The 121,896-nt window shown below is 45.2% G+C and overlaps 1 protein-coding gene across 1 annotated transcript; it reads left to right on the forward strand.

The window, feature by feature from the left end:
• Positions 1–14,246: 14,246 nt before the first annotated feature.
• Positions 14,247–119,218, forward strand: col6a1 (collagen, type VI, alpha 1). Its single transcript, XM_067988104.1, has 35 exons — positions 14,247–14,496; positions 14,959–15,088; positions 21,960–22,163; positions 24,674–24,833; positions 27,265–27,378; positions 29,317–29,337; positions 29,445–29,465; positions 29,568–29,612; positions 31,560–31,613; positions 36,829–36,873; positions 36,978–37,004; positions 38,868–38,894; positions 39,027–39,071; positions 41,207–41,260; positions 43,216–43,278; positions 48,112–48,174; positions 49,081–49,134; positions 49,996–50,031; positions 51,397–51,459; positions 52,670–52,732; positions 62,373–62,435; positions 63,784–63,846; positions 67,016–67,066; positions 79,755–79,790; positions 82,672–82,734; positions 91,107–91,172; positions 93,428–93,463; positions 93,598–93,634; positions 94,628–94,636; positions 98,814–98,947; positions 107,321–107,430; positions 111,332–111,512; positions 113,349–113,520; positions 113,673–113,702; positions 115,957–119,218. Exons 1-35 carry the CDS (start codon positions 14,409–14,411, stop codon positions 116,556–116,558), a joined length of 3,030 nt encoding a protein of 1,009 aa, XP_067844205.1. The 5' UTR covers positions 14,247–14,408; the 3' UTR covers positions 116,559–119,218.
• Positions 119,219–121,896: the final 2,678 nt, after the last annotated feature.

A 121,896-nucleotide genomic window follows, 5' to 3' on the forward strand; every position in this document is an offset into this window, starting at 1 on the left:
GATGAAGATGAGGGCTGAAGATGAATCTATAGATGAAGATGAGAGCTGAAGATGAATCTATGGATGAAGATGAGAGCTGAAGATGAATCTATAGATGAAGATGAGAGCTGAAGATGAATCTATGGATGAAGATGAGAGCTGAAGATGAATCAATGGATGAAGATGAGAGCTGAAGATGAATCTATGGATGAAGATGAATCTATGGATGAAGATAAGCTGAAGATGTGAACTGAAGACGAATCTATAGATGAAGATGATGGCTGAAGATGAATCTATAGATGAAGATGTGATGAAGATGTATCTATAGATAATGAGAGCTAAAGATGAATCAGCAGATGGATATGTGAGCTGAAGGTGAAGCTTTAGATGAAGACGAGGGCTGATGATGAAACAATAAAGATGAGAGCTGAAGAGGGATCTATAGATGAAGATGAGAGCTGAAGATGAAACTATAGATTAAGATGAGAGCTGATTAATCAATAGATGAAGAAGAGTGCTGATGAATCTATAGATGAAGAAGGGAGCTGAAGAATCTATAGATGAAGATGAGAGATGAAGATGAAGTTATAATAATAACAACAACTTGCATTTATTAAGCACCTTTAATGTAGTAAAACGTCCCAAGACGCTTCACAGGAGTGTTAACAAACATAATTTGATGCTGAGCCACATAAGGAGATATTAGGACTGGTGACCAAAAGCTTGGTCAAAGACGTAGGTATTATGGAGCGTCTTAAAGCAGTGTTTTTCCAGCTTTTTTTCTTGTCACCCAGTGGAAGAAAAACACTTACCCCAGGGACCCAAAACAATAATGGGGCATACATTGCTCACTGGAGGACCTCGTATTGCAATGGCGTCCTCTCTCTCCGCCAGCAAATACAGGAAGCAAGTTGACAAATGCGCACATGTGCACTAAAACCAGGAAATCGCGAACTTGCTCCCATTGGCTCACCGGCGGTTGACAGGTCCGAATTAGAAGGCCATCTGCGCTACAATCTATGGAATCATTAAACATTTGTAAACTTCCCCATTTGCCCAGCTGAAACAAAGATCCTTACGTCACCAAAAGGTACGCTGGAAAATCCCAGCCCTACACTACTGCAAAACAACAAAAAATTAAATTTTAAAAATGTGCAATGTCATATTCCTCTTCTTTTAATATTTTTTGATCATTAAAAAAATGTTAAAAATTAAACATTTAAATTTCTTTTTACTTTTAACTTCTGTTAAGTTTCATCACATTAAATAGTTTGCTTGGCTTTTTATAATAAGGTATGTTCAATTTTTATTTAAACTAACATACAGAAGTTAACTGTGACTGAATGATTTCTCGTCACCTGCTTGTGGGCGTGACTTCTCTTCCTGACAGATTCTTTGGGCGGGGCTTCCATTCCCACCGTCTCGATCGGATTCGAATGAACCTGAGCTGAAATCACTGCAGTGAACTTAAAAAAAATTGAAAAAGGAGCAAGTGGACGTCGGAGACCACGAGGCAAGTTTCATCGTAGTGTTTGTCCGCAGGATGTGCAGACAGCCTTGCCATGCTGATCGGAGCAAGTTCCAGGCCAATATCTTCTGACTGGATTATCATAAATTCACAATAAATGCCAATACGTGCTAGCTTTAACCACTTCACCAGGTAATAACTAAAATTAGACATCGACGCTACTTGAAAAACATTTTAAATACAGTATAATTACAGTAAAAAAAAGGTCAGGTTGAGTTTCACTTACTTAATGGGTCTGCCTGTTGTTCATGATCTCGTTCCAATCTGGATCACAAGATGAAAGCACTACACATATATTAGGTGCTCTGTTGAGTTGGTTTCTTTCTCTTGTTTTTAACCTTGTCAAAGTCGAAAATCCCAGTTCATACATGTAGGTTGTTGTGAACAGCAACAACAGAACAGTAATCTTACTTAACAGAGGATATTCTTTGAAAGCACTGATCCAAAAAGATAACAAACTGAATGCCTTGTGGTGTGTTTTCAGTCTGCTATCACTGGTGAGTCACACCAGCTTATTTTCTTACTCAGGCATCAAGTTTAGCTTCATTATTGATTCAGGATTTTCAAAAGCAAAAGGATCTTTCACCCAACGCTGTTCTTTCAAATTTTCAAACCCCTCTGCAGGGAAGTAGCGACTAAAATTGTCAGACAGGGCAACAAGATGTAACTATATGACACATTTAATTTCATTCACTTTTTCTTCATTGATGCTGCTCTCCTCAATGTGATGTAACAGTGGAATAGCTCGGGCCATTACTTTCCTGTCGTGCTTGCCACAGTTCTAATAACTTTTGGAATGCTTGTGTCTGTTCACAATGTTGAAACAAATCATTGCCTCTTCCTTGTAACTTGAATTTAGTTTGTTTAAAATTGAGAACACGTCAGCTAGGTATGACAACTTCATTAGCCAACTGTCACCGTAAAACAAATTTTCCAAGTTAGACTGTTTCTCTACCAGAAAAATGTGATTCCCTTTCCTGAGGTGGTACACCCTTGTAAGCACCCTGCCCCATGACAGCCGTCGTACTTCAGTGTGAAACAGTTAATGAGTACGCTCCGCTCCCATTCCTGAGCATAACGCTTCAAAAAGCCTGCAGTTCAGCGAGCTTCCTTTAATGAAATTAATAGTTTTCACTACTTCCTTCAGAACTGCCATAAGATCAGGGGGAATACCCTTGGACACCAAAGCTTCGCGGTGAATGAAACAGTGATTCCAAATAACATAATTCCAAACAAATCATATCAATGATTTGGATTTGAATGTAAGGGGCTTGCTCAAGAAGTTTGCAGATGATACAAAAATTGGCCGTGTGGTTGATAGTGAGGAGGAAAGCTGTAGACTGCAGGAAGATATCAATGGACTGGTCAGGTGGGCTGAAAAGTGGCAAATGGAATTCAATCCAGAGAAGTGTGAGGTAATGCATTTGGGAACTGCAAACAAGGCAAGGGAGTACACAATAAATGAGAGGACACTGAGAGGTTTAGAGGAAGTGAGGGACCTTGGAGTGCATGTCCACAGATCCCTGAAGGTAGCAGAACAGGTAGATAAGGTGGTTAAGAAGGCATACAGGATACTTTCCTTTATTAGCCGAGGCATAGAATATAAGAGCAGGGAGGTTATGCTAGAACTGTATAAAACTGGTTAGGCCACAGCTTGAGTACTGTGTACAGTTCTGGTCACCACTTTACAGGAAAGATGTGATTGCACTAGAGAGGGTACAGAGGAGATTTACGAGGACGTTGCCAGGGCTGGAGAGTTTTAACTATGAGGAAAGATTGGATTGGCTGGGGTTGTTCTCTTTGGAACAGAGGAGGCTGAGGGGTGATTTAATTGAGGTGTACAAAATTATGAGGGGCCAAGATAGAGTGGATAGGAAGGACCTATTTCCCTTAGCAGAGAGGTCAATAACCAGGGGGCATAGATTTAAAGTGATTGGTAGAAGGATTAGAGGAGAATTTTTTTCACCCAGAGGGTGGTGGGGGTCTGGAACTCACTGCCTGAGAGGGTGGTAGAGGCAGAAACCCTCAACTCATTTAAAAAGTACCTGGATGTGCTCCTGAAGAGCCGTGACCTACAAGGCTATGGAATAAGTGGGATTAGGCTGGCTGGCTCATTTTCGGCCGGCGTGGACACGATGGGCCGAATGGCCTCCTTCTGTGCTGTAAATTTTCTATCATTCTATGATCATTAGCAGCTGCCTTAGATATTCTTCTTACAAATTTTTACCTGTCATATTTGCTGCTCCATCACTTGTAATTCCTTTGCAATTAGCCCAGTCCAATTTGTATTTTCCAATTACACAGTCCTGCGGTGCTTCGAATATCTGTGATCCTGTTGTATTTGTTGGTAAAGTTAGACAACACAGCAAACCTTCCATGAAGTCATCTTGCCATATATATCTCACCTAAACTAACAGTGTTGCACAATTTGAAATATCGGCACGCTCATCAAGTTGGATAGCAAAATCCCCGGCTGACTGTAACCGAGTAATAATCTAGGCGTCTAAATGCTCTGCAATAGAACATATTCGCCGAGACATTGGGCTCAATTTTGAAATGGTGGCGGGTTGGCAGCAGGGGGTGTGGGGGAGATGAAGGTGCACGTGGCAAACCTGAATAAACAAAACTTACCTGTTCCGACGCGATCGCATCGTAATTGATGGTGATTAATGTTCTCTTCGGGTTTCACGCCCGGCGGCCAGCCTGATTGGCAGGCTGACTACCGTCAGGAGCTGCAATGCGAGGGTGGGGGAGATAAAGAGAGAGAGCGAGACATCCAGCGCTGGAATGGAAGATCCAGCGGGGAGAGGGGACAATCAGGGGGGGAGTGGAAGATCGGGGGGGGGGGAGAGGGGATGATCGGAGGGGAGGAGAGGGGGATGATCAGAGGGGAGGAGGAAGATCGGTGGGGGAGTGGAAGATCGAGGGGGAGAGGGGAAGATCGGGGGGGGAGGGGAAGATCGGGGGAGGGGGATGATTGGGGGGAGAGTGGAAAGATCGGGGGAGAGGGGAAGATCGGGGTGGAGTGGTGAAGATCGGGGGGAGAGGGGAAGACCATGGGGGAGAGAGGAAGATCGGGGGGGAGAGGGGAAGATCGGGGGGGAGAGGGGAAGGCCATGGGGGAGAGAGGAAGATCGGGGGTGGAGAGGGGATGATCGGAGGGGAGGAGAGGGGGTGATCAGAGGGGAGGAGGAAGATCGGTGGGGGAGTGGAAGATCGAGGGGGAGAGGGGAAGATCGGGGGAGGGGGATGATAGGGGGGAGAGTGGAAAGATCGGGGGAGAGGGGAAGATTGGGGTGGAGTGGGGAAGATCGGGGGGGAGAGTGGAAAGATCGGGGGGGAGAGTGGAAGATCGGGGGAGAGGGGAAGATCGGGATGGAGTGGGGAAGATCGGGGGGAGAGGGGAAGACCATGGGGGAGAGAGGAAGATCGGGGGGGAGAGTGGAAAGATCGGGGGAGGGGAGAGGGGAAGATTGGGGGGAGAGTGGAAGATTGGGGGGGAGAGGGGAAGATCGGGGGGGGAGAGGGGAAGATCGAGGGGAGAGTGGAAAGATCGGGGGGGAGAGTGGAAAGATCGGGGGGGAAAGTGGAAGATCGGGGGAGAGGGGAAGATCGGGATGGAGTGGGGAAGATCGGGGGGAGAGGGGAAGACCATGGGGGAGAGAGGAAGATCGGGGGGGAGAGGGGAAGATCGGGGGAGGGGAGAGGGGAAGATTGGGGGGGGGAGAGTGGAAGATCGGGGGGAGAGTGGAAGATTGGGGGGGAGAGGGGAAGATCGGGGGGGAGAGGGGAAGATCGAGGGGAGAGGGGAAGATTGGGGGAGGGGAGAGTGGAAGATCGGTGGGAGAGAGGGGAAGATCGGGGGAGAGGGGAAGATCGGGGGAAGAGAGGGGAAGATTGGGGGGGAGAGGGGAAGATCGGGGAGGGAGAGTGAAAGATCGGGGGAGAGAGAGTGGAAGATCACGGGGAGAGGGGCAGATTGGGGGCGGGGAGAGTGGAAGATCGGGGGGGGGAGAGTGGAAGATCGGGGGGGGGAGAGTGGAAGATTGGGGGGAAAGTGGAAGATCGGGGGGGAGAGTGGAAGATCAGGGGAGAGAGGGGAAGATCGGGGGGGAGAGTGGAAGATCGGGGGGGAGAGTGGAAGATCGGGGGGGGAGAGGGGAAGATCGGGGGGAGAGAGGGGAAGATAGGGGGGAGGGGAAAATCGGGGGGAGAGTGGAAGATTGGGGGGAGGGGAAGATCGGGGGGGGAGAGGGGAAAATCGGGGGGAGAGTGCAAGATTGGGGGGAGGGGAAGATCGGGGGGGAGGGGACGATTGGGTAGGAGAGGGGAAAATCGGAGGGCAATGTTGAAGATCGTGGGGAAGGGGAAGATTGGGGGGCAGAGGGGACAATCTGGGGGAGAAAGTGGAGGATCGGGGGAGGGGGAAGATCGGTGGGGGGAGAAGGGAAGATCGGGGGGAGAGTGGAGGATCGGGGGAGGGGGAAGATCGGTGGGGGGAGAGGGGAAGATTGAGGGTGGGGAGGGGAAGATCGGGGGAGAGGGGAAGATCAGGAGGAGAGAGGGGAAGATCAGGGGGGAGAGAGGAAGATCGGGGGGGAGAGGGGAAGATCGGCGGGGGGAGAGGGGAAGTTTGGGAGGAGAGAGGGGAAGATCGGGGGGGAGAGGGGAAGTTCGGGAGGGGAGAGGGGAAGTTCGGGAGGGGAGAGGGGAAGATCGGGAGGAGAGAGGGGAAGATAGGGAGGAGAGAGGGGAAGATCGGGAGGAGAGAGGGGAAGATCGGGAGGAGAGAGGGGAAGATCGGGAGGAGAGAGGGGAAGATTGCGGGGGGAGAGGTGATGACCTGGAGGGGAAAGTGGAAGATCGGGGAGGGGAGGGGAAGATCGGGGGGGGGGTGCAGAGTGGAAGATCGGGGGGTGGGGTGCAGAGTGGAAGATCGGGGGGGTGGAGATGGGATGATCGAGGGGGGGAGAGGGGATGATCGGGGTGGGGGGGAGAGGTGATGATCGGGGGGGGGTGGAGATGGGATGATCGGGGGGGGGAGGGGATGATCGGGGTGGAGAGTGGAAGATCGGGGGGGGGTGGAGATGGGATGATCTGGGGGGGAGAGGGGATGATCGGGGGGAGAGATGATGATCGGGGGGGGAGAGATGATGATCGGGGGGGGGAGAGGGGATGATCGGGAGGGGGAGGGGATGATCGGGGTGGAGAGTGGAAGATCGGGGGGGGGTGGAGATGGGATGATCGGGGGGGGGGAGAGTGGAGGATCAGGGGGGAGAGGGGAAGATCGGGGGGGGTGGAGATGGGATGATCGGGGTGGGGGGAGAGGGGAAGATCGGGGGGGGTGGAGATGGGATGATCGGGGGGGGAGATGGGATGATCGGGGTGGGGGGAGAGGGGAAGATCGGGGGGGGTGGAGATGGGATGATCGGGGGGGGAGATGGGATGATCGGGGTGGAGAGTGGAGGATCAGGGGGGAGAGGGGAAGATCAGGGGGGGGGGGGGGAGATGGGATGATCGGTGGGGGGTGGAGAGGGGATGATCGGGGAGGGGAGAGGGGATGATCGGTGGGGGGGGGAGAGGGGATGATCGGGGAGGGCAGAGGGGATGATCGGTGGGGGGGAGAGGGGATGATCGGGGGGGGGGGGGTGGAGATGGGATGATCGGTGGGGGGGGGAGAGGGGATGATCGGGGAGGGGAGAGGGGATGATCGGTGGGGGGGGGGAGAGGGGATGATCGGGGAGGGCAGAGGGGATGATCGGTGGGGGGGAGAGGGGATGATCGGGGGGGGGGTGGAGATGGGATGATCGGTGGGGGGGGGAGAGGGGATGATCGGGGAGGGGAGAGGGGATGATCGGGGTGGGGGGGAGAGGGGATGATCGTGGGGGGGGAAGGGGGATGATCGGGGGGGGAGAGGGGATGATCGGGGGGGGTGGAGAGGGGATGATCGGGGGGGAGAGGGGATGATCGGGGTGGGGGGAGGGGATGATCGGGGGGGAGGGGGTAAGATCGGGGAGGGGAGAGGGGATGATCGGGGTGGGGGAGAGGAGATGATCGGGGAGGGGGGAGGGGATGATCGGGGTGGGGGGGAGGGGATGATCGGGGGGGGAAGAGGGGATGATCGGGGAGGGGAGAGGGGATGATCGGGGTGGGGGAGAGGAGATGATCGGGGAGGGGGGAGGGGATGATCGGGGTGGGGGGGAGGGGATGATCGGGGGGGGAATGGGCGATCGGGGTGGAGAGGGGAAGATCGGGGGGGGTGGAGATGGGATGATCGGGGGGGGGAGAGGGGATGATCGGGGGGAGAGGGGATGATCGGGGGGAGCGGAGAGGGGATGATCGGGGAGAGAGGGGATGATCGGGGGGGGGCGGAGAGGGGATGATCGGGGAGGGGAGAGGGGATGATCTGGGGGGGCAGAGAGGGGATGATCGGGTAGGGGAGAGGGGATGATCGGGGGGGGAGAGGGGATGATCGGGGAGAGAGGGGATGATCGGGGGGGGGCGGAGAGGGGATGATCGGGGAGGGGAGAGGGGATGATCGGGGAGAGAGGGGATGATCGGGGGGGGGGGCGGAGAGGGGATGATCGGGGAGGGGAGAGGGGATGATCGGGGAGGGGAGAGGGGATGATCGGGGAGAGAGGGGATGATCGGGGGGGGGTGCGGAGAGGGGATGATCGGGGAGGGGAGAGGGGATGATCGGGGAGGAATGGACAATCGGGGCGGAGAGGGGAAGATCGGGGGGGTGAAGAGGGGGAGACCGGGGGACATTGTGGGACTGAAGAGGAGGAGATCAGGGGGAACATCGGGGGATGAAGAGGGGGATATCGGGGGGACATCAGGGGGGTGAAGAGGTGGAGATTGGAGAGGGAGACATCGGACATCGGAGCACGGTGGAAAGGTAGGTTGATTTTGTGTTTTAACTTTGTGCAATGGTTTTTTATTTTATTTATTTTGTTTCCTTTTGCCTGATCCGGCACTTTGCGCCTGGTTTCGGGCGTGAATCAGAAGCCGTGGGAAAACCGCCCAGGTAAGTTAAAAATCATTCTAACCACCTAATATGTCACAAGTAAAGTGCCTTACGTACCTCAATGAGGTACATTTGGTTCTTTAATGATCATCCCCCTGGCTTTAATTGCCGGCGGGATTTCCAGATTCGGGAAGACCGCGCGCACACAGGTGCATCCGTGGGGAACTCGGAAGTCGGTGGGTTGGAGCCGGCTTCTGAACCCGCTCTGCATTTCTCCAATTTTCGCAGCCCCCCCCCCCAGCTCCCAACACACCCGCAATTTATGTGTAAAATCGAGTCCATTATGTTATCACTGAGAGGAATGCTTCTCAATTTTTCAGCAGACTTCTTGATGAGAATTGTACGCACCATTTCCAGAGATGCTGGAAGAATAAGTTTCTTGGCAACTGTATGGGCCATTTTCTCTCTTGTCACATGGTATGCAATCAAATATGAAGCCAGTTGTGCCTTATCACTCCGAGTAGCTGGCCGACTAGGAACTTGCACCGATAACTTTAATTTCCGTTGCTTCCAATGAAAATATTCAAGAGGGTTATTCAACGAATTCACCATGTTTTGTTTCTAAATGCCTTTTTTAATGTTGACGGTTTTAAACTCTCGTTTGCCAGCACCTCGCTACAAACAACACTCTGGGGCTTTGGATCTTGGTTTGAGTTAGCGTAATTGATGAAACCATATTTCAAAAAAGCATTACCATACTCCCTCGTCCACCATTTGGTTTTCTTCTTAGTAGGCAGGGAACTCGGCCACGTGGGGAAGCACAGGCTCTCGTGCTGCTTCACCTCCGCCATCTGACCGAGCCGGCACACTGGGAGAGGAGTGGGGGCGGGGGGGCAGTAGGACTCAGAGAGCAGAGTAGCACCGTCTCACAGCTCACACCAACCCCTCCTAATCGAACATCAACATGCAAATTATAATTTGAAAAGTTCTAGGAGACTGATTTCATACCGTCTCCTGGAATCCTGGACAAGCAAAAGTATCTTGAAGGACTCTTTGTTCCCCACTCCTGTCAATGGGTCATTCCAAACTAGAGTTAGGGGGGGGGCGACCCAGTGATTGATGTCCTGCGACCCAGTAATGGGTCGCGACCCGTAGTTTGAAAACCGCTGCCTTAAAGGGGGTGAGAGAGGTAGACAGGTGGAGAGGGGATTCCAGAGCTTGGGGCCGAGGCAGATGAAGGCACGGTCACCGATGGTGAAGCGATTAAAGTAAGAAATGTGCAAGAGGCCAGAATTGGAGGAGTACAGAGATTCTCAGAGGGTTGTAGGGCTGGAGGAGGTCACAGAGATAGGGAGGGGTGAGGCCATGGAGGGATTTGAAAACAAGGCTGGGAATTTTAAAATCGAGGCTTTCCCAGACCGGAAACCAATGTCAGTCAGCGAGCACAGGGGTGATGGGAGAACGAGTCTTGGTGCGATTTAGGATATGGGCAGCAGAGTTTTGGATGAGCTCAAGTTTATGGGTTGTAGAAGATGGGAGGCCGGCCAGGAGAGCATTGAAATAGTCAAGTTTAGAGGTAATAAAGGTACGGATGAGGGTTTCAACAGCGGATGAGCTGAGACGGGGTGGAGACAGCTGATGTTACGGAGGTGGAAGTAGACAGTCTTGGTGATGGAGCGGATTTGTTTGAAGAGCTCACCTCAGGGTCAAATAAGGCACCACGGTTGCAAACGCTCTGGTTCAGCCTCAGACAGTGGCTAGAGAGAGGGATGGAGTTGGTGGCTAGGGAACGGAGTTTGTGGCCAGGACTGAAGTCAGTGGCTTCAATCTTCCCAATATTTAGTTGGAGGAAATTTTTGCTCATCCAGTACTGGATGTCGGGCAAGCAGTGTGACAAATTAGAGACAGTGGAGGGGTTGAGAGAGGTGGTGGTGAGGTAGAGCTGGGTGTCGTCAGCACACATGTGTAACCTGAGAACCTGACCTGTTTTCAGATGAAGATGAGAGGTGAAGATGAAGATTTAGATGAAAATGAGAGGTGAAGATGAAGATTTAGATGAAGATGAGATCTCTAGTTTTGCTGTGCATTTTCACACTCAATGTCAGAAAGAGAAACAGCCTCGCCAGAAAAAAAAATCTTTCCTATTTGCACCATCTAATATGAAGTTTACCAGCCTAGTAGGCAACTGTAAATAGCTATGTGATGAAACATCTTGACAGCAAGTAGGGAATCCTGAGACAGAATGAAGCTGGTTGCTTGGGATGCATTACTGTTGAAAGTTTACTTGGCGTTGAAATATGTTTAATGATAACACTTATTTTCCAAAGTATTCAATGAGTAAGTGTAACAGAACTGTCTGCTTTCCTGCAGCCCACGTATATGGACACCATCCCAGTTACTGTTTGCTCAGTAGTCATTTGGCATTCAGAAACATCCCATCTGTAATATAATTGAACAAGACGCGAGAGCAGTGATCCACTGAGGACCCCCACAGTATTTCTGCACTGGACGAGAAATTGCAACTCTGTCACATTATGGTCGATGTTTAGAGAGGGAGATTTAGACTGCAATTATACTGCCATTTATGTGTCATTGAGAAGCAGAAGTAAAGAAAGATAGACTTGCATTTATATAGCACCTATTACAACATCAGGACGCCCTAAAGCGCTTCACAGCCAATGAAGTACTTTTGAAGTGTAGTCACTGTTGTAATGTAGGAAACGTGGCAGCCAATTTGCGCACAGCAAGATCCCACAAACAGCAATGCGACAGTGACCAGATAATCTTTTTTGGCAATGTTGGTTGAGGGATAAATATTGGTCAGGACACCGGGGAGAACTCCCCTTCTCCAAAATAGGGCCATGGGATCTTTTATCTGAGAGGGCAAACGGGGTCACAGTTTAACGTCTCATCCGAAAGACGGCACCTCCAACAGTCCAGCACTCCCTCAATACTGCACTGAGAGTGTCAACGCTCAAGTCTATGGGGTGGTGGAGGACTTAAACCCACAACCTATTGACTCAGAGGTAATACCGCTACCACAGAGCTACAGCTGACACAGACAAGGAGGCTGATACAACATCGCTATTAAACCAGCCAGGCAAAGTAAAAGTAAATTAAGGTTTGTGATGAATGTTTGAAATGTCATGAGGTAATCCTGCTGATTAGTTGTACAAGTTTAATATAATTTGTTTTGAAATGCTAGATCAGGCCCGTAGATTACAATGTTTTATTTATACTTTCAGTGAATGGTTTAGCATCATGCATGAGCCAGTTTTCATTTTCAACCTTTGCTGTTGGACTTCCAAGATGATAGCTTACCAATCAATCATCAGTGTTTCTTGTTCCTATGTGCACTACCTGACCGTAATCCACATTAAAATCCATCTGCACAACCCCATAATTATCCATCAATCTCCCTTACACTAATACCAGGGAACCCCCATTTATAAATGAAGAAAGGATGTCAGACAGGACCTTTTCACCCAAAGAGTAACAAAATTGTTGAATAAGTTCTTGGGAAAAGTCACCGGAGTAATATAAATGGGAAATAAAATCAGAAAACGCTGGAAACACTCAGCAGGTCAGGCAGCATCTGTGGAGAGAGAAATATAGATGCATTTAAGGGGAAGCTAGATAAGTACATGAGGGAGAAAGGAATAGAAGATTATACTGATAGGGTTAGATGGAGTAAGGTGGGAAGAGGCTCATGTGGAGCATAAACACTAGCCCAGACCAGTTGGGCTGAATGGCCTGTTTCTGTGCTGTAAGTTCTATATAATTCTATGTAAACAGAGTTAACGTTTCAGGTTGATGACCTTTCCTCAGATTTCCAGTATCTGCAGTATTTAGCTTTTTTAGTGTAAATGGGCTGTGTTTTTGTAGCGAGGAGGGGTTGGGGAGAATATGGATGAGGGAGGGCTGATCTACGAAAGGAGGATGGGCCTGTTGGGTTTAATGGCTTTTCTCCGCTCCTTAAAATGTTCTAACTGCGCCAGTGACAGCAGCTTGACGTTACATTACTACAAGTAGCATTGCCATTCCCAGTTACTACATAGCTGGCCACTGGTTTTCCATTTTTAAGGATAAACAGAAGGAATTGCGGTAACAAAATTGGTAAAAATCACAGAATCCAACGTAATAAAAAAGAATTGGACTTATTGATTGTCAGCTTGGCTTAGTTGGCTGGACTCTCACCGTCAAGGCTAAAGGTTGTGTCCCATTCCAGAGACTTAAAAAAAATTCATTCTTGGGATGTGGGCGTCGCTGGCAAGGCCAGCATTTATAGCCCATCCCTAATTGCCCTTGAGAAGGTGGTGATGAGCCGCCTTCTGTGTGGTGAAGGTTCTCCCACAGTGCTGTTAGGGAGGGAGTCCCATGATTTTGACCCAGCGACGATGAAGGAATGGCGATATATTTCCAAATCAAGATGGTGTGTGACTTGGAGGAGAACTCGGAGGTGGTGGTGTTCCCATGTACCTGCTGCCCTTGTCCTTCTAGGTGGTAGAATACATAATCCAGGCTGACACTCCAGTGCAGTACTGAGGGAGTACTGCACTGTCTTTCGGTTGAGGCATTAAGCTGAAGCCCCATTGGCCTGTACAGGGAGATGTAAAACATTACATGGCACATTTTTGAAAGAGACGAGAGTTTTCCCAATGTCCAACATTCATCCCTTAACCACCGTCACCGAAACAGATTAACTCTTTCGTTGCTGTTTGTGGGACCTTGCTGTGTGCAAATTGGATGTTGAGTTTGCCCACAAAACAGCAGTGACTACACTTCAAAAGTAATTAATTGGCTGCAAAGCGCCTTTGGACACCGTGAAGTCGTGAGACGTGTTACATAAATGAAAGTTCTGCTTTCTTTGTTTGTAGTCCATCACTATAAACCACTGGCCAGTGAATGGAAGCTCATTTGTATATCACAGAAAAAAAGGGATGAAATTGCGGAACGCGATCCACAAACGCTGCTAAAAATCTTGGAATCCCAAGAAGGACAGAAGCAGAATTTAACTTACTCACCTATGGTCAACCCCTGGCTATACATTTATGAGAACGCGTACCACTATGTGAATCATAGAATCTTACAGGAGGCCATTCGGCCCATCCTGCCTGTGCCGGCTCTTTGAAAGATCTATCCAATTCGTCCCATAGCCCTACAAATTTCTTCCTTTCCAAGTATTCAATTCCTTTTGAAAGTTACTATTGAATCTGCTTCCACCACCCCTTTCAGGCAGTGAATTCCAGGTCCTAACAACTCGCTGCGTAAAAAAAAGTCTCCTCACCACCCTCCCCCACCTCTGGTTCTTTTGCCAATTATTTTAAATCTATGTCCTCTGGTTACGGACCTTCCTGCCAGTGGAAACCGTTTTTTCATGGAAATGCATGCAGTTATGTAGGGGCGGTGATGGTGCCCGTTTATGCCTCACACACAGGACAATAGCCGTTTAAATATAGGTCCACACTTATAGTACACTGCGAGCTAAAACTTCAAACATTTATGGGTGTGTCCTTAAGGGGAGGGGGAACTATTGGGGGGTTCTCGACATGGAATTCTTGCAGATTAAATAAAACATTTTCACGTTCATTTAATGAACATATAAACATGTGTGTTTCAAATGTGTGTGCAAAATGCAATCTTGTAACCTGGTGTGTATAAATTGTCATTATTATTCAGGAGAGTTTGGCTGTTGGCAGCTGTAAAGTTCACAGCACAGCTGTATGGAGACCACATACATTTTATCCCGATACTAGTTCCTGGCTGGCTGCTTAGGGCCAGCCTACTTCACAGTTGATCTCTGTCTTGAAGCAGAGACGAAGGCTTCAACTCCTCTCGTCAGCCTCTCTGCCTTTCTCTCTGCCTTTTTTTCATCTAGATTCTCCCTCAGTCTCCGTGTGCTCAGCACACGAACCCACTCCAGCAGTGGAAACCATGGCTTTGAAACTATTATTAATCCTGTTCGAACTTTGCTGCACATGGAACTTTCTACTGGCACAACAGGACCATGTATATCATTCAGGTGGGTACTTGCTATCCTCGTCACAGAGAAATTTCCAACCGTTTGTAAAAAAAAAAATTAGAAATGACAGACTGTTAAAATAATAAGTGATTTTTGTTTAAATTCGCCACAATCTTTTGTACTTTTTTTTTTGAAGTGTGCAACTTTTAACTTGCAGCCTGGATTTAAAGTGTGCAAAATAAAATTAAAACGTGATGTTGAAATCTTGTGCCAGTTGTGGGTGATTCCCTTTTGCTTTTGCATAAAGTTACTTGTTTGTTTATGGGAGTCTCTCCAGTGTAAAACAATCAGACTAACAAGATATGCAAAAATGTGGAAATGGGTGCTTGTATCTCAAGAGGGTGGTATTTCAGTTGCAATTTTTAACAAAGCTATTTTGCTGAACGTTTAAGAGGGTGACAGCTTTATGGCTGTAGTGATACGTTCCAAGTGTCAGGTACTCTAATCATTCTCTTGTTACAGATTGCCCTGCCGATCTATTCTTTGTGCTGGACACGTCTGAGAGTGTCGCTTTAAGAGTTCAGCCCTATGGATCCCTTGTAGACCTTGTGAAGAAGTTCACCACAAATTTCATCGACAAGTTGCACAACCGGTAATCATTGCATTTTTGCCATTATATCCTTTCACTCTACATATCTGCAACTTAACGCCAAACTGGGAAGAAGTTGCTACTTGTAATTCCCTTTGCACCTGAAGGTGACGCTGCAGGTCTGGTGAGAATGGCTACTTTCGATTAAACTGGTTCTTTCTCCACATTTTTCAATTTTTAAAAATATCTATATATTTGTGAGCCCCTTCACATTGCTTAACATCCTAATGTCGAAGGTGACAGCAATAATGGCTCTGTTCTCGGTCGATGCAAAAGGCGGGGAGGGAGTTTGAATCTGCTACCAGCGGCCAAGTGGCCATTTTAATTGTGATGCTATGCGGTGAGCGGGGCTGGTGATTTAGTGTGACAAATTGCACAGACTTCTGCATATAACACGTGCAGTGCAATTTGCGGCCCGGTTCCCACAGTTTGGTATCAAGGCGGTGAAAACGCCGGCTTGTCAGCAGATCAAATTGACAACAACAACAACTTTTATTTATACAGTGCCTTTAACGTAGTAAAACGTCCCAAGACACTTCACAGGAGCGATTATCAAACAAAATATGACTCCGAACCACATAAGGCGATATTAGGACAGGTGACCAAAAGCTTGGTCAAAGAGGTAGGTTTTAAGGAGCGTCTTAAAGGAGCAGAGACAGAGGTCGAGAGACGGAGAGGTTTAGGGAGGGAATTCCAGGGTTTAGGGCCTAGACAGCTGAAGACACGGCCGCCAATGGTGGGGTGAAGGAAATCGGGGATGCGCAAGGAGATAACATCATTTGTCGTGCTAGTTCTCTGATATCTTTATCAATTTGGGAAGAAAATTGTTGCTACAATAAACTGCCTTGTGGAACTTTTCAGTGTTTATCAAAACAATGGGCATAATAATATCATAGAATAAAGGAACAAAAGAACTTGTATTTATATGGCATCCTTTAACGACCTCAGGATGTAACAAAGTGCTTTACAACCAATGAAGTACTTTTTTAAAAAATGTAGTCACTGTTGTAATCATAGAATTATACAGCACAGAAGGAGGCCATTCAGCCCATCATGCCTGTGTCAGCTCTTTGAAAGACCTATCCCATCAGTCCCACTCTCCTGCTCTTTCCCCATAGCCCTGCAAATTTTTATTTTTCAATTATTTATCCAATTCCCTTTTGAAAGTTATTATTGAATCTGCTTCCACCACCCTTTCAGGCAGCGCAATCCAGATCATAACAACTCACTGCGTTAAAAAAATTCTCCTCATCTACCCCCTGGTTCTTTGCCAATTATTTTAAATCTGTGTCCTTTGGTTACCAACCTTTTTGCCACTAGAAACAGTTTCTCCTTATTTACTCTATCAAAACCCCTCATAATTTTGAACACCTCCATTAAATCTCCTCTTAACCTTCTCTGCTCTAAGGAGAACAATCCCAGCTTCTCCAGTCTCTCCACATAACTGAAGTCTCTCATGCCTAATGTAGGCAACGAGGGAGATATCGCTATTATTTAAAGTGTGACCCAAATAAAGTGCCCAAAGATCCTATCAACAAGATGGCTATGAGCTCCCCTGGTGGTTTTAGAATCGGCCTGCTCATAATGGCAGAGCACGGTCCCGTTGCAGATGGGAGAGCTCTTAAAAGTGGACTGGCAACATGTTTGTCTCCCCATTGCTGGTTAATCACTGCAGCTGCTGTTGCCCCCCCCCCCCCGCCCCCCCATGAGATGTGCCATGACAGTTCCCAAGTGATCTGACTTCACCATGGACCTGGTCCTGCCTGCAATAAATTGGAGGCTTTAATCCTTTCACTGTTAACTGTGGTTCTCCAGGTTTAGTCAATGGTGCATAAATTCCTCCTATTAAATAGTCCACAGAAGCAGCTGGCACATAACTAATGATAATTAAAGAAGCTGCATTTATACAGCACTTTTCATGACCTCAGGACATCCTAAAGTGTTTTACAGCCAATGAAGTACTGTTGAAGTGTAGTCACTGTTGCACTATAGGAAATGTGGCAGCCAATTTGTGCACAGCAAGATCCCACGAACAGCAATGTGATAAATGACCAGATAATCTGTTCTTAGTGATATTGGTTGGGGGACAAATATTGGCCAGGATACCAGGGAGTATTCCCCTGCTCTTTGAATAGTGCCATGGGATCTTTTACGTCCACCTGAGAGGGCAGACAGGGCCTCGGTTTAACGTCTCATCTGAAGGACAGCACTACCAACAGTGCAGCACTCCCTCAGTACTGCACTGGAGTGTCAGCCTGGATCATGTGTTTAAGTCTTTGGAATGGGACTTGAACTCACAACCTTCTGACTCAGAGGCAAGAGTGCTACCAGATTATCTGCTCATTATCACATTGCTGTTTGTGGGACCTTGCTGTGCACAACATTTCTGCCGCTTTTCCTACATTACAACATTGACTACACTTCAAAAGTACTTCATTGGCTGTAGTGTTTGAGGCGTCCTGAGGTCATGAAAGGTGCTAAATAAATGCAAGTTCTTTCTTTCTTATTAGTGATGGGGATAAACTGGCATATACTTCTGCATTATTTCAGAAAGGTGAGAGAGAGAAACCAGGAAATTATAGACCTGTTAGTCTAATATCTGTTGTGGGGAAGTTATTGGTATCTATAATTAAGGACAGATTGACTGAGCACTTAGAGAAATTTGAGCTGATTAGAGAGAGCCAACATGGATTTGTAAAGGGTAGGTCATGTCTAACGAACCTAATTACATTTTTTGAGGAAGTAACTAAAGTAGTAGACAGGGGAATGTCTACGGATGTAGTTTATATGGATTTCCAGAAGGCATTTGATAAGATTCCACATAAGAGACTGTTAGTTAAAATTAAAACTCATGGAATTGAAGGCAAATTATTGATCTAGTTAGGAGATTGGTTAGGCGGTAAAAGACAGAGGGTGGGGATAATGGGTATGTACTCAAATTGGAAGAAAGTGACTAGTGATGTCACACCAGGATCTGTGCTGGGGCCACAACTATTCACTATATTTATTAATGACTTAGATAACACAATAGAGAGCCATATATCCAAGTTTGCCGATGACACAAACGGTGGAATAATAAGTTGTGTAGACAGGAGCATAAAATTACAAAGAGACATAGGTAGATTAAGTGAGTGGGCAAAACTGTGGCAGATGGATTTCAGTGCAGGTAGGTGTGAGGTCACCCATTTTGGATCAAGAAAGGATTGATCCGAGTATTTTTTAAATGGTGAAAAGCTAGGAACAGTGGAGGTCCAAAGAGATTTAGGGGTCCATGTAGACAGATCACTAAAATGTAGTGGTCAGGTACAAAAAAATAATCAAAAAGGCTAATGGAATGTTAGCTTTTATAACTAGAGGGCTAGAATATAAAGAGGAGGTAGTTTTGCTACAGCTATACAAAGCCCTGGTTAGACCACATCTGGAGTACTGTGAACAGTTCTGGGCACCGCACCTTAGAAAGGATATATTGGCCTCGGAAGGAGTGCAGCGCAGATTTACCAGAATGTTACCAGGGCTCCAAGGGTTAGATTATGAGGAGAGATTACATAAACTAGGCTTGTATTTCCTGGAATATAGAAGGTTAAGGGGTGATTTGATTGAGATTTTTAGGATTTTGAAATGAATTGATAGGGTAGATGGACAGAAACCTTTTCCGCTGGTGGGGAGTCTAGGAGAAGGGGACATAACTTTAAAATCAGAGCCAGGCCATGCAGGAGAGAAGTTAGGAAACACTTCTTCACATAAAGGGTGATAGAAGTGTGGAACTCTCTCCCACTAAAAGCAGTGGATGCTAGCTCAAATAATAATTTTAAATCTGAGATCAATAGATTTTTGCTAGCCCAGGGTATTAAGAAATATGGAGTCAAGGCGGGTGGATGGAGTTAGAATACAGATCAGCCATGATCTCATTGAATGGCAGCACAGGCTCGAGGGGCTGAATGGCCTACTCCTGTTCCTATGTTCCTGATCACTATCTAGTGATCCTCAATGGACAGTGGATCAGGATATTATTGGCCCATGCTGTTCTCTTTGAGCAAATAGCCATCTGATAACGTTCACTGCCTTTCTCTCATATTTGAGGCCATTTGGGGGAGGTACTGGAGGGGCCCCTCAATGCCTGCGGAACTGGATTGCAGCGTGAGTCAGGGATAGGGGAGAAAATTAAAGGTTTCTTTTAAATAAAGGACTCTTGTCTGGGTAAAGCACCCCTTTCAGGACCTTTACGGTTCTATAAAAAAACAATCGGCTGCATAGTGAAGACACAAATCAATCTGGGCTAAAGTCAAGACCAGAACTTGGTGTGAAGGTAATTTAAAATGTCCTCTCGCCCTTCAAGAGAAGGGAGAGCAAAGACTCAGCAACAATACAAACAAATTATTGAGGATCCTTTTATGTAATTCTGCCAAACATAGGTGCAACTTGTTGGAGCGTTTTCCATCCCCCTCCCCCAATTTGTGGAATGAGCTAGGCCCCCCCAACTCCAAATGCGGGAATTGCCCCCAATGTGCCCCCCCACCCCTGGTTACACCTTTGCTACTATATAAGAGAGGGAACTTTCTGACTCTGCACTCCCGGCAGGGAGATTCACCCACTGGGAGAACTCATCGGAACTTCGCCCAGGCGTTGCCCGTGATTTGTTGACCATTTAAAATGAATGGCCCATCTCTAATAAGATGGGTGCAGTGAAAGTTGCTAGATGGACACTAGATACAAGACTGAACCTGAGATTTACTCACTTTTCTTTTATGGTGGGATGGTAAGCTAAGAGCTGAGTAAAGCATTTGTTTTGGTTAGCTTGATGTCCAACATACCCAGAGTCTCCAAACCTACCAGGAGATCTACATGGAGTGCCTTTTTGCCCCACATGACCCTATAGGGACAAAGCCAGATATTACCTATAACTTACCTAAGGTGCAGGTTGGTACAAGCCAAGGTTTAGGAATCCGTGGTTTGCACAGAGGTCCTGCTGGGGTTTAACCAGCTGAAACTATGCCGTTTACCAGCAAAGAGCTTCCACCTATTGGTCCACTTAGGACCAACACAGCCATTATGCCATTGGCTTGCAGCGTTAGCGGGAGCTGAGCGGAAGGAACCCCTGTGCCCAGTGGCAGGTCTTCCACTCCTGGTCCCATTCATACGCCAGGCTGGCTGGTCAATTGTCAATGTACGAGGTGTGATTTGATTCTCATTCCCATTAATAGATGATGATCCTTTTCGGAAGGTGGGAGTTTACGATGATTTAATCCCTGCTACCTTGGAGTGCTCACTCGTTTTAATCAGTGTCAGCCCTGGCTCAGTGGGTAGCACTCTCGCCTCTCAGTCAGAAGGTTGTGGGTTTAAGTCCAACTCCAGAGACTTGACCTTAAAATCCAGGCTGACACTCCCAGTGCCATACTGAGGGAGTGCAGCGCTGTCAAAGGTGTTGTCTTTCGAATGAGATGTTAATCTGAGGCTCTCTCTGCCCTCTCAGGTGAATGTAGAAGAGTCCTAAGCACTATTTGAAGATGATCAGGGAGTTCGCCCTGTTGTCCTGGCTAACATTTATCCCCCAACGAGCACCTAAAACAGATGATTTTTTTTCCCATTGCTGTTTGTGGGAGCTTTCTGTGCGCAAATTGTTTTCTACATTACAACTTCAAAAAGTCCTCTAGTGGGAGAGTCCAGAACAAGGAGACATAACCTTAAAATTAGAGCTGGGCCGTTCAGGGGTGATGTCAGGAAACACTTCTTCACACAAAGGGGAGTGGAAATTTCAAACTCTCTTCCCCCCAAAAAAGCTGTTGAGGCTGGGGGTCAATTGGAAATTTCAAAACTGAGATTGATAGATTTTTGTTAGGCAAGGGTATTAAAGGATTATGGAACCAAGGCGGGTAAATGGAGTTACGATACAGATCACCCATGGTCTAACTGAATAGCGAAACATGATCTAGGGGCCGAATGGCCTACCTTCCTATCTTTCTATTTCCCGCTAGAGCAGAGAAGGCTAAGAGCGGATTTAATAGACATTTTGAATTATAAAAGGTTTTGGAAGAGTGACTAGGGAAAGGCTATTTGTTCTGGTTGGGGAGTCAGTGATAAGGGGTTGTCAGTTTAAAATATGTCACTGAGAGTGAGGAGAAGTTTCCCCAGGGACATGTTGAGGCAGAGACCATTGCATCTTTTAGTAGAAAATTGAAGCAAGGACAAGGACTGTGCTATGGGGTGTGAGCAGGGCAGTGGGATTAATTTTGGATTGCTCTAGCAAAGACCCTTCTATATGGTTCGGATTTTCTTATAGACAGATTTTTTTAGAAGTAAGCAAGGATTAAGGTCCTTCCAACATCTCCCCCCACCCCTAATGCAATTATCTTCACTGCCTCGTCAATACAGTTCACGTTTTTAACTCACCAGTGGCCTTGAGTTTCTACGGTAGCTGCACTGATTAATGCATTTGCATAAAGTCCCTCCATGCACTCATTTTAAGGCAATTGATAACCTAGTTTAATCCTATTGGTTTACCTGAGGAAATGAAACCTCAGGATAGCCAGGGCTCTATAACCGTAGATTGTCAGGAATGTTATTAATAATCTCTCACATCTATTTCTGATGCCTTGCCAGGGTACAACTGCATTAAGGTGATTGGATATAGCCCATTTTACACTATCGGCAAAAGTTAAAATTACCTCCGATGCGTGGAGAAAAGGGGTAATTTTGACTGTGTGTGACAGTGTCAAGTGGATGATGGCGAATCGGCAGCCCGTTTTACATCTCTCTTTCTCTAGATTTTTATTCCCATTGACTTGGCTCAAAGGGGAAGACAAGCAGATAATATGAGGGCAAAAAAAATGTGTCAATCAAATTGATGTGACTAACACGAGGATTCTGTCTGCTTTAGGTACTACCGATGTGACCAGACATTGGAATGGAATGCAGGAGCACTGCACTACAGTGACGAAGTGAGGAAGATCCACCCTCTCAGTATTATGAACCTGAGTGGAAAGGCAGCTATGATACATAATGTCGATCAAGTGGCTTACATTGGCAAAGGCACGTACACAGACTGTGCCATAAGGGATGGAGCTGAGGAACTTCTGCTGGGGTAAGAGCACTTTAAGGATTGTACCATCAAGGAACTAAGATGGGGAAATATATAAATAATTTGCTGTGTCTATGCAAGCTCTACAGCTGTAGGTTCAAGGGTCAGTGAGAGTTTTCGGGTTTCACATCAATGTTGAACCTATCATGATGCCAGTAGCAAGGTTACATCAGAGCTGTACTGCCCTTAGTTTGAGGGGTACTTGTACCAGCTCTGTACGTATGCAATTGCCAAAGGAACCTGCAGCCGCTGTGCCAAGGAGACATGGCATTACCGCTATGATGATTACATATGTTGGGGCTATGTCCGCATTGGTTTTCACTATCAGATCAGTGCGGTCATCAGTGCCAGAAGTCTTGGTGGTAGGTCTACACTGACACTGCTATAGCGGGTGTATCATAAAGAAAGAGGTTTTCACTTCTCAAACCTTGCCCTTCCAATGGACATGTGCAATAAACACTGCCAGTGTCTCCCCATAAACATATTTAATCTCCGATGGATAATTACAGATTAATCAGAGGGTAATCGATAAGATGTCCAGAATATCAATACAGCCCTGATGAGTTCCATCCTATATATGGACATCTCCTATATACACCCACCTGTACCCCTATAATCTTCAATCTCTTTCCTACCAAATATCTCCCAACTGCTCTTTAAAGGAGTTCATTAACATAGCCATCATTGCAATGCATGAAAGTCTATTATATGGATCGATAAGTTTGTCCTACTGTCACCTGGCACTTTCTAAGTTAAGTAATCTGTTTATATTTAAATTATCCCTGCCTTCTAGAATATTAACGATCTGGATTAGGTCCCATCTTGATTTTATTTTCTCAAAATGAGAACTGGTTCAATTTTCTCAGTCCAGTCTCATACTTTTGCACTTTGAATCTCAAAATGAACCTTGCGACCCTCCCCTGAACCATCTCCAATGCAGCATTGCCCTTTTGTAGCTGAATTGCCCAAAATAACTTGGAACATTCCAAATAGGAACATAGGAACAGGAGGAGGCCATTCAGCCCCTCAAGCCTGTTCCGCCATTCAATTAGATCATGGCTGATCTGTGTCTTAACTCCATCTACCCGCCTTGGTTCTGTATTCCTCAATACCCTTACCCAACAAAAACCTATCAATCTCAGTTTTGAAATTTTTAATTGACCCCCAGCCTCAGCAGCTTTTTGCGGGAGAGAGTTCCAGATTTCCACTACCCTTTGTGTGAAGAAGTGCTTCCTGACATCACTCCAAACGGCCTAGCTCTAATTTTAAGGTTATGCCCCCTTGTTCTGGACTCCCCCACCGACGAAATAGTTTCTCTCTCTCTACTCCTTTGTTCATCTTAAACACCTCAATTAGATCACCCCTTAATCTTCTATACTCAAGGCCTAATCTATGCACCCTGTCCTCATAATTTATCCCTTTTAGCCCCGGTATCATTCTGGTGAATCTGCGCTGCACCCCCTCCAAGGCCAATATATGAGATGTGGTGTCCAGAACTGAACGCAGTAGTCCTGGTGGGATCTAACCAGAGCTCTGTACAGCTGTAACATAACTTCCACCCTTTGTATTCCAGCTCCCTTGAGATAAAGGCTAATGTTTCGTTAGCCTTTTTAATTATTTTTTGTACCTATCCACTAGCTTTTAGTGATTTCTGCACTTGGACCCCTAAATCTCTCTGCTCCTCCACAGACCACAAGTGTGATCTTACCAATGAGTTATGATTTGCTAATTTGTAATCGAATTTCTTTTAGATGACTTTAAGTCAATGGTTCACCCTCACCCTCTATTCCTTCAACACCTTTGTAAGTGGACACCCATTGTGCACAGGATTCTTGTACAATGTAAATTGCTTTGCCTGGTAAAGAAAAGCAGAGAAAAAATGGTCACCTCTAGTCCTTCTTCAGATTTCTGAAGCTTCTGTTGATGCTGAGCGATTATACCACATCATCAGCATGCTTACAGATACACTCCTCCCATTTATAAAACAAAGGTTCTTAACGGTACAGGGAAACCTACAGACCTTGTGTTGTTTTTCCAGCTGATCTTGGGTTGCATGTGGCACCGGGAACATCCTGGGACAGTCCAGGCCATTTTGGTCAATCCAATTAATGTCTCACAACCATGAGGAGCTGGACATGTATGGGAGCTGACACTCTCTGACGATGTCCACACGTCAGACTGTACTTTCTCATCTTCAGCCCCACAAGCCTGTTCCTCCAGTCATTGTCAGTGGGACCTTGATTATCTGCCATAATGGTGGGGACATTACCCCCTTCTCCACCCCCGAGTGGACTATCAATAGTTCCCCCAATCTCCTTTCTGTAGGTGTTTTAAATAAACATTGTGAATGTCTCTGCTTTATTTCAAATTGAATTTCTTTTGTTTAGTAAGTTCTGACAGATAATGAGATTACAGTCAAACGGGAGCACAGATGATTTAGGCTTCTCTGTATTTTTGTGATTGCAAGGAAGAAAACAGACAACATAAACACTGTAAAATGTCTCTCATTCTAGTGGCTCTCATCACCGGGAAAACAAGTACATGATTGTAGTAACAGATGGACATCCAATTGAAGGATACAAGGAGCCATGTGGAGGGTTGGACAATGCAGCATCTGATGCAAAGAACCAGGGGATAAAGATATTTTCTGTGGCCATCACTCCAGATCACCTAGTAGGTCTATAATCGCTCATGATACAATCTTTAGTTCTCTGCTGTACTGCTAATTCCACACACTTACACTTTTATTTTAGCATTTCATGCAGTTTTACATAGAATTACATAGGATTTATAGCACAGAAACTGGCCAATCGGCCCAACTGGTCTATGCCAGTGTTTATGGTCCACACGAGGCCCCGAGTTTTGGACTCCCCCATAAGTGAAAACATCCTTTCTACGTCTATCCTATCAAACGCCTTCATAATTTTAAAGACCTCTATCAAGTCACCCCTCAGTCTTCTCTTTTCTAGAGAAAAGAGCCCCAGCCTGTTCAATCTTTCCTGATAGCTATAACCTCTCAGTTCTATTATTATTTTTGTAAATGTTAAATGTACTAACTTGTGATAGTGGTTAATATAACGCAGTAAGGTGATAAATTGTAATGAAGCAGGAAGGGAACACAAAAAATTAAAGCAAATGCATGCCTAACTATAACCTGACAGGGTGTGGTGACCTAGTGCTTTTGGTACTGGACTAACAACTCAGAAGGCGGGAATTCACATCCCAAAATGAAGAATTCAAGAAATCTGGTGATTTGTACGCTGGCACCAGAAAAACACCCATAAAAACAACAAGATTGGTGTTAAAAACCCAACTAAGGCCCCTGCCAACTCTACCTGGTCTGGTCCACATGTGACTCCAATCCTGCCCTGTGTGGTTGCCCACAAGTTCACGGGTAGATGGGGAAAGAGAAGCCATAAGAAAGTCGTAGTGGCATAAATAAAAAGAGTTCTTCTAAAGCTCAAAGCTAAGCCTTAACGTTGGACCAGCGTAGTGGGAGCAGTAACCTGTCCTATATCTGAATGAAGAGTCTTTGATAATGCCACTGAACGGAAAAACTGACACAATGCTTTGTTGCCCAGCACTTGGATCTGTGTTATTAACAAGCCGTTAAGAGTCTAACATTTTAGCGGCAGAACATTTGGAGGATTTGGGTTTGACTCCTGCCTTTGAATCTTTGTTCGATGGTGAGTTTCGCCAATTCTCGGCCTCACTGTGAAGTGAAGCACTTTGTGGGGAGAAGGAAGAGTTGACTGAACCAGCTGTGCCCTGTTTAGATACAACTCCCGCTGGCTGATCATGGAGTTGTGACGAGGGCCACAGCGAGGACATTCCACCACTCCTGGCTGCAGGAAGCATCAGGGAGGGGCCCAAGATAAACAATGGGGCGTAGGATTGAGATATCAGGGGCCAAAAACCCATAGTGCAACACACCACCAAGATTGAAGAAGAGATGAGGTCATCATGATTAAGTGTTGCCAAGCTCAACTTTTTAAAAGCCTTTAGATTGTAGAAGGAAGAAAAGACTGAAGGAGGTAAGGAGCTCCAAAGCTCTGAGATCCTGGGATAGATTGGGTTGGAGGAGAAGATGGTGCAATGAATCTCACTTTCAACAACGCAGGGTGGAGAGAGGAGGAAGAACGTGTGGATGATGTATTTGGAGAAGGAACAAGAAAGAAAATCTAAACTCAAGCGGGTTGTTCAGCGCCAAGGTGTAATGATGCACTGTGCCAGGTGCATTGTCTCCATCTCGGCTCTCAAGAAGCCCACTGCAGAATGGATAGGGGAGAGAACTGTGCCCTGCCACCCTTGTGCACCTATCAGTGGGTAGTTAGAACGTAGTATTAGGAGATGCCTAGAGCAGGTCACCCATTTTCCCTCTATTGCTGGAGAATGGGGGTCTGTTGAAGGGAGATAATGGGGGGGATGGCAAGATATTTTGTGCCACTCTTGTTAAGATGTGTGTTTTTTTAATTGAGACACCATAAGAAAGGTCAGATGGAGCGCAGTTGTCTTTTCTCATCCAATACACATCTATGTTACTGCATAACCAAGGCTCATAGTACAGGATACCAACAAGGTGGAAGAAAAGATGAGGTAAATCAGGACATCGTAATTAGGCGACATTCAACTTGATTCTTGATAAGCCTGTAGATTGTAGGAGGGAGTGAGGTGGGTAAGGAGCTCCACAGCGCTGAGGCTCTGAAAAGAATGAATTATATTAATAGACTATGCTTCGAGTCTTGGCTTCAACATAATGAGGGGAAAGCTGGTTTATCTTATAGCAAAAGAAACACCGCGGCTTCTTATTATGTAGTCAGGTTGTGCCTACAAGAGACTCTTGTTTGGCTACAAATTGGATTCAAGTCCACCGTAAATGCTATTTGGACCAGCCTTAGGGACCATATGTTAGAGCTGCTCCTGCTGTGAATTGCAGGCAATTGCAGACACAAACAGGTAGAGGATGCAAGGTTACAATGAAGAGTAATGAAAGATGAACTAATGGGAATCTGGTGCCTGTAACTTGCAGGATTAAAGTGGTGGGCTCTTTTCAATGTTTTTACCCTGAGCTTCGGTTTGGATTGTAAATTTAATTTTGCTTTAGGAAGCGAGGCTGAATCTGATTGCTACTGATATGAGATATCGACGAAACTACACAGCAACCACTCTCAGTGAGGTGGAGTTAAACAGTACAATAGACAGCATTCTCGACACAATCGTGAGTATTCCATGCTGTACAATCTTGGGGAATATATTTCACAACGACATTTCAGATCTGACTTTATGAATGGGTGCTCGCAGCAGGGAGACTCATTTTCCCACTGGGACTCCTGGAGGTGCCCATTCATAAAGTCGGCTCCTTTGTATCAATGTAGATAGAGGTCTCTCACAATACGGCTACAATGCTGGATGTCACCCTCAGAGAGTCCTGATGTGCCACAGCCTAGCGCGTGGTGATCAAGGTATCCACTCACCAACTATTGAGTGTCACAAATGAAATGAGCCCAAGCAGTAATGGTCCTATATGACATGAGTTTGGATCAGTCCTAATCCAGCTCCTAGGAGGCGTGACAGAACAAAACTGCCATAAATTGGCAGTCTCCCTCCAGGAGGCCACAGGATGGCCCTTGTGGTACTTGGAGAAATGTTGCAATGCCTCATTCAGAGGCATTTCTTTTGAGGATGGGAGCTTGATGCACCTTCTTGGGGTTGACTAGAGGGAATGTTACTCTGAGCCCAACCGTGCTACACCTGGTCTGGGAGACTGACTCTGGGTGCATGGAATGGAAAGTGTTCCATTCCTCAGCACTGACATCCCTCACCTTTATCAATGCAGAATTTACAGTAAGAAAAGAATCCTAGCAACTTTTGTTTTGTACCAAATGAAAGCTCTGTTAATATTTACCGATGGAAATTGCTTCTGTTATTATACCAAATATTTGGGTGACAGCTCTTTCAAAATTGTCTGTGCTTCAATCTGTTCCCAAATTAGAGTTGACTATATTTGAGTCTAGTTGAAAATGTGTAATTTTATATTTGATATTTGATATTCTCCTCACGGCGGTTGTAGCCTCTACAGAGGAACGTATCCTCCAGTCTCTATAGGTTGGAGGTTACACTTAGCAATATTAGCAGATGAATTCTTAATGTGTTCTTATCACATTCCCCTGTCCACTGTTACCAGAGGTGTTAACCTGTTCATATTAACTCACCAGCATTAAAATAGCAGACAGAGGAATGTTTTACAAACATGTTAAGCACTCGTACACCATTATTACTAGTAGCCATTTCTAGGCTTTTGTGTTAACATCGTGAATGTAGCAGGAGGATTTCCTACTTTCACTATTTCCTGTATCACTATTTCCTATATTCACTATTTCCTGTATCACTATTTCCTATATTCACTATTTCCTGTATCACTATTTCCTATATTCACTATTTCCTGTATCACTATTTCCTATATTCACTATTTCCTGTATCACTATTTCCTGTATCACTATTTCCTATATTCACTATTTCCTGTATCACTATTTCCTATATTCACTATTTCCTGTATTCACTATTTCCAGTATCACTATTTCCGATATTCACTATTTCCTATATTCTCTATTTCCTACTTTCACTATTTCCTGTATCACTATTTCCTATATTCACTATTTCCTATATTCACTATTTCCGGTATCACTATTTCCTATATTCACTATTTCCGATATCACTATTTCCTATATTCACTATTTCCTGTATCACTATTTCCTATATTCACTATTTCCTATATTCACTATTTTCTATGGCCACTATTTTGTATGTTCACTATTTCCTATCTTCGCTGTTTCCTGTTTTCACTGTTTCCTTCATTTACTGTGTTCTACGCTCACTATTTCTAAAGGAACGCACTTATGATTTCACCAGAAATAGTGTTCGGAGGAGATCACTATGTTCACGATGTCACTGAGACAGAGCGACCAGAAGAAGTTTGCCAAAGTCTTGATTCCAGTGGTCAGACTACGTATAATAGATATTTGATAATATTCTTATTGGATTTCTGGCCTGTACCAAATCTAATCCATGGCCACCATTAGCATTTCCCCAGCGCATTGAAACCTCTCTTTATCTAAATATTCAAATGGATCTAATCTCTTCTCTTTCTCACTTACAGTATAATGAAGTGGAGCCAGTGGTATGTTGCATGAACTCAGTCTTTGGTTTCAAATTATTTGAATGGATTTATTAGCATGTATTTTGTGTACGTATTTAATATTCATTAATTTTCCTTTTGGCCTGCAGTGTTGCTCCTTTGAGTGTCAGGTAGGTGCTCTTCAAGAGAAGTTTCTTTGCAATACCAGCAATTCATTTTCTACCTTGTTGCTTTAAAGGGAACTATTTACATGGTGACATTTTATCTTACAGTCATTGAAAGGATCGCCTGGATCTCCTGGTGATTTGGGAGAAAAGGTTAGTGTCTCAGGCTTTATAAAACGTGTATATGTGTGTGTGGGGTGGGTGGGGGATGTAGCTGTAGCTAATATTTAAAACATTGAAAGTTTGATGGATATCCCTCATTTCAAGGATGACTGGATCATGCCGAGTTTGCCAGATCGTTGAAGATTTCCAACTCTCCAGAATTGACCTGGAATCTCCAGGAATTGAAGATTAATCTCCTGGACACTGTTACGTGCAACCAGGGAGGAAAATCATAGGGGCATTTAAAAAAAAAGTGTTCTTTGAACACTTTCACTTCTTAGTTATAAAAAGGATGTTTGACTGAGAGTCAAGAATCACCCAATCGGGTAACAAATAGTCCATGCATTTCTCAATTGGTGTGGAAAGGCAGTGCTCCATGAGGATGGATGTGTTGAGCGACCAATGGTGGGAACGTGGGGGGAGGGGTGGTTGGAGGCAGGAGGTCATGTGATGAAACCTCCAGGAATAAGTCCAACCAGAGTTGGCAACCCTAGGCCTGGATGGTCTGGCTGGAGTCTGTTGGTCGTTGTTGTGCGTCTTTTGCGGTTTAGTCTCGTTACTCAACTTACACAGATAGTTGTTTTTTTTGAAGTAAAAGGCACCGCGTACACAGTGGGGCACATGACGGAGACACCAAGCACATATTTACAATTTTAAAGGGGGGTGCAGGAACAGGGAGGCCTGGGGGTGCACATACACAAATCTTTGAAGGTGGCAGGTCAAGTCGACAAGGCTGTTAAAAAAACATATGGGATCCTGGGCTTTATAAATAGATTGAATTTAAATTCGCCAGCTGCCGTGGCGGGATTTGAACTCATGACTCTGGATTTTAGTCCAGTAACATAACCACTATGCTAGGCATAGAGTACAAAAGCAAGGAAGTTATGCTGAACCTTTGTAAATCACTGGTTAGGCCTCAGCTGGAGAATTGTGTTCCATTCTGGGCACCACACTTTATGAAGGATGTCAAGGCTTTGGAGAGGGTGCAGAGGAGATTTAAACCAGAATGGTACCAGGGATGAGGGACTTCAGTTTTGTGGAGAGACTAGAAGCTGGGATTGTTCTCCTTAGAGCAGAGGAGGTTAAGGGGAGATTTATTAGATGTGTTCAAAATCATGAAGGGTTTTGATAGAGTAGATAAGGAGAAACTATTTACACTGTCAGGAGGGTCGGTAACTAGAGGACACAGATTTAAAATAATTGGGAAAAGAACCGGGGGGGGGATGAGGAGAATTTTTTTTACAAGTTGTTATGATCTGGAATACACTGCCTGAAAGGGAAGCACATTCAATGGTAACTTTGAAAAGGGAATTGATAAATATTTGAAAAGGAAAAATTTGCAGGGCCGTGGGGAAAGAGCAGGAGAGCGGGACTAATTGGACGGCTCTTTCAAAGAGCCGGCACAGGCACGATGGGCCGAATGGCCTCCTTCTGTGTTTGTCATTGGCCTGTTCTTGCCATGCTCGCCCTGTCATTGGGGAGGACACTGCTTTTTTTATGGTTGTTTTTCACACAGATTCAGCTCACCACAGCCTGCCATTTTTGACTTCACATTAAAACGTTTGCTTCTGGGCTGACTGTCTGAGAATGAGCTGATGTAGAACCAGTCAAGGAATACTGATAGCAATGAAAGAGTCTCCATCTGTCTCATAGCTCACCCTGATTCAAAATATCAGATATATGAACTTAATTTGACAATATTGATGAGTCAAATCCAACAACTTACATTCAGTAATGAAAACCCTCTCACCTTTTCAATTAACGGGAACAATTTCATCAATTTGCATAGAAATTTGTTTGAGGTTTTCAATTTTACATTCACTTAATGGATTTGAACAGTGTGTGTTTAAGGTATCAATCTTCATTGTACAATATGCATTATTCTTTGCACTAATTATTTTAATAAGCTAAAATGCACATTATCTTGCTTTTTAACAGGGTTCAGATGGACGTCGAGGCCCTCACGGCCCCATGGGCCCACATGGACCTCCGGTATGTACAGAACCTCATTCCATCTTCACAGTTACTTCCCCTGCACCATTACTGTAAACACTGCATAAGAATGTGTCCAATAGTCCTGCAAAGCAAAGGCCTGTTCTTAATGTGTTTCACACAAGAGAGTCGCATTTTCCAATTCACCTTACGCCGTTTATTTCAATAAATATTATCCTGTATTATCCTGATCCCTGCCATGATTTCCAGAGTTGCAATTATTTATTTTCCTGTGCAACCTTTGAGGCTCCAGGGCTTTTCATTGTGGCCTCGCAAGAACCTCTTCATTCTCCTGTACAATACTGATATCCACCCATCCTGTACAGTACTGATATCCACCCATCCTGTACAATACTGATATCCACCCATCCTGTACAGTACTGATATCCACCCATCCTGTACAGTACTGATATCCACCCATCCTGTACAGTACTGATATCCACCCATCCTGTACAATACTGATATCCACCCATCCTGTACAGTACTGATATCCACCCATCCTGTACAGTACTGATATCCATCCATCCTGTACAATACTGATATCCACCCATCCTGTACAGTACTGATATCCACCCATCCTGTACAATACTGATATCCACCCATCCTGTACAATACTGATATCCACCCATCCTGTACAATACTGATATCCACCCATCCTGTACAGTACTGATATCCACCCATCCTGTACAATACTGATATCCACCCATCCTGTACAATACTGATATCCACCCATCCTGTACAGTACTGATATCCACCCATCCTGTACAGTAATGATATCCAGCCATCCATCCTGTACAGTAATGATATCCACCCATCCTGTACAATACTGATATCCACCCATCCTGTACAATACTGATATCCACCCATCCTGTACAGTACTGATATCCACCCATCCTGTACAATACTGATATCCACCCATCCTGTACAGTACTGATATCCACCCATCCTGTACAATACTGATATCCACCCATCCTGTACAATACTGATATCCACCCATCCTGTACAATACTGATATTCACCCCTCCTGTACAGTACTGATATCCACCCATCCTGTACAATACTGATATCCACCCATCCTGTACAATACTGATATCCACCCATCCTGTACAGTACTGATATCCACCCATCCTGTACAGTAATTATATCCACCCATCCATCCTGTACAGTAATGATATCCACCCATCCTGTACAATACTGATATCCACCCATCCTGTACAGTACTGATATCCACCCATCCTGTACAGTACTGATATCCACCCATCCTGTACAGTAATGATATCCACCCATCCTGTACAATACTGATATCCACCCATCCTGTACAATACTGATATCCACCCATCCTGTACAGTGCTGATATCCACCCATCCTGTACAGTACTGATATCCACCCATCCTGTACAGTAATGATATCCACCCATCCTGTACAGTACTGATATCCACCCATCCTGTACAGTAATGATATGCACCCATCCTGTACAGTAATGATATCCAGCCATCCATCCTGTACAGTACTGATATCCACCCATCCTGTACAGTAATGATATCCACCCATCCTGTACAGTAATGATATCCACCGATCCTGTACAGTAATGATATCCACCCATCCTGTACAATACTGATATCCATCCATCCTGTACAGTACTGATATCCACCCATCCTGTACAATACTGATATCCACCCATCCTGTACAGTAATGATATCCACCGATCCTGTACAGTAATGATATCCACCCACCCATCCTGTACAGTACTGATATCCACCCATCCTGTACAGTACTGATATCCACCCATCCTGTACAGTACTGATATCCACCCATCCTGTACAGTACTGATATCCACCCATCCTGTACAGTACTGATTTCCAGCCACCCTGTACAGTACTGATATCCAGCCACCCTGTACAGTACTGATATCCACCCATCCATCCTGTACAGTACTGATATCCACCCATCCTGTACAGTACTGATTTCCAGCCACCCTGTACAGTACTGATTACCAGCCACCCTGTACAGTACTGATATCCAGCCAAGCTTTACAGTACTGATATCTAACCATCCTGTAAGTACTGATAACTAACCATCCTATACAGTACTGATTTCTAACCATCCTTTATTGTACTGATGTCCACCCATCTTGTACTATACTGATATCCACCCATCCCGTACAGTACTGATATCATAAGAACATAAAAAATAGCAGCAGGAGTAGGCCATACAGCCCCTCGAGCCTGCTCCGCCATTCAATCAGATCATGACTGATCTTCAACCTCAACTCTACTTTCGCGCCCGATCTCCATATCCCTTGATTCCCCTGGAGTCCAACCACACATCCTGTACAGTACTGATATCAAACCATCCTCCTGTACAGTACTGATATCAAACCATCCTCCTGTACAGTACTGATATCAAACCATCCTCCTGTGCAGTACTGATATCAAACCATACTCCTGTACAGTACTGATATCAAACCATCCTCCTGTACAGTACTGATATCAAACCATCCTCCTGTACAGTACTGATATCAAACCATCCTCCTGTACAGTACTGATATCAAACCATCCTCCTGTACAGTACTGATATCAAACCATCCTCCTGTACAGTACTGATATCAAACCATCCTCCTGTACAGTACTGATATCAAACCATCCTCCTGTACAGTACTGATATCAAACCATACTCCTGTACAGTACTGATATCAAACCATCCTCCTGTACAGTACTGATATCCACCCATCCAGTACAGTAACGATACCTAACCATCCTGTACAGTACTGATATCAAACCATCCTCCTGTACAGTACTGATATCCACCCATCCAGTACAGTAACGATACCTAACCATCCTGTACAGGACTGATATCTAACCACCCATTCTGTAGAGAACTGATATCCACCCATAAGACCATAAAACCATAAGAGATAGGAGCAGGAGTAGGCCATTCGGCCCCTCGAGCCTGCTCCACTATTTAATGAGATCAAGGCTGATCTGATTTTTACCTCAACTCCACTTTCCCGCCCTTTCCCCATTACCAGATCCAAAATGGCGTGTTCTTTGGTTGGTTCCCCGACATATTGGTCTAAGAAACAGTCCCTAATACACTCTATGAACTCCTCCTCAGGGCTATTTTTGCCAATTTGATTTGTCCAATCTATGTGAAAGTTAAAATCGCCCATGATTATTGCATTACCTTTTTTACAAGCCCCCCTTATTTCCTGATTAATATTTTGCCCTACAGTGTAGCTACTGTTAGGAGGCCTATATACTATTCCCACCAGTGATTTCTTTCCCTTGCTATTTCTTACCTCCACCCAAATTGAATCGACATCTTGATTTTCTGAGCCAAGATCATTTCTCACTATTATACCAATTTCATCCTTAATCAACCGAGCTACCCCACCACCTTTACCTTTTCTCTTATCCTTCCGAAATGTTAAATAACTCTGAATAATTAGCTCCCAACCTTGGTCACCTTGCAACCACGTCTCTGTAATGGCCACGAGATCATACCCATTTGTTTCTATTTGTGCCGTCAATTCATCTATCTTATTACGAATGCTGCGCGCATTCAGATAAAGAACCTTTAATTTTGTCTTTTTACCATTCTTTCCTACCCCGGTCCCATTTGCTTGTGCACTCTTATGTTTGTACGCTCTGACACACTCTGTTTATCATTACCCCCATCACTTTCCTGTACTACTTCCTTGTCTTTTTATCAATCTAAACTTCGCCCCACCTGAGCCCTCCCCCTCCTCTATTTAGTTTAAAGCCTTCTCTACCGCCGTAGTTATTCGGTTTGCCACCCATCCCCTACAGGACTGATATCCACCCATCCCCTATAGGACTGATATCCACACATATCCTACAGGACTGATATCCACCCATCTCCTACAGGACTGATATCCACCCATTACCCCTCAGCAGTATGCACTCATGCTACATTCCTGTTTGTGCTATTTTCACACAGATGTTAGCTCATTTAAACATTTGATGAGAGCTGTAAACCTTTCGTACAGGAGATGTATATTATTTGTGTGGCTGAGGTTCTGATCTGAAGTGTTCCACATGGCAATCCCAGTTCCTCCACGATTAAAACACTTCACTCTACTTTCAGTATTGGGTCCTCTGGGCCATTGGATAGACTGGTGCTCAGCACACCCAGAACCGGTTTGGGTTCATTGACTCTCACTTCTGGTTCAGGAAATTGTAGGTTCAAGCCCTAGTCCAGGACTTAAGCGCAATGATCTATGCTGACCCTGAGGGGCTTATCTGAGGCACCATCCATTGGCTGAGATGTTAAACCGGGGTCCAGTTCAGCTATATGGTTGCCAGGAAGGATTAAACCAAATGGGCTGAAATGCCTTCTCGAACCTTGACAGTCTTCTGATGTTGGGCAAATTCAGTTCTCCCGACACAGAGCTGTGAAACCTGTACGGGCTACAAACCAAATTGCCGATACGTGTTACTATAGTGCAAATTGGGAGTGCTAAACCGTTAAAATATACCTTATAGCGCTTTCAGTTTACAGCAAGCATGTCCTGGTGTGAACTGGGCAAAGAGCCCTGAACACTGTGAGCGAGCATTGTGCGCACGTACGCTCAAATGTAACGTAAGCACAGCTGTCAAAGGGCAGTTTTAACCTGCGTACACACATGAATATATTCATCCTCACATCGATAGGTAACAGGGGCCTACAGCTCTCATTGTGGCCATTATAGGACAGTGAGTGTAGTGATACCAACATAGGAACATAGGAATGGGAGTAGGCCATTCAGCCCCTCGAGTCTGTTCCGCCATTCAATTAGATCATGGCTGATCAACCATTTCAACAAGATCTCTCAATCAGCCCTACGTAGTCAGATCTCATTCATTTTTCCTTTCCTTTTTCTCTTTTAATTTCACTTTTTAATTTCCCTTTCTTGTTCGTAATATTTTCCAATTCCCGTCCCCTCAGTGTTGGTACAGCCCGAGAACTAGAGTCGATGGTATCAGCTGGTGTACTCTTGTGACACCCCTCTTGTTTTAGTCGAGATGGTTAATCAGCTTATTTAAAATGGGTTAACGTCTGCCTTAAAACATCACCGGCGAATATCAAATGATAGCTGCAACAATAGCAGTAACACATCGAAACAACAGACTAAGTTCACTCGCTTTTCAGTTCTGCCTATTATTTGTTTGAATTGATTCTCTTACCATTGACAAACTGTTCTTCTTTATTTCAGGGTCAAACCGGCGATGTTGGGCCAGCTGGACATCCGGGTATGAAGGTATCTATCTGGATTGCAGTCACCGCAAGGATCTAATGTCATGTTTCACAATATGATGTTTGAATCTTTCTTTCAATAACAATGTCTTTGTTTTTTGACAACAGGGTGACAAAGGAGAACGTGGTGGTAAGGTAAGGTCATCAATAAATTTTATCAGTAAATTCGGACTTGGTTCCTATTACCCACAGTGATTTCAGTGATAGCGGCCCCATCTCATTGCAGATATTGTAGAATATATAGAATAGATATATCGATCCCAGCTTCTATTCTATATTATAATATATATGATATGTGTATACAATATAGAATAGAAGCTGGGATTTTTCTCCTTAGAGCAGATTTAAGGGGAGATTTAATGGAGGTGTTCAAAATTATGAGGGGTTTTGATAGAGTCGATGGGGAGAACTGTTTCCACTGGCAGAAGGGTCAGTAACCAGAGGACACAGATTGAAGATAATTGGCAAAAGAACCAGAGGGGAGAGGAGGAGAATTTTTTTTACGCAGTGAGTTGTTATGATCTGGAATGCGCTGCCTGAAAGGGCGGTGGAAGCAGATTCAATAGTAACTTTCGAAAGGGAATTGGATAAATACTTGAAAAGGAAAAAATTTGCAGGGCTATTGGGAAAGAGCAGGGGAGTGGGACTAATTGGATAGTTCTTTCAAAGAGCCGGCACATGCATGACGGGCCGAATGGCCTCTGTCTGTGCTGTATGATTCTATGATATGGCAGCTCGCTGCGAGGAGGACAGGAAATCAGCTGGCTCCTACATGGAGTTGACCAGGCTGCTCGACGCCAGCTCCGCCCACTTGCACTTCAAAATTGCCATGGGGTCCTAATTTACGTCATATTGGGTGGCTTCCCACTGAAATAGGCAGGCAGTTCGCCCACACTTCTCAGGACCTTACTGAAGGTGGCAGGGGCTGAAGCGCCAATGGAAAGAGGCCGGTAAGTGACCCAACCCCAATTTCAGACCCCGACCGCCGCATTTACTCCAGGCAGAGGCACTTAAACTCGGTCCCATTCTCTTCAGTTCTCCTGGGGTTTTACGGCTGGCTTGCAATTCACCTTAGTGGAAAAGACTGAGGAGAGATCTACAATGAGTGGGGAGCCTAATATCGCCAGGGAAAGGGGCAACCAGATTTACCATGGATGGGGAGCATCTATTATCACCATGGGAGAGGGATTCCAGTGTCGCCAGGGGGAGGGAGAATCCAGTGTCGCCGGGGGGAGGGAGAATCCAGTGTCGCCGGGGGGAGGGAGAATCCAGTGTCGCCGGGGGGAGGGAGAATCCAGTGTCGCCGGGGGGAGGGAGAATCCAGTGTCGCCGGGGGGAGGGAGAATCCAGTGTCGCCAGGGGAGGGAGAATCCAGTGTCGCCGGGGGGGAGGGAGAATCCAGTGTCGCCGGGGGGAGGGAGAATCCAGTGTCGCCAGGGGAGGGAGAATCCAGTGTCGCCGGGGGGAGGGAGAATCCAGTGTCGCCAGGGGGAGGGAGAATCCAGTGTCGCCGGGGGGAGGGAGAATCCAGTGTCGCCAGGGGAGGGAGAATCCAGTGTCGCCGGGGGGAGGGAGAATCCAGTGCCGCCGGGGGGAGGGAAAATCCAGTGTCGCCGGAGGTTGGGAGAATCCAGTGTCGCCGGGGGGAGGGAGAATCCAGTGTCGCCGGGGGGAGGGAGAATCCAGTGTCGCCGGGGGGGAGGGAGAATCCAGTGCCGCCGGGGGGAGGGAGAATCCAGTGTCGCCAGGGGAGGGAGAATCCAGTGTCGCCGGGGGGAGGGAGAATCCAGTGTCGCCGGGGGGGAGGGAGAATCCAGTGTCGCCAGGGGAGGGTAGCCCAGGGGAGGGGAGCCTAGTGTCTCTAGAGTTCAGTGGGTGAGAAAACTTTCCTTCTTTACATGTCTATAATGAAGTGTGATCTCAATCTAGTTCAGGATATGAAATAATCTGACAAGAAAAGCACGCATAGGATGTTAAACTGTTTCTTTCCTTTTCCAGGGCGACAGAGGATACAAAGGAGGCAAGGTTAGAACAGCTTTTAATCGTTTCAGGATTTTAAAGAGTCTGTTGCCCTAAAGGTAAAGCATTAAAAACGCCTCATTTGTGTTCTTCCCTGTACTAATCCGTATCTCGTTCTGTTCTGCCTGATGATTTTAGGGTGCAAAGGGATTCCCTGGAAGAGATGGGAAAGATGGTCATAAGGTAAGAGATACTGAATATTGCTTCAATACCCTGTTCAGAGAAAGCAACCGCCCTTCGATCAGGCACAGCCAGTACTAAAAGATCGGCAGTCGAGTAAAGTCCGTCCCAAAAGAACTGTTAAAGCAAAGGTTTACAGTGGATACGTTCATATTAAGCAGTCCCGATAATATAAGAGATTATTCTAGTGCACTTTTTTATGAGATAATTGGGATTTAATTCTAATTGAATGGTGGAATGGGTTCGAGGGGCTGAATGGCCTATTCCTGTTCCTATGTTCCTATATTTTTATTTCCCTGACATGTTATGCATTTTAGCATAAAGATGGTCATGCTGGCCCGGTCAGACTAACACGAACAACAATCACTAGTCCCTATTCAAATAGGATAAGGCAATTGTTCCTTCACTACAGCAGACATTTTACAATGCATTTTATATAGACGTCCATTATATCATTTACATTTGCTGTTAAGAATGCTCTGGGATCGTTATATCCTTCCTGCCGGATGAGTTTTAACCTACACTGCTCTACCTAAATAAATCGCCAGAGAGAAGGGGCCCAAAACAATTGTACGGAGCAGAGAGAAACAGGGAGGGCCATTTTAATCTAACTCGCCAGTCGGAAAACCAATGCGATTGGATGGAACGCTGGTTTTACATCCCGTCCAATATTACTCTCCACTGATTTCCGTTTCTGTTCCCCGACGGGCGGGTTAGGTTAAAATTACCCCCAGCTTTTGCGCCGTTTAATATGTCTCTGCAAAAGATACTCGTACGCAGAGGTTAGATACTGAGGATGGATAGAAGGGCACTCTTGCCACTGAGTCAGAATGTTGTGTGTTCTAAGCCCCACTTCAGAGACTGGAGCATATTTGAGCTGACACTGAGTGAGTGCTCCAATATTGGAGGTGCCATCCTTTGAATGAGATGTTAAATTTGAGGTCCTGTAGTCTTGTTCAGCTGGGCACTAGGGAGTCCTATGGCTCGTCTCAAAAAAGAGCAAGATGTTTTCTCAGTGTCCCAGAACAGATTAACTGGCCATTCGTCTCACTGCTGTTTTGGGATCATGTTGTATGCTGTGCTTAGCCGCATAAACTGAGCAGTGTAGTCAGTGAAGTACGCTGGTGGTGTGCTTATGTTACTGGACTAGAAATCCAGAGGCCTGGACTAATAATCCAGATGAAGGCGAGCACAAATCCGACCATAGCAGTTTGAGAATTTGAATTCAGCTTTAAAAAATCTGGAAGTAATAAGCTGGTATCAGTAAAAGTGAGAATGAAATTATCAGATTGTTGTTAAAACTCAAATGGTTCACTAATGTCCTTTTAGGTAAAGGAAACCTGCTACCCTTACCTGGCCTATACGTGACTCCAGTCCCATACCAATGTGGTTAACTCTTTACTGCCCTCCGAGGTGGCCTAGCAAGCCACTCAGTTCCATCACCACCTTCTCAGGGCAATGAGGGATGGGCGTTAAATGCCGGCCTTGCCAGCGACGCCCACATCCTGAGAATGAATATTTTAAAAAGATATACGAGAATGCTTTGTAAATGCAAGTTCTTTCTTTAATGTTACATGGAATAGTTTATATTTAAAAACGTGGTCTACAATGTAGTTACTTTAGTTACGAGGATAGACTGGAGAAGTTGGGGTTGTTCTTCTCAGAACAGAGATGATTGCGCGGAGATTTGATAGAAGTATTCAAAATCATGACGAGCCTAGACAGAGTAGATAGAGAGAAACTGTTCCCATTGACGGAAGGGTCAAGAACCAGAGGATATAGATTTACGGTGATCGGAAAAAGAACCAAAGGTGACATGAGGGAAAACTTTTTTACACAGCGAGTGGTTAGGATCTGGAATGCACTGCCTGAGGGGGTAGTGGTGGCAGATTCAATCATGGCCTTCAAAAGGGAACTGGATAAGTACTTGAAAGGAAAAAAATTGCAGAGCTATGGGATGGGAGCTGGATTGCTCTTGCATAGAGCCGGCAAGGACTCGATGGGGCGAATGGCCTCCTTCCGTGCTGTAACCTTTCTATGATAAGAAGTAATCATATTTCATATTTTAGACAGGGATGGTTTGTTTCTTTATATTATTACGACACAGAGTTGAATTTTTGTAATTTTTTTTTGATCAGGGTGAGGATGGGTATTCTGGTCTGCCAGGCTGCTTTGGGTCCGCAGGATCTCCTGTAAGTATGGTGCTCTACTTTGTTCTTTTTCTTATGAAAACATTTCAAATACTTGGTAAATGACTGTTCATCCATGACACAATGTTACTGACTCTTCTTTCCGTTCAAAATATTAGCTTGTGAGTTTGAAAGCAGCATCTCCGCTGTATTTGAAATACGAGCCTGTGAGTTAGGGCCTGGTCTGTGACCTAGGGCTGTATTTGACATCTGGGCACCGGACAAACACATGTTCATGAAACGGAAAAGATTATGCCCTGCAGAGTTTGTAGAATAACAATAGGCCTGGACTAATAATTCAGAGAGAACGAGTTCAAATCTCACCATGGCAGTTTCAGAATTTGAATTCAGTTCAAAATAAAAAGCTGGTAACTGTAAAAGTGACCATGAAGCTGTCGATTGTCGTAAAAACCCCATCTGGTTCACTAATGTCCCTTAGGGAAGGAAACCTGCCGCCCTTACCCAGTCTGGTCTATATGTGACTCCAATACTCACATCAATGGTTGGCTTCTGAAGTGGCCCAGCAATCCCCTTAGTTGTATCAAACCGCTACCAGTGGTTTAAGAAGAAGGCCCATCACCACCTTCTCAGGGCGACGCGGGATGGACAATAAATGCTGGCCTTGCCAGCGACACCCACATCCTGAGAATGAATATTAAAAAAAATACAGGTCACTACAGAAGTGGGGAGTTTGGAGAAACAGCTCAGCTAATGTGGGTGAGCTTTAAAGTTTAAAGACAAACTCAGTTATTGGCTGTGGTGACCATAACTCCTTTTCAGAATTATATTTTAAAAATCTCCAACTGTTATATCAGCTATCCCCAAGCCTTAAACCATGTTAAGAATTGTAAAGTAACTTTAGTGAAGTATTTAATCCTAATTCTCCCCTTTGTCCTGGCACTTTGTTCTTGTTGCACAATGCGGACTCTTTAAGGCTTCGGCCTGTCTTCCTCCTCCATCACTGAATGGGGAAACAGTCCCATATTGATATTTACATTGTCGCCATTGATGATGAACCCCCCCCCACCCCCATTTTCACCCCCAAAAAGAAAGTAATTACTTAATCATTGCACAAACTTTCACATGGACAGTAAAGTTTGCTGCACCAGTGTTAACGATTCGCCTCATCTCTATACTTCTCCATGTCCTCCAATGTTCTCAGGCCCTGTTAGATGTACTTAAGTTTCTGGAGATTCCTCCATCCATTGAATGCAGAATGTTAACCAGCGCCCTGCACCCAACTGTCCACAGAGAGGACAGATCCTCCTCTGTGTGATGCACTGGAAAAGCCACCACTTGAATGAGTCAGTCAAGACCATCATGAAGCTTAAGGTTCATATCATCAACTGGAAACATCTGGGAGCCCTTGGGAATGCAGGGGCGAGGGGCTTAGACGTACGTCAAGCGCCCACTGCCAGTTGATATTAGGGTCGCCAGTCCTCCAGGATGGTCCTGGAGTCTCCAGGAATGAAAGATTAATCTCCAAGATACTGCTACAAGCAAAAGCCCAGGAGAAAAATCACAGGGGCATTAAAAATATTATGTGTTTTTTTCATTTCCTTTGAACACTTTTGTTTTTTAATTATAAAAATATTGGAGATAAGGAAGAAAAGGCTGTTTGACTGACAGACAAGAGTCATCCAATTGGGTAACGAAGAGTCTGTTAGCTTTCTAATTGGCGACCAATGGCGGGAGCGGGGGGGTGGGGCGATTGGAGGTGGGTCATGTGATGAGACCTCCAGGAATACGTCCAATGAAAGTTGGCAACCCTAATTGATATCTGGCTGGATTACTTCAGTGGTATTGTTCAGCACTTCTTATGTCATTTATCACAGACCCTCGGATAGAAGTGCCTGTTTCCAATTAGCATAAATAAATGGAGATTGAAATGTGATTCTGTCTTTTCCTGATAGCAAGAGGGATTGACTGCAAATCTTTTGAAATCTTTTCCCTCATAGGGTCCAGCAGGACTACAAGGCCTCAAAGGAGACCCAGGTCCATTCGGAAGAAAAGGACTAAAGGTATGACTTTATCAAGAAGGGTACAGGGATATCGTTGTAAAGCACGGCCTCGCCACCAATCAATCCTTAAATAATGCCACAGCTGCATAACACCTGATCTCATCTGGCCGTAAACCTCTTTAATGCTGAGTCTTTTCTCACTTTTATTCCCTCACACAAAAAATAAGAAATGAAGGATTTTGCGATGATTGTGATCCCGAGTGACTTCAGGTCGCAGTTATACTGTCATTCTTGCACTGATTTCGGCTTCGCGTTGAGAGGAAGTTGGCATCATGACCTCAGCGCATGTCCCAGTATGCTTCTGGGATGCACTGAGGCCAAGTGACGGGAGTCCCCCTCAGGGAGGCTGGCTCACACCCCTGGTGCTTGACGCTGGCCTTCCCGGGGGCCAGTTTGATAAACTCACAGCAGAGCCTTTGTAAATTGTATCGAGAAGCCCAAACATTAAAAAATGTACCGGCAAAGGAGCAGAACTTTGCGTACGCGTGGAAGTGATTCGCAGCGGTGGGCAGCCCATAAAATAACAGGGATCTTGCTGCCTGGATATCTGCTTTGTCTTAAGTAGACCACCATTAGGCAGGGTGGGAGGCTAGCACAAGGATTGAACCCACGGTACCACACTCTAACTAACTGAGCTAACCGGTCACCCCTGAACTAACCGGCCTCCCCTGAACTAACCGGACACCCCTGAACTAACCGGTGGATCATCCCTGAACTAACCGGTGGGTCATTCCGGAACTAACCGATGGGTCTCCCTGAACGAACTGATGGGTCTCCCTGAACTAACCGATGGGTCACCCCTGAACTAACCGATGGGTCACCCCTGAACTAACCGATGGGTCTCCCCTGAACTAACCGGTGGGTCTCCCCTGAACTAACCAATGGGTCTCCCTGAACTAACCGATGGGTCTCCCTGAACTAACCAATGGGTCACCCTGAACTAACCGATGGGTCTCCCTGAACTAACCGATGGGTCACCCTAAACTAACCGATGGGTCTCCCTGAACTAACCGATGGGTCACCCTGAACTAACCGGTGGGTCTCCCCTGAACTAACCGATGGGTCTCCCTGAACTAACCGGTGGGTCTCCCTGAACTAACCGGTGGGTCTCCCCTGAACTAACCGATGGGTCTCCCTGAACTAACCGATGGGTCTCCCTGAACTAACCGATGGGTCTCCCCTGAACTAACCGATGGGTCTCCCCTGAACTAACCGGTGGGTCTCCCCTGAACTAACCAATGGGTCTCCCTGAACTAACCGGTGGGTCTCCCTGAACTAACCTGTGGGTCTCCCCTGAACTAACCGATGGGTCACCCTGAACTAACCGGTGGGTCTCCCTGAACTAACCTGTGGGTCTCCCCTGAACTAACCGGTGGGTCTCCCTGAACTAACCGATGGGTCTCCCTGAACTAACCGGTGGGTCTCCCTGAACTAACCGGTGGGTCTCCCTGAACTAACCGATGGGCCTCCCCTGAACTAACCAATGGGTCACCCTAAACTAACCGGTGGGTCTTCCTGAACTAACCGATGGGTCTCCCCTAAACTAACCGGTGGGTCTTCCTGAACTAACCGGTGGGTCTCCCCTGAACTAACCGATGGGTCTCCCCTGAACTAACCGGTACCGGGGTCTCCCTGAACTAACCGGTCATCCCTGAACTAACCGGTGGGTCTCCCCTGAACTAACCGGTACCGGGGTCTCCCTGAACTAACCGGTGGGTCTCCCCTGAACTGGTTTTACACAAGTGACCGTGCCATTTTTTTTTGGTGTTTTCTTCTTTAAAGCAAGAGACCGATTGTCATAAAGGAGTTTAATCCAAGGGTAAAGATGAAATGATTTATACAACTCTTGTGATACTTCGGGGCAGGGGAAGGGGAGTGTTAAAGAGAAATGCTGCTCTGATGACTGTGTTAGAAGTTCCCCTGTTCGGACGAGGGTAGATACAGGTGATCCTACCCTCTGCAAGACTTTGCGGCGCATCGTTTGGTTAGGGTTTTGACACAGTTTAAAGGTTCATCATGTCTCGGCATCTGCGGCTAAGCCGTGAAGTCAAAATCAGCCAGATTTCCTGCTCCCGGCTGGATATTGGGTGCGGACAGGATCAGGGGGTTGGTTGGGATGCCCCCTGTAGTCGGAAAGCCCGCTGGTATATGGACAATGGCCCAATTGAGTGAGATACAGGAGGGTTCCTGGACCCCTCAGAAAGGTAGTCCGGTATGAATCAGCCCCTGTAGGATGAGAGAAAATCAGAGGGAGGAAAATTACCTCAGACTGCAGGCCGTTTATAGCACCAATCAGTCTCAAATATACCTTCACAGGTACAGGCCCATCTTTGAACAGTCGACTGTCTCCCCTGAACTAACCCGTCTCCCCTGAGCTAACCGGTCTCCCCTGAACTAACCAGTCTCCCCTGAACTAACCTGTCTCCCCTGAACTAACCCGTCTCCCCTGAGCTAACCGGTCTCCCCTGAACTAACCCGTCTCCCCTGAACTAACCCGTCTCCCCTGAACTAACCGGTCTCCCCTGAGCTAACCCGTCTCCCCTGAGCTAACTCGTCTCCCCTGAACTAACCGGTCTCCCCTGAGCTAACCCGTCTCCCCTGAACTAACCGGTCTCCCCTGAGCTAACCCGTCTCCCCTGAACTAACCGGTCTCCCCTGAACTAACCCGTCGCCCCTGAACTAACCGGTCTCCCCTGAGCTAACCCGTCTCCCCTCAGCTAACCGGTCTCCCCTGAACTAACCCGTCTCCCCTGAACTAACCAATGACCAATGAATGTGGTTATTGACATGAGTTAACGCCTACCTACTCAATCAATCTGATTGTTTCATTTGATCAATCCACCCAGTATTGCATAGAACTACATAGAATGTACAGCACAGAAACAGGCCATTTGGCCCAACAGGTCCATGCTGGTGTTTATGCTCCAACAAGCCTCCTCCCACCCTACTTCATCTAATCCTATCAGCATACCCTTCTATTCCTTTCTCCCTCATGTGTTTATCTAGCTTCCCCTTAAATGCATCAAATGCGCACTAAACACTTTCTGAGTCTTAACTTAGTCTCGACAGCTTCCCTCTAGAACCAAAAGGAATTACAATGGATACCTTCACTCTTGCGTTACCTCCCAGGGCAGCACTGAGCTCATCTGTATTTCCACTGAGTGTAGAGAACTATTGTAATAAATATATCGTGAAATTTGGTATTTTTATAACTTTCATACTGAGCAGAACTATACAGGGGATGCGATTCGATGCTGATTTTGGATGGAACACATACCGATGTCACATACTTGTGTGTGCAAGATATGTGCAAGGAGACTTTAAGGAGTTATTGAGTTGACTCTTGTTGGAAAAGGGTTTCCTATCTCATGAGCCAGGCCTGGGCTGCTCCAGTGGGACACTAAAATGGCCTCATTTCTTTTTTGTTTTTCTAAATCTTAAAAAGGCCTCTGGGTCTTGCAAATCATCCAGCAAAATGGAAGTTTTACTTAGAGATTAGCAAAACGTGAGTCAGTAGCTCACAGGCTTCGGTTACACAGGAATGAACCAGGCCTCATTAAAAGCAGGAAAAGAAATCCTATCTCCTTGTAGTGGGAGCTCAGAACCAGTCGAGGGGCCCTGCACGTTTCTGTTGCTCATCCCTCAACCATCTGCCATTTTGAGGTTTAGTTCTTTTATAAAATGGCCAACTTTGGCCTGAGACCTGGATAAAGTGACAGGCCAGGTAATGTCACAGAACAACGGATAGGTGACCCCAAAGATACATGGCCATAATGGACATTTGACTCCAATGTTTCAACATTACAAGGAGATAGTAGTCACTCTCTAACATCATAATGCACAAATTATCAGGGCCTGTTTTACCCCCAAAAAAACAAAAGCTATAAACTCAACCTGGCTCGTCAAGTCAGCAATTTGTAAACATTTTTATGTGACAAGGGCTTGTTTCAACATGAACACGATGAGTGAGGATAGTTAGAACAGTTACTGGTTTCACACGACAAAAATGCTCATGGTTCAGGCCATTGTATACAAATATTACAGCATTACTGTCACAGTCCGAATTAATGTAATCCATATTATGAAATCAAATTGTCTACCAGTACATCAGCTCCTCCATCCAGCTGTGAGAAACTGAATGGAACTGACATCATTTGAAGGATTGAAAACTGAAAATATTATGAGAACAAGGATGCAACGGTAGTGTTGGTGCGAATGTCTAAATTAGTCAGACATTACATCAGTTCGGTCCTTCCCATTACAGTTTGCACCATACCATTTATTACCTATGAACAATGACTGACAGGAAAAGACCCTCTGGTCCATCCAGCCTGGACCACACAATTGCGATGCCTTGTGCATCACAATACATACACTCCCCACCCCACCCGAAAGTCATGTGATCTCCTGGGCGAGGCGAAAAACCAAATTAAAAACCCAGCCAATTAAGGGGGGAAAAAAATCTGGAAAATTCATCTCCAACCCCCCTCCCACTTAGGCGTTTGAAACTAGTCCAGGAGATCACTCTGGCCCTGATTAACTTTACCAGGTACCTGCCTCTTGTACAAGGTGATCTCTGCCCCAGGCCAGAAACAAGTCCAGCTCTTGCTTGAAGGAATTCAATGAATCGGCATCCACCGCACGAGGTGGCAGCCTGTTGTGTGAGACAAATCTGCTTTGCACCAATGCTGAACTTGCAGCAATATACGTCAAAATAGACGTCAAAATACGTGTCAAAATAAAGTTCAGGTATTTTCATAGCTAATGTCATGCTGAATCTGCTTCCATCGGTTTTGACTAATGGAATAACTATCTGTTTGATTCTTTAACCAGGGTGAACCCGGCTTCGATGGAGAGGCAGGAAGATCTGGAGCCGTGGGGAAACCAGGAGATAAGGTCTGTTCCTACTGTTAATTAGACTGGCTGACCTTTGACCTCAGGGAACTGAGTTCATATCCACCCCAGATTTCTGGGATCAAAGTAACTTCTGTTTGTTGGTTCTATGCTTTGCGTTTATGCAGAGTCAATCGAGGGCCAATCCTTTTGCTGCGTTTGGTCATGTTGAATATGGGCCCACAGCAGAAAAGTGCCCCTAATTTGCCGCCGATCGGTACAAAACTGGCAATCTCACTCAGAGAGCCCAGAAGATGGCTAGTGTGGGACAGGTACTTTATCACTGGTGTGGGAAGAGGTGCTCCTCTGAGCTTGGGGCTGAGACACATTGGTAAGGCAGTGTAAAGGGAGCTTTATGCTGCAGTTGCCTCTGCTATGTACCAGTGGTGCTCGATGCTGGCACTCTGCCTGCAATAAGTAAACGTTCCGTTCCCCCTTAAACCCACCTTGGCCAGCTCAAAATTCACCCAAAAAACAGGAAGATTCTTTTCCCCGTTTGTTTAGTCATCAGTTTACTATTAATAAGGTGGCATGAAGAGAACAAGGGGTTAATCACATCTCATCACATCTCACTGTGTTCAGTAGCCAGTACCAAGGCCATTTATGCCGAAGCTCTGTCTAACCAACAGTTTGAGTGTAGCATGTCAAAGAGAGATGGTTCTATCAGAGCTTGTCTGAGAACTCAGGCCACAAAGGGAATAAAAAGATTGATCTATTAACAAGGATGGAAAATGGCCCTGGTTCCTGTGTCATTGTAAATCTGTTCGTGATGATTTTACTCCTTTTAAAACTCATTGTGATTTCGCTACATCAGCACATTTACAATGTTGCTAAGATAGTGTCGACAAGATCTCTTCTGCTGAACGGTCGCAAACACTGAAATATATAATTTGCATTTTGTGTGAACAGGGGAATCCTGGCCCTAGAGGAAGTAATGGAGATCCCGGAGAGCGAGGCGATGATGTAAGTCATTTTCTCCTATTTCCTGTTCTTTCAGCTTAGCAACGGACATGAGACTCCTGGGTCAGAGTGGCCTTGTATTATGGCTTTATATTACTGCACAGTGATACAGGACTAGAACTACATATCGTTCAGTTTGTGATACATAATTGTACTAATCACCATTGGTCAAGGATGGGCACTTGAGGATTGCTGGCCTCTATGGAACAGTATCCATGGATACGGAAACAAGACTCAGCACCTTCAGGAGAGGAGGGGGTTAAATTGGAAATAAATCTGTCTTCTTGGCAACTTTTGAGCACTAGTAGTTGTTCTGGCACAGTTTTGGCCCACCATGTGACTGGCATGGCAGGAATCAGGGGTAACAATATAAATTACCCATGGGCGCCATCTTCAATGGGAGCAAGCCTTTGGCCTTATGGTAGCATTCCCATCTCTGAGTCGGACGATGCAGGATTCGAACCCGGCTCCAGACAGTCGCACTCTGCCTCCAGCTCAGAATTCTGGGTTGACATCCAGTGGGGATAATCGTGTCCAGTGGGTGCCCTCCCACCCTTCATCGTACGGGTTGTGAGAGCCGCATAGGATTAACGAACCTACGGGCTGGTATAAAGATGGTTATGGCCATGGAAGGAGTGTTCATGCAGCCTGTTAGACTGTTAATCAGCCTGCGAATCCTTCCACTGCTTCACGCTATTCTCCAAGGGAAGAGTGTGACGATACGTAAACACCAATAACCATCTTCAATGGGGAATGTATAATAATGAGTTACCTAGCATTCACACACTCACGGAGGGGAATGTTTGGTTTTACGTCCCAATTTTGTACTATTTGTTGTTGATAAATGTTTTGTTTTCTGCACAGGGACCCCCAGGAGATGACGGAAACCAAGGCGAGCTGGTAATTGTAATAGTTCTTCATGCGCAGCCAGTAGCTAATCAACCAAGGGAATCAACTCATTCAATTCCTGGAATATTTGACTTATGCTACACAGAGAACCACACAAACTCTGTCATATGTTTTGCTTCTCGTGTGTGTGTGTGTGTGTGTGTGTGTGTGTGTGTGATTTTCTTTTTCTTTGTGTGTTATGTGCCTCACATAATTTATTGCCAAATTTCTTGTGTCTTTCGTGTAATGTATAATGCTTGCACTAATCAGCAGAGAATCTTTGGATGCCCCTCTATCGACAATTACCCATTAAGAACTATCTAATTTTCTTCCTCTGAAGAGATGAATAAAAATGGGAGGGAAATATATTTATTACACATTACCTTAGGGGCTTTATTACCTCTGGGAGCACATTCGTTGGAGCATTTGCATAAATGATGGGTGATAACTGTGGTAAAATAGTGCACGAGGGAATCCCTTAATGTACTTTTGTTAAATCCCTCTGTGTGTTGTTCACACAGGCCTTAGCGCGTTCATTTAAAATGGATCATGGTCCATGTTAAAAGGAAAGCCCACAGAGGGATTTAATATGAGTACATTAAATGTTTATAGAGGAAGAGCTCCATTCATAAAATATATCCCCTCCAATGAAGGCGCTATCCCCTGATCCATTTTTTAAACATAAACACAATGGGCCTGAAAGTCAGATGGGGGCCAAGACCAGAGAATGGGCATTTTTCCATTAGTTCTGCCAGGACTCCGCCCAATTTGCAGTGGTCAGATAAATTCCAGTGGGGGCCAGGAGAGGGGGTGATTCTTCCACCCGCCCCTCCTACACCCGGGGGCATGTCAGAGTGCCTTCCCAGGATACCCTGCGAATTCCACCTAGTACGCCCCCTTACTCTTGCCAGCTGAGAGCTGGGTCCCACTGAGGACCTTACAAAGGCCCCAATGCTTACCCAGGGGAAGGTGATCGATTCCTGAGAGGATCCTGGGGATAGACTGAAGAATTAAGATGAGGACACCTCAAATCTTTCAATGCCCCCTAGGATGTTAAAGTCCAATTGAGACCTTCTAGCTGCCGATCACCATTGGCAATCTAAAGATCCCAATCTCTGAGACCTAAAACCCAGCTGCAGGCCCCTTCTCTCAGGAATGGGTGGGGTGCCCCTGGGCTATATAAATAATCTGAGACTGGACTTTGGGTGCGCTGCTCCTGTCTAGCGCTGAGATGGGTGGGGGAGCAAAATCTGCGCTAATGTTCCTTATATTGCAGTATCACCATTACTAACACATACCTGTACACCTCAAGATGGCCACAGAGTCATCCAGATGTTTGCCTGAATAATATTATAGCTTACTTCTCCCATTCTCTAGGGTCCTTCCGGTGAACCAGGACTACCTGGACCTTCAGGTCTAAGAGGATCCAGGGGACCTAAGGTAACTAAGATTAAAAGGTATTGGAAAGAATTGAATAATGTAGGAACATAGAAACAAGAGTCAGCCATTCAGCCCCTCGAGCCTGTTCCGCCATTCAATTAGATCATGACTGATCTGTATCTTAACCCCATTTACCCGCCTTGCTTCCATATCCCTTAATACCCTTACCTAACAAAAATCTATCAATCTCAGTTTTGAAATTTTCAATTGACCCCCAGCCTCAACAGCTTTTTGGGGGAGAGAGTTCCAGATTTCCACTCCCCTTTGTGTGAAGAAGTGCTTCCTGACATCACCCCTGAACAGCCTGGCTCTAATTTTAAGGTTATGTCCCCTTGTTCTGGACTCCCCCACCAGAGAAAATAGTTTCTCTCTCTCTCTCTACCCTACCAACTCCATTAATTATTTAAACACCTCAATTAGATCACCACTTAATCTTTTATATTATATGTCTCTACTAAAATGGATAACTGATCAAATGTAGTTCACACTCTGGAGGCCCTGGTAACCTCCGTTACAAGGAACAATCGGCCTGGCCTCTGAAGCCTTTCTCCGTCAATAGTTACGCAGTCGCTGAAAGACTGGCTGACGATTAAGATCCTATATAAGATCCTGAGGGGACTAGTAGGGGTAGATGCTGAGAGGATGTTTCCCCTTGTGGGAGAGACGAGAACTAGGGGCCACAGTTTAAAAATAAGGGGTCTCCCATTTAAGACGGAGATGAGGAGAAATTTTTTCTCTCAGAGGGTCGTGAGTCTGTGGAACTCCCTTCCCCAGAGAGCGGTGGAGGCAAGGTCATTGAATATTTTTAAGGCTGAGTTAGATAGATTCCTGATTAACAAGGGAGTCAAAGGTTATAGGAGGTAGACTGGAAAGTAGGGTTGAGGTCACAATCAAATCAACCATGATCTTATCAAATGGCAGAGCAGGCTCGAGGGGCCGAATGGCCTACTCCTGCTCTTAATTCGTATGTTTGTATGATTGATGCTACATCCGCCCTTGGTTTGGGAGTAGGCCTTTCTTGGATGTGACAGGGATAATGTGAGGCTTTGCCTTGCTGCCTCACCTTACATATCGTGTATGAAGGCAAGCAACAGAAGGGCTGAGAAATAGCGATGAAAAGAGCAGATAAAACAATTGCATGATCAGCACTCTGTCACACGATATAAATTGCAGCGATGTCACACATATTTCTTTTTATTTCTCTCTATAGGGAGATGTCGGGCCTGATGGTCAACCGGGACATGAGGGTCCTCCTGGAACTAGTGGAGAGTCGGTAAATATATTCTTAGCTGATACTGAATTAGAGGACTGATCAGATGGAAATTCCGCCCCTTGATCAGTGGATCTCATTGCTGCTCACTAATTAACATTACGGATTATATTTCTCTCCTGGTGTAACCTGTGACGAGATAAATGAAGTGTGTAAACTGAGAGAGTTCGTAAGTTCTCCTCAAAATGTGTTATTATTAACCATGAGTTATTCCCTCCCATTCATAGAATACGGTAAAAAATGAAATCGGTCAGAATAAAAGCTTGTTAAGGGTTTGTTAACTTGTTAATGTCTAGAATACACTTGTTGAAGCTTTTTTGCTTTGAAACAGTTGGTGATTTACTTCAACATGAAGAGGGTGATACTCATACTTTGTCAGATGTGTTATTAGTTTCGAATAGAGACAAAGCTTTCAAAGTCTCATTTGACCACCGTCAGACAATGTATAGCTAACCATCCAGCTGCCGTTTCTGTCTCAACATCTATCTCCCTCCTCCATATGAAGTACGCAAGATATGCGGTGGTGTTTTTCCAGGCCATGTATGTAGATTCAGCGTGGTGAGATATCTGTGACAAACTTCTATAGAGAACATAGGAAGGAACATAGGATCAGGAGTGGGTCATTCAGCCCCTCGAGCCTGTTCCGCCATTCAAATAGATCATGACTGATCTGTATCTTAACTCCATTTACCCGCCTTGGTTCCATATCCCTTAATACCATTGCCTAACAAAAGTCTATCAATCTCAGTTTTGAAAGTGGGTGAGGCTCCCGGGCAAGAGTTCAAGGTCAAAAATTACCCCTAAAGTTTGTTAAAGTGGATGTTAAATCTACGAAGGAGTCTACTTTCATAAAGGCATAGGAGAAAGTCAGGAACAAGAAAAGGCCATTCGGCCTAGCAAGTCTAGTTCCTCTAATACTTGTACTTTCTGGTTAAGGTACTCTCCCAAAAGTCCGTCTTCAAAAAGTACAATTATAAAACTATCTGTGCCTCTTATGAAAAGATCTCAGAAGCTCCCCGATGGCTTTGTGGTGAAGACAGTGGCTGTAGACACCAGCAAGGACTCAGGTTCCATTCCCAGCCTGTGTCGCTGTGGCTGCAACTGTTAACCTCAGTGCCTCCTACGTTAAGCATGGTTCTCGTTCCTATTCACTATCTAGTGATACTTGTTAAGAGCATGCACCTCGGGTGAGGACAGAGGGACACTGGGACATTAGAAAGAGGTGAACGTGATGCAGCAGCAGAAGTTTGAAACCACAGCGTCAGAGCTGGGAAGTCAGCTTCAGTGCTACCTTACCAGCTCAGTCCATGGTTCGGTGTTTGGAAAGGATGCTGTGCTAGTAAATAGACCATGATTGACACAAGCAAACTGCACTCTCTCTTCAAGGTGCACAAATCTGATCAAATCATAGGAACATAGGAATAGGAGGAGGCCATTCAGCCCCTCGAGCCTGTTCTGCCATTCAGTTAGATCATGGCTGATCTGTACCTCAACTCCATTTACCCACCCCTGCTCCACTATCCCTTGATACCCTTACCTAACAAAAATCTATCCATCTCAGTCTTGAAAGCTCCAATTGACCCAGCATCCACAGCCTTTTGGGGAAGAGAATTTCATATTTCCAATACCCTTTGTGTGAAAAAGTACTTCCTGATTTCACTCCTAAATTTCAGACCTATCAGCTTGTCCCGCAGTCACACGATAATAATTTATCTTGTTGACCAATTTGTTGCCTCTGTTGATGTCACTGACCCACCACTGGACCCTGTGAGGTCTGCCCAGTGACAGGGATAGTGAGAGGTGGTAACTACATTGTCCTTCATAGATGTTCTGTCACAAATTATAATGAGCATTGACTGGAGTGAGAAAAGATATGTACTGAAGATTTGTGGAAATGTGAATCAGTCAGCTACTAACCTGAACAGCAGGGCTCCTTGTGTGATTAAAATGTAAGGAAAAAGTGGGGGAAAGAAATTATTTTTTGGGGTCAGAACGAGGGCCAGAAGCACCAGTGTCATGGGGCTGTCTCCTGGGCCCCAAAGGTGCATGAAAAAGACCCGATCCCACATTAGGTGGGGCAGTTTTTCAGACGTCCCTGGCGGCGGCATAAAACAGGCCTTAGGCCCCTTGATTAAGTTAATGAGGGGCCTAACAGCTGTTTAAGGGCTCGTCCGGGAAACTGGACAGCCTTGAGCAGAGCAGACTCTGAGCCTGTCCCGAGGACTCGGCTTTTCCTGGTGTGGATACGGCCTAGCAAGAGGCTGACATGAGAAAGGTAAGTAAAAATTTTTGTTAAATGCTTGATGTGGGGCATGAGTGCTCCTCCCAACTCCATAGTACACCTGAGGGCCACTACTGGCCCATGGTCAGCCCCAGGTTGCCAACTCTGGTTGGAGGCATACCTGGAGGTTTGATCACATGATGTTCCAACCACATGACATCTAACCATGTGATGTCTCATCATGTGACATCTGATCATGTGGCATCTGATCATGTGACTTCTACAAAATATTATTTGATTTATCTTATAAAGGTTGGGCCCCCTGTAGTTGACTATTTTTGCCCCTTGGTTTCACTCCAGCGGTTGTTGTGTGTAAAGTTCCGAAAACCAGGAGGCCCCCCGTGAGCAGGGGAAGAGGGGAAACGGAGGGAGGGGGAAGAGGGGGAAACGGAGGGTGGGGGGAAGAGGGGGAAGAGGGGGAAACGGAGGGCGGGGGAAGAGAGGAAACGGAGGGCGGGGGAAGAGAGGAAACAGAGAGCAGGGAAGAGGGGGAAACAGAAGGCAGGGGGAAGAGGGGGAAACGGAGGGCGGGGGAAGAGGGGAAATAGAGGGTGGGGAAGAGGGGAAACGGAGGGTGGGGAAGAGGGGGAAACGGAGGGCGGGGAAGAGGGGGAAACGGAGGGCGGGGGAAGAGAGGAAACGGAGGGCGGGGGAAGAGGGGGAAACGGAGGGCGGGGGAAGAGGGGGAAACGGAGGGCGGGGAAGAGGGGGAAACGGAGGGCGGGGAAGAGGGGGAAACAGAGGGCGGGGGAAGAGAGGAAACGGAGGGCGGGGGAAGAGGGGGAAACGGAGGGCGGGGGAAGAGGGGGAAACGGAGGGCGGGGAAGAGGGGGAAACGGAGGGCGGGGAAGAGGGGGAAACGGAGGGCGGGGAAGAGGGAAACGGAGGGTGGGGAAGAGGGGGAAACGGAGGGCGGGGGAAGAGGGGGAAACGGAGGGCGGGCGAAGAGGGGAATCTGAAGGTGGAGGAGCGATTCATAGAGGGAAAACCAGAGGTGGGAGGAACTTGGATTCCATCAGTAACTAATGGTAACTCTGAAATTGCACTGCTAACTAATAGTAACAGTGGTAACACTCAGATTTCTCTCATAACCAACAGTAATACAATAATTCTCTGATAGCCTATTTGTAACTGGTATTAATAGGTGTAACGCTCCGATATTCTATCTGTAACTAGTACTAATCCTATAACCCGTTGATATTCACCCTGAAACCATGGCCAGAATCCCCTGCACTACACAAGGTGCGGTCAGGCTCTCCAGTCAATGCCACTTTTAATAGGCCCATCTCTCTCCCCATCTCCTTGGTCTCTGATTCCGTGTGAAGGTGACAAACTCTGAACTGGGAACCTAAGACAGAGCTGATCTGAACCTGAACGTCACACATCAAAACCGGCCGGCACAGACCGACCTGGACCAAACCGAGAGATTGTACAAAGGGCAGTGGGCTCAGCGTTCGGGATATTTCTCACAGGGCACATCGCCCTGAACCCAGCTCAGCACCAACATTTCAAAACCACTCCCTGGGCTCAGTCTCGATAATGGAGAGTTTTCATAGAATGATAGAAATTACAGCACAGGAGGAGGCCATTCGGCCCCCGGTGCCGGTGCTCTCCTGTAACCCCATCCCTCAGATCCTTTTATGTTCCTCCTTTTCAAATATTTATCCCCTTTCCTTTGAGATGCAGTTCTAGTCACTACCTCAATCACCACATGTGGTGAAGGATCCCACGGTCTAACAGCCCTCAGTTCAAGAACCTTCCTCCTCCCTTCCCCCCTGGGGAATCGTCCATCTCTGTCCCCTTGTTCCCCATTCGCCCACCAATGGACACAATCTTTCACTATTTACCCACGATAAGGTCCCCAGGTTTCACTCACCCCTTCACCGGCTGCTCCTCTCTCGGTGCCGCTCCCACTCCTCACCTTGCTGCTGCTCCCGACTCTGCAGGAAATGCTGGGCCCCATGCCCACCCCATTCCCAGTCTCCATCGTTCCCCCCAAGCCCCCATTCCCCAGTTTCCATCTCTCCCTGAGCCTCCATTCCCCAGTCTCCCACTCTTTCCACCCCCCCCCCAACAACACTCAAGGCCCCCTGATTCCTGACCCCCCCACCCACGATTTCAGAGAGCTCCCAATTTCAGTGATCCCCTATTCCTAACCCCCCCCCCCCCCCGGTTTCAGAGACCCCCCCTCGATAGCACACCAGCCGGTCGAGGCTCGATGAGGCAGTGGTTGGGTGATCTCACCGAGCTGGAGGCATCTCCGACAGTAGTTGTTTACGTCATGGAGCAGGGTGGCAGTGGGGTGGGGGCACACTCCGGGGGATGAATTCCCGATTCTGGGAAACTCCCGGTCATTCCGGGAGGGTTGGAAACACTAGATCAGCCTCTCCCGCCCCCACCCCTCTCTGGGGTTAGCCAAAGGCAGGTGGCTAAAATGTAAATGCTTGCAATGGGTGAGCTGCTTCTGGAGACCCAACAGACATGAGCAGCTCGTCCAAATTCTTCAAATGAGGCCTGAGGCCCAATTTCAGATGCCCCTCGGGCCTCCAGTTTGGGGGAGGATCGTGATCCATGCGCACACAAAATACAGGCTGTAAGTTATTTTTGCTCCAGGTTGTTTACACAACTTATGGGACCCAGTAAGGATAGAATGCTTAACATTTAAGCTGATTGCAGTACTGTCGACTAATAAAGATCAGAAACCATGGTAACCAAATCATTCTGGTCAAAACGTTTGCCAAGCCTAGAATCAGTGCATTTTTCAGAAGTTGTGGAAAGTTACTGTAAGAATCAACAATATTTCTGAAAGTGGCAGCGAATAGTAAGAAACAGCAATGTTTTTTATATTCGTTCACGGGATGTGGGCGTCGCTGGCGAGGCCGGCATTTATCGCCCATTCCTAATTGCCCTCGAGAAGGTGGTGGTGAGCCGCCTTCTTGAACCGCTGCAGTCCGTGTGGTGACGGTTCTCCCACAGTGCTGTTCGGAAGGGAGTTCCAGGATTTTGACCCAGCGACGATGAAGGAACGGCGATATATTTCCAAGTCGGGATGGTGTGTGACTTGGAGGGGAACGTGCAGGTGGTGCTGTTCCCAGGTACCTGCTGCTCTTGTCCTTCTAGGTGGTAGAGGTCGCGGGTTTGGGAGGTGCTGTCGAAGAAGCCTTGGCGAGTTGCTGCAGTGCATCCTGTGGATGGTACACACTGCAGCCACAGTGCGCCGGTGGTGGAGGGAGTGAATGTTTAGGGTGGTGGATGGGGTGCCAATCAAGCGGGCTGCTTTGTCCTGGATGGTGTTGAGCTTCTTGAGTGTTGTTGGAGCTGCACTCATCCAGGCAAATGGAGAGTATTCCATCACACTCCTGACTTGTGCCTTGTAGATGGTGGAAAGGCTTTGGGGATTCAGGAGGTGAGTCACTCGCCGCAGAATACCCAGCCTCTGACCTGCTCTTGTAGCCACAGTATTTATATGGCTGGTCCAGTTAAGTTTCTGGTCAATGGTGACCCCCAGGATGTTGATGGTGGGGGATTCGGTGATGGTAATGCCGTTGAATGTCAAGGGGAGGTGATTAGACTCTCTCTTGTTGGAGATGGTCATTGCCTGGCACTTGTCTGGCGTGAATGTTACTTGCCACTTATCAGCCCAAGCTTGGATGTTGTCCAGGTCTTGCTGTATGCAGGCTCGGACTGCTTCATTATTTGAGGGGTTGCGAATGGAACTGAACACTGTGCAATCATCAGCGAACATCCCCATTTCTGACCTTATGATGGAGGGACGGTCATTGATGAAGCAGCTGAAGATGGTTGGGCCTAGGACACTGCCCTGAGGAACTCCTGCAGCAATGTCCTGGGGCTGAGATGATTGGCCTCCAACAACCACTACCATCTTCCTTTGTGTTGGTATGACTCCAGCCACTGGAAAGTTTTCCCCCTGATTCCCATTGACTTCAATTTTACTAGGGCTCCTTGGTATTTTACGTGATGGAGCAGGGTGGCGGTGGGGTGGGGGCACACTGTGTTTCATTATGGGAATTGTATTTCCCTGTATTTCATTATGGGAATTGCGGGTGCATTTACCCTGCGGGGGAGAATCTCCGTAGAGTTTTCCCGACCATCGGCCGCGACTCTGGCAGGAATGATTTAACCAGATGTTGACGCTGTTTCCCGAGTTAAAGTGGACAATCAGGGGAAGGCCAGTAGAAATTGTGGGCATGTGAGTTTACCGTCAGTGCGAGTGACTTCTGCTTCACACCATCTCTGAACTGGCAGTGCAGATCCCGAGTGAGAGTCTGACCTGATCTGATCCTTGCACAAATCAGTCGTCTCACACCACTTCAGTTAGACGCCATGCGGAGTGTGAAACCAGTGCTCTGTCAATCAGGTTGGACTCGCTTTGTAAAGAAAAGAAGAAAGAAACTTTCTATCATGCCTCTCACGACCTCAGGATGTCCCAAAGCACTTCACAGCCAATGATGTTTTGAAGTGTAGTCACTCTTGGAATGTCGGAAACACGGCAGCCAATTTGCTCACAGCAAGATCCCACAAATAACAATGTGATAATGACCAGATCATCTGTTTTAGTGATGTTGGTTGAGGGATAAATATTAACCAGGACACCTGGGAGAACTCACCTGCCCTTCTTCAAAATAGCACCATGGAGTCTTTTACATCCACCTGAGAAGGCAGACAGGGCCTCAGTTTAACATCTCATTCAAAGGACAGCACCTCTGATAGTGCAGCACTACCTCAGTACTGCACTGGAATGTCAGCCTAGATTTTTGTGTTCAATTCTCTGGAGTGGGATTTGAACCCACAAACTTCTGACTCAGGCAAGACTGCTACCAACTGAGCCAAGGCTGACACCAGCTAAACCTCTCTGACCTCAGTTTAAGAGAGCAGGAATTCTCCTGCAACCGTTCTCTAAACATCATATCGTATCATAGTATGATGTAGCACAGGAGGAGGCCATTTGGCCCATCGTGCCTGTGCTGGTTCTTTGAAAGAGCTATCCAATTAGTCCCATCTGTGTCCTCTGGTTACCGACCCTTCTGCCACTGGAAAAAGTTTTTCCTTAGTTACTCTCTCAAAACCGTTCATGATTTTGAACACCTCTGTCAAATCTCCCATTAACCTTCTCTAATCTAAGGAAAACAATCCCAGCTTCTCCAGTCTCTCCACATAACTGAAGTCCCTCATCCCTGGTACCATTCTAGTAAATCTCTTCTGCGCCCTCTACATGGCCTTGACATCCTCCCTAAAGAGTGGTGTCCAGAGATGGACACAATACTCCAGTTGAGGTCTAACCAGTGTTTTTTTAAAGGTTTGGCATAACTTCCTTGTTTCTGTACTTTATGGGGGTAAATTTAAGCCCCAAGTACAGGTGGGAGGTTAAAATAATAACCTTTTGGAGCGTGCCACATCCCGGCTCCAACTCGCCCACTACAGGTTTGTATGTGTGTGCACAACTGACACCACAATGTCCTGCCCCCCACTTAAAGCTGGCGGGCTGCTACTTAAAGGGGCAGTGTACTTCATAAACTAGTTGAGGTACTTTAATATTTTGTGTATTACAAAACTCAACCTTACCTGTTTGGGTTTCAAGTCAGGTGAAAGCAGGCGGGAGGGGCCGGATCCATGAGGTGAGTGCCTTTATTGCATTGCTTGTGGGCCCGGAGCAGCAGGAGTGCTTCATCCAGGCCCGACAAGCTCGCCTTGCCAACAGGACCCCCGCAATTGGCCGACACCCCCCCCCCCCCCCCCACCGGATGGTGGGCACTCCCTCCGTTGCTGGACTCCCCCCGATGCTGGCTGGACCCCCAATGCCGTCCATGTCCCCCCACCATCACCCCCTTCCGATCCAACTTTTTCCAGTGCTGATGATCTCTCTCTCCCTCCCGCACCCCGCCTCACCAGGCAGGCAATCTGTCAATCTGGCTGCCTGGTGCATGGGAAACCCAGAAGCACAAATACTCACCTTCAATTGAGTTGCGATCGCAGATTGCGATGCACTCAATTCACTTCCGGTTTCCTCATTCGAATATCTATAGATGGGCAGTGTTTCCGGCTCTGAGATAAAATCATGCCCATATGTCTCTATTAATAAAGCCCAGGGTCCCATATGCTTTTTAACAGCCTTCTCAACTTGTCCTGCCACCTTCAAAGACTAGTGTACGTGCACCCCCAGGTCTCTCTGTTCCTGCATCCCCTTTAAAATTGTACCATTTAGTTTATTTTGCCTCTTCTCATTCTTCCTACCAAAATGAATCCCTTCACATTTCTCTGTGTTAAATTTCATCTGCCATGTGTCTGCCCATTTCACCAGTCTGTTTATGTCCTCCTGAAGTCTGTTACAATACTTCACATTGTTTACTACATTTCCGAGTTCCATGTCATCTGCAAACTTTGAAATTATACCCTGTATACCCAAGTCCAGGTCATTAATATATATCAAAAAGACATTTATTTTTCTAACGTTCAGGAGACAGCTCTGCCCGTGCATGTATCTGGGCATGCACGGGCCTGTGTGGAGAGAGTTGAGGGCAGTAGTTTGAGGCACTACAATTAGCGTTAGATTCTGAGCTAGAGATGGGAAAACGGATTCTGCTCTTGATCAACATATTTTGACACATGCAGGAAAATACTGGCAGCGTCATTCTGGCATTTAAAAAAATTCTTTATTCTCGGGATGCAAGCGTCACTGTCAAGGCCAGCATTTATTGCCCATCCCTAATTGCCCTTGAGAAGGTGGTGGTGAGCCGCCTTCTTGAACTGCTACAGTCCGTGTGGTGAAGGTTCTCCCACAGTGCTGTTAGGAAGGGAATTCCAGGATTTTGACCCAGCGACGATGAAGGAATGGCGATATATTTCCAAGTCAGGATGGTGTGTGACTTGGAGGGGAACGTGCAGGTAACTCGCCAAGGCTTCTTCAACTACAACCTCTACCACCTAGAAGGACAAGGGCAGCAGGCACATGGGAACAACACATGGTGTTGTTCCCATGTGCCTGCTGCCCTTGTCCTTCTAGGTGGTAGAGGTTGTAGTTGAAGAAGCCTTGGCGAGTTACTGCACTGCATCCTGTGGATAGTACACACTGCAGCCACTGTGCATCGGTGGTGAAGGGAGTGAATGTTTAGGGTGGTGGATGGGGTGCCAATCGAGCGGGCTGCTTTGTCCTGGATGGTGTTGAACTCCTTGAGTGTTGTTGGAGCTGCACTCATCCAGGCAAGTGGAGAGTATTCCATCAATTTGGTATTTTTGTTAACTTAGTACAAGGGTGATGTGGTCAGCCAGCCCCACATGCAACCCTTCTCCTGCTTGTTGTGGTCTCCAGCCACCCACTAAATACTTTGCCTTCTTGTCTTTCAGGGGGAGTCTGGCCGACCAGGACCTAGAGGATTTAAAGGTGATATGGGACCTCCAGGTCAAGAGGTTAGTTCCATTTACTGTAACGATTTAATTGCAGCATAGCTTTGGTCGATGTACGTAGTCTGGTGCTTTACTGCTGACCTTTATGGTCTAGGACCAACCTCTGCCATGCCCTCTCACACACTGCGGGGTGAATTGTGGGATCATGGATTATAAGTGGCAACTCACAACCTGGGCGAGTGCCACTTGGTCCCAGTTTCACCTTACAGCCTTCCCCCACTCCTAAGATAGGCCTGTTTTTACTCGCTTCCAAAACAAACAGCACGAGCCGCATAGGAACGCCTCACCGATGATCGCGCTGCTCCCCTATCTTCATGGACAATCAAATAATCTGCCAGACACTCTTCCTCAAAGATCATGAGGTGAATGTTCAGGCTTGCATGGATACAGGACGGTGGTACCTGGAAATTGACGGGCATTGACGTACCGCCCTTGTTCCCTGGGTGACCGTAACAAGGGTGGTAGGTCCTCCAGTAGGCCTGTTTAAAATGCAATTCAGGGCCCCCTATCACATACATAGGACCGCATTTGCAATCTTTGGACTGCTCTAGGCCAGGCTGTGCACCTTTCGAGTATTGGCTGCCATCCAGTCGCAGAAGCTTCCAAAGATAAGTTCCTCTTAATTTTGTTGGAGTAGGGAGGAGCAGGAGTGCTCCTCCAGGCTCTACAACACTAGCCTGGGCTGCTGCCAGTCCGTCTCTCCCCACCCCCCCACTCCAGACATCAGGCCTACCCCCCCTACAACGGATCTATCTTCATCGGGATACCGGCCGGTATCCCGATCTTGCGGTGGGCAGCAGCCCCTCGATGCTCCATGACCGGCTACAGCCCGCCATCCCAATGACCCATTGTCCCAGATCATCGTGGACAATGGCTGGCTCGTTATTTCCTGGTCGAGATCTTTAGCGTACCAATCCCCCTTTGCCTCAATGGCACCAGTCGAGATGACAGAGGATGTTGGACCTTTGAGAATTAACTCTTCAAAATCCCTGAACCTAAGTTCGTGCCAGGAACATATTATTGTGGATTAAACCAAAATTATCCCTGCTCCAATGAAGACAAGAGGAATATTTGTCAAGAGGCATCACAAATGAAGGTCAGACGCCTCCCTCCTTCTCCGTGAGCTGAGGCATCACTTCCGAGAGGAATATTATCCAAAAGACCTGGTGAGAAGTGTTGAGTGTAACATGCAACAAGCCAACCAGTGGTGTGAAATCAAACTGACTCCTTGATAATTGGATTAACGGGCCCTCTGTATCACTGTATATATTTTCTTTACGATAGTTGCTCAAGTCTGAATATGTAACTAATGGATCTTAAAGAACTAATCGATGTTCTGTCCATCCTGCAGGGATCCAGGGGACCCAGAGGTCCAAAGGGATACCCCGGTGACCCGGGCCCCATGGGTGATATGGTAAGAAAACACTCAATAACCAGAGAAAGAAACAGAAAATGTAATTCGTACAGAGCACGCCTGTCAGCATCTGAAAGAGAAAGGTCAAATTAACCTTTCTGGCTGAGGGCCCAACCAGAATTAAAGCCTCACTTCCTCCTGGATACTAGTAACAGTTAAAGGTCCTGGGCCCTGAAATTACACTGGGATATCAGCGTGAAGATTTTTTTTACATTTATTGTTGGGGTGTGGGCGTTGCTAGCGAGTTCAATATTTATTGCCCATCCCTAGTTGTCCTGAGAAGGTGGTGGTGGGCCTTCTTCTTGAACCGCTGCAGTCCGTGTGGTGAAGGTTCTCCCACAGTGCTGTTAGGTAGGGAGTTCCAGGATTGTGACCCAGCGACGATGAAGGAACGGCGATACATGTCCAAGTCGGGATGGTGTGTGACTTGGAGGGGAACTTGGAGGTGGTGGCATTCCCATGCACCTGTGCCCTTGTCCTTGGTGATGGAGATTGTGGGTTTGGGAGGTGTTGGCGAAGAAGCCTTGGCGAGTTGCTGCAGTGCATCCTGTAGATGCTACACACTGCAGCCATGGTGCACCGGTGGTGGAGGGAGTGAATGTTTAAGGTGGCAGATAGGCTTTGTCCTAGATGTTGTTGCAGCTGCACCCATCGAGGCAGGTGGAGAGTATTCCATCGCACTCCTGACCTGTTCACCCTTCTGATTCGGATCGAAGTTGCCTCCGGCACTGTGGTCGGAGTTCGGGTCCTACAACGCAACCCTGAGTCCACCCTTCCTCCTCCCAAAATATCCTGTCTCAGGAACGAGAGCATGGCCCACATCAGGAGTCTACAGGGATTTGGAAGCACATTATAGAGGGTTTTGAGTTGGGTGGGAGTGGGAGATGAGACATCATCGAAAACACTGCTTCGGAGTTATAACAGGAAGGGGAATCAGAGACAGAATCCTTGGCGATGGTGTGGAGCAGCTGGGAGGAGAAGATAACAAGTCTGTTCGCAGTTTATCATTTACCCTAAGAAGTGAAGTTGCAGTCTTTGTTAGTGTTCCCAAAGATTCATACACTGCAATTCCTGTAACAGGAGTCCACACTTCAATTGGGAGTAATGACAAGCATGGAATTGATCATTATTCACCATCGACTCAAGCAGATAAGGCAGGAATTCAGCTGCTTAATAATGCTTGAGAACTGGCCCAAAAGGGATGCTAATGTCTGTGCTGAGCCCTGATTGAAGTATTATGACAGGATAGGGAATTCTATAGAGTAGGATTGGGTGGGAAGTGATTCTGTTCCCTGGAAAACCTCAGAGAGAGGAGTTTCAGATGAAGACTTGATGGGCTGAACACTTGGACGAGCTGCAGACTCCCTCGCACAGCTTCCCCTACAGCGTAAAAGGCGAGTGGGCCACGGATTCTTCCATCCACCTCTCCCCCAGGAATCGCACAAGCAGGGAAATGAGTCACGGTATCCTTCATACAGCCTTGTAGAATTGAGAAGGCCAGCGAGTGAACTCCAGGCTTTTCCAGAAGAATAAGGAAATAAGGGGCATGTGGCCAGCTGGACAGAGAAATGGTTGGACGGTAGCCTGGTTGTGGTACTGGACTAGCAGCCCAGAATTCAAATCCTACCATGGCTGGTTATGAAATTGGAGTCAATAAATCTAGTGATTTGTGGGCTGATACCAGAAATTAACTAGGAAAGCTGTCAAATTGTTGTAAAAACCCAACTAGTTTGCTAATGTACTTCAGGGAAGTGAACTCTGACCTACATATGGCTCCAATCCCTCACTATAGGGTGGATTTTGAGTGCCCTCGACTGGCGCACCAGCCTCCATAATGGGATTGGTAGCCTTACTGCCCCATTAACACCAGCGACAGGACTGGCTCAATTTTAAAAGGGGCCTACTGCCGGGTATCCATAGCACACGTCTGTTTCAGGCGGTAGGCCCCTTTTAACATGGGAACCATGGTCCTTTGACGTAAATGTGTCCTGTGACCTGCCCACCCCCACTCCCCAGCTACACCCCTATTACACTGGTGTGCTTGTTTGAGGTGTACGGAGGCTTCAGCCCTAACTAGGCCCACCTGCCTAGTTTGAGGCCATTCCGCTGGACTCCTGCCTGAGTCACGGCAGCAACATGTCTGAAGGATCTCAGGTATTCGCCCCTATTACTGAACTTTTACAACACCTTAAGTTGGGTTGGGCATCCTGGAACAGACAGGATAAGAAAGCAATGGAAAAGGTGCAATATAGATTTAGTAGGATGTTACCAGGGCTGAGGGATTACAGTTATGAAGAAAGACCTGAGAAGTTGGTCCTTTTTTTTAATAGAGCTGAGAGGTTAAGGGTCACTTCATAAATTATGAAAAAGAAAAGAAAGACTGGCATTTATACAGCAACTTTCATGACCTCAGGTCGTCCCAAAGAGCTTTACAGCCAATAAAGTATTTTTGAAGCGTAGTCACTGTTGTAATGTAGGAAACACAGCGGCCAATTTGCTCACAGCAAGATCCCACAAACAGCAATGTGATAATGACGGGATAATCTGTTTTAGTGATGTTGGTTGAGCGATAAATATTGACCAGGACACCGGGGAGAACTCCCCTGCTCTTCTATCGAAATAAGTGCAGTGGGATCTTTCGCGTCCATCTGAGAGGGCTTCGGTTTAACATCTCATCTGAAAGACGGCACCTCAGACAGTGCAGCACTCCCTCAGTACTGCACTGGAGTGACAGCCTTGATTTTATGCTCAATTCTCTGGTGTGGGATTTGAACCCATGAGCTTTTGACTCAGAGGTGAACGTTCTACCGACTGAGCCATGGCTGACACTGCCAAGGGCTATGATGAGGTAAATAATGCTAGTTTGTTTTCACTGGTTGGTAAGAAGATATGAAAGGTGACCAATTTAATCACAAAAGGAATGAAGGAAAGATTAGAAAACATTTCTTTACACAGAGTGTGCTTTGAATTTGGAACTCCCTGCCCCAAAACATTGCTGAAGCAGAGTCCATGGGCTGAATGCTTCTGTGTGTAACATTCTACGATTCGGCAGATACAGACCAGATCAAAATGTCAGTTCCTGACTAGACTTGTTTGAAGTTTCACTTGAACTTTTTATTTGGATAGTTTGCTTGTCTTTTTCTAACTCTCCTTTTCGTATTGCTGACAGGGAGAAGTTGGGAGTCCAGGCAATGGGTCCAGGGGACCATCAGGATTACCCGTAAGTGATGGGTATTTGTTTCTTATGTTGGCTTAATCATTATCTGCTGCTTCGCACCTCCTTCATTTTGTGTTTTATAGGGTTGTCAAAAGTAAAGAAAGAAAGACTTGCATTGATATAGTGCCTTTCATGATCTCAGGATGTCCTAAAATGCCAATGAAGCACTTTTGATGTGTATTCACTGTTGTAATGTAGGAAACAAGGCAGACAATTTGCAGACAGCAAGGTCCCACAAACAGCAAGGATAAAGACCAGATCATCTGTTTTAGTGATGTTGGTTGAGGGATAAATATTGGCCAGGACACTGGGGAGAACTTCCCTGCTCTTCTTCAAATAGTGCCATGGGATCTTTTACATCCACCTGAAAGGGCAGTCGGGGCCTTGGTTTAATGTCTTATCTGAGAGTATTTATCCCTACGTGTACTGAAGAATCAGCCTAGATTTTGTGCTCAAGTCTCTGGAGTGGGCCTTGAACCCACAACCTTCTGACTCAGAGGGGAGAGTGCTACCCACTGAGCCTTTTACACATAGTGTACCTACGTACACTAAAAGGGATATAGGTCTCTGATGGCCAGTGTAATGATGTCAGAAAGTTCCATCAATTCGGTTCTGGGTTGAGTTAACTGCTCCATGCTACACTTGGCTTCAGAGCCCCCTCTGGACGAGGAGGGGTCCTGCTCCTGATTACTATCCAGTGAATCCCGCTGAAAGGTGTAGGTGCATGGCCATGGCTTTAGTTTCCTTCCAAATTGAATAACCTGCTCACACATGAAGAATGGTCACTTGGGTGAGGGGCTGGAGGGCATCTGGTGCCTGCACAACCAAACCCCAGTAAGGATCGGTGCCTTCGGGAGAGGAGGGTGACTGACATAGTGACAGAGTAACAAGAGTAACCAAAAAATCTACAGTTTAATCATTAAGTAATCTTATGATTTAGACCCATGGCTGATACACTCTGTAATGTCCTATGAAATTGCTGTACAAAGTTAAGCTGAAGTTTCCAGTACTCCATGTCATGGATCAATACACTACCTCATGTGTCAGATACACAACATATAATGAATCATACACTACCTCATGTGTCAGATACACAACATATAATGAATCATACACTACCTCATGTGTCAGATACACAACATATAATGAATCATACACTACCTCACATGTCAGATACACAACATATAATGAATCATACACTACCTCACATGTCAGATACACAACATATAATGAATCATACACTACCTCATGTGTCAGATACACAACATATAATGAATCATACACTACCTCATGTGTCAGATACACAACATATAATGAATCATACACTACCTCATGTGTCAGATACACAACATATAATGAATCATACACTACCTCACGTGTCAGATACACAACATATAATGAATCATACACTACCTCATGTGTCAGATACACAACATATAATGAATCATACACTACCTCACATGTCAGATACACAACATATAATGAATCATACACTACCTCACATGTCAGATACACAACATATAATGAATCATACACTACCTCACATGTCAGATACACAACATATAATGAATCATACACTACCTCACATGTCAGATACACAACATATAATGAATCATACACTACCTCACGTGTCAGATACACAACATATAATGAATCATACACTACCTCACATGTCAGATACACAACATATAATGAATCATACACTACCTCACATGTCAGATACACGACATATAATGAATCATACACTACCTCACATGTCAGATACACAACATATAATGAATCATACACTACCTCACGTGTCAGATACACAACATATAATGAATCATACACTACCTCACATGTCAGATACACAACATATAATGAATCATACACTACCTCACATGTCAGATACACAACATATAATGAATCATACACTACCTCACATGTCAGATACACGACATATAATGAATCATACACTACCTCACATGTCAGATACACAACATATAATGAATCATACACTACCTCACATGTCAGATACACAACATATAATGAATCATACACTACCTCACATGTCAGATACACAACATATAATGAATCATACACTACCTCACATGTCAGATACACAACATATAATGAATCATACACTACCTCACGTGTCAGATACACAACATATAATGAATCATACACTACCTCACATGTCAGATACACAACATATAATGAATCATACACTACCTCACATGTCAGATACACGACATATAATGAATCATACACTACCTCACATGTCAGATACACAACATATAATGAATCATACACTACCTCACGTGTCAGATACACAACATATAATGAATCATACACTACCTCACATGTCAGATACACAACATATAATGAATCATACACTACCTCACATGTCAGATACACAACATATAATGAATCATACACTACCTCACATGTCAGATACACGACATATAATGAATCATACACAACCTCACATGTCAGATGCATGACATATAATGAATCATACACTACCTCACATGTCAGATACACAACATATAATGAATCACACACTACCTCACATGTCAGATACATAACATATAATGAATCATACACTACCTCACATGTCAGATACACAACATATAATGAATCATACACTACCTCACATGTCAGATACACAACATATAATGAACCATACATGACCTCACATGTCAGATACACAACATATAATGAATCATACACTACCTCACATGTCAGATACACAACATATAATGAATCATACACTACCTCACTTGTTAGATATACAACATATAATGAATCATACACTACCTCATGCATGAGATACACAACATATAATGAATCATACACTACCTCACATGTCAGATACACAACATATAATGAACCATACATGACCTCACATGTCAGATACACAACATATAATGAATCATACACTACCTCACATGTCAGATACACAACATATAATGAATCATACACTACCTCACGTGTTAGATACACAACATATAATGAATCATACACTACCTCATGCGTTAGATACACAACATATAATGAATCATACACTACCTCACATGTCAGATACACAACATATAATGAATCATACACTACCTCACGTGTTAGATACACAACATATAATGAATCATACACTACCTCATGCGTTAGATACACAACATATAATGAATCATACACTACCTCATGCGTTAGATACACAACATATAATGAATCATACACTACCTCACATGTCAGATACACAACATATAATGAATCACACACCACCTCATGCGTTAGATACACAACATATAATGAATCATACACTACCTCACATGTCAGATACACCACATATAATGAATCATACACTACCTCACATGTCAGATACACAACATATAATGAATCATACACGACCTCACGTGTTAGATACACAACATATAATGAATCATACACTACCTCACATGTCAGATACACAACATATAATGAATCATACACGACCTCACGTGTTAGATACACAACATATAATGAATCATACACTACCTCACATGTCAGATACACCACATATAATGAATCATTCACTACCTCACATGTCAGATACACAACATATAATGAATCATACACTACCTCACATGTCAGATACACAACATATAATGAATCATACACTACCTCACATGTCAGATACACAACATATAATGAATCATACACTACCTCACATGTCAGATACACAACATATAATGAATCATACACTACCTCACATGTCAGATACACAACATATAATGAATCATTCACTACCTCACATGTCAGATACACAACATATAATGAACCATACATGACCTCACATGTCAGATACACAACATATAATGAATCATACACTACCTCACATGTCAGATACACAACATATAATGAATCATACACTACCTCACATGTCAGATACACAACATATAATGAACCATACATGACCTCACATGTCAGATACACAACATATAATGAATCATACACTACCTCACATGTCAGATACACAACATATAATGAATCATACACTAACTCACGTGTCAGATACACAACATATAATGAATCATACACTACCTCACGTGTTAGATACACAACATATAATGAATCATACACTACCTCACATGTCAGATACACAACATATAATGAATCATACACTACCTCACATGTCAGATACACAACATATAATGAATCATACACTACCTCACATGTCAGATACACAACATATAATGAATCATACACTACCTCACATGTTAGATACACAACATATAATGAATCATACACTACCTCACATGTCAGATACACAACATATAATGAATCATACACTACCTCACATGTTAGATACACAACATATAATGAATCATTCACTACCTCATGCGTTAGATACACAACATATAATGAATCATACACTACCTCACATGTTAGATACACAACATATAATGAATCATACACTACCTCACATGTCAGATACACAACATATAATGAATCATACACGACCTCACATGTCAGATACACAACATATAATGAATCATACACTACCTCACATGTCAGATACACAATATATAATGAACCATACATGACCTCACATGTCAGATACACAACATATAATGAATCATACACTACCTCACATGTCAGATACACAACACATAATGAATCATACACTACCTCACATGTCAGATACACAACATATAATGAACCATACATGACCTCACATGTCAGATACACAACATATAATGAATCATACACTACCTCACATGTCAGATACACAACATATAATGAATCATACACTACCTCACATGTTAGATACACAACATATAATGAATCATACACTACCTCACATGTCAGATACACAACATATAATGAATCATACACTACCTCACATGTCAGATACACAACATATAATGAATCATACACTACCTCACATGTCAGATACACAACATATAATGAATCATACACTACCTCACATGTCAGATACACGACATATAATGAATCATACACTACCTCATGTGTCAGATACACAACATATAATGAATCATACACTACCTCACGTGTCAGATACACAACATATAATGAATCATACACTACCTCACATGTCAGATACACAACATATAATGAACCATACACTACCTCACATGTCAGATACACAACATATAATGAATCATACACTACCTCACATGTCAGATACACAACATATAATGAATCATACACTACCTCACATGTTAGATACACAACATATAATGAATCATACACTACCTCACATGTCAGATACACAACATATAATGAATCATACACTACCTCACATGTTAGATACACAACATATAATGAATCATACACTACCTCACATGTCAGATACACAACATATAATGAATCATACACTACCTCACATGTCAGATACACAACATAGAATGAATCATACACTACCTCACATGTCAGATACACAACATATAATGAATCATACACTACCTCACATGTCAGATACACGACATATAATGAATCATACACTACCTCATGTGTCAGATACACAACATATAATGAATCATACACTACCTCACGTGTCAGATACACAACATATAATGAATCATACACTACCTCACATGTCAGATACACAACATATAATGAATCATACACTACCTCACATGTTAGATACACAACATATAATGAATCATACCCTACCTCACGTGTCAGATACACAACATATAATGAATCATACACTACCTCACATGTCAGATACACAACATATAATGAATCATACACTACCTCACATGTCAGATACACAACATATATTGAATCATACACTACCTCACATGTCAGATACACAACATATAATGAATCATACACTACCTCACGTGTCAGATACACAACATATACTGAATCATACACTACCTCACATGTCAGATACACAACATATAATGAATCATACACGACCTCACGTGTTAGATACACAACATATAATGAATCATACACTACCTCACATGTCAGATACACAACATATAATGAATCATACACTACCTCACATGTTAGATACACAACATATAATGAATCATACACTACCTCACATGTCAGATACACAACATATAATGAATCATACACTACCTCACATGTTAGATACACAACATATAATGAATCATTCACTACCTCATGCGTTAGATACACAACATATAATGAATCATACACTACCTCACATGTTAGATACACAACATATAATGAATCATACACTACCTCACATGTCAGATACACAACATATAATGAATCATACACAACCTCACATGTCAGATACACAACATATAATGAATCATACACTACCTCACATGTCAGATACACAATATATAATGAACCATACATGACCTCACATGTCAGATACACAACATATAATGAATCATACACTACCTCACATGTCAGATACACAACATATAATGAATCATACACTCCCTCACATGTCAGATACACAACATATAATGAACCATACACTACCTCACATGTCAGATACACAACATATAATGAATCATACACTACCTCACATGTCAGATACACAACATATAATGAATCATACACTACCTCACATGTTAGATACACAACATATAATGAATCATACACTACCTCACATGTCAGATACACAACATATAATGAATCATACACTACCTCACATGTTAGATACACAACATATAATGAATCATACACTACCTCACATGTCAGATACACAACATATAATGAATCATACACTACCTCACATGTCAGATACACAACATATAATGAATCATACACTACCTCACATGTCAGATACACAACATATAATGAATCATACACTACCTCACATGTCAGATACACGACATATAATGAATCATACACTACCTCATGTGTCAGATACACAACATATAATGAATCATACACTACCTCACGTGTCAGATACACAACATATAATGAATCATACACTACCTCACATGTCAGATACACAACATATAATGAACCATACACTACCTCACATGTCAGATACACAACATATAATGAATCATACACTACCTCACATGTCAGATACACAACATATAATGAATCATACACTACCTCACATGTCAGATACACAACATATAATGAATCATACACTACCTCACATGTTAGATACACAACATATAATGAATCATACACTACCTCACATGTCAGATACACAACATACAATGAATCATACACTACCTCACATGTCAGATACACAACATATAATGAATCATACACTACCTCACATGTCAGATACACAACATATAATGAATCATACACTACCTCACATGTCAGATACACGACATATAATGAATCATACACTACCTCATGTGTCAGGTACACAACATATAATGAATCATACACTACCTCACGTGTCAGATACACAACATATAATGAATCATACACTACCTCACATGTCAGATACACAACATATAATGAATCATACACTACCTCACATGTTAGATACACAACATATAATGAATCATACCCTACCTCACGTGTCAGATACACAACATATAATGAATCATACACTACCTCACATGTCAGATACACAACATATAATGAATCATACACTACCTCACATGTCAGATACACAACATATATTGAATCATACACTACCTCACATGTCAGATACACAACATATAATGAATCATACACTACCTCACGTGTCAGATACACAACATATACTGAATCATACACTACCTCACATGTCAGATACACAACATATAATGAATCATACACTACCTCACATGTCAGATACACAACATATAATGAATCATACACTACCTCACATGTTAGATACACAACATATAATGAATCATTCACTACCTCATGCGTTAGATACACAACATATAATGAATCATACACTACCTCACATGTTAGATACACAACATATAATGAATCATTCACTACCTCACATGTTAGATACACAACATATAATGAATCATTCACTACCTCACATGTTAGATACACAACATATAATGAATCATTCACTACCTCACATGTTAGATACACAACATATAATGAATCATTCACTACCTCATGCGTTAGATACACAACATATAATGAATCATACACTACCTCACATGTCAGATACACAACATATAATGAATCATACACTACCTCACATGTTAGATACACAACATATAATGAATCATTCACTACCTCACATGTTAGATACACAACATATAATGAATCATTCACTACCTCACATGTTAGATACACAACATATAATGAATCATTCACTACCTCACATGTTAGATACACAACATATAATGAATCATTCACTACCTCACATGTTAGATACACAACATATAATGAATCATTCACTACCTCACATGTTAGATACACAACATATAATGAATCATTCACTACCTCATGCGTTAGATACAAAACATATAATGAATCATACACTACCTCACATGTTAGATACACAACATATAATGAATCATACACTACCTCACATGTTAGATACACAACATATAATGAATCATTCACTACCTCATGCGTTAGATACACAACATATAATGAATCATACACTACCTCACGTGTTAGATACACAACATATAATGAATCATTCACTACCTCATGCGTTAGATACACAACATATAATGAATCATTCACTACCTCATGCGTTAGATACACAACATATAATGAATCATACACTAACTCACATGTCAGATACACAACATATAATGAATCATACACTACCTCACATGTTAGATACACAACATATAATGAATCATACACTACCTCACATGTTAGATACACAACATATAATGAATCATTCACTACCTCATGCGTTAGATACACAACATATAATGAATCATACACTAACTCACATGTCAGATACACAACATATAATGAATCATACACTACCTCACATGTCAGATACACAACATATAATGAATCATACACTACCTCACATGTCAGATACACAACATATAATGAATCATACACTACCTCACATGTTAGATACACAACATATAATGAATCATACACTACCTCACATGTCAGATACACAACATATAATGAATCATACACTACCTCACATGTTAGATACACAACATATAATGAATCATTCACTACCTCATGCGTTAGATACACAACATATAATGAATCATACACTACCTCACATGTTAGATACACAACATATAATGAATCATACACTACCTCACATGTCAGATACACAACATATAATGAATCATACACGACCTCACATGTCAGATACACAACATATAATGAATCATACACTACCTCACATGTCAGATACACAACATATAATGAACCATACATGACCTCACATGTCAGATACACAACATATAATGAATCATACACTACCTCACATGTCAGATACACAACATATAATGAATCATACACTACCTCACATGTCAGATACACAACATATAATGAACCATACACTACCTCACATGTCAGATACACAACATATAATGAATCATACACTACCTCACATGTCAGATACACAACATATAATGAATCATACACTACCTCACATGTTAGATACACAACATATAATGAATCATACACTACCTCACATGTCAGATACACAACATATAATGAATCATACACTACCTCACATGTCAGATACACAACATATAATGAATCATACACTACCTCACATGTCAGATACACGACATATAATGAATCATACACTACCTCACATGTCAGATACACAACATATAATGAATCATACACTACCTCATGTGTCAGATACACAACATATAATGAATCATACACTACCTCACGTGTCAGATACACAACATATAATGAATCATACACTACCTCACATGTCAGATACACAACATATAATGAATCATACACTACCTCACATGTTAGATACACAACATATAATGAATCATACACTACCTCACGTGTCAGATACACAACATATAATGAATCATACACTACCTCACATGTCAGATACACAACATATAATGAATCATACACTACCTCACATGTCAGATATACAACATATATTGAATCATACACTACCTCACATGTCAGATACACAACATATAATGAATCATACACTACCTCACGTGTCAGATACACAACATATACTGAATCATACACTACCTCACATGTCAGATACACAGCATATAATGAATCATACACTACCTCACATGTCAGATACACAACATATAATGAATCATACACTACCTCACATGTTAGATACACAACATATAATGAATCATTCACTACCTCATGCGTTAGATACACAACATATAATGAATCATACACTACCTCACATGTTAGATACACAACATATAATGAATCATACACTAGCTCACATGTCAGATACACAGCATATAATGAATCATTCACTACCTCACATGTTAGATACACAACATATAATAAATCATTCACTACCTCACATGTTAGATACACAACATATAATGAATCATTCACTACCTCATGCGTTAGATACACAACATATAATGAATCATACACTACCTCACATGTCAGATACACAACATATAATGAATCATACACTACCTCACATGTTAGATACACAACATATAATGAATCATTCACTACCTCACATGTTAGATACACAACATATAATGAATCATTCACTACCTCACATGTTAGATACACAACATATAATGAATCATTCACTACCTCACATGTTAGATACACAACATATAATGAATCATTCACTACCTCACATGTTAGATACACAACATATAATGAATCATTCACTACCTCACATGTTAGATACACAACATATAATGAATCATTCACTACCTCATGCGTTAGATACAAAACATATAATGAATCATTCACTACCTCACATGTTAGATACACAACATATAATGAATCATACACTACCTCACATGTTAGATACACAACATATAATGAATCATTCACTACCTCACATGTTAGATACACAACATATAATGAATCATTCACTACCTCACATGTTAGATACACAACATATAATGAATCATTCACTACCTCACATGTTAGATACACAACATATAATGAATCATTCACTACCTCATGCGTTAGATACAAAACATATAATGAATCATTCACTACCTCACATGTCAGATACACAACATATAATGAATCATTCACTACCTCACATGTTAGATACACAACATATAATGAATCATACACTACCTCACATGTTAGATACACAACATATAATGAATCATTCACTACCTCATGCGTTAGATACACAACATATAATGAATCATACACTACCTCACGTGTTAGATACACAACATATAATGAATCATTCACTACCTCATGCGTTAGATACACAACATATAATGAATCATTCACTACCTCATGCGTTAGATACACAACATATAATGAATCATACACTAACTCACATGTCAGATACACAACATATAATGAATCATACACTACCTCACATGTTAGATACACAACATATAATGAATCATACACTACCTCACATGTTAGATACACAACATATAATGAATCATTCACTACCTCATGCGTTAGATACACAACATATAATGAATCATACACTAACTCACATGTCAGATACACAACATATAATGAATCATACACTACCTCACATGTTAGATACACAACATATAATGAATCATTCACTACCTCACATGTTAGATACACAACATATAATGAATCATTCACTACCTCACATGTTAGATACACAACATATAATGAATCATTCACTACCTCACATGTTAGATACACAACATATAATGAATCATTCACTACCTCATGCGTTAGATACACAACATATAATGAATCATACACTACCTCACATGTTAGATACACAACATATAATGAATCATTCACTACCTCATGCGTTAGATACACAACATATAATGAATCATACACTACCTCACATGTTAGATACACAACATATAATGAATCATTCACTACCTCATGCGTTAGATACACAACATATAATGAATCATACACTACCTCACATGTTAGATACACAACATATAATGAATCATACACTACCTCATGCGTTAGATACACAACATATAATGAATCATTCACTACCTCACATGTTAGTTACACAACATATAATGAATCATTCACTACCTCATGCGTTAGATACACAACATATAATGAATCATTCACTACCTCATGCGTTAGATACACAACATATAATGAATCATTCACTACCTCACATGTCAGATACACAACATATAATGAATCATTCACTACCTCATGCGTTAGATACACAACATATAATGAATCATTATACTACAGAACCTATCCGCACCTATGTAGCTTACTTTTCCGATCCTTAGCCCAGGGGCACTAAAGCCTGTGGGCCTGCATGAGACAAGCCAACACTACACAAGCCAGGGATTGAATGTAGCACATCCCTGACCTGTATGGGTTCAGCTACTCACTGGATAAGCTCACTGAGCCAGCTTCCTGCCTTTGCCCTCGGGTGTTGGGACATACAGAAGTCTGAAGATAAAGGATAGAAAGTAAGTGAGGGACATGAAATTGATTTGACTCAAGGTCTTCAGATCTGGAGCTGCCCCTCCCTCTGTCAATGGTAGAATTTCTTTAGAAGTAGATAGATCATATCACTGTAATGGTGTGAGCGAAATGGGAATAGTTTAAATCTTCTCTGCCTGACTGCTGGAGGAAGTAGCTTGAGTTCCACTGTCTCTTCTGTGCTGCTACATTCTGATATAAAGTGATAAATCTGATAAACCTTTAACTCCTCTTCCCACAGGGTATTCCAGGTATACAAGGAGCCCCCGGACCCAATGTAAGTTGCCGTTCCTAACCCCTAGATCATCAGCCTGAGCTATAGATCATGTTATATATTCTGCTCAAGTTTCGGTAAAGGAGTTTGCATGTTTCTTCAGTACCATCACCTATGTCAATGTAGCCATTCGATTACTAAAAAAGAGCAGCCAACAGTACAACAAGCCTATCCCCCATCACCTGCAAATACCTGCAAGGGGACTGACTGCTTGTAGACCCATGGAATTGTGGGTCGATGAGTCTGCAATCAGATCGAGTGCCTCTTGACCTGTAAGTTAGCTGTAAGGAGATGGTCTCTTGTGACTGCACTCCTCTATGATTCGGGTCTCCGTATTGAGCAGCAGTGATCTAATGGCAGCCAGGCAAAGGTAAAACCCACGGGAATTTTGTTAGATCAGATGTAAAGAGGGAAAATAATGCCTACTAATCCCACCGAGAGAAAGGGACGAGTTTCACTGGGATGAATGTAAGAGAATGCAGGAACGAGTTCAAAGGGTGAGCAGGAGAGCAAAGAGACACCGAGAGAGAAAGCACGGCAGCAGAGGCTGAATGTAACAGTAAAATATTCTTTCAGTACCACATGTTAAGAGGGCAGTCAGAAAAGACTGAACAGGCTGGGGCTATTTTCTCTAGATAAGGCTGACTTGCTAGAGGTCTTTAAGATTATGAAAAGGTTCGATAGGTTAGACTTGAAGAAGATGTTTTTGAGGGAGACCAAAACTAGTGGCCATAAATATAAGATAGTCACCAATAAATCCAATACAGAATTCAGGAGAAACTATCACATGGAGTGGTTGAGGCGAATAGCATTGATGCATTTAAGGGGAAGCTGGATAAACACATGAAGGAGAGAGGAATAAAAGGTTATACTGATAGGGTTAGATGAAGAGGGGTAGGAGGAGGCTCATGTGGAGCATAAACACTGGCATGGACCTGTTGGGCCGAATGGCCTGTTTCTGTGCTGTTCATTCTATATAATAAAAGAGGTGAGAACCATAAAAGGTGCAAACAAGATTGACACTGAGGATGAGCACAGGATAGTTAATCGCCAGAACTTTCAACTTTGGTTGAGGGCGTATAATAGGTGAGGCCCATCATAGCACCCTGCGATTTTCCTTTCCGTTGGAGGGGGGTATAATGAGCAGCTGATCTGATATTACATACCCCCTGCCAAAGCTGAATGTTCCGCCCAAGTATTGACAAGGGAAGAAATGAGCAATGTGCCCTCCACAAACACAGGGAGCCAAGGTTAAATTAATGACCATGATATCAATGAGAGGGAAGTTATATACGGCCTAAGAGTGTTCGGAACAAACATATCCCCAGGGATAGATGGTATTTATCCCAGAGAGTTGAAAGGGACTAGGGAGGAGATTTGACAATCATTCTGAGGGAGTTACTGTTAGAAATTGGATAGCCATGTGGTGAAGAATAGAATAGTAGAGCCTGGTCTTTAGTTGTTTCCAAGCCTTTATTCACAGAGATTCCCCTTACACACACACCACACCCTAGATAAGCTCTCCAATACAAAGTATACAAGAGAGTCCCCAATTGTACCTACCACCTGAATACAATTAACACTAATCGATATAAATCATACAATTAACAATTACTGAGGAGGTACCAGTAGAATGGGAACAGGCTAATATGGTGCCCATATTCAAAAGGGGGATAAAACAGACAAGTAGAAATCCACTAGTCTCACCTCCATTCCATGTCAAATAATGGAACTAATTATCAGGAGTAAACTTGAGTATCTGCACAACAATCAAATAAACAGTCGGCAACTTGGATTCAGAATCGGAAGATCTCGTCTGATCAACCTCCTCGACTTTGAGATAGGGACGTCCCAAATGGGCTGCGGAAATCCCCCTGACAGAATGTACCAAGACATCCAAAAGGCATTTGACAAAGTCTCTCGTGAAAGATTATTAGTCAACCCCAAAGCCCTGGGGATTCAGGGTAAACCCTGGGAAAGGATAGAAAACAAGGGGCTGGATTTTGAGTACCCTCGCCTGGTGCAGTAACACAACAAGATGGGTTCGGTAGCCTTACTGCCGCCGTTAATACCGCCGACGCGGCTGGCGCCATTTTAAAAGGGGCCTACCACCTGGTGTCCAAACCGCCCACCCGACTCAGGCGCTAGGCCCCTTTTAATATGGAAACCAGGGTCCTATGACTCATTTAAGACCCCGATTGCCATTTTAGGTCGGAACTGGTCAGAGCCTGCTCAGTGCAGGGTTCGATCAGTCCCACAGGCGATGGAAGAGGAGACGCCCAGCAATGATAAGTCTTGAATTATCTTGGTGGGCCTCAAAGAACAGGAACGTTCCTCTGGGGCCCCACCAAAATAATGTGGGCCGCTACCGCCTCAGGACCCCCACCCTCCGCCATCACGAGGAGTCTCACGCCTGTGAGGAAAGAGGGGGCAGCCACTCTAAATCGAGCCAACAAGTCTGCAGAAGGTGCGGGCTGACACAAGAGCTGACATTCCAGTTGTGAAAACTGCGTACGACAGCCAGAACAGTGATGTTTGATGGAGAGTGGAACGTCATGTTTAGGATTTTGAAGCTATAATTTGAATGTGACAGTCCTGACCCACATGGAACGGACGCCTGTGATCTCGAGCTGTCCGAATAACTTTACCAGATACCCAAAAGTGCAAAGTTTGATTTTTTTTTTAAATGAAAAGCTAACAAAAATCTGCCTCTTTTTATTTTCTTACCACACATGAGTTGTCCATTACCTCCCCTTTAAAATATAAAGATGACAGATTCCGACAGGAATTCAGAAACTCTTCTCTGTGCATGAAACCAGAGATGGAAGTGGCTCTTTCATGTCTCACGTTTCTCTCTCTCTCTCTCTCTCTTCCTCTCTCTTAGGGAACAAAAGGATTCACAGGTCCAAAAGGTGATGATGGTGAACCTGGAGACCCTGGTGCTGATGTGAGTGACAACTTGTGACGAGAAGCAGCCGTATGTGCATTTACCGATTTTTGGGATGTTTCCCTACTTGGTTTTGGAGGGAAAGATTTTGAATGGAACTCTGTTCCCAATATCATTTAGCCTATTGAAGTGAACTAACATTGCTTTCCGTCATGGGGCCTCATCTCCATCAGGTGTGGTCTAGAAATTCGGGATGCCCATTTTTGGGCCTCTTTTGGGCTTCCTGCCTGCCATTTTGGGGCCGTAGGGATGCTGTTTAGCACCTATTGCACACCTATTAAAAACGGGCACTGTGCAACCCAATTTCTAGGTGTGAGAGTGTGTGTGTGAGAGTGTGTGTTTGTGTAGGAGACAGGATTGTCCTGGAGTCTCCAGGAATTAATCTCCCGGACACTGCTGCAAGCAACCCAGGTAGAAAAATCATTGGGGCAGTTTAAAAAAAAAAGTCTGTGATTTATTCATTTTCTTTTTAACACTTCTGTTTATTAGTTCTAAGAATATCAGAGATGGGAGACGGTTGGAGATGGGTGGTCATGTGACGAAACCTCCAGGAATATGTCTAATTAGAGTTGGCAACCCTTCAAGGAGAGGGGCTAATTAAATATCTAGCATCATTGCATCTTTTCCTAGTTTTAATGGGATTTATATAAACGTGCCACATGTTTTGAAACAAGCCCCCCCACCAACCCCCTGCAAAAGATTTGCCAAACACATGGATGACAACCCTTTAATTGTATCATGTTTTTATCAGTCATGTTAAAGGGGTGGTATTCCTCCAATCAAAGTGTTGCATTTTTTGAGCCCCCGTAAGTGGATTTGGTAACTGCTCATTCTGCCACAAGCCAATAAAGAGCAGAAGGCCTCAGGTTCGATCTCTGGCCATTGGAGCAGGAGTAGGCCATTCAGCCCCTCGAGCCTGCTCCGCCACTTAATTAGATCATGGCTGATCTCTACCTAAACTCCATTTCCCCGCCTTGATCCCATATTCTTTACTGACCTGTACTGGGTGAGATAACCTCAAGTGGGAACAGTAGTGGAAGCAGTGCAATTGCACTCAGTTCCCCGAGTGTGGGGAAATCAGCCAGAGTCCCTCCCGCTGATAGAAGGTGAGGACTGTGCTTGGGGGGGGGTGATGCCGCCCCAGTCGAATAGCCCGCGGACACTCACCAGGCTCACCCGTGCGGAATGGCTCATGAGAGGGTGGCCTTCCTCCTGGTGGAATCGAACTCTAACAAGAGCTGGGGGGGGGGGAAGAAAAAAGACTGCATCTTATTTAGAGTCTGACCGAAACCTTAAGTATTTTCCCAGCTGAAGTGAGGAGATATTTTGGAATGCACAGCCTAGTAATTCAAGAGCCAAAATTGTTGCATCAAGATCTGGTGAACACATTAAAGCCCCTGATATTCGTGACTCCATCCTACTTCCAGGCTTTTTTAGAACGCGTGTCAGGTCGTGACCAACTCCCCAAACAACGCCGATCCACATGGCGTCCTGGATTTTAAAAAATAACATCCCGAGGCGTTGCACAGGAAACGTACGGAAAACGTGTGGGCGGGCCAGGGAAGGAGGGACGAGGCAGGGTGACCGGGATTCTCTTTTGTTCTCTCCTCCTCTCCTGAAGGTCGTGTACATTTCCACGTTTCACCGACAGCCTTCTGCTACCTCACCCCAACTGATCTACCCACACGGGTGGGCCTACGCTGGTGAGTGTCGCCAGCCTATCCAACTGTGGAGTGGATTGCAGCCCCACTCGGCTCCCCTGACATCCCAGCAGGGGTCTCTGGATAACGACAGGGACCCTGGCTGATTTTTTTTTTCCCCCTTGCTCAGGCAACAGTTGGGGTTTTCAAATCCCTCCATGGCCCTCGCCCCTCTCCCTATCTCTCTAACCTCCTCCAGCCCTACAACCCTCCGAGATCTCTGCGTTCCCCCAACTCTGGCCTCTTGAGCATCCCCCACTCCCTTTCGCCCCACCACTAACGGCCGCACCTTCAGCGGTCCAGGCCCTAAGCTCTGGAATTCCCTCCCTAAACCTCTCCGCCTCTCCACCCCTCTCTCTCCTCCTTTAAAGACTCCTTAAAACTTACCTCTTTGACCAAACTTTTGGTCACCCGTCCTAATACTTCCTTCTTCATCTCAATGTCCATTGTTGTCTGATAACGCTCCTGTGAAGCACCTTGGGACGTTTTAACTACGTTAAGGGCACTGTATAAATGCAAGTTGTTGTTGGCTGAATTCAGCTAACTCAACTCACGCCACGAATTGAAACTGGGACCTTCTGGCCTGTGAGGCTCAGTAGCTTACTGGCCGTTGCGTCTATCCATTAGGGGAGCAGCTGTGAGCGATATAATGTCAAATGGGCCCAGAAACTCGTTCCTGGTATTTTTAAAGCTGCCATATAGCCCCAAGCTTATGAAGCAGCTGAGCTGAGCCGGCTTCTCTGCCTCGGCTCCAGGAAATCAGCTTCCCAAACGCACTCTCTCTTCCTAATGATTCAGCTTGATTCTTGGCAACGCTAGGTTTTTTCTCCAGACTGTTTCATGATTCAAATGATTCTCCTGGGCCTAAGCTTGATCAGGGAGCTGGATCAACTTGGCATGAACTTTTTTTTCTTTTCCATAATCAGATAGTCAGATAGTCAGAAGCGGACCTCCCCCTCCCCTTCCCCCTCCCCTCTGTCCCCGTGATAAATGCAGCACCTGGAGAGTAGCCATGCAGACCAGGAGACCTCAGCCGGTGCAGCAATAGGGACCACAATATCATTTTGGCAAGAGAGGAGAGGGGAGATGTTCAGACAGGGCTCCTGATTGCCGGGCAGTGACCCCTGTACCAGATGGCATGTTTTGCATGGATCGTGGATAACAGGAAATGGGCTTGGCACTGGTCCCCCCCCCTCTCCCCTGCAAGGACGAATAACATGCCAGCAGTCACTGCCTAAGCTCACACATGAAGAATGACCACTTGGCTGAGGTTCTGGAGGGTTGACTGCACCTGCGGAGCCAGACAATGTCAACACTCGGTGCCTTTAAGAGAGGAGTGGAGGAAATAAAGACTTGCATTTACACAGTGCCTTTCACCACCTCAGGACGTCCCAAAGTGCTTCACAGCCAATTAAGTACTTTTTGAAGTGTAGTCACTGTTGTAATGTAGGAAAACTGGGCAGCCAATTTGCACACAGCAAGGTCCCACAAACAGCAAATGTGATAATGACCAGATAATATTTTTAAATTCATTCATGGGATGTGGGCGTCGCTGGCGAGGCCGGCATTTATTGCCCATCCCTAATTGCCCTTGAGAAGGTGGTGGTGAGCTGCCTTCTTGAACCGCTGCAGTCCGTGTGGTGACGGTTCTCCCACAGTGCTGTTAGGAAGGGAGTTCCAGGATTTTGACCCAGTGACTATGAAGGAACGGCGATATATTTCCAAGTCGGGATGGTGTGTGACTTGGAGGGGAACGTGCAGGTGGTGTTGTTCCCACGTGCCTGCTGCCCTTGTCCTTCTAGGTGGTAGAGGTCGCGGGTTTGGGAGGTGCTGTCGAAGAAGCCTTGGTGAGTTGCTGCAGTGCATCCTGTGGATGGTACACACTGCAGCCACAGTGCGTCGATGGTGGAGGGAGTGAATGTTTAAGGTGGTGGATAGGATGCCAATCAAGCGGGCTGCTTTGTCCTGGATGTTGTTGGAGCTGCACTCATCCAGGCAAGTGGAGAGTATTCCATCACACTCCTGACTTGTGCCTTGTTGATGGTGGAAAAGCTTTGGGTAGTCAGGAGGTGAGTCACTCGCCACAGAATACCCAGCCTCTGACCCGCTCTTGCAGCCACAGTATTTATATGGCTGGTCCAGTTAAATTTCTGGTCAATGGTGACCCCCAGGATGTTGATGGTGGGGGATTTGGCAATGGTAATGCCGTTGAATGTTAAGAGGATGTGGTTAGACTCTTGTCTTGTTAGAGGTGGTCATTGCCTGGCACTTGTCTGCCGTGAATGTTACTTGCCACTTATCAGCCCAAGCCTGGGTGTTGTCTGTTTTTAATCTGTTCTAGTCTGTAATTTGTTTTTAGTGATGTTGGTTGAGGGATAAATGTTGACTAGGACACTGGGGAGAACGTTCCTGCTCTTCTCCAAAATAGTGCTGTGGGATCTTTTGCATCCAAGTGAGGGGGCTCGTAGCGGTTCCCACGAGATCAATCTTTAATTCCTGGAGACTCCAGCACAATCCACGAGGGTTTGCAACCGTGGCCTTGCCGAGCCTGTGATAAGCTGCTCTCCACACTAATCCTCGCTGTTCTAAATGTAAACAGTGTGCACCAGATGTGCGCTGTTGTCCACAGCAAGCTGACCATTTAAACAGCTGTTTGTGCTCAGTCCCCCTGAATGATGGCTAATTTGAAACCCTTCTTTGGCAAAGCTTAACCATCAAAAGTCCCAGATGGTTGGGCCTGGTCAAATTACAGGAACTCAATTCATCAACAAGATCTCCGTTTTACTTCTCGTATTTAAATATTTTGTTGTTTTTTTTTGTAATGAGGGGTAAGGTGATCGCTGTTCCCCTTTCCAGGTTCCATATTAAGTGTAGACGAGTGACCTGACCTGCTCCCAGGAATGTGACCCACAGTGCTCAGTACTAGGCCCGCATCCTTTGGTTCAGGCCGTAACCATTGCAGAGGCCAGGGTGGGGTGAGAATTTAAGGCTTTGCCCCTGCTGGAAACTGGTCTCCTCACATGTCCGTAGCGCAGCACCTTTTTAAAAGAAAATGCGGTTTCCTCACTCAACAGCAACAACTTGCATTTATATAGCACCTTCAAGGAAGTAAAACATCCCAAGGTGCTTCACAAGAGCGATTATCAAACAAAATTTGACACGAGCCGCAAAAGGAGACATTAGGACAGGTGACCAAAAGCTTGGTCAAAGAGGTGGGTTTTAAGGAGCGTTTTAAAGGAGGAGAGAGAGAGGTGGAGAGGTTTAGAAAGGCAATTCCAGAGCTTAGGCACTAGACAGCTGAAGGCACAGCCACCAGTGGAGGGGTGAAGGAAGTCAGGGATGCGCAAGAGGCCAGAATTGGAGGAGCACAAAGATCTCAGAGGATTGTAGGAATGGAGGAAGTCTCAGAGTTAGGGAGGGGCGAGGCATTTGAAGACAAGGATGAGAGTTTCAAAATCGAGGCATTGCTGGACCGGGAGCCGATGTAGGTCAGCGAGCACAAGGGCGATGGGTGAACGGGACTTGGTGCGAGTTAGGATACGGGCAGTTGGATGAACTCAAGTTCATGGAGGGTGGAAGATGGGAGGCTGGCCAGAAGAGAATTGGAATAGTCGAGTCTGGAGGTAATGAAAGCATGGATGAGGAATTCATTAGCAGATGAGCTGAGGCAGGGGTGGAGACGGGCAATATTACGGAGGTGGAAGTAGGCGGTCTTGGTGATAGAGAGGATATGGGATTGGAAGCTAAGTTCAGGGTAAAATAGGACACCGAGGTTGCGAACTGTCTGATTCAGCCTCAGGCAGTGGCCAAGAAGGGAGACGGAATCAGTGTCTAGGGAACGGAGTTTGTGGCGGGGACTGAAGATAATGGCTTCGGTCTTCCCAATATTTAATTGGAGGCAATTTCTGCTCATTCAATACTGGATATTGGACAAGGAGCATGATAAATTCGAGACAGTGGAGGGGTCGAGAGAGGTGGCGGTGAGGTAGAGCTGGGTGTCGTCAGTGTAGAACCTGACGTTGTGTTTTCGGATGATGTTGCCGAGGGGCAGCATGTAGATGAGGGGGCCAGAGATAGATCCTTGGGGGACTCCAGAGATAACGGTGCGGGAGCAGAAAGAGAAGCCATTGCAGGCGATTCTCTGGCTACGACTAGATAGATAGGAATGGAGCCAGTCGAGTGCAGCCCTAGCCAGATGATGGAGGAGAGACATCGGAGGAGGATGATGTGGTCAACTGTGTCAAAGGCTGCAGACAGGTCGAGAAGGATGAGGAGGAATAGTTTACCATAGTCACAATCATATAGGATGTCATTTGTGTCTTTGATTAGGGCCGATTCAGTGCTGTGGCAGGGGCTGAAACCTGATTGAGAGGTTCAAACAGGAGCGCGGGAGAGCTGGACACGGATTTGTGAGGCGACAATATGTTCAAGGACTTTGGGGCGGTAGTTTGCAAGGACAGAGGGGTCAAGGGTGGTTTTTTTTGAGGAAGGGGGTGATGACAGCAGATTTGAAAGGGAAGGGGACAGTACCTGAGGAGAGGGAACCATTGACAATATCAGCTAGCTCCTCGGTTACTGGTAGGGTTGTTAACTCTGGTTGGGCATATCCCTCGTGGCTACATCACATGAACTCCCATTTCCAATTGCCCCGCCCCCATGCTCCCGCCATTGGTCACCCGACACATCCATCCTCATAGAGCACCGCCTTCCCAGCCAGTAAGAAAGCGAATAGACTCTTCATTAACAGACTGATTCCTGGGATGGCAGGACTGTCGTATGAGGAGAGATTGGGTCGACTCGGCCTGTATTCACTCAAGTTTAGAAGAATGAGAGGGGATCTCATTGAAACGTATAAAATTCTGACAGGGCTGGACAGACTGGATGCAGGGAGGATGTTTCCCCTGGCTGGGGGGTCCAGAATGAGGGGTCACAGTCTCAGGATACGGGGAAGGACATTTAGGACAGAGATGAGGAGAAATTTCTTCATTCAGAGGGTTGTGAACCTGTGGAATTCTCTACCACAGAAGGCTGTGGAGGCCAAGTCACTGAATATATTTAAGAAGGAGCTAGATAGATTTCTAGACACAAAAGGCATCAAGGTGTATGGGGAGAGAGCAGGAATATGGTATTGAGATAGAGGATCAGCCATGATCATATTGAATGGCGGAGCAGGCTTGAAGGGCCGAATGGCCGACTCCTGCTCCTATTTTCTATGTTTCTATGTTACCCAATTGGATGATTCTTGACTGTCAATCAAACAGCCTTTTTTTCTCCATCTCCAATATTTTTATAATTAACAAATGAAAGTGTTCAAAAGAAATGAAAAAAAACACACCATTATGTTTAATGCCCCTATGATTTTTCTCCGGGGTATTTGCTCGCAGCAGTGTACTGGAGATTAATCTTTAATTCCTGGAGACTCCAGGCCAATCCTGAAGGGTTGACAATCCTAGTTACTGGTCGGCCTCTCCCAAAACCAAGCTGCCCCCGTACTCAACTTTACTTACGATAGAGTTTTGTCTTAGCGACGGTTCTGAGGCTAGGCTTCTAAGATCCCACATAACTCCGTTTCACTCCCCAATCCGTATTGAAATGGGTGGTAATTGGGAGTAGAATCCAGTCTGACTTGTACAGGAGGCTGGTGATGGTGTCAGTGAGCTAATTTTGTTTTTACAGACAAAACAACCTGCAGCTGATTCCAAGCAAGCTCCATTCTGTATATATAATATCCAAATCAGCTTATCCCGCAGATGACAACTTTGTAAACTCTCTGGCCTGCATTTATAAACAGCTTCCTCTTGTAATGAACACCAAATGAGGATATAAGCCCTGTTTGGACATACCGGAGCGTGACAACGTTGAAAATTAATTGGGGTGAGAAGTTCAGCCTCACGTTGTTGCCCAGTAAGGCAAGGAGCATTCTCTGTTCCAGAGCTCACTCAAGGGCTAAGAATCTGGGCGTTGTCTTATCTTGTCCAAGAGAACTTAAAGAAAGAAAAAGAAAAGCCTGCATTTATATAGAGCCTTTCACGACCTCAGGAAGTCCCAAAGTGTTTTACAGCCAATGAAATACTTTTGAAGTGTAGCCACTGTTGTAATGTTGGGAAACGCAGCAGCCAATTTGCACACAGCACGATCCCACAAACAGCAACATGATAATGACCAGATAATCTGTTTTTTAGTGACGTTGGTTGAGGGATAAATATTGGCCAAGACGCTGGGAGAACTCCCCAGCTCTTCTTCAAACTAGTGCCATGGGATCTTTTACATCCAGCTGAGAGGGTAGACAGGGCCTCGGTTTAACGTCTCATCCAAAAGATGGCACCTCCGCCAGTGCAGCGCCCCCTCGAGTAATGTACTGGATTTTGTGCTGAACTTCCTGAGTGGGACTTAAACCCACAACCTTCTGACTTAGAGGCAAGATTGCTGCCCGCTGAGCCACGGTATGAGTAAGAATGGCTGCTCAGGTGAAGTTCTGGACAGCTGCTGAGCACGTTCAGGAATGGAGGGGGGAGAAACATTTTTTTGTGTCACTGGCAACAGATTTATCTGAAACAGTTCTGAAGACAGAAGCGACTGTGAGCCCACGTTCAGCTCATTAGCTTTACGGTTCCGTATTAAAAATATACAATGCTGACTGAGTGAACTCTCTTCTCTGTGTTTCTTTCTCAGAATGACGTTCCCGGTGAAAAAGGTCGCAAAGGGGCCAAAGGTTACAGAGGACCAGAGGGGCCATTGGTAAGGAGTTCCACCTCGTTGAACCCCGGACAAGTTTGTTTGTTTAAAGGGAGGCCCGGCAAAGCATGACAGAGGTTGAGTGGGGAACGCAGGTCAGCGCATGGGTGGCATCTTTATCTACGCCAAGCACAAGATTGCATTTAAACCACGAAAGCATTCCTGCATAGGCGTCCATTTTACTTCTAACGGTGCTTTACCGTTAGAAGTAACGATGCCCCTCCCCCCCCAGCGCCATTGGCTCCCGCTACATGAGGAACACATACGGGCGATTGCACTGCCACCCATGAGTGGAGAGGCACTCACAGCACAGACCCATTTCTTTTCATGAGCGTCACGTCTGGCCTTGGAGATCCAACCTCCGCCATTGTCAAACGCACCAATCTTGCATGCCCGACGGGAAAGGAGTGCGATGGTGCCAGAACGTGGCACGGGCTCAGCGCCTCATTCCAGGCAGGCCGGCATCCCCCCGGAATGCAACCTTGGCGCCGCCCAGACTCCCTGATTTCACCCTGCGTAGTGACCAGAACCAGGTGACGTTGTAAATGCAGTGGAGCTTTGCCCATATTTCGGTTTGGCACCATTCTCCCACACACCCGGGCATGGACAAAGGTAAGTCAAAAAGAAAAAGCTTAATCTGTGGCCGGTTACTTGACTCCGCTGTGGAAGTGCTGCACTCGATAACATCCGATGAGGTGGACAGCTGTGCCTCTCTGCAAGACTCACCAGTGTAATAAAAGATAAAGGTAGGTGTAGTACTGGTGTTTGGTGTCACTAACACGTTTAGTAATAGTGTTGGCTTGGCTCAGTTGATAGTACTCCTGCCTTTCGACTGGGAGGTTCAACTTTGAACGGCCCAAATCAAACAAACGCAGCTCAAGGTAAACCCGCTGATGTGGTGGGTCCCAAAAACTTGGCTTCAAACGGCATGGATTTTCCTTCCACTGCAAAATGCCATTGGCCCTCGGCACCTTCTTGGCTGCCACGAAGGAATCCAACCATTGGCCTCCCACTTCCGTGCCCACCTGCCATCAGTGTGGTTTTCACTGTACAGAGCTGAGCTAAAAAAACAAATAAAGCAAAGAAAATAGAGCCAGGATAAAAAGATGTGAAGACGTTGGCATAGGAACAGTTTTTGAAGCTCAGTTGGGAACTAGTAAGCTCCTCGGTACAGGTACAACCAAGACATAAATTAAAGGGCAGAAGTGGTGTACTGGCATCAGCCATATTTGACATCACAGTCATCATTCACTCCCTCTATCTATCCAATAGTATAAACAGGTGTTCTACCTACTGAAATCCATAGAGATATGTTTCAGTTCATCTCTCCAGCAAGAACAACAGAGGAGAATCCTGGTAAACGTTTGTGGTTCTTTGGAGGACTACATTGCCATGTACCGTAAACTGACATATTGAAAGATCCTTTCTAAAGGTTATGCCAAGCTAAATCAGAAGCCAGAGATACATTGTCGTCACTAAGTGAAGCACTGGTTTATCACAATGTAGGCCTGTAGCAGTTTTGTTCCAATATTGCTGGTGTCAGGCAGGGCTGCCCTTTGAATCCAGCTCTGATTGAGACTTCATTTTACTTTGCTTTATTCTCGCATCACTCATCCCCCTGTGATGCCGTCATCTGCCTTATTCCTTTAAGCCACCTCAAAGGTCATGTAAGATTGAAGCACTGTACTCACAATAGGGTCTGCCTTCCCCTTATGACCTTGCTCCATATCTATCTAGGCTTCTATTGCAAGCCCAATGGCTGTGGACCGGTGCCAAACATGAATTATTTCCTTTCCTTCTGTTGCTCCATGGAGAGGCGAAACAAGGGATCAGCGATAGGAGACGAGGCTATTGCGGTATTCATAGCATGGGTGAAAGGGCCACAAGACGCAATTGAAAGCTAGAGTTCCCGGTGTAGGGAACCTGGGCATTGATCCATGTCCCACCAGTCTGTGGTATGGGCATGTTGGAGCATTCCTGAAAGTGGTCCCCAAACCAGCCATTGGGATTGAGGCAAAAGACCTTAATGAGTTACCAGCAAGTTAGAAACTTACTCAAAGAGATTAAGGAATCACGGTATGAAGTGACATTCAGCCTTTATTTCACTACTTCTTCCTAATTAGGATGAAACAGCCTTTTCTCAACATAAAGTATAAAATGATGTGTAGTCGTAGAAAATTGTAAAAGCAAAATCAATCAAATAACCACTGCGTATGAGTAATATCAATCTTGTCTCATTTGTTGTGACGCATTTCTAGGGACCTCCCGGACCCCCTGGACCACCAGGACCTTCTGTACGTATATGGTGAACTTCTTTATCCTAATAATACCAACAGAGATATATTAATGACCCTCAAATCATTGGATAAAGGTAGAAGAACGGAATGGAAAGTGTGGCCTAATGTTCCGAATCCTCTTCTTTTCGCAGGAATGTGAAATATTGGACATCATTAAGCGCATGTGCTGTAAGTAGACAATCATTCAGACCTTTCACGTCAGGGAATTGTGTGTCTGGGCTCAGAAACAGTCCCAACAGAAAGTGCTGAGGTATTAACCTCTTACCTCAAAGCTCAGCTGTTCAGTCCACTGCCCTAGTGTGGTACTGAGCTGCGTGGGCCATGAAGGTCCTAGGTTTGAGTTCGCTGACCTTGGCCAGGGCAGCAGTTAGGGAGGCCAAGTTGGCCTCGGCAATCTTGGGCTAAGGATGGGAAAAATCAGCTACGGTTCCTGTCTCTGGTTGCTAGTAAACACCCTCTTACACTGAGAACTTGTTATATAAAACCTTTCTCCTTCCCTTAATCATGTACCAGATGGTGCTTGACTGTGCACCAAACGTTGGCAGGCAGCCTAGCACCCCTTACTGTACTCTGCATGGCAACCTAATGATGTAGGTTCATTGGTGTGGCAGTGAATGGCATCATGGGATGACAGGGAGTAGAGTCATGCCACAAATCCCTCTACCCACTCCCAAGCTGGCACATCTATTATAAACGTAGCCATTCAACCTTAAGATAAGGGGTAATTTTCCGCAATGCTCTCCTGTTGGGGAGCCTCGCCCAGTGGGAGTGCATATCGCAAATTCAGGCGCATGATCTCCCGACCACAATGATTAGAAAATCCTGTGCAGTTCATGTCCAAATTTCTAACATATACTCCTAGAGGGGGGGGGAAGCCTCAGCTGTCAGGAGTGCGAAGTCAGAGACAATTGCCCCTTAAAGCTTTTGAGCTAAGCAACCAGAAACCGTGAAGCTGCCCCTCCCAAACCTGCACTCTCCACGTCACAGAATGCCTCACATGGGAATGCATAACACATTGGCCAGATGCAGAACGAGGTGAACCATTTGACTGGATGCAGAATAAAAGGACCATTTCTCACCCCTGTTTATCTTATTAATAAGCACGAGAATAATTATTAAAATCAGTTTGCTAATTTTCCTTCATCCTTCTCTTTTTCACAGCTTGCTGCGGTGAGTAGATTTAATTATTTGATACAGGAAAGGCTGCTATTGGTTGTCGCTTATCACGGTCTACCATTTTTGAAATTTACTTGATTTTGTCACTCGTGTAATGATATAGTATGAGTATTTATAGATGTTCCTTTACTTCAGTGAGTGTCAGTGCTTCCTATCAGTTTGACTGTGCAATTTAGAGACGTTCCCTTCACAATCAGTCTCTAGCAGTGTACCAGCCAACCAGTGTGAAGCAGATTGCTTCAGGCAGTGGACTGGAAATGGTGATCTGTTAACAGAGGCGGAGGTGCTGCCGTGAATAAGGTCGCTTTCAGACCCTAACAAAGTTACTCCTTCACATTCAACCTTCAACTACAAAAATTTCTAACGTAAGTTCACAACATGAACTTTACTGTTGAGAGTTCCCCTTCGGTAAAGGTCAACGACCCCGAGGCATCTCTGTCCATTTTAAAGCAAAACAGTTCTAGTACATTAAAGAAAATACACTGAAAGAGTTATATAAGGAGCAACGGAGCTGACTTGAAAGAGCGTATTTCCTGTTTTTCCCAGACTTCTCAACATCAGGGAAATGTTAGAAGGGAGATTTATGGGGAAAAGAAGTTGGATGTTGTGATGTGAGGGAGTGAGATTGTTCTGGATAGATGAGCTAAGATGGGTCAACCGGCATTCCTCATCTTCATTCTCATAGGAACATAGGAACAGGAGGAGGCCATTCAGCCCATCGAGCCTGTTCCGTCGTTCAGTTAGATTATGGCTGATCTGTATCTTAACTCCATTTACCCGCCTTGGTTTCATATCCCTTAATACCCTTACCCAACAAAAATCTATCGATTTCTATTTGGACATTTTCAATTGACCCCCCCCCCCCCCAGCCTCAACAGCTTTTTGGGGGAGAGAGTTCCAGATTTCCTTTGTGTGAAGAAGTGCTTCCTGACATCACCCCTGCTCTAATTTTAAGATTATGTCCCCTTGTTCTGGTCTCTCTCACCAGAGGAAATAGTTTCTTTCTATCTATCCTATCGAATCCTTTAACCCTTTTAGCCCCAGTATCATTCTGGTGAATCTGCGTTGCACCCCCTCCAAGGCCAATATATCCTTCCTGAGGTACGGTGCCCAGAACTGAATGCAGTACTCCAGGTGGGATCTAACCAGAGCTTTATAACTGTAACATAACATCCACCCCTTTCACCCTCACCTACTTTGTGATCCGGCGAAAAAAGACTAAGACGGATTACAAACCCATTTAAAGACACAGAGCAGTGAGTGCGATGCACTTAGGAATGAAATACGTTCCACCTTTAAACCGAGTGAGTGAATCCCACTCCGAATGAGTGAATGATGATACATCACATTCCTACCCTTCCTATCCCTCGCTGGCATTCAGTGCTGTGGGTCTTCTCCTTTTAACTAGTTTTCTCACTAAGTAAAAATCACAAAAAAAAATCAATGGGTTAAAAGCAGAAATGCTCCAATTCTTCAACTGACATCACTGGATTGTGTTGCTTTTTTTTAATTTATTGGATTAATCCATCATTAAATACATTTACAACATTGTTATTATTCCATTAAAGCATACAATCATTCATTCCTTTACCAGTAATTAGCTTCAGAAGTTTAAAGTCATCATTAAATACATTTACAACATTGTAATTATTCTGTTGTACCATACAATCATTCCTTTACTAATTATTAGCTTCAAAAATTAAAGTTCAATTTGTCTCCTACGATATAGATTAATCTATTGAACTTCAGAAACTGGTTAAAAAATACCATCCTTATATTTCTTTCAGAATAATAAATCCACAAAGCCTTATAATGCTCTTTTAGTCTGTATTTAAAATACTCTTCTCAGTCCCATGTGTTTGTAAGTCTTTATAGTAAACATCCTAGCACTTTTTCTTCCCGATAAGTTGGTTCTAATCTAAGAAGAAAATACACTGGAAGAGTTCATTAGATCGATATTCGTGCTGCATTTTAACATTAGCATTTAACACCATCAATGTCACCATTTCAACGGCCTTTAAAGGCCACTGAAGAGACCTATCCGGATGAATTTAATTACAGAGGAATATAAGAATGTACAGGACCATGTATTGCCGGTACAGGCACGATGGGCTGAATGGCCTCCTTCCGTGTTGTATGATTCTATGACTGGAAAGAGACCATTGCAGTTCATTGGGCACGTCCCAAAACTTGAAAAAAAAGTACCACCCACCACTCGAGCTCGCATATCCCTCATTTCCTTTTGCGCCAGTCCTAATCAGTTCCCTCTTGAATTTTCCATCGCTATCCATTCCCATTGCCTCCCCGTGCAAATGTGTTCCATACATACATCCCCTTTGTCTGAAGTTTAAATCTAATCTGTCTGTTCATCTTCTCTCTGCCAAGCTTCAGTCTGTGCCTCCTTGTAGAGTTGGTAATTATTTGATGTCAATTTAACGGCAATCCTTCGAATTTTGAACATCTCACTAAGATGGATGTAAAAGATGCCATGGCACTATTTGAAGACGAGCAGGGGAGTTCTCCCCAGTGGTCGTGGCCAACATTTACCCCCCAACCAATTTCTAAAACTGATGATCTGGTCATTTATTTCATTGCTGATTGTGGGATCTTGCTGTGCGCAAATTGGCTGCCGCGTTTCCTACATTACAACAGCGACGACACTTCAAAAGTACTTAATTGGCTGTAAAGCACTTTGGGACATCCTGAGGTCATGAAAGGCACAATATAAATGCAAATTCTTTCTTTCTTTCTTTCTTCTAAGATCTCCCCTCTACTTTCCTTTCTTCACTGCAAAGATTCCCAGTTTCACACACATGAATAGCTCTGCTTTGCCTACTTCAAGAGTAATCCAAACAATCAGTACAACATTGCTCGGGCAATGCTAATGCTAGAAGTGTACCTGAGAAGAGAGAATTAAATGGCTAAACTGTTTAAGGAATACCTAAACTAGGGTGGCTGAAGGGTCTCATATGCGTTACTCCTGGGCTTAAGTCTCCTTTTATTTATCCATGTTTGCCTGGATGGGCGCAGCTGCAACAAAACTCAAGAAGCTCGACCTCATCCAGGATAAAGCAGCCCACTTGATCGGCAGCCCATCCATCACTTTAAACATCCACTCCCTCTACCACTGGTGCACCGTGGCTGCAGTGTGTCCTATCTACAGGATGCACTGCAGCAACTCGCCAAGGCTTCTTCAACAGCACCTCCCAAACCCCCAACCTCCACCACCTAGGAAGAGAAGGGCATCAGGTGCATGGGAACACCATCACCCCCAAATTCCCCTCCCAGTTCACACACCATCCCGACTTGGGCATATATCACCGTTCCTTCATGGTCACTGGGTCAAAAATCCTGGAACTCCCTACCTAACAGCACTGTGGGATTACGTTCACCACACGGACTGCAGCGATTCAAGAAGGCGGCTCACCACCACCTTCTCAAGGGCAATTAGGGATGGGCAATAAATGCCGGCCTTGCCAGCAATGCCATATCCCGAGAATGAATATTAAAGAAGTCTTGCCACTTATTGGTGAAATGTCGCTGAGTACTAACATGTCAGAAAAGCATAGAATCTTATAGCGCAGAAGGAGGCCATTCGACCCATCGTGCCTGTGCCAGCTCTTTCAAAGAGCCATCTAATTAGTCCCACTCCCCAACTCTTCCCCATGTCACACTTCAGTGGTCGCTTAGAGTCGATTTAGTGACTGTAAATGTGACCTGGCTGCCAGTCTTTCCCTGAAACACCATGTGTGCCTAAACGCAAGCATGGTTAAAAGCCATAAGCCGCACCTAACAAGGGACTGCCAGGTGGCACCAGGCTATTTTTCTCTTCCATCCCCATATCTACTTCTCTCTGTCTTTCTCCCTTTTTTTTTCCCCCATCTCTCTTCAACTGGTTGTGGAATTTAAAAGTATTTTCTCTTGGGAGAGCCAGAGTAAGCAAGAGACAGCTATGGAGGTGGGGCTATCCCAGCATCCATAGCGGTGGTGAAAGCCCTCCAGCAAACTAAAGTCTATCAACGAAATACAGAGAATCAACAATACTGAGGTGGGACGGTGGGAGATTTCGACTGCAAGCAAGTTGTGGGAGAAATAGGGAGCCTGATGGTGACTAAGAGATACTTCGGAGAGTGTCATGTCCAATATTATTGACTAACTCTCTTCCTTGCAGAGTGTAAGTGTGGGCCCATCGACCTCCTCTTTATAGTGGACAGCTCAGAAAGTATCGGGGACCAAAACTTCCGCTTAGCCAAGCAGTTTATAATTACGGTGATCGAAAGACTGAGCAGGGATGAAAAAATTAAGGTGAGATCAAATCACTGGATGAGTGGATTTCTTTATTTTTGATATGGTACATCTCAGTGATTACTTTTTCAATATTTTGTGGCATTTCTTCATATTGTTTTCATGTTTCAAAAAAAATCATTGGAATGGATTGATTTTTTTATAAACTTTGCTCCTATTGTGAATTTTTTTGCTCATCAAGGTGCGGGCTGGGGAATTTGAAGCAGCATCAAGCACTCACAGCTCCAGTATAACATGGTTAGATGCAGAGTAAAGCACCTTCTTCTCTATCCCAAAGATGCACATTAATGCCAAACTTAAAAAGAAAATGAAGGGGTTAATGACTGTAAAAATAGCACGGAGAGGAATTTTACACATACAAGTTAATCAGTGTGCTACCAAAGGACATGAAATCTCCACCCTGGCCCATCCCCCCTCCCAGGGCATTTCTAAGTTATATTGATTAGTGTACGGTCATAATCCTCTCTAGGTATAACCTCACCATTTCATCAAAGAAAACCTGGCTGTGGAATTTAAATTTAGTTTCTTTGGGTTCTTCTCTTGGAAGAGCCAGAGAAAGCATGAGATGACCATGGAGACGGGGCTACCCCAAGATCCACAGCGGCAGTGAAAGCCCTCTATTAAATTATAGTCCATAAAGGAAATACAGAGAATTAACAACACAGCATGAGATTGCAGTCCTGAGGTAAAGAAGATGGGAGACATCGGGGAGGGAGTAAGCTTACCTGGACCTTTTGCTCCAGGAGGCAGCCACACCCCTTAGATTAAATACTTTAGCATTGACACGTGGTCAGGGACAGGAGGGTGTGACTGCGAGTGAGGCAGGTACGGGGATCCAGGAGGTAGTATTGCAGGAGCCTCAGTCCCTGTGCTTGTCCAATAGATTTGAGGTTCTCGCAACCCTTGTGGACAAGTGCGGGGACGACGGGAAGGACGAGCAAACTAACTGCGGCACCATGGTACAGGAAGCCGTTCAAGTGGGAGGAGTAAAAAGGAAGGTGGTTGTAATAGGTGACAGTATAGTTAGGGGGATAGACACTGTTCTCTGCAGCCAGGAGCATGAGTCCAGAAGGCTGTGTTGCCTAACCAGTGCCAGGGTTAGGGACATCTCCTCTGGGCTGGAGAAGAACTTGGAGTGGGAGGGGGAGTATACAATTGTCGTGGTCCACGTAGGTACCAATGACATTGGTAGGACTAAGAAAAAGGTTCTGCTGAGAGAATTTGAGCAGCTTGGGACTAAATTAAAAAGCAGAACCAAAGAATCTCTGGATTATTACCTGAGCCACGAGCAAATTGTCATGGGGTCAATAGGATCAGGGGGATGAATGCGTGGCTCAAAGATTGGTGTGGGAAAAGTGGGTTCCGATTCGTGAGGCACTGGCACCAGTACTGGGGAAAGAGAGAGCTGTTCCATTGGGATGATCTACACCTGAACCATGCTGGGACCAGAGTTCAAGCGAATCGAATAACTAGGGAGGTAGAAAGGGCTTTAAACTAAATAAGAGGGGGGGAAGGTCCCGGTGGAGAGAAATCTAGAATGCTAAAGAGAAAAGACAAAGAAGCAGAGCAGGAATGTGATTGGGGTAAGGATAGCCAGATTGTGTCAGGAAGGGACAGAGCGTATAAACAAAAGAGTGCACTAACAAATAGGGTCCGGGTAAGAAAAAATGGTAATAAGACAAATAGGGCCATAGTACAAAAAAATGTTAAGGTGTCTAAAAATGTTAAAAAGACAAATCTAAAGGCACTGTATCTGAATGCACGAAGCATTCGTAATAAGGTAGACGAATTAACAGCGCAAATAGATGACAACGGATACGATATAATTGCGATTATGGAGACATGACTGCAGGGTGACCAAGGCTGGGAGCTGAATATCCAAGGGTATTCGATATTTAGGAAGGACAGGCAAAAAGGAAAAGGAGGTGGGGTGGAGTTGTTAGTAAAGGATGAAATCAGAGCAATAGTGGGAAAGGATATTGGCTCAGAAAATCAAGATGTAGAATCAGTCTGGGTGGAGTTAAGAACTGCCAAGGGGCAGAAAACACTGGTGGGAGTTGTCTATTGGTCTCCAAACAGTAGTGGTAATGTAGGGGATGGGATCAAACAGGAAATTAGAGATGCACGTAACAAGGGTACTACAGTAATTATGGGTGAATTTAATCTGCATATTGACTCGCCAAACCAAATGAGCAATAATACAGTGGAGGATGAATTCCTGGAGTGTGTACAAGATGTTTTTTTAGACCAGTACGTTGAGGATCCAACCAGGGAACAGGCTATCGTAGATTGGGTATTGTGCAATGAGAAGGAGTTAATTAATAATCTTGTTGTGTGGGGTCCTTTAGGGAAGGGTGACCATAACATGATAGAATTCTTCATTAAGATGGAAAGTAAAGTAGTCCAATCCGAAACCAGGGTCCTAAATCTAAACAAAGGAAACTACAAAGGTATGAGGAGTGAGTTGGCTATGATAGATTGGGAAGCTTCATTAAAAGGCATGACGGTGGATAGGCAATGGCTAACATTTAAGGAACGAATGTATGAATTGCAACAGTTATACATTCCTTTCTGGCGCAAAAACACAAAAGGAAAAACAGCCCAACAATGGCTAACAAAAGAAATTAAGGATAGTATTCGATCCACAGAGGAGTCATATAAAGTTGCCAGAAAAAGTAGCAAGCCTGAGGATTGGGAGCAGTTTAGAATTCGGCAAAAAAAGACCTAGGGAATGATTTAAGAGGGGGGAAATAGAGTATGAGAGTAAACTTGCAAGGAACATAAAAGTGGACTGTAAAAGCTTCTACAAGTATGTAAAAAGAAAAAGATTAGTGAAGACAAATGTAGGTCCCTTACAGTCAGAAACAGGAGAATTTAAAATGGGGAACAGGGAAATGGCAGAGCAATTAAACAAATACTTTGGTTCTGTCTTCACGGAAGAGGACACAAATAATTTCCCAGAAACGCTAGGGAACCAAGGGACTAGTGAGAAGGAGGAATTAAAGGAAATTAGTATTCGTAAAAAATAGTGCTGGAGAAATTAATGGGACTGAAAGCCAATAAATCCCCAGGGCCTGATAATCTGCATCCCAGAGTACTAAAAGAGGTCGCCATGGAAATAGTGGATGCATTAGTTGTCATCTTCCAAAATTCTATAGATTATGGAACAGTTCTTGCAGATTGGAGGGTGGCAAATGTAACCCCACTATTTAAAAAAGGAGAATTGTAAACAATTTTACAACACCAAGTTATAGTCCAACAAATTTATTTTAAATTCCACAAGCTTTCGGAGGCTTCCTCCTTCCTCGGGTGAACGGTGTGGAAATGAAATTTTCGAATCCTTCGCATTTGAAAATCACAGAACAATGCCTGGTGATTACTGCCCGTTGCCAAGGCAATCACAGTGAGCAGACAGAAAGGTGACACCTAAAAGGCCACCGAATATACAAACCCCCAAAAAAAAGAGAGAGAGAGAGAAGGAAGACAGTCAATGACCCGTTATTAAAAACAGATAACATTTGTTCGCTGGTGGGGTTACGTGTAGTGTGACATGAACCCAAGATCCCGGTTGAGGCTGTCCTCATGGGTGCGGAACTTGGCTATCAATTTCTGCTCGACGATTTTGCGTTGTCGTGTGTCTCGAAGGCCGCCTTGGAGTATGCTTACCCGGAGGTCGGTGGCTGAATGTCCATGACTGCTGAAGTGTTCCCCGACAGGGAGAGAACCCTCCTCTTTGGCGATTGTTGCACGGTGTCCATTCATCCGTTGTCGCAGCGTCTGCATGGTCTCGCCAATGTACCATGCTCCGGGGCATCCTTTCCTGCAACGTATGAGGTAGACAACGTTGGCCGAGTCACAGGAGTATGAACCGTGCACCTGGTGGGTGGTGTCCTCTCGTGTGATGGTGGTATCTGTGTCGATGATCTGGCATGTCTTGCAGAGGTTACCGTGGCAGGGTTGTGTGGTGTCGTGGACGCTGTTCTCCTGAAAGCTGGAGAACAGCTTTCAGGAGAACAGCGTCCACGACACCACACAACCTTGCCACGGTAACCTCAGCAAGACATGCCAGATCATCGACACGGATACCACCATCACACGAGAGGACACCACCCACCAGGTGCACGGTTCATACTCCTGTGACTCGGCCAACGTTGTCTACCTCATACGTTGCAGGAAAGGATGCCCCAGAGCATGGTACATTGGCGAGACCATGCAGACGCTGCGACAACGGATGAACGGACACCGCGCAACAATCGCCAAACAGGAGGGTTCTCTCCCTGTCGGGGAACACTTCAGCAGTCATGGACATTCAGCCACCGACCTTCGGGTAAGCATACTCCAAGGCGGCCTTCGAGACACACGACAACACAAAATCGTCGAGCAGAAATTGATAGCCAAGTTCCGCACCCATGAGGACGGCCTCAACCGGGATCTTGGGTTCATGTCACACTACACGTAACCCCACCAGCGAACAAATGTTATCTGTTTTTAATATAACGGGTCATTGACTGTCTTCCTTCTCTCTCTCTCTCTTTTTTTGGGGGGGTTTGTATATTCGGTGGCCTTTTAGGTGACACCTTTCTGTCTGCTCACTGTGATTGCCTTGGCAACGGGCAGTAATCACCAGGCATTGTTCTGTGATTTTTAAATGCGAAGGATTCGAAAATTTCATTTCCACACCGTTCACCTGAGGAAGGAGGAAGCCTCCGAAAGCTTGTGGAATTTAAAATAAATTTGTTGGACTATAACTTGGTGTTGTAAAATTGTTTACAATTGTCAACCCCAGTCCATCACCGGCATCTCCACATCATAAAAAAGGAGAGAGAGAGAAAACAGGGAACTACAGACCGGAAGTAGTAGGGAAAATGCTAGAGACTATTATAAAAGATGTGATAACAGGACACTTAGAAAATATCAACAGGATTAGACAAAGTCAACATGGATTTATGAAAGGGAAATCGTGTTTGACAAATCTACTTGAGTTTTTGAGGATGTAACTGGTAGAATAGATAAGGGAGAACCAGTGGATGTGGTTTATTTGGATTTTCACAAGGCCTTTGATAAAGTCCCACATAAGAGGTTAGTGTGCAAAATTAAAGCACATGGGATTGGGGGTAATATACTGGCATGGATTGAAAATTGGTTAAGAGACAGGAAACAGAGAGTAGGAATAAATGGGTCTTTTTCAGGGTGGCAGACAGTGACTAGTGAGGTACTGCAGGGGTCAGTGCTTGGGCCCCAGCTATTCACAATATCTATCAATGATTTGGATGAGGGAACCAAATGTAATATTTCCAAGTTTGCTGATGACACAAAACTAGGTGGGATCGTGAGTTGTGAGGGGGATGCAAAGAGGCTACAAGGCGATTTAGACAAGTTGAGTGAGTGGGTAAATACATGGCAGATGCAGTATAATGTGGATAAATGTGAAGTTATCCACTTCAGAAGGAAAAACAGAAAGGCAGAGTATTATTTAAACGGTGATAGATCGGGGAATGTTGATGTACAAAGGGACCTGGGTGTCCTTGTACACCACTCACTGAAAGCATACATGCAGGTGCAGCAAGCAGTTAGGAAGGCAAATGGTATGTTGGCCTTCATTGCAAGAGGATTTGAGTATAGGAGCAAGGGTGTCTTACTGCAGTTATACAGGGCCTTGGTGAGACCACACCTGGAGTATTGTGTGCAGTTTTGGTCACCTTACCTAAGAAAGGACATACTTGCCATAGAGGGAGTGCAGCGAAGGTTCACCAGACTGATTCCTGGGATGGCAGGACTGTCGTATGAGGAGAGATTGGGTCGACTCGGCCTGTATTCACTCGAGTTTAGAAGAATGAGAGGGGATCTCATTGAAACATATAAAATTCTGACAGGGCTGGACAGACTGGATGCAGGGAGGATGTTTCCCCTGGCTGGGGGGTTCCAGAATGAGGGGTCACAATCTCAGGATACAGGGTAGGACATTTAGGACTGAGATGAGGAGAAATTTCTTCACTCAGAGGGTGAGAATTCCACAGAACCTGTGGAATTCTCTACCACAGAAGGCTGTGGAGCCCAAGTTACTGAATATATTTAAGAAGGAGCTAGATAGATTTCTAGACACAAAAGGCATCAAGGGGTATGGGGAAAGAGCGGGAATATGGTATTGAGATAGAGGATCAGCCATGATCATATTTAACGGTGGAGCAGGCTAGAAGGGCTGAATGGCCTACTCCTGCTCCTATTTTCTATGTTTCTATGTTTCTGTGAGATCTCGATTGCACCGAAATTATGGGAGAATTAAGCAATCTGATGGTCAGTGAGATGAACTATTTTTACTCGCTGGCATCTTTCGTATTTTAATTTGAAATAAAATTGTCCAACCCCGAGATGTACTGCACAAAACATCAAAAAGGGCAGCCCTGAATGAAGCAGCAACTTTGGCATCCATTTTATATTCAGAGCAGACCACAGATATGCAAATATTTATGGGATGTGATCTTAGATTTGAATTTTGTTTTAGTATGCAGAGTGCAAGCAAGCGGACATCCAAAGGTCACTGGTCTCAAATTTGGGTTTGAAGTTGTAAAAATCTTTGAGTTCGTCAAATTCTCATGGCACTGCAGACTTTTTCCTTGTTTGTATTTACGATGTAAAGTTAAATCAAATCATGATTGTTAGTGACTGTAATGTCCAAGATACTAATAATGTTGCTTTAAAAGATGTTCTGGGAGCGTTATATCCTGTCTAAATGTCGACCGGTAATCTACACACCATGCTTAATTACACAACAGGTTAAAATCAATTGTATGTAGAGTGCAGAGCAGCAGAGAGTGAAAGTTCCAACCTCTGACCCTTGCAGCCTTTGGGAAGATTATTATGTTTCTATACACATCCCAACAGATATTACAATGATTTAGATTAGACTTGGGCATGCAAAGTGCTGCCCCTTACCATCAATTTAACTGATTTAATTATGTTTGCATAATTGTGGTGCAAATTGGCTTATTTTAGTACAAAATATTCTCAACTTATGTGTAAAAGTCCCTTAACTTATGGTAAGTACCCTTGTTTCTAGCATTCATTTCCCTGTCTCCGAGGACCTGCTATGTTAGGTCTCACATCAGGGAAGAGTTCCAAAGAAATGGGTTATAGGGGCATCAGAGAGCAGTTTTATAGAGCACCAAAGATATTAGCATTTGGGCCCAGCTCCAGTGCTCTCTTGGAGTCACGGTATATCAGTAGCACCTAAGTACACCCCAGTATTCAACCTGTAGCTTTTCCTTCCTCGTGGGCACCCAGAGTGATATCCAGGCATGTTAATAGATCAAGTAAGAGAAGGCTGGTGGGGCAAGTGCTGACCTTGCATTCCACTGAGAGACCAAGTCAATGATGATTCAAACCAGGAATAGCACCATTGTATTTTTGCTAGGAATTCACAATAATGTTGATCCAAAAATTTGTTAATAGCAAAAATTTGTTTCAAACCCATTTGTTTTTAATAAGAGCAACATTAGGAACATAGGAACAGGAGGAGGCCATTCAGCCCCTCGAGCCTGCTCCACCATTCAATTATATCATGGCTGATCTGTACCCCAACTCCATTTACCTGCCTTAGCTCCATATCCCTGGAAAGCCTTACCTAACAAAAACCTATCAATCTCAGTCTTGAAAGCTCCAATTCACCCAGAATCCACACGCTTTTGGGGGAGAGAATTCCAGATTTCTACGACCCTTTGTGTGAAGAAGTGCTTTATGATTTCCCTCCTAAACGGCCTAGCTCTAACTTTAAGATTATGTCCCCTCATTCTTGATTCTCCCACCAGACAAAATAGTTTCTCTGTATCTATCCTATCCAATCTTTTTAACATTTTAAGCACCTCGATCAGATCATTCCTCAACCTTCTATACTGAAGGGAATACAGGTCAGGTTTATGCAACCTGTCCTCATTATTTAACCCTTTTAGCCCCGGTATCATACTGATAAATCTGCACTGCTCCCCCTCCATGGCCAATTTATCCTTCCTGAGGTGCGGTGCCAAAAAAGAACGCAGTACTCCAGATGGATTCTGACCAAGGTTCCATACAACTGAAGCATCACTTCCTCCCCTTTGTATACCAGCCCTCTTGAGATTAAGGCCAACAATCCATTAGGCTTTTTGATTATGTTTTGTACTGTCTACCAACTTTAAATGATTTGTGAACTTGGACTCCCAAATCTCTCTGCTCCTCTACAGTTCCTAGTTCCTCACCATTTAGAAGATTGATCTTTCTTAGGTCCATTGTGGAGGGCCTCACATTTGCCCACATTGAACTCCATCTTGTTCATGTTAAACCAGCTTTAAGTACAGTAGTCTGTATGTACTAACTCTTCTCTTTCTTTGGCTTTTGTAGTTTGATGGCAAGGAGTCCAATGTTGGAGTTGTCCAGTACAGTCATGCGGGAACCGAGGAGTTGGTCTCAATGGTCGATCCCAGCATTAAATCTCTAACTGAATTCAAAGCGTACGTGTCATGCATCCTGACTGTTGATCTAATTCTTTGTTTTACCAGCCCTGGTTGTTAAAGCTGGTATGACCTATTTCTGTGCCTCCAAAAGGACAGAGAAAAGGGGAAAGGGCAGTTACAGGACACAGGCCTCTTAAATTAATGAAGGGAGACTCAGGGAGGTGAACTTGATTCATTGCAGTGCAGATTTGTGTTGAGGGGGGACCTGATCCAACTCTATAAAATGCTGAGAAGCAGAGACTTTGTACATATAAGCTGTCTATTGAACTTGAGCTGTAAGCAAGAAAGACACACAACACCAGAGATTGGAAGGATTATTTTTACATGGAGCAATAGATATATGGACAGTCCCAACAGATGGTTATTGTTGGCAAAAAGCAAAGTGCTGGAAATTTGAAACAAGAACAAAACAGGCTGGAAACACACAGCTGGACAGACAACAGCAACTTGCATTTATACAGCGCCTCTAACATAGTAAAACATCCCAAGGCGCTTCACAGGGGTGTTATCAGACAAAATTTGACACCGAGCCACATAAGGAGATATTAGGACAGATGACCAAAAGCTTGGTCAAAGAGGTAGGTTTTAAGCAGAGCCTTAAAGGAGGAGAGAGAGGCAGAGAGGTGAAGAGCTTTATGGAGGGAATTCCAGAGCTCAGGGCCGAGATGGTGAAGGCATGGCCGCCAGTGATGGAGTGAAGGAAATCAGGGAAACACAAGAGGCTAGAATTGGAGATAGGAAAGGGCAGGATAAAATGTTGGGCTGGTTAATGTGTTCATCAGTGTGTCTCATAAAAGGGCAGGTTAATGTGTTGGACAGTGTCTCTCATCTGCTCTGAAAAAGGCCACAACCCAAACTTTAACTTTTTGTTGCTGCAAATACTGACGACCAGATTGTGCCTTTTCAAGCATTTTCTGCTTTTGTTTCCAATGGTTAATGTTCTAATGATTGTTAATTGTATCCATGTGATTTATATCAATTAGTGTTAATTGTATTCAGGTGGTGTGTATCAATTGGGAACTCTCTTGTATCCATTTATAATAGAGCTGATCTAGGGAGTGGTGGGTGTAATGTGGAGCTCTGTGAATAAAGGTGTGGAAGCAACTGAAGACCAGGCTCCAGTATTCTATCCTTCACCCCCTGAAGACCAGGCTCCAGTATTCAATCCTTCACCACCTGAAGACCAGGCTCCAGTATTCTATCCTTCACCCCCTGAAGACCAGGCTCCAGTATTCTATCCTTCACCCCCTGAAGACCAGGCTCCAGTATTCAATCCTTCACCCCCTGAAGACCAGGCTCCAGTATTCAATCCTTCACCCCCTGAAGACCAGGCTCCAGTATTCTATCCTTCACCCCCTGAAGACCAGGCTCCAGTATTCAATCCTTCACCACCTGAAGACCAGGCTCCAGTATTCAATCCTTCACCCCCTGAAGACCAGGCTCCAGTATTCTATCCTTCACCCCCTGAAGACCAGGCTCCAGTATTCAATCCTTCACCCCCTGAAGACCAGGCTCCAGTATTCAATCCTTCACCACCTGAAGACCAGGCTCCAGTATTCAATCCTTCACCCCCTGAAGACCAGGCTCCAGTATTCTATCCTTCACCCCCTGAAGACCAGGCTCCAGTATTCAATCCTTCACCACCTGAAGACCAGGCTCCAGTATTCAATTCTTCACCCCCTGAAGACCAGGCTCCAGTATTCAATCCTTCACCCCCTGAAGACCAGGCTCCAGTATTCAATCCTTCACCCCCTGAAGACCAGGCTCCAGTATTCTATCCTTCACCCCCTGAAGACCAGGCTCCAGTATTCAATCCTTCACCCCCTGAAGACCAGGCTCCAGTATTCAATCCTTCACCCCCTGAAGACCAGGCTCCAGTATTCAATCCTTCACCCCCTGAAGACCAGGCTCCAGTATTCAATCCTTCACCCCCTGAAGACCAGGCTCCAGTATTCAATCCTTCACCCCCTGAAGACCAGGCTCCAGTATTCTATCCTTCACCCCCTGAAGACCAGGCTCCAGTATTCTATCCTTCACCCCCTGAAGACCAGGCTCCAGTATTCTATCCTTCACCCCCTGAAGACCAGGCTCCAGTATTCTATCCTTCACCCCCTGAAGACCAGGCTCCAGTATTCAATCCTTCACCACCTGAAGACCAGGCTCCAGTATTCTATCCTTCACCCCCTGAAGACCAGGCTCCAGTATTCTATCCTTCACCCCCTGAAGACCAGGCTCCAGTATTCTATCCTTCACCCCCTGAAGACCAGGCTCCAGTATTCTATCCTTCACCCCCTGAAGACCAGGCTCCAGTATTCTATCCTTCACCCCCTGAAGACCAGGCTCTAGTATTCTATCCTTCACCCCCTGAAGACCAGGCTCTAGTATTCTATCCTTCACCCCCTGAAGACCAGGCTCCAGTATTCAATCCTTCACCCCCTGAAGACCAGGCTCCAGTATTCAATCCTTCACCCCCTGAAGACCAGGCTCCAGTATTCAATCCTTCACCCCCTGAAGACCAGGCTCCAGTATTCAATCCTTCACCCCCTGAAGACCAGGCTCCAGTATTCTATCCTTCACCCCCTGAAGACCAGGCTCCGGTATTGAACATTGATAACTCCTTCCAAAAAGAGCAGGATAAATATCTAGTTGGGAATGTGATGAAAGTTCATAAGAAGAAGTATCAACTGAGATAATCAAATTGTCTGTGGGACACCATGGTTCCTGAGCTCTATGGAGGAGGAGCAGTTGAATAACATGATGTGAGGATATATAGAAATATCTAGCATTTTGCTTGATTAACTTTGGGGATCAACAGCAACATTGTGCTTGTACATAACACCTTTAATGTACTGAAACATCCCAAGGCATTGTCCCACCATCTTTGAAGGCGACAGGACAATTTGATAAGGCTGTTAAAATAGCATACGGGATCCTGGACTTTATTAATAGAGGCATAGAGTACAAAAGCAAAGAAGTTATGCTAAACCTTTACACTAGTTAGGCCTCAGCTGGAATATTATGTCCAATTCTGGACACCACACTTCAGGAAGGATGTCAAGGTCTTGGAGAGGGTGCAGAGGAGATTTACTAGAATGGTACCAGGGATGAGAGACTTCAGTTACGTGGAGAAGCTGGAATTATTCTCCTTAGAGCAAAGAGGGTTAAGGGGAGATTTCATAGAGGTGTTCAAAATTATGAGGGGTTTTGATAGAGTAGATAGGGAGAAACTGTTTCCACTGGCAGAAGGGTCGGTGACCAGAGGACACAGATTTATGATGATTGGCAAAAGAACCAGAGGGGAGAGGAGGAGAAATTTCCTTTACACAGCCAGTTGTTATGATCTGGAATGCACTGCCTCAAAGGGTGATGGAGGCAGACTCAATTGTAAATAGGGTTAAGATCTAGGTCAGCCATGATCTAATTGAATGACAGAACTGGCTAGGGAGACTAAATGGCCTACTTCGGCCCTATGTTCCTACTTCCTGGCCAGGCCACTAGAGTCCTACTCATTGCTGCTGAGCATAAAGAGACTGTGGGAAGTGAGAAACATCAAAGCTAACATTAGGACAATTAACAAAGGTCCCAATCCATGCTGGGTTAGCTGGACTCAACCAGAGCAGTGGTTGTGCCTCTCTAGGCTATAGGACCCCTGGGCTAAGGAAGGGAAAATCTGCTGATGGTTGCCCAGTGACTCCTGTTGGGTTGGCGGGTGAGTGGGGCCTGGGTCAAATCAGGGTTGTGAAGTCCTCCATGATCGAGCAACCTGCCAGCAGCCACTGTCAAGCCTCAGACATGAACAACCGGAACTGATCTTGAGCCTTCAGGAGGATGGAGGAGGGGAAAAGAAGGTTGGGATAAAGTATAAGGTAACAACGTGGATTGTTTTTTTTGTTCCTAGCGCAATCAAGAACCTCAAATGGATTGCTGGAGGAACATTTACTGGGACAGCACTGGACTGGTCAAAGACAGCCTTTAAGGGATCAATTAACCAAGTGCGAATTGCCCTGGTGCTAACAGATGGGCGAACAGACTTGTTGAATGATCCCAAATCGTTGTCGTCACTCTGTACCACGGCCAAGGTTTGGTTCTTTTCCTTCATACTCTACTTTTATAATCTACGTTATCTTTCATTTTTCATTATCTGGAGAAATTAGAGAAGCTGGGATTGTTCTCCTTAGAGCAGAGAAGGTTAAGGACAGATTTAATAGAGGTGTTCAAAATCATGAGGGGTTTTGATAGAGTAAATAAGGAGAAACTGCTTCCAGTGGCTGGAGGGTCGGTAACCAGAGGACACAGATTTAAGATAATTGGCAAAAGAACCAGAGGTGAGATGAGGAGAACTTTTTTTACACAGCGAGTAATGATCTGGAATTCATTGCCTGAAAGGGTGGTGGAAGCAGATTCAGTAATAACTTTCGAAAGGGAATTCGATAAATACTTGAAAAAGAAAAATTTGCAAGGTTACCGGGAAAGAGCAGGGGAGTGGGACTAATTGAATAGCTCTTTCATAGAGCCAGCACAGGTACACTGGGCCGAATGGCCTCTTTCTGTGCTGTATGATTCTATGACTTGGTTCTATCCATTTTTCTCTTACTGTTCTAATGTTATCTGATCACATTTATTACAAGAGGGTAAGCTCTCCCCCACTGGCCCACTGTGTCAAGGGCCCGTCAGGTGTAGTGTTGAGACGTTTACCTATTAGGTCCTTAACCTCGCTGGTCAGAGGGTTAAGGTCAAAGGTTTGATTTCCCGGTTTGCGCTGAGCTAGCTGATCTAGCACCTTTAATGTAGAAAAACATCCCAAGGTGCTTCACAGAAGTGTAATCAGACAAAAAAGGATGCTGAGACAAAGAAAGAGATATTAGGAGGAGTGACCAAATGCTTGGTCAAGGAAGTGGGTTTCAAGGAGGGTCTTAAAGGAGGAGAGGCAATGAGGTTTACCTCCATAACAATGTTTCCCTACATCCATCCAGTGCCCTTATTAATGTTGAAATCCCTTCAATGTGTTGTCATCCCCAGGCTCCACTCTCCAATGCTTTCCTCATTGTCCTCCTGAATTCCACTCTACACAAACTCATCCAAACCTCTGCAGGCCACAACTTACCCCATATGAAGTCCTGCTCATCTATCACCCCGGTGCAACCCACACTCCCTTGACTCCATGCTGCCCAACATATTGAATTCACAAGTGAATCCACAATTCACTTCTTCGCCCCTGCCTCAGCCCTAGTCCTGCTGAAACCCTCATCCATGCTTTTGTTACCTCCAAACTCGACTGTTCTGATGTTCTCCTGGCCGGCCTCCCATCCTCCACCCTCTGTAAACTTCAGCTCATCCAAAACTCTGCTGCCTGTATCCTAACTCGCACCAAGTCCCGTTCACTCATCACCCCATGCTCACTGACCTACATTGGCTTCGCTCCTCCATCGGTGGCTGTGGCTTCAGCTGCCTAGTCCCTAAGCTGTGGAATTCCGCCCCCCCCCCCCCCCGCACTCCGATCCTCTCTGCCTCTCTACCTCTCTCTCCTCCTTTAAGAAGCTCCTTAAAACCTACCCCTTTGACCAAGTCACCTGTCCTAATCTCTCCTTATGTGGCACAGTGTCAAATTTTGGCTGCTAACGCTCCTGTGAAGCTCCTCAGGATGTTTGTTTATGTTAAAGGCGCTATACAAATGCAGGAGTTGTGGATTTACAAATCCTTTAATGGACTCGCTCCACCATACTTCTGCAACCTTCTCCAACCCTACGTCCCAATTGATCTTCTGACTCCAGTCAACCGTGCATTGCCCCCCCTCCCCTGCTCCACCGCTCGAGCATGCCCTTCTGCCATCACTGCAACTGCCCTCTGACAATCTCTTCCTAAAACCACTTTGCACTCTTACATAGATCACTCATTGGCTTCTTGTTGTGTTCCAGGTAGTCACAGTTGGCGTGAGTGACATTTTCCACAACCCTTCAGCCTCTGAAACCCTGAATCAGATCGCTTGCCAAGCGTCTTCCACTCCTGGCCTGAGCTTACAGCGTGACAACTTTATAGAGCTGCTGGAAGATACGTTCCTAGAAAACGTGACTTCATTCATCTGCAAAGGTACATTACAGTCGAGTTGATTTGTTTTCACGCCCAGGGCCTTTGTATAAGAGACGGGCCCTACGCTCCTTATTTTTCTTGGGTTTATAACGAAATGCAATTACTAAAATACTCCTTGTCTTTTCATTAACATTTTGTGTTTACTTTTACAGAAAAGAAGTGCCCAGACTATTCCTGCCCCAGTAAGTACACTTCTAATATGTTTCCTTATGTAAAAAGCAAAGGCCTCGACTTTAAGGGAGAGTCCAGGGAAGTGGAGGCCCGGCCATCTTATCGGTAGTGGATCTCGCTGGGGTTCAGCTCCAGGGAACGCTCCCTAGCAGTCAGTGGGATCTGGAGGCAATTGGGAGGGTGTTTCTGCCACGATGGCAAGAGGGGGAGTCTACGCTAATCAGGTGGAGGGGGGGGTTCCACCGCAATCAGGGGGGGAGACCGGGGCTGGGGAGGCCCAAGGTCTCCTTGCAGGGGCCGGGGGGGTGGGGAACACTCCTGCTTCTCCTGGCCCACAAGTCATTTTTTGAAACTTACCTTGGCCTCTTCTGGTCAGTCGGGGCTTCCCGCTCTGATGCGGCTGTCGGGGTTAACACTGGCACAATGTTAAAATTGCGTCGCGGCACCGATGATGTAATCGGCCCGCGATTTAAAGTGGGCCCCCTCCTGCCAGTGGTGGCGGCCTCAGACGACAGGGTCCGGCGCAACTTCCCACGTTGGATTCTGCAATGCAGGTTTTTCTAGGATAGCTGAATGGCTTTGATCATCTGAAACGATCTTGTTATCATGTGAAATGACCAGCTGCATCCCACCCATTGTGTGCGGAGACAGTACGATGGAATACATTCATTCTCGATGGCTGCATTAAACCACTTGAATCAAATGAATTCAATTTGATAATTCAAATAATAACTTGAATTTTCAACAAAATGAGGTAATCCTGCAATATTCAAAGTCCACTTACCTGGGTGTTGGTATAAAGTGCTATTGTATGATACCTTCCAAAGTACCACTTACCAATGCCAGTCCCCACTTAACAGGGCTGTAAGTATTAAACTGGCACGTTTTGTGCCCGCTGGCAAGCAGACTTCTGAACCATTGATCTTCAAGCAGCATCAACAGCAGTTGGACCTGTAGAAGTCTGTGCGTAGGTGTTCGGAGAGGTGATGGGCTCCAATCCAGAGTCTTATGTGTTAAAAGTCCAACACTCCAATCTCGTTGGATGAGTGTCTCTTCCCCAGATGGAGCACCATTCACAAGGTCATTCATCAGGAGAAAAAAACACTGCTACCTTTCGATCACAGCCTTGACAGCCACTGGTTCATTGGCATTGGTGGTTGAAATGGAGACTGCCCTGTTCTTTTTGTCACCTCCAGACTTGACTATTCCAATGCTCCCCTGGCCGGCCTCCCACCTTCCACCCTCTGTAAACTTTAGTTCATCCAAAATTCAGCTGCCCATATCCTAACTCGCACCAAGTTCTGTGCACCCATCACCCCTGTGCTCGCTGACCTACATCGGCTCCTGGTTCGGGAAAGCCTCGATTTTTAAAAAAATTCTCATCCATGATTTCAAATCCCTTCATGGCCTCGCCCTTCCCTATCTCTGTAACCTCCTCCAGCCCTACAACCCTCCGAGATCTCTGCGCTCCTCCAATTCTGGCCTCATGCGCATCCTCGATTTTCATTGCCCCACCATTGGCGGCCAAGCCATCAGCTGCCTAGGCTCTAATTTCTGGAATTCCCTCCCTAAACCTCTCCACCTCTCCAGCTCTCTCTCCTCCTTCAAGACGCTCCTTAAAACCTACCTCTTTGATCATAATATCTACTTGTGTGGCTCAATGTCAAATTTTGTTTGATAACGCTCCCGTGAAGTGCCTTGGGATCTTTTACTATGTTAAAGACGCTAGATAAATGCAAGTTGTTGTTGTTTGAATTTTGTGAGCCTAGACATTTGCAAAGGGGCCATTTTAAACGGTTACAGTAAGGAATCCCAGAGCTTAGGACCTAGACAGTTGAAGGCAAGGCCGCCAATGGTGGGGTGAAGGAAATCGGGGATGCGCAAGAGGTCAGAATTGGAGCATCGCAGAGATCTCGGAGGGTTGTAGGGCTGGAGGAGGTTGCAGAGATAGGGAGAGGCGAGGCCATGGAGGGATTTGAACACAAGGATGAGAATTTTAAATTGAAGGCGTTCGGGGACCGGGAGCCAATGTAGGTCAGCGAGCACAGGGGTGATGGGTGAACGGGACTTGGTGCAACAAACAAGACAAACCAGCTAGTACAAAATAGAAACTGAGTTACCTCACATTTGTGGATCAGATTGCCAAGGCATTTGGCCCATGGGCAGTAACTTGGACATCCCAGGTTTCAAGAGTCACCCGTGAAATAGCCACAGCATTGTTTTGTTCGTTGTTGAAAGCATTAACAGTTGCTGTTTTCTCCGCAGTTCAATTCAACTCCTCAGCTGACATCACCTTCCTGGTTGACAGTTCCACCAGTGTTGGGGGCAAGAACTTTGAGACCACCAAGATCTTAGTCAAGCGTCTGGCTGACCGGTTCTTACAGGCCAAGGTCAACCTTGGCAGCTCGGTGCGTGTCGCCGTGATTCAGTACAGCAAAGGCCAAGTGATGGAGGCGCAGTTCTCCAATAACTACACGGATGTTGCGGAAAGGATAGACAAGATGGAGTTCATGAATGACGCGACTGACGTCGGGGCCGCCCTGAGTCTTGTGATTGAAAACTACCAGACCCACAGCCAGAACGCCAAGAGGAAGGTCCTCTTGTTCTCTGATGGCAGATCCCAGGGAGACCTGGTGTACACCATAGAACAGCAAGCACAAGCCGCAAAAAATGGCAAAATCGATGTGTACGTCATCGCCGTAGGTGACCATGTCCACGAAAACAATCTCCGGGCTTTGGTATCCGGCAAGGCAGCTGACTACGATGTCGATCGTGGCGCTCGCCATCTCTTCCGGATGAAGGACTACCCCTCTCTTTTGAAAGGTGTATTTTACCAAACTATTACCAAACAAATGTCACTTGATTAACAATGAAGAGATTCTTAAGCCCTCTCAGCTCTTCTATTTTATGCATTTTGATAAGGTGGTTACTTTCTTTGGGAATTTGCTTTCTTAGGATTTGTATTTTTTTTTAATGAAGAGAATTTGCTTTCAGGAACTCTACTCCTCCAGCGTCTCCGCACCTTTCGATTTTTCTCCCATGCCCACTCCTCTTCCCCTTAAAGGCCCCATACCCCCGTCTACTCTCGTTCGACTGAGAGGGTGGGTAGAGTTTGCCTTCCCATTGCTGCTCCATGCTCAGCAGGCAAGAGGTACACTTTCCCCAGGTTAAGGTGAGTCAAGTTGGCTTCCATTGTACGTGCCGCCTAGTATTCCAGTGATCTGCCTTTGTATAACTGAGACAAAACTATGGGGTAGAAATTGGCCACCATTGCACCCGTTTTCTGGACGTAAAATGGGGGTAAAATATGACCAATTTCACAGCGCACCCATGGACGCCTGACAAACGCCTGATGCCATATTGGCCTGGGTTCATTTTGAGGCATCTGGGGCGGCCGCCTAAAACAGGCGTTAGGCCCCATGCTTGTGCCAATGAGGGGCATAAGGCCTGTTTTAGAACCCCTCTGAGGAACTGGGCAGCCCCAAGTAAGCGGGCAACAGGCCTGCTCCGCTCAGGTTTTCCTGGCATGGATGCGGCCTAGGAAACGGCCACCACCGAATAGGTAAGTTCACAGCACTCCTGCCGGCCGCGATCTGCCACCCCCTGTCGCTGTCTTTGCCTCCTCCCTACCCTGGCACATACATGAGGGCTGCTGCCGGCAAGGCAGGCAGCCCAAAATTCGTTTACCTGCACGAGGGCGATCTGCCTGTGGAGGCACGACGGGCGCCCACAGCTCCCCCCTAGATTATGTACAAGAGGCCCGAGGCTCCATTTCGGGACAGCCTCTGGGCCCGGGACCTGGGCACTGACGGATTGCTACCTCGAGTTGAGTGTGTGTGAATAATATCGGAAGCACTGCAGCCTTGTTAGACGCAGCTGCTACTTTTAGAAAGGTCATTTTGTTCTTAGCTATTTACTCCCTTGTGCGGCCTTCAGAGGATCTGAATTCATGTAAGAAGTGGAACTCAATAGACAGCTCTATTCATCTGGGAATCCTTTTAAGGCTCAAATTCTTTGTTCCTCAATAAGATATTCTGTGCATTTCTTAACAATGGGAGTGAATTCTTTTAGGGGCAAATTAACTGTAACTAAGACGAGCCAAAAAACACCAGAATGTAGTCAACTGTTAGCTGGCAGAATGGACAGATAGCACTGAACTTACATCTGTGATATGAAACGAGCATCTCAACAGCTATTCTACTAAATCACAAGGGATCTGTGTTGTACTGCAATCTTGTGACAGACGCTGGTTAAATAATGTTCCCTTAAAATTCAACCCAAGTCTTGGACTGAACTTTTTTAGGACGTTAATGGAAACATTTTCCACCAGCCATTGAGTGCAAGTCATGTGGCCCACAGGTTCAGGTCACGTGACCTTAAAGCTATTCGTGCTTTTAGTTGCTGATCACAGTGCGCGGAACAAGGAAGATGGAAGGAGGTTTTATGATTAAACATTTTGTTGTTTATAGGCCACCGATATGACCCAAACATTTAAAATGTCAGTACCTGGCAGCAGTACAAGTGCTGTTTGGTCATTCTCTTAAAATTATTATTGTAGATTATGAATTGGAAACATACTTGAGAAAAATAGACGGATTCTGCTTTTTTGTGTGCAATAACAACAGCTGTTTACACCCAATGGGCAACAGGAATAAGCACCAGGGAAGGTCACTGAAACAGACAGTTAGAAATGAGGTCAAGAGAAAATTGGATGTGTATAAGCGGGGGTCAAGAGACTATTGGATTTCTTTCTGAAGAGAGAAGGGTTTGAAGGATATAGCAAGAAGGAGGGGAGATGGGGTTGATTCATGGAAAAGGGACAGACTCGTTGGTTCCAGCAACAATTCACGAAAATTCTTGTGTTAATGTGCTTCAGACGCAAAGGTTTGACAGATCTTGACTTCAATGTAAAGCAGGTAGGAGCTTGCATGATGCTATCACTAGTGTTCAGTACAAGGGTGGTGATCTTTTCCTCATTCGAATGTTCGCTGTGGAAGTTCGTGAGTGCAAATGCTTTTTCGGAAAGAGGGAAAATCTTACTCAATAGATTATTTAAGATTTCCATACGATGAAGATATAACTTTAACGGATGATCAAAAATGGATCCTTGGTGGGGGTGTGTAATACCGCAGGGAATGATTCTAGGAGAATGCTTTGGAAGTTGTATTCATGCTGAGACCTAACCATTCAACTTTTTCTCTTAATGAACAAACTGTGTTATAATGAACAAGTAGCCATTTTGAATGTAAATAAATTTTACTTTAAAGTACTCTTAAACTGGTGCTATGAGCATAGAGAGTGACCAATAGCAACTTTACAACACAAACCACTTTTTGGACCATGTGTGAGGTAAAACCTGCTTAAACCTATTTGTATTTTGCAGAACTCATTTTGTACTTGTAAAATATAGACTTTTTTTTTACGTGATCTGTATCGTGTTTGCAGTCGCATTTGTAATGACGCAATTGGAGATCATATATGGATTGGGTCATCAGCATTAAATAAAAGATTTTCACGTTCACTGCCATTATGTTACTGTCTTGCACTTTCCTTTGGAGTTTAAATTTCTTCCTGTACCATTTTAACACATCTGCGTTATAATCCTGTCGGTGCTATTTTAGCGGAGCAAACCTTTGTGTTAAATCTTTCGTTGAGGATCTTTTACTCAACTAACTGTTCTCCTCATGAATCAGACGGTTGGACATCCATCTTAACCCCGCAGATTGCCAACAACCTAATGCTCCTTTAGATCAATTTCTTCTTCCTGATCTTACAACACCAACAACTTGCATTCATATAGCGCCTTTAATGTAGTAAAAGGTCACAATGTGCTTCACAGGAGCGTTATCAGACAGACACGAGACGCCGAGCCACATAAGGAGATAATAGGTCAAAAAAGGTAGGTTTTAAGGAGTGTCTTAAAAGAGGAGGGAGAGGTACAGAGGTTTAGGGAGGGAATTCCAGAGTTTAAGGCCTAGACGGCTGATGACATGGTCGCCAATAGTGGGGCGAAGGAAATCGGGGATGCACAAGAGGCCAGAATTGGAGGAACGTAGATCACGGAGGGTTGTAGAGCTGGAGGAGGGTACAGAGATAGGGAGGGGCGAGGCCATGGAGGGATTTGAAAACAAGGATAAGAATTTTAAAATTGAGGAGTTGCTGGACCAGGAGCCAATGTAGGTCCAGCGAGCACAGGGATGATGGGAGAACGGGACTTGGCAAAAGTTAGATTACAGGCAGCAGAGTTTTGGATGAGCTGAAGATTACAGAGGGTTGTGGATGGGAGCCCGGCCAGGAGAGCATTGGAATAGTTGAATCGAGAGGTAACAAAAGCATGGAGGAGGGTTTCAGCAGCAGATGGGCTGAGGTAGTGGCAGAGACTGGTGACATTACGGAGGTAGAAGAGTAGGCAGGGATGGTAGGCTCGGCTGGCCTAGAGATTCGTCTCTGCTGTTGGCAACTCGGGAGAAAAGCTCGTTGTGATGCCAATTCACTCATGCGTGTCGGAGCTTCAGCAAATCAGCAGTTCATCCCCCCTCTCCCCCCACCCCCACCACTGCTTGTCGTACATCCAGAAGTTTGTATTGGAGGGAGTTGCTGTCTGAGTGTGGTGAGTGTGAGAGTCGGGACTAGTTACAGCACGTGGGTGAGTTGCTCTCTGGGTGTGGGGAGTGTGTGAGTCGCTCTCTGGGTGTGGCGAGTGTGTGAGTTGCTCTCTGGGTGTGGGGAGTGGGTGAGTTGCTCTCTGGGTGTGGGGAGTGTGAGAGTTGCTCTCTGGGTGTGGGGAGTGTGAGAGTCGCTCTCTGGGTGTGGGGAGTGTGTGAGTCGCTCTCTGGGTGTGGGGAGTGTGTGAGTTGCTCTCTGGGTGTGGGGAGTGGGTGAGTTGCTCTCTGGGTGTGGGGAGTGGGTGAGTTGCTCTCTGGGTGTGGGGAGTGGGTGAGTTGTTCTCTGGGTGTGGGGAGTGTGTGAGTTGCTCTCTGGGTGTGGGGAGTGGGTGAGTCACTCTCTGGGTGTGGGGAGTGGGTGAGTTGCTCTCTGGGTGTGGGGAGTGGGTGAGTTGCTCTCTGGGTGTGGGGAGTGGGTGAGTTGCTCTCTGGGTGTGGGGAGTGTGTGAGTTGCTCTCTGGGTGTGGGGAGTGGGTGAGTCGCTCTCTGGGTGTGGGGAGTGGGTGAGTCGCTCTCTGGGTGTGGGGAGTGGGTGAGTCGCTCTCTGGGTGTGGGGAGTGTGTGAGTCGCTCTCTGGGTGTGGGGAGTGTGTGAGTCGCTCTCTGGGTGTGGGGAGTGGGTGCGTTGCTCTCTGGGTGTGGGGAGTGGGTGAGTCACTCTCTGAGTGTGGGGAGTGTGCGAGTCGGGAGTAGTTACAGCATGTGGTGGAGTTGCTGTGGATCAGAGGAGCACGGACTGGGACATGGGTCTCCCGAGCGCTGCCTCTCGCAGCCCGGCTCAGCAATCAGGGGACTGCAATCGGGGTGGAGGGGGTGGGGGGCGTGCTCGAGAGTGTTCGTTGATAGATGGAGACTGGGGAATGGGAGTGAGGGAGCCTTGGGAATGGGGGCTCGGGGGGAGAGGGGTAGACTGGGGAATGGAGGGTCAGGGAGAGAGAAGGAGATTGGGGAATAGGGCTGGTGGAGAGAGGGAGACTGAGGAATGGGGGCTCAGGGGGAGAGATGGAGACTGGGGAATGGGGGCTAAGGGGGGAGATGGGGAATGAGGGCTGGGGTAGAGATGGAGACTGGAGAATGGGGGCTAGGGGAGAGAGATGGAGACTGAGGAATGGGGGCTAGGGGGGAGAGGTGGGGAATGGGAGTTCAGGGGAGAGATAGAGACTGGAGAATAGGGGCTCGGGGAGAGGGAGATGGTGTCTCCAGAAAACCTATCTCTGACCAAGCTTTTGATCACCTGTCCTAATATCTCCTAATGTGGCTCAGTGTCAAATTTTGACTGATAATGCTCCTGAGAAGCACCTTGGGATGTTTTACTACAGTACAGGCACTATATAAACAAAAGTTGTTGTTGTTATTGTTACTGGTGGAATCAAAGTTCCTCCCCACTCTGATTTCTCCTCTACGAATCATTCCCCCACCTTTGGTTTCCCCTCTTCCGCTCTCTCGGTTTCCCATAAGACCATAAGAGATAGCAGCAGGAGTAGGCCATTCGGCCCCTCGAGCTTGCTCCGCCATTTAATGAGATCATGGCTGATCTGATT

This window comes from Heptranchias perlo, chromosome 7 (assembly GCF_035084215.1).
Source record: "Heptranchias perlo isolate sHepPer1 chromosome 7, sHepPer1.hap1, whole genome shotgun sequence".
In the NCBI taxonomy this organism is placed as follows: domain Eukaryota; kingdom Metazoa; phylum Chordata; class Chondrichthyes; order Hexanchiformes; family Hexanchidae; genus Heptranchias; species Heptranchias perlo.

Bases quoted from the DNA above. Each gene is read 5' to 3' on its own strand.
- col6a1 (XM_067988104.1), top strand. From the start codon at position 14,409: ATGGCTTTGAAACTATTATTAATCCTGTTCGAACTTTGCTGCACATGG. The intron at 24,834-27,264 runs GTAGGTCTATAA...ATTTTGCTTTAG, and splicing joins CCATCACTCCAGATCACCTA to GAAGCGAGGCTGAATCTGAT. The intron at 62,436-63,783 runs GTTAGTTCCATT...TCCATCCTGCAG, and splicing joins TGGGACCTCCAGGTCAAGAG to GGATCCAGGGGACCCAGAGG.